At 37.7% G+C, this 144,179-nt stretch overlaps 2 protein-coding genes across 2 annotated transcripts; one reads left to right on the top strand and one right to left on the bottom strand.

The window, feature by feature from the left end:
* The first annotated feature begins 37,725 nt into the window (after positions 1 to 37,725).
* On the top strand, positions 37,726 to 84,540 carry LOC131972854 (protein arginine N-methyltransferase 8-B). Its single transcript, XM_059334609.1, has 10 exons — positions 37,726 to 38,355; positions 45,670 to 45,915; positions 49,227 to 49,382; positions 59,567 to 59,630; positions 61,136 to 61,278; positions 63,609 to 63,696; positions 65,657 to 65,772; positions 74,259 to 74,409; positions 81,544 to 81,665; positions 83,830 to 84,540. Exons 1-10 carry the CDS (start codon positions 38,287 to 38,289, stop codon positions 83,911 to 83,913), a joined length of 1,239 nt encoding a protein of 412 aa, XP_059190592.1. The 5' UTR covers positions 37,726 to 38,286; the 3' UTR covers positions 83,914 to 84,540.
* A 4,287-nt stretch (positions 84,541 to 88,827) lies between these two features.
* On the bottom strand, positions 88,828 to 114,643 carry cracr2aa (calcium release activated channel regulator 2Aa). Its single transcript, XM_059334608.1, has 18 exons — positions 114,530 to 114,643; positions 111,183 to 111,581; positions 108,976 to 109,087; positions 108,701 to 108,890; positions 107,363 to 107,509; positions 106,254 to 106,344; positions 106,025 to 106,120; positions 102,595 to 102,782; positions 101,269 to 101,340; positions 100,591 to 100,636; positions 100,313 to 100,401; positions 99,873 to 100,218; positions 98,456 to 98,588; positions 94,548 to 94,629; positions 94,142 to 94,256; positions 93,217 to 93,318; positions 92,841 to 92,917; positions 88,828 to 90,196 (listed from the first exon to the last, which is right to left on the bottom strand). The coding sequence occupies exons 2-18, from the start codon at positions 111,393 to 111,395 to the stop codon at positions 90,109 to 90,111; spliced, it is 2,187 nt and encodes a 728-aa protein (XP_059190591.1). The 5' UTR covers positions 111,396 to 111,581; positions 114,530 to 114,643; the 3' UTR covers positions 88,828 to 90,108.
* Positions 114,644 to 144,179: the final 29,536 nt, after the last annotated feature.

Genomic DNA, 144,179 nt, shown 5'->3' on the forward strand with positions numbered 1-144,179 from the left:
TTCTGGATGAGTTGTAGAGGTCGGATGGCTTCTTGCAGATTCTCCTGATGTTATGCAGCAAGAATCTGCAAGATCTGGTAGTGGCGGTGATGTTTGTTGAGAGGGACAGTTGGTTGTCAAGAGTTACGCCAAGGTTTTTGGCGGTTTCTGTGGAGGCAACCACTGTGTCCTGGACAGTGATGTGGAAGTCAGTGGTGGGAGAGCCCTTCCCTGGGAGGTAAAGTAGCTCAGTCTTTCCCAGGTTGAGTTTGAGATGGTGCGAGGACATCCACTGGGAGATGTCGGCCAGACATGCAGAGATACGTGCTGCTGCACGTGTTTCAGACTGGGGAAATGAGAAGATTAGCTGGGTGTCGTCGGCATAGCTATGATAGGAGAAGCCATGCGAGTGGATGAGGGAGCCAAGGGAGTTGGTGTAAATCGAGAAGAGGAGCGGACCAAGGACCGAGCCTTGAGGGACCCCAGTGGTGAGTAAACAGGGCTCTGAAACAGAACCCCTCCAAGTTACGCGGAAGGTGCGGTCCTTGAGATAGGATTTGAGCAGAGAGAGGGCAGAGCCAGATACTCCCAGGTGGTGAAGGGTGGAGATGAGGATCTGGTGATCCACAGTGTCAAAAGCTGCAGAAAGGTCCAGTAGAACCACAACAGATGAGAGAGAGGCCGCCTTCGCCTTGTGAAGCTGTTCAGTCACAGCGAGAAGGGCAGTCTCTGTTGAGTGGCCCTTCTTGAAACCAGACTGGTGAGGGTCAAGGAGGTTGTTCCCATGCAGATAGGAGGACAGCTGATTGAAGATAGCCCGTTCCAGAGTTTTGGAGAGGAACGGCAGGAGAGAGACGGGTCTGTAATTGTCCACTAAGGATGGGTCGAGGGTGGATCTCTTTAGGAGAGGATTCACCCTTGCTTCCTTCAGAGAGTTAGGAAAGCAGCCAGTAGTCAAGGAAGTGTTGACAAGATGGGAGAGGAACGGGAGGAGATCAGGAGCAATAGACTGAAACAGGTGGGAGGGAATAGGATCCAGCTGACAAGTGGTAGGACGGGCAGAGGTTACAAGGCTGAGCATTTGAGGAGGAGACAGTGGAGTGAATGCTGAGAGGGAGGGAGACACTGATGGGGAGGGAGGAGAGGCAGGTTGTGAGACTGGATGGGTAAAAGCCACAACTTCCAGCTCCTCCTAGGGCAGTAGTTCTCAAACTTTTTGAGTCGCGACCCCCAATTTAACATGCATGTTGTCCGCGACCCCCGCTCACTGAACAGAATCTCACACGCACAGTTCAGATCACCCAAAAAAGAAACAAAATTACCAAAAAAAGGAAACAAAATGACCAAAAAAGACACAAATTGACAACAAAATGATCAAAAAAAGACACAAAATGACCAAAAAAGACACAAAATAACCAAAAAAAGACACAAAATGACCAAAAAGACACAAAATGACTAAAAAAGACACAAATTGACCACAAAATGATAAAAAAAGACACAAATTGACCACAAAATGATAAAAAAAGACACAAAATGACCAAAAAGACACAAAATGATAAAAAAATCCACAAAATGACCAAAAAAGACACAAATTGACCACAAAATGATAAAAAAAATCCACAAAATGACCAATAAAGACACAAATTGACCACAAAATGATAAAAAAAAGATACAAAATGACTAAAAAAGACACAAAATGACCAAAAAAAGGAAACAAAATGACCAAAAAAGACACAAATTGACCACAAAATGATTAACAAAAAAGACACAAAATGACCAAATAACACACAAAATGACAAAAAAACACACAAAATGACAAAAAAAAAAAAAGACATTAAGTGACCAAAAAGACTAAAACACTTTAACACAGTGGAGACAGAGCTGACTTTCAAAATGATTTGGCGACCCCCAGAAATCATCTCGCGACCCCAATTGGGGTCCCGACCCCAAGGTTGAGAATAGCTGTCCTAGGGGACCCCGAGGCCTTCCTAGACCAGATAAGATACATAATCCCTCCAGCGTGTTCTGGGTCGACCCTAGGGCTTCTTACCATTTCGACATGCCCGGATCACCTTTAACAGCACATAGGTCATCTGAGCAAGCAGCTTCTTACAACCCAAATTTACATTTGTCGTTAGGTGGTGACCTCAAATGGCTGTAGTAATGAGTGTCAGGGGACAAAGGGGGACAGAGGGTGGAGGTCAGGACATACAAACAGGACTTGGACCCAGGACATGGCAGTTTGTGTCCCATGTGCAACAGAAAGTCAACTGTTGGGTTCTTTTATCTTAACCCCTTGGTTGTTATGTAGTAAGGTTGTGATGTAATGTGATGTCACGTGACCTAAGTAACCTAACAAAGTCGTTTTGTTGCATAAACATACAGTACAGGCCAAAAGTTTGGACACACCTTCTCATTCAATGCGTTTCCTTTATTTTCATGACTAATTACATTGTAGATTCATCAAAACTATTAATGAACACATGTGGAATTATGTACTTAACAAAAAAGTGTGAAATAACTGAAAACATGTCTTATATTCTAGTAAGCAAAGGAGGAATCTAAAATAAAAGACATGTTTTCAGTTATTTCACACTTTTTTGTTAAGTACATAATTCCATATGTGTTCATTCATATTATATATATATATTCATTTGATGCCTTCAGTGAGAATCTACAATGTAAATAGTCATGAAAATAAAGAAAACGCATTGAATGAGAAGGTGTGTGTCCAAACTTTTGGCCTGTACTGTAACCAAATAGTTCCATGTCTCAGTGTTAAAACTGCAACTGTGCAAAATTAAATGATGATATGTTGGTTTGAATGGAAATTTTCTGCATAATGTTCAATGTTGACTTATTTTGTTTTACCATATCCATTCCGAGCACCGAAAGCATTAATAGCATTTATAAGTGTTCCTATGGTTTTTGTGCAGTAGAATAACTCCAGAAAAATATGTTGTTTTTTTTAAATTGATGAGTCATGCCAAAATTGGTGTAAAACAATGCTAACCACTATAAATAAGAATATCCATCGTCTTTCCGATGCAAAGTCCAAGGCTGAAATAACAGAAGCTGCAGCAGCAGCAGAGGTTAATGACGCTAATCTCTGAGTGATGCCTGACTCATTACAACTGTCAGAGTGCCTCTAATGATGCTGTGAGTATCTCACACCCTTCAGATATTCACAGTCTAGACAGAAATGGATTCACACACACACACACACTGCGAAAATACCCAAGGTTTCTGATGTAGTATTGTTCCAGCAGAGTCCAGCACATTAACTTGTGTCCTGGGTCAGTGGGATAGAGAGTTTCTGTTTTATTGCATAAACCACTTGTGGTTTTGACCACAGTGTAAGTAAATTCCTCATGACAGCAGAGCAGAAACAAATGAATCTAATATTTTACAATGAGAATGTCGCAGCTCATGGCAATAAGAGGTGGTTAAATCTGTTCATGTTCTAAGTACACACACACACACACACACACACACACACACACATACACTTTCTATTCTTACATTGCAATAAACTCAGATTAATTAGAGGACAAAAAGTGGGGAGAACTCCTGGAAATAACTTTATGCAGAAGATGGAAATTGGATTCCTTCCTCCTCTCCTCCTCTTGATGGTGAACATTAAAAAGCACTCCCTCGTAAGATAAGAGTTGATCATTATTGTCAGTAATGTGACAAATGTTCAGTCATTGCAAAACCGCATTTTAAGCTCCATTGTTAAAGTGGACGGTTGCTATCTTCTTAAATAATAAACAGCTTGTTTTTTCCTTTCCTGTGTGAAATTATTCTAAATGTGTACCATTTTTTTTATTCAAGGTTCTAGCTGTAAAACATCTTGTTCGTTTTGTATTCAGAGGGTGTTTTAGAGGGTGTCGGCATCACTGAGTGTCTCCTGTTGACTTTAGTGTGAAATCAGCTCTTGATAGTACCATCCTGACAAAAAGACACGACTGTTGCATCAAATGAGCCACTGTCATTCCTTCACTTACTTCTGATGGATTTGTTCAACTTAGCAGGAGTAATCGGAACAGCAGCCATGAAAGCAATGGGAAATCTGTGAGTGTGTTTGTGTGAGGCAGTGCTCACCATTAGAGGAGATGAGAGAGCATCTGCAGTGCCCTAACTGATCCTCTCGGCAGACGGCGGCTGCGTCCTGTGAAACGATGCATCAACACGGAGATGACACGACGAACATTACGTTCACCGCCACCGGGCCTTCCGAGCCACCTGCCTCCTTCTTACCCGGTGGCACCTGGCAGATGCTGCAGTGTCCAAAAAGCTGCAGAGCAAGAGACACGATGAGCAGATGTAATGAAAAGGAATGAAGGATATTTATGGGCTCCACCCGAAGACTTTTTGAATAGAGAGCATTTCTGAAGAAATGGTTGGATGTTTTGTGGAATGCACATAGCTGAGAAAATGGAAACCGTTCCCTTCCCTCATTTCTATGAGATATTCCTCCCCATTGAAATTGGGACTTATGTTCCCTTAGCCCAGACCTGGGCATTTGTAATAGAAATAGAAATCAATAGAACCCCAGTGCTTTTATTTTGAAGGCGGTTTACTTATATAGTTCACAAGATTTATTTAAAATCGTAGCTCCATGAACATAAAAATAAGACATTCCTTGGTCACCTTGTGAATCCACCGTAAGAGCTAACAACATTAGCATTAGCTTTTACTATAGTTAATACAACAAATATAGCGACTAATGTATATAAGAGAAGAAAATAAATTTTCACAAACCGTGTGCCCTGTCAGCCACTATAGAAGCCCTTTTCGTACTTTATATGAATTACGACGCAATGTTTACCGTTCTACCTGTTATTTCCTGTAACTACCTTTCAAAATAAAAGCACCCGTTTTACATTGGACGGCGCCTTTTCAAAATAAAAGCATCACAACATTGTAAAACACCTAGAAAATTAACAAACATGAAATTGGAGTATTTACTACTTTTTACTGCTATATTTGATTTAATCCACATTAACAGTCTTATCATAACATGTATTCTTATCAGTAGCAGCTCAAAACCAGATAATTTACCGTATTTTATAAAGTGATTAAATTAATATTAAGCAGAATTTAGTTCCGAGTTTTGGTCCGGCCCCCGCAACCTTCGTGGTATTGGTCATGTGGCCCCTTGGGACAATTAATTGCCCACCCCTGCCTTAGCCCTTTGTTTGGGTTAGGGCAACGCCACTGATTTTTTCACCCTGTGAAATTAGGGACCACAATGGAAATAAGCCTTAGGGCTTTATTGTGTCATCCTTCACTATTTTTTATCCATTTATATTACGTATGACACAGGTTGCTGTTTCATATTTTTTATATCAAGAATGGTCAAATAAAATCAATCAATCAATCAATCAATCAATCAATCAATCAATCAATCAATCAATCAATCAATCAAATTCTTTATTTTATTATTAATCTGAGGGAACATAGGGTTGCAGGAATATAAGGCTAAAGGAACATAGACACACTCCCCTAATGAAGCTACAACTAGTTAGCAGTTAGCTTAACCTAGCATGACATTAGGAACCAGCTAACTTAGCCAAGTCCAAAGATAACAAACTGTGACTACTAGCACCTCTAAAACGTATAAATTAAGAAATTGTATCTTGTTTGTTAATTGATACAAAAACAATTACTTTTTGTCGTCATACCTACAAAAAGTATGCCTAATCAATTGATACGAAGACTCAAATTGATGTTTTGATAGCGATTTCTAGTGGCCAGTAATTATTATGGGACGGGAGGAAAGCAACAAATGAAATAACGCAGCATAAAAACTAAGAAAGGCTCTAAAGGGTGGTTATAAAGGGTGTTGGAAAGATCAAACAAACCCCAGACTTTGACCCAAGAGTGTGAAAGTTAAGTCACCTTATTGCCCCCATGTTTGAAAAAACACGTTATTTTGCTGTCTTCTCGGTTTCCCTTCCAGAAGAGAAAGGTGATGAAGTATCCTCTAGGGCAGCTATTCTCAACCTTGGGGTCCCGACCCCAATTGGGGTCGCGAGATGATTGATGGGGGTCGCCAAATCATTTTGGAAGTCAGCTCATTTTAGTCATTTTGCTTATTTTTTTGGTCATTTTGTGTCTTTTTTGATCATTTTGTGGTCAATTTGTGGTCATTTTGTGTCTTTTTTTAGTCATTTTGTGTCTTTTTGGTCATTTTGTGTCATTTTGTGGTCAATTTGATTCTTTTTTGGGTAATTTTGTGTCTTTTCTTAGAGCAAAGGACTTAGGTTAAAAGTAACAAGAAAATATATTAAAAAAACTATAAATGCAAAGACTGAGAGATGTTTTAGTTGCTGTCTGCTTAATTATTTGTCCAAAATTCGTCGTATCAACTGAGTTTGTATGATCTGAACTGTGCGCGTGAGATTGTGTTCAGTGAGCTGGGGTTGGGGAGAACATGCATATTAAATTGGGGGTCGCGACTCAAAAAGGTTGAGAATAGCTGCTCTAGGGTGGCCCTAAAATTAAGAAAACTTGAAGTGTCATACAGACTGCCCTACATGCTAGAAGACTTTCTGTGTGCTGGTACCTCTCCGAATGCAGCTGGTGCCCCCTTTTCCCACTTTTTTCCACCACTGCAGACCTCGGAGCACATGTTTTGTAAGATATCATACGAACCCGTTCATGAGGACAAGTTGAGCTGTTTACCTTTGCTGACTGTCCTGTGGTGAACAAAATGTTCTGCTTTCTTGGTGCAGCAGCATTGTTAGAAATACAATGTCTTGTATCTGATTGTGGGCTGCTGGGAGATATATACGCCTCAAAATCAGGATTGTTTTGGCAGTGGATTGTGCTGCAGGAGGCTGTTTAATCCTTTTTTGTTTCAGTCCTGATCAATAACATCAGACCTGTAGAAAACTATTGTAGCTGCAGCAAACTGTAACCACAGTTGATAGGAATCTCTTTGACACATAATGGGCCATTTTTCTGCCACTCATCCAGGTAATAATTGAACCGATATTATCATTAAGTATAATTGCTACACACCGCTTGGGATTGTTATCCCTACTGATTCTCTTTCATAGTTTTAACGATATGTGACAATCAAACAGGTATTGAATTGCATTCTATGTGGTATCAAAAAGGTAATTGTCTTGATTTTAACTTTGTGGACTCTGCAGAAACCCTGTTCATATTAAACAGACGGACGAGAGTGGTGCTTAAACGAATTAAATTTTTGGCAAATATGCATATTTTACTAAATGTAAAATATTTCGATTTCATTCCAAAAGCACAATGGTATTTGTATTGTTTGTATTATGAGAATGTGTCTTTTAGCACAGTGGTTCTCAACCTTTTTGAGTCGCGACCCCCAATTTAAAATGCATGTTGTCCGTGACCCCCGCTCACTGAACACAAGCTCACACGCACAGTTCAGATCACCCAAGAAAGAAACAAAATGACCAAAAAGGACACAAATTGACCACAAAATGATCAAAAAAAGACACAAAATGACCTAAAAAGACACAAAATGACCAAAAAAAGACACAAAATTACCAAAAAAGACACAAAATTACCATAAAAAGAAACAAAATGATAAAAAAAAGACACAAAATGACCAAAAACAGAAACAAAATTACCAAAATAGACACAAATTGACTACAAAATGACCAAAAAAAGACACACAATGACCAAAAAAAGAAACAAAATGATCAAAAAAAGACACAAAATGACCAAAAACAGAAACAAAATTACCAAAATAGACACAAATTGACTACAAAATGATCAAAAAAATACACAAAATGACCAAAAAAGACACAAAATGACCAAAAAAAGACACAAAATGACCAAAAAAGACACAAAATGACCAAAAAAAGAAACAAAATGATCAAAAAAAGACACAAAATGACCAAAAACAGAAACAAAATTACCAAAATAGACACAAATTGACTACAAAATGATCAAAAAAATACACAAAATGACCTAAAAAGACACAAAATGACCAAAAAAGACACACAATGACCAAAAAACCCCCCAAAATGATCAAAAAAAGACACAAAATGACCTAAAAAGACACAAAATGACCCCAAAAAAAAAGACACAAAATGACCAAAAAAAGACATTAAGTGACCAAAAAGAATAAAACGCATTAACACACGCTGACTTCCAAAATGATTTGGGGATCCCCAGAAATCATCTCGCGACCCCAATTGGGGTCCCGACCCCAAGGTTGAGAATAGCTGCTTTAGCATATGAGATGAGATAATATGAAGACTGAACTTGCATATTGAAACATCTGTTTCCAGTTTTAAGACAAACATATCTTGAGTCGCACTAATGGATGCCTTCCATCTTGAGGAGTGGACATTATAAGCTCAAGTGAGTGATGAGCTCCAATAATGCTACCAATTTGTAAAATATTCAATATCTATTTTCCCCGAACACAAAGATCCACTCCACACCTGGTGTGAGTTAGGATCTATTTCCTCCAATAACAGAGTGGATTTGGATGCTGCTTCAAAGCTTTTCTCTGAGCTTTAATCACGTTACAAACCAAGTGCAGGTAGCAGGAGAAGTGGAAGCACTCAGTCTGAGCGCTTTGACTCAGAAATCACACGCTCACCCTGCATCGCCTCTTTTTCCCCTCACAGTCAGAAAGAGTTAAACCTGATTAGAGAAGATTGGTAAGATTGGTCAGAAGCCACTGATGGAGAAACAGCCCTCGGAGCTCTCCTCCTCCCCGTCAGCACCACTTTCTAATTAACTCACAATAACCTGTGTGTGTGTGTGTGTGTGTGTGTGTGTTTAAGACCAGCAGGGTAGGCTTCTAGGCTGATTGGAGGTTGTTTATTCAGGCTAGACTTTACTGAAATGTCCTAAGTGGGAGGGAAAACTCAAGTTGGGTTTTGTTTGGTCATGCCCAGTCCAAGCTAGCCTGGGTATACCCATACTGCCTTGCACACTCGAATTTCATTTCGAACCTCCAGGCAGTCTGGCAACCAGGGCCGTTTCTTAGCCCTGTTTTAGGGATCCAATCACAGAGCGGGGAGGGACGGCAAGACGATGACGCGTACTACTCGGCACTTGGAAGCTTGTAGTTTTCTTACGGATCCAACATGGCTGCTGCAGACGCGAAACTCTTTAGCTGTAGATGGTGTTTTGAATAGTTTAGAACGAAAGTTGAAAGGCGAAAGGTCTCTCAGTGGCTCCGCTGGCCCCCGGCTGGTAGCGGGATCACCGGCATTACGGTAGCGGGGCTATTAGCCACTAGCGGCGCTAATCACCGGCGCCCATACAAATGGCCATAAAATCAGTGGATGTGTGTGGCTGAAGGACATGAGGGGGAATAAAGCGTGAAAATAAATAATCTTGCGGAAAGCGAGGTCTGGAGAAGCAAAGCAGCAAGCAACACTCTCTCACAGACACAGACACAACAAACATAAATTTCTGTCGCTCTACTACGTCATCTGGTATAACTGATCTGATTGGCTAAGAGCTACCTACAGACGCTTTGATAGACATTCTAAGTGCCCAATAAACGGCTCCGGAGGATCGTAAACCACACCTCCTCTACGGAGAAATGAACGGCTGGTTTCCAGACTAAATATCATTTGAGATTAGTCTGGTGTTAGCCAGGCTAAGTCCAAGCAGGACCAACCAGGATTGTTTGTGTGTTTAAATGTGTGTATTTTGGGTCCATCTTGTCTCCAGGCTACCTGTGGGAACTGTGGGTGTGTTAATGCATTGGTTTAAATCCTTTAAAAAGAATCATGCATCAGCCTGTGTCTGGGGACTAATGGGAGGAACAGACGAATCAGTCTCTTTCACGGTTCAACTTTCTCATCACCATCTTAAAAAAAACAGGCAAGAGTGTGATCTAATACCTGCTATACAGCTGTCACATGAAAGACTTGAGTTAAATAACTCTGGGAGAAGTAGGACCACTTTACCTGGCCTTTTAAATAAAGAGCAAGTATGATTGCCTTTCAACAAAATAGTTACAGTGACGCAAGAAATGAATCATGCATTCATTCATCAGAGCAAGACATTTCACACTTTGGCTGTGGATGCTTGTTTTAAACTATAAATAGGAGTGTGTTTTATGTTGCATTTGGAGAACAATGAATGTCTGAAATTATTTGGAACATAAAAAAAAACCTCTACATGTCCTTTATTTCAGAGGTAGGTGAAAGCAGCTTTAATTTGAAGTTAGTGATTGACAGCGAGCTCATTTATCAACTGCAGGTAGCTAGGTATTTATGTTTATCAGCTCCTTGAGTGGTTGAAAATGTGATGGGATATGCATCAGTTTTAGGACCACATTTTAAAGTGGCTCAGAGCTGAATGGGAGAAACCTGATCCATGTGTCCACACAACACATAAAAAAAGTGATACACATTTGCAACATGGTCTCACAGAAATCCGTGAAATAGCCACGGATTTTGCTTAACTCAAAATCCGCGGAATAGCCACGGAATCGCTCAAATTTCCGTGAAACTGACACGGATTTCGCTACAATGCAAGTTAATGACAGTCATATCCCGTGGCTATTCCAACATACAAAGTGATTATGTACATTCACTGAGTGAATATTTAGAAAATAAAACATATATTTCTCGCTAGAAATGTGAGCAAAATCCATTTTTATGCAGAAACTAAGTCAAAATATTGATTTTTTTTCACTAAAAATGAGAGAACTGACCGCCATGTTTTTTGTTCTGACCGCCGGAACCTTGAAAGTCACGTGACTTGGAACAAACCAATAGGAAAAAATATCCATGGAATAGCCACGGGATATGACTGTCATTAACTTGCATTGTAGCGAAATCCGTGTCAGTTTCACGGAAATTTGAGCGATTCCGTGGCTATTCCACGGATTTTGAGTTAAGCCAAATCTGTGGCTATTTCACGGATTTCTGTGAGACCAGGTTCACATTTGCCTGTAATTCAGCAATATTTGTCATGTGATGGAACAACCAATTACAGCTGATAAATATAATTTCTTTCTTCAGTAAATATCAGGCAATGGAAAATATGGGGAAGTTAATTATTTTAGCGCATAATTTTAGAGCTGTACGATCTATCCCAAGGTTATTATAGTTAACGAAAACTAACAAAATAACGAAAACTAGAATTGAAAACACATTTTCGTTAACTGAAATAAAAATAAAAATAAAAACGAGAGTTTTTAAAAAATGATAACTAACTGAAACTGTATTTTGCGGTTACAAAACTAACTAAAACTAACTAAAATTATAGTGAAAATGTTCTTAGTTTTCGTCTTTGTCAACTTTTTTCATACGTAAACCTTTTTGGTTGATATCAACTTAAATCAATTTAATCTATTTGGTTTTCTGACTTAATAAACTTAGTGGGGCTGAGATGGATCAGACAAAGAAATAAAGGAAACATTTATTGTGACCTTATTGAATCTGGCACCCAACAAATACCCCATTACAAAACAACTAAAACTAATAAAAACTAAACTAAAACTAAGCATTTTCCAAAAAATAAAACTAATCTAAACTAGCAAACTCACTCAACTGAATTTGAAAACAAAAATTGACAACGAAATTAAAACTAAAACTAATGAAAAATCCAAAACTATTATAACCTTGATCTATCCCACTGGAAATGTTTCAATAGGCCTCAACTCAAAGGCTCAAAACTCTGGATTGGACTTGGATGTTTTTTTTCCTTTTCTTTGCCGTCAGGTCGGCTAGCTACCATTTCTCAACTATAAGGAACGTTTATAGAGAGGAAAGAAGTGATTCGGATGGAGCCAGTGAAAGGAAGTGTTGCTTTCATGCTAACGTTTAGCTGGTTACAGCTACTTAGCAACCTAAAGTTAGCACAAGAGTAGACACCCAGGACTCGAGGGACACACCTCACATTTATAGGCCTTATAGAACAGTCTGATAAGTTTTTAAAAAACATTGCATGTCATTATTTTTTGTTTAAAAAGAATGTTTTGTTCTACAATAATCCCTGCTGCTTATCTTTGCTACTTTCGGTGCTAAGCTAGCTAGCCAGAAATGCTAATGTTTGCAGGTCACATTAGAACAGATAAGCACACTGTTAAATCCATTTCTTACATTGGTAACACTTTACAATAACTAAGTAATGTTTATAGATGGTTTATAAACAAATTATAAACCTTTTACAAAACTCTATACATATTTAATCTTTAAATGTTTTCAAACAATTTCTTAAAGGTATAAGAATCATTTTGAAATCATTTACATACTTAATATGGTGTTAAAAATGTTATAATGAGTGCAAAACTATCAATAAACTAATAATTATAATGTAATTGTTTGTTTATGGTAAAGTAACTATCAATTTACATTAATATACCATCTATTAAAAAAATAAATTATAGTTCAACATTAATACATTTTCTATTTACCATTCTAAATGGCCTATATACGGTTTATAAATGATGATTAAACCTTAATAAACTATCTGTTTACCATTTATAAATGGTCTATTTACTATCTATACATGATGGTTATTGTAAAGTGTTACCCTTACATTCTTTCTGTTGTACTTTTTTAAAAGGAAATAACAATGGCTGTTTTTTTCTGTATTGTGTTGACACCTTGAGTAACTAGCAGAATTGCTTTAGTTTTCTGTAATCAGTGCAGAATAGGGTAATATTTAACTCGTCTTGTTATATCTATTTCACCATGAACTGGCTGGCTGCTCGATATCAACTGCTCAATGTTGAGCCTGAAAAAAAGCCTAAATATGCACATTTCTAAACTATGGAAAACAACTGATAACAATGTGTGTCTTTTCTTTCTTGGCTTTTTCTGCAAGGCTGATGACAAACTGCTGTTAAATGCAACAGAGACAGCTTAGTGTTCCCTTTCTAAGTCACAAAGACTGAATATCCTTTACGTCCTTATCATTTTAACCTCCAAATTCCCAGCCAAACGTATCTCACCATGAGGGACTAAGAAACTCTTAAACTGTCACTAGAAGAAGAAAAATCAACTTATTTTTAGCCGGGGTTGAGGTCAGGTGTCCTTGGAGCTACTGCCATTGATTCGAAGAGAGCTCTTGTCTTTTATGAGAACACTTATCTTGGAGGATTGTGGCCTTTATCATAGCAGCTCACAATGCCAAGATCACATTTAAGAGCTGTGGAGTGGCATCTTGATGCATCAAGATGAATGACCAGCTCTCCAGTAAACCCTTTATATGTCCGAGAGCCTGTGCTGTCCACCACAGGGAAGTAATGACCAAAAAAGACACAAAATGATCAAAAAAAGACACAAAATGACCAAAATAGACACAAATTGACTACAAAATGATCAAAAAAGACACACAATGACCTAAAAAAGAAACAAAATGTTAAAAAAAATAGACACACATAGATGTTATTCTGAACTACTATTAGAAATGATGTTAATACAAACAGCAACAAACAACAGAAAAAAGCAAGGATACTTTATACCAGCTATTCTCAACCTTGGGGTCGGGACCCCAATTGGGGTTGCGAAATGATTTCTGGGGGTCGCCAAGTCAGCTCTGTCTCCACTGTGTTAAAGTGTGCATGCGTGAATGTGTTTTTGGTCACTTAATGTCTTTTTTTGGTTATTTTGTGGGGGTTTTTTGTTTGTCATTTTGTGTATTTTTTTGGTCATTTTGTGTATTTTTGGGTCATTTTGTGCCTTTTTTTGATCATTTTGTTTCTTTTTTGGTCATTTTCTGTCTTTTTTTTTTTTTTTAAATGTATTTTTTGGGGCTTTTTCATGCCTTTAATGGACAGGATAGTTGAAGAGAGACAGGAAACAGGGGGCAGAGAGAGGGGAATGACATGCAGTAAAGGGCCGTCCGATGCGGGACTCGAACCGGGGCCAGCTGCAGCGAGGACTGTAGCCTCTACACATGGGGCGCCTGCTTAACCCACTACGCTACCGACCACCCCCATTTTGTGTCTTTTTTGGCCATTTTCTGTCTTTTTAAAAAAATTATTTTCTGTCTTTTTTTGATCATTTTGTGGTCAATTTGTGTTTTTTTCGGTCATTTTGTTTCCTTTTTTGGTCATTTTCTGTCGTTTCTGGTCATTTTGTGTCTTTTCTGGTCATTTTGTGTCTTTTTTGGTCATTTTGTTTCCTTTTTCTGGTCATTTTGTTTCTTTTTTGGGTGATCTGAACTGTGAGTGTGAGACAACATGCATGTTAAATTGGGGGTCGCGTCTCAAAAAAGGTTGAGAACTACTGCTTTAAATAGATAAACATTTTCAGAAAGAGCTTTTGTATGTATGAAAGTGCAGGGTCCTCATTTTCAATCAAGACCTAAATAAACTGTCTGGGCTTTTATCTTTGAAATCAATGACGTCCCGACTCGAGCCTTGTTATACAACACCGGCTCCAGCAGACAGTCAAGACCGCAGACGGCCTCCGTCGATGCCCTCTGAGACCCCGCGTCTGTACTTCTGATCCCCCTGATCTGAATGTCAAATAAGTTTTGCTGTCATCTGTAGTCATCAAAGTCAGGAAGATAGCAGCCAGGTAGCTCTTATCTCTCTGAGCCACAGCTGGGCTCAGATAGACAGCCACCATCTTTGCTTCCTCCACAGGCAAACAGAGAGCCATCAAAACACACATCAGTGGTGCTGTCACTAACCGGGTTTATCATCTCTGCTGTCGAAACCTGGAATTAAAGTTTGGAGAGTTTCAGGCAAGACATGGATTGCTGCATTAACTGCATTAATTTGATTCTAGTTATTCATTTTTTTGGGCGAATGAGTTAGAACAGGTGATCTTCCAATGGTCAGATGCACATTCTGATAATAAACAATCATTTTGAGGTATTAGAAGTGAAAAATCAATATTTTTTTGATGTGTCAATATGATAATAATTAAAAAAATCTAATTAAAAGCTCTTTATTATTCATTTTGAACTAACACATTTAGCTCTGAACTAAGCAAGTTCATCAGACAGCTAACCTTTCAGTACAGACTTTCATATTAACATCCGTTCAGTGTCTAAATGTTTGCATGTTTGTATTTTGTTGATTCATATCAAAATACAACCCTGCAAACCTTGCAGTGTGATTGAAGCCATCACACTTTTGCTTGAGTAGAGGAGCTTAAAAGCATTAACTGCATTAATTTGATTCTAGTTATTCATTTTTTTGGGCAAATGAGTTAGAACAGGTGATCTTCCAATGGTCAGATGCACATTCTGATAATAAACAATCATTTTGAGGTATTAAAAGTGAAAAATCAATATTTTTATATTTACAGTGGGTCAAATGATGTGTTCAATGTTTTGCTCATAGTAACAAACCCCTTTGGGATATAGACCAGACTCTAAGAGTTTAAGCATTTTTCTGATCTTTTCTGCAAATTTACAGTTTTGTTTCCCTCTAACTCAGGGGTGTCAAACTCTGGCCCGCGGACCAAATTTGGCCCGCAGTGTAATTTTATTTGGCCCGCGAGGCAATACCAAATTATTATCTTATTATTGTAGTATAAAAGCTGACCCGCCGGTATTATACGGCGCATTTACCGCTAATACTACAAATCCCACAATGCCCTGCTGCTGTTTTGGCGCGTCAATCAGGACAGGACCCAGAAACGCTCCTCTGTGACAGTCGTCATAGCAACCTGAAGCTAGCGCTGTCTCCCAGCTACCCCTTCCCAAAAATGGCGAAAAGAAAGGCAGAATTTATTAACCTGTTGAAAAAGTTTATTTTGATATTTAAATCAGAAGGATGCAAATAGAAAAGAGGCATACAATTTTTATTAAATTTTTATTTAATAAATTAATGACATTGATGTGTTTTTTATTTGAAATTTGATTTTGCATGTCTGCACTATTTAGTTATATATTGTATGTTTATAAGTGTTGCTGGTTCCATATTTAATGTTAAAGCAAAACATGTTTGATATATATTAAAAGGTTTATTTGTTCAATGTTGGCCCGCGATTTTATTCAAGTTTTAAATTTTGGCCCATTGTGTATTTGGGTTTGACACCCCTGCTCTAACTGCTTTCATTAATCTTGTTTTCAAAGCTGCCTGCAGCTGCTTTCTAAGCATGCTCTGATAAAGGTTTATCGAATGCTTATACATTCACTAGCCAGTGGCTAACTAACAAGCCAACAAAGTTTCCCTCAGGAGTTGGTGGAAAACAAAACAGGAAGTCACGTCTCAGGTTGTCATTTGTCCTTTTTGACCGATAGCCAATCTCCACAGGGACGGACAAGTAACCTGAGCCAGAGGGCAGACTGGGAGCGTAAGTAGAGGTATGGACATATGAGCAGTGCTCATTTTGGCAGCTGTTTTAGATTTAGTCTGACAAAAATGCTTATTAGTTTTAATCACATTTTAGTCAGTCATTTATTTGGGAGGAAGCTGGAGGACCCAGAGAAAGCCCATGTGACACGGAGAACATGCAAACATCACAACTCAAACGTTTTTTGGCGATGAAATGTCATTACATTTTATTCAACTTTTAGTCAAAATGTTTTCTGTCTTTAAGCCAGTGTTAATAAAAGTCCTGGGTAACACTTTACAATAACCATCATTTATTGATGGTAAATAGACCATTTATAAATGGTAAACAGATAGTTTATTAAGGTTTAATCATCATTTATAAACCGTATATAGGCCATTTAGAATGGTAAATACATAATTTATTAATGTTGAACTATAAGCTAAATGCCAAATAGATGGTATATTAATGTAAGTTGTTACTTCACCATAAACAAACGATTAACACATTATATATAACATTATAATTATTAGTTTATTAATAGTTTTGCACTCATTATAACATTTTTAACACTATATTAAGTATGTTAATTATTTCAAAATTATTCTTATACCTTTAAGAAATTGTTTGAAAACATTTAAAGATTAAATATGTATAGAATTTTGTAAATGGTTAATAATTGGTTTATAAACCATCTATAAACATCACTTAGTTGGTTATTGTAAAGTGTTACCAAGTCCTGTGTCAAAATGATTGTTAGTTGTTAGTTTTTTATCATAATTCAACCTGGTCTCATAGAAATCCGTGAAATAGCCACGGATTTTCTTAACTCAAAATCTGTGGAATAGCCACGGAATCACTCAAATTTCCGTGAAATTGACACGGATTTCGCTACAATGCAAGTTAATGACAGTCATATCCCAACTTGGTATTTTTTCCTATTGGTTTGTCCCAAGTCACGTGACTTTCAAGGTTCCGGCGGTCAGAACAAAAAACATGGCGGACAGTTATCTCATTTTTAGTGAAAAAATCAATGTTTTGACTTTGTTTCTGCATAAAAATGGATTTTGATCACATTTCTAGCGAGAAATATATGTTTTATTTTCTAAATATTCACTCAGTGAATGTACATAATCACTTTGTGGTGAAGATCTCGCCAGAAAAAGACGATCCGCTGTGTTTTATTTTGAAATCTGTTTTCTTTTGTAATCTACCGTATGTGCTGTGCGATCCTACCGGATTGCATAATTAGACACAAGTGGCATCACTCTTGTTGTATGATCTTCCCAAGCTCATCTCATTCAGGTAGATAAGATCTGGATCCCCTCCTTAAGGGCAACCAGGGATTCTGATAAGTTGCAAATGTTTGCTAGCACATCCAGCATAACAACTTTTACGAGGTGATATGTTCTGTTCTCAGCCTGTTCTGCTACCTCTTAGCAGATAAAGATAGAATTCAGCATGCAGCTTAAATATTTTGATATTTGAGTTTGATATGTATATTTGAATTTTAGGGGGAAAATATTTTCCTTTTTAATCTACTTACACTTATAGTATAATAGCACTGTTTGGTGAGGAATGTGTAAAATCACATATTTATTGGTGTTGAACTGGAGAACTGCATTAAATTGAGATGCGTTTATATTTTCCCCATTTACATACACGAGGGAAGCAGATAATTAGAAACAGCTCTCAGTATAATGTAATCCAGCACAAGGTCATCACTAACTATGACCTGAGTGGTAAAACATATAATTGAATTAACACCTTTATGACTGTGTCAAAGGTTTATGTATTGAATTGCAATAAACTGCACAGGTGTACCAACTAAAGTGGCCATTGAGTGTGGGTTACTGTAAAGTCATTCTAATTAGTTATAGTTATATAATTTAAGTGCTTAACTTTAGCAAAGTAGCTCAATCTTTATATATTTTAAAAATAATATACACTGCAAAAAAAGAAAAGTTGGGTGAACTCAAAATTTCAAGGCAACAAACTTGGATAAAATTTTAAGTTGGAGAATTAAACGAAAATAATTAAGTTGTACTAACTTAGAATTTTACATTGTAATAACTTTTAATCCTTACTTCTGCAATGTGCTGAAGTGGCACGATTGTAGTCATCTAATGTTGCGACCACAATTTTGAGTTAGCATTGATATGCTAATGGCTACTCTTGTAGCTGTAACAAGCAGCATTAGTTAGCCGCTAGCTAATTTCACTGCAATTCCCGCATTTCACAACAAAGAAATAAGAGTTAGCAGAACTATTGTCCCTTGTTGTGAACCCCAACTTAAAGATATAAGTAACAACAACTCACAAACTTGTTTTTGAGCAGACAACTGGCTTCCTTTGTTGTGCTAACTAACCCTAAATATCGATAATTTGTATTTCCAAGTTTTACCAACTTAAATCACTGTTTTACGCCAAAAAAATACAAGTTGGCTTTTTTGCAGTGTACAGATGGAGTCATTCAACTGCACAGTGATTACTTTTCTTCAGTAAATTTTTCTGATAATACCTTGTACTTTGATGTAAATAGCATTTTGATTGCAAGACTTTTAGTCAAAAGTGGATCAAATACAACGTCCTTTGGAAACTTACTGCAGAGTGAACTAGTTTGTGTACATCATTCTTTCTTCCTACTTCAAGGATTTCTTTTTCCAGTCTTGCACACGTTACCCTCTTTGAGAGCGACCTACTCTCCCTGATGTTCAACCTCGTCATTCTCATCCTGTCTCCACCCAGGTCCTCTCCAGTTGGCGCTGCGCTCCAGAGACAGCAGTGATAATTAATCAAGTCACACAGGAATGCGGTTATTGTATTATAAAGTTGGCTAACGGAGAAACAGTTTGGGTCTGCATTTTCAGGCAGTCTCAATCAATCTGTCATGTCCTGCAGATGTGAGAGAGTAATGAATATGAATTGGTGCTCCAGAATGAATGAGTTTTCAGCCTTTATATTGGCAGAATGCCCTCAGGAGGATGTCACCTGCAATGAGCCGTTTTATAGCCCTCGCTCCTGCATACCAAGCAGGGCCAATTGGCTGTTAGAGCCTGATGGATGTGCATATACATTGTTGGAGGTTTTACACCATATTGATAGGGTGATAATCACAGTCCAAATTAATGGTGATTAACTTAGCTTTCTTTTCACCAGCTAAGGCGCCAAATGTTAAAACTTGCATGCTGATGTGTGTGAAGTTTTACCTACAATGTAACATGCTCGGCACCTTTGGTAACCGAGAGACACACAATCTGGTTGTTGAATTTCGTTTTTCATTACCAGTTTGGTGTGCCGAGTTGTCCAGAGGGGTGCCCAAGATAAACCACTTCCAGAGAATGGTTAAAGCGTGCTCAATCGCCACCAAGTGTGTTGTCAGATGTGCTGTGTTCCAATCCCCATACTTCCATGAGTACACTTAAACGCAGCACACTATCCGCACTTACTAAGTACACAGATTTCAGCAGGTGAGTGTTGTTCCAAATCTAATACTCCGTGGTGCACTTAACGGAAATTACGCTCGTGACAGCCGCCGCGGCTCGTCACCCGCGAAAAACTTCCGGCTTTGAGCGGCGAAAAAAATACACTTTGTGTTGTTTAATCTTTACTTCTACAATCCGGCAATACGGCTCCGTTAACGCTGCAAATGTGGAGAATGCGCCGGCGTTGTCGGCCGCCATTACAAATATTTTTTTTGAGCTGAGCGGCTCTGCCTGGCTCCGCCTCTTCCGCTACGTAGACAAGATGGCGGCCGTTGAGTGCATATAGTGTACATCGTTCCACACTCAGCGTTTTGACCGTTATGAGGGCAACATCCGGGTCCTTTAGGTTCACTTCTTTTCGCCGCGATCGGAATCGGAACACCCTGCGTACTCAAACTAACAAAAGTATAGTAAGTAAGGGAAGTATGGGTATTGGAACACAGCAATGGTCTTCGTCATGATTCAGCAACATGTTTGTCTGCTATTGCCAGACTGGCAGAAACTTCATGAGTTTCATCTCCAAGAGAAACCAAGGAAAAAAGTGAATGGGAAGAACTTGGTCTGCAAATGAAACAAGTTCTGCTTGCTGTTTAGAGCAAGAAGATGTAACAATGGCCAACTTTGTTAGCTGACCATGCTAACATTGTTAGCCATTATTTACATGATTCCTTGTGAATTATCTCACTATCTAAAGTTAGTTAGCTCCACCACACATTGACAAAAAAGTTGGATGGTTGTTTCGTTTGGAAGTTAATGCTATGTGTAGACAGCATCTATTCCGTTTACTTTTTGTCTCATGAATCAACGATACAAGCGGTTAGCTATGTTGCACTGCAAATCCCTGCTGCGCTAGGCTGATGCACTGAGTCAAACAGAGCCATTCCAAGCCACCATGAGTGTATAGAAAAGGGGTTTAGGACAGTTGGGGCATAAATACTGAGCCCATTTACACTGAGGCACTTCATACGTCTTGGTTGGATCAGCTAGCTGTCCGAAGTGTTAGTGCATCCAAAAAGCATTTAAGACAGATTGAAATCCAATAGCTGACACCTTCAGAGGCAATGTAAGACGAGTTCTAGGTGAATGATTTAAAAGCATCCGTCTCTCCAAGACAAACATGATCTTTACTCTTCCAAGAGCATAACTAAAATAGGTAACTCCATCAGTAAGCAGTCTGTAGAAAAAGCTACTGTCTGATTTTCTTCATACATCCATGGTCTGTCTGCTTTGTCCCCTAAAATTACACTGAAATTAGGCATTGTTCCCTCTCTCATTAAAGCAACAATGACGAAAGGCTCCAGACTTTTCAACACAGACAATCAAATACAAAATGTACCAATGTTCTGTAGAGTTTATCTGATCAGTTCAAACACTAAATGATCTATGGGTGAGAGAGTATTGATCTGTCTGTGTGAGAGCCTAATGCCATGTTATTGATATAAGCTAATGCTACTTAAATTGTAATTGCAATTTTATTATATGGTCTATTCTGTCAACAAAAAATCTATTGCAAGTCTCTCTATCCCAAGGGTTGTTAAGGACACACAGTGTCACATGCTGCACATATTGTAAAGCAAATTGGTGATTCGTGATATTGGGCTATGTAAATAAAATGCACTGACTTGACATGACTAACTCCTTCTGCACTGAAGGAGGGGGCTGACCCTTATTAGCATGCACCTCGGAAAACAAAGACAGATTGTAATCAGATTTACAATCTGGCCAACAGAGACGCAGAAGATTACTTTGCATATATGTAAATTAAAAGTGTCTTAAATCTCATCTGGTGTAAATGGGTCCACTGACGGACAGGTGGTTGTAATAACTTGTGGCTTTCTAAAGTTTTAGGTTGCTGCATTTAATCTGAAAGGGAACATGTTAGACTTGAGGACATAACACGGTGGTTTACAGCAGCCCAATGCTAAATGACTCCACCAGGAGTCATAACAAACATGGTGACTGCCCGCAGCTCCGTCAAGCTCTGATGAACACGTGAAATGGGTTTCATAACCTGGCTTTGGGGTTTGGAAGGATTCATGCACAATTGCACACAGATATACATACATTTATACACACACACACACACACACACACAAAATGGGACCGAATTCAACCTATAGCATAAAATCCTTAACATGTCAATGTTTCCAGTGGTTTAGTAGAGACACTCTTTACTGCCAGGACACACAAACACTGATCAAATTACTCTATTATTCATTAAGCCTGCTGCCTAAATAATCATGTTTATACTCCATAAACATTGTATGCATTGCATACATGGTAAGACTTGTGAAATGTGATGTGTCAATATGATAATAATAATAATAAAAAAAATCAAATTAAAAGCTCTTTATTGTTCATTTTGAACCAACACATTTAGCTCTGAACTAAGCAAGTTCATCAGACAGCTAACCTTTCACTACAGACTTTCATATTAACATCCGTTCAATGTCTAAATGTTTGCATGTTTTGTATTTTGTTGATTCATATCAAAATAAAACCCTGCAGACCTTGCAGTGTGATTGAAGCCATCACACTTTTGCTTGAGTAGAGGAGCTTAAAAGGCACATTGTACATCAATCTGGGCTTCAGTCTCTTTATAATGAGATGGAGATCGCTGATGATAGAGCTAACAAAACAAACAGCTGTGACCAGGCCGCACACACTTGCACACGCACACACACGGACGACTCTTATTGAAAACGAGTGAGCGATAAGAGCTTCATTATGAAGACTCACAATAAATAACAGGTCATTGTGGAGAGAGGCAGTTATTCTACCTGAATAGATGAATACATATTGAGGCTTTCTATTTCTGTAATATATCAGATATGAACAGTTTTTTATCACCCATCTCATACAATCAAAGCTGTAAATAATAAATGGTTATAGGTCCAGTAAAGAGACAATAGCCTGTAGTTTTTTTTCCTCTCATTTAAGTCAAAAGGATAATTTGAAAAATCTCATCTTGTGCACTCCTCACACTCTCAGTCAATGACCCATTGAAGTCTAACTAGCACCCTGCCATGGCAGTCCCATTGGGAAATGGATGCGTTTTCATTAATACATGTTCGCGGTCTTCCTAAAAATATCTGTGCAGCATTAAAATAAGCCAGTGGGCCTGTTGCTGGGTTCTACAGTGGCCCATTTCCATGCAGCTACTGCTGGGTCATTAAATATGGATCCTCTCCCCAGAGAGTCTCACAACTGCAGGAACTTGTGGGAGAGAGGAACACAGAAAAGTGAAGCAAGAAAACTGCAGCAAAGCACAAACATTTAACCCTTTATTATTTGATAATGTCTTGATACCGACAATATAGTTTCCCCAATGATTTGTATTTGCTTTGTGGATTTTATTTACCTCTCTCAGACGCACAGATTCCTAAGATATGGACAAAAAAATTGTAGCATTGTGTGCACTTCCTAGATAAACAATAGTTTCACAGTGTGAGATCATATCACAGTATTTTATCTTTTTGTCTTAATGCTCTGATTTCAATTTCCTTTCCTTTGCTTGTGGAGGACATTGATTATGTCTCCTGATATCAACCAAAAATGACTCAAGTACCATTGAGTGTTTATGATTTCAGTAATTAAAAATGACACAAGACACCTGTACACTGCAAAAAAGCCAACTTGTATTTTTTGGCCTAAAACAGTGATTTAAGTTGGTAAAACTTGGAAATATAAATTATTGACATTTAGGGCAATAATGTAAGTTAGCACAACAAAGGAAGCCAGTTGTCCGTCAAAAACAAGTTTGTGAGTTGTTGTTACTTATATCTTTAAGTTGGGGTTCAAAACAAGGGACAATAGTTCTGCTAACTCTTATTTCTTTGTTGTGAAATGCGGGAAAGCGGTGAAATTCGGTCATTAGCGAAAGCTAGCGGCTAACTGATGCTAGCGGCTAACTGTTGCTACCACCGCTGCTTGTTCCAGCTACAAGAGTAGCCATTAGCGTATCAATGCTAACTCAAAATTGTGGTCGCAACATTAGCTGACATTTCATAGCAGCGTTACAATCGTGCCAATTCAGCACATTGCAGAAGTTAGCAGAAATAAGGATTCAAAGTTATTACAATGTAAAATTATAAATTAGTACAACTTACAGTTGAGTTGACAAAAATCAGAATTCAGAGTTGAGCAAACTCAAAAACAAAACTAAAAAATATTAATTAATTAATTTAATTGTCCAACTTAAAATTTTATCGAAGTTTGTTGCCTTGAAATTTTGAGTTCACCCAACTTTTCTTTTTTTGCAGTGTATCTCCTTCACACGGACAGCCTCACATGAATATCCTCCCTCCCTCTAAGTAGCCATGAAGCTGTTGGATTAGAGGCCAAACGGTGTAGCTAGGTCACGCCCCTGATGCTCTCCTACATGGCCGTAACATAACTCACCTCATCGCTCAGCATGACCTCAATTTCTCACAGGGTGTGGCAGGGGGAAAGACAGAAACAGTGACTGTTGCAGTTTCACTCAGAGTGACTCAGCCCTTTGAGCAGCTATTTCTGGAAAAGTTTGTCTTTCTTGTTCTTGATTTTATTGAAAAAAGTATGGGGTTCTTGCATTTGTTCTGTGCAGACTAAATCTAATTTTGCAATGTCTGATGTATCTATTTCAAATGTCTCCCCCAGTTAACTACACAGTTACAATTATTTTGACTGTAGCACCAGTGATTTAATAATAGATATCAGGCTGTGAGGGAAAAGAAAGCACAACACACTTCATTTTACAATCCAATTTGAAAAATCTATATTTACAGTACAGTGACTTATCCCAGTATTGTTTGGCTTGGTGTTACAAGTTTGGTGTCTCTATACTGTCATCAGGAAGCAACATTATGCAACATTTTTACCTTAAATCACGCCTGTTTTTGCACTGTAGCTTTGGTGAGTGAGTGCAATCCCCTGGGAGAAGCGTGTAACACTCTAAGACAGCTATTCTCAACCTTGGGGTCGGGACCCCAATTGGGGTCAATTTGTGTCTTTTTTTAGGTCAATTTGTGTCTTTTTTTGTAATTTTGTGTCATTTTTTTTGTAATTTTGTGTCTTTTTGGTAATTTTGTGTCTTTTTTTGGTAATTTTGTTTCTTTTTTTAGGTGATCTGAACTGTGCGTGTGAGATTCTGTTCAGTGAGTAGGGGTCACGGACAACATGCATGTTAAATTGGGGGTCGGGACTCAAAAAGGTTGAGAACTACTGCTCTAAGGCATTCTGTTGCACACCACCAGCATGTTCTCAGAAGAAGCTAACTCAGACCGTTGTAAAAATCCAAACTTCAAAGACCACAAGCAATGCATTAATTATACCTTGTAATTGAGCAAAGCAGAATTACATCCCTGCAAATATCCAGTTATTCCCATTCATTGATTTATTTGTCTATGCCTGCCACAGTGTCAGCACTGACCGGCACAAACCTTATCTCATTATCTCATTGTAGAGGTGCATACAGCACATCGATTTGCTCTCCCCCACCTCTCTGTTTATCAGACCCACAAATAGGACAAGCTAGCTAGACAACTCCTCGATCCCTCCGCTTCACTCCCAGCCCACTCTGGACGTGGATATTCCGCTAGCTGCTTTAGACATTTGAATTCAGCGAGACCCAAACCCAAACAGAACATCTGCTGATCAAGTGGAGAGTTGGGGCGGTCGGGGATCAGACCCCTTGCACTTTTAATTACAAAATATTCATAAGTAGCCCATTAATAGTGCATTGGCCTTATAAATCATCACATTATCTCTGACAAAAATAGTACTTTAGCTGCTGTTAACAATAAGAAGTATCATATCGGTATTAATATCAGTGATTCTGGCCCTGGTATAATTTTGTACTGGACCAAAAACAAATTTTATGGTATCGCTGAACACTAGATCCTGGTCATGTATGCATGAAACACAACATATATAATGTGTTGATTATAGAACTTTAAAGATGCTGGTAGATTTTTTTGTTTTGGCTAGTTGTTTTCGCCTTGTTTTGTGGTTTTATGCTAAGCTATGCTAAGGTGAGCTAAGCAATTCTTAGCTGCAGCTTTGTGTCTACATGTTACTCTTGGCAAGAAAGTGAATGAGTGTATTCCAAAATGTTAAACTTTTCGTTAAGCTTCTGAAGTTTGAGGTTTGCGCTGGCATATTTCCAGTTCAGACTCTTATTTACGTCAGTGGTGTACCACTCTAATATCACAAATACGCCAATCCAGTCAGGAAACCTCTTGCCATAGATTTAAATTTCCCTCGGGATAGATAAAGTATCTATCTATCTACCTCTATCTCTTTAACCATTTACTGCAAGAAATGGACAAACAGTTAGATCTGGCACTGAAGGATGTTTACATGACACTACATGATAGAATGCTAATGCTAAGCCAAAACAGGGAGTGCAATGTAGAAACCCACAAAGTGGGGCCTTAAACAAGACATTAAAAACATTTTTTTAATTTTATTTTGAGCCATTAGGACTCCAGACTAGAAAGGTAGAGGCTGGGGGGATGGATGCAAGTTTTTTCAGGTGTGTAGCAGGGATCATTGAGGAGGATATCATATTTTAAAGGACCTACAGTACACTTGAGCCATGAGCTAACGCAAAGCTTAATTTATTACATAATGTTGCTTTCAGTTAGCTTGATTGTCAGTAAATAGTTCCAAAGCATGTGAAGGCTTGGGAGACTTTTAGAGACACCACTGGTGTTGCTGTTGTGGTTAACCAAGGTAACATAGTGTGAGACATAATTTTAGTAGCCTTATGCAATTACTAATCAGCGTAATTAGCAATTGAAAATTTGGCCAGTGAATTACAGCAGCTTAATTATTATTCTCTTTGTTCACAAGATCAATTGTTGCTTTCTGTCCCTTTTTGCTCGTACGGAGTTGGGTAAAAGGGCATTTGTTTACTCTGCACCTTATGCTGGAATATGCGCCAGAAAGAATGGAAATCAACTGACTTTGTTTCTTTGAGCACTTTTAAATCCAAACGAAGAGTTATTGAGGCCAATTCCACAACATGCACTAGTTTCTTATGACGTGTTTAAGGTCTGTATGTTATGTAAATATGTAACTGTATTTTGTGTTTTCTGCCTCTTGGCCAGGGCTCCCTTAAAGAAAAAGAGGTTCTTAATCTCAATGGGATATTGTTAAATAAAGGATAATTAAAATAAAATAAAAAAAGCAGCGGCAATGACATCTCAGGAATTGTGCTTATTTAGATGGGAAAATGAACATTCATTTCAAATGTGTCTCAGGTGTCAATACATAGGCCCACAATGAGGCCTTGTTTAGTACAGCCTGATCCACAGAAGTCATTGCAGGTGTTCAATCTCTACAATAATAGCATGAATCCAAGTTTATACATCTATTTACAGTATATGCTGTATGATTGTGTATTGTACCTTACATTTTCATTTTTCATTTTTCATTTCAGTTTGTCACAATAGCAAATTAGAGAAAACGTATCATTATATTCTCTGTCAAATGAACATCTGCTTCACTGTCACTGCATTAACGATCATATTTTAACATATTGTCATATTGACAGCAGCAGGCTTGTTTGTTGAATCTTTCAGAGCCACATGGAACAAAGAATCAATTTGCCACGGATCTTCCAGTCCTATCAAACAGGCGACAACAAAAGGATATCAAACAGATCCTGGGATGACAAAAGCTGTTCGTGTGTTCGTGTGAGGAGGACGAGGAGTATTTGTGTGAGCATGTGTGAACATGGACTCTACGTATTCTGAATTTCCTGTTGCTCCCGTGTGACTCTACTCAAACTGCCACCTTGCCTCATCAAAGTCGAAACACACGCGACAGTCAATTAATTCAGCCGGCTCCATTTGATCCATTTCCAATGCAGGGACCTAACCCACGGAGTGCACCGTGGAGCAGCTGATAATGAGTTGCAAACACAAGGCTTTTAATGTGAGCCGAAGTCTGTGAAAGTATGATACATGTAATTTGCCAAGTTTTCTTTTCTGGGGAATATAAAAATACACCAGCATGCTGCTTGTACTCACAATGCCTCCAGCAGTGATCAATGAATTCAGCATGGAATGGGTTGATCATGGCTCCTCACATGGGTTGATCTCTGACTTGTTGCGTAGGTGTGTTAGAGTTAATCCAGATGTTGCATTATAATGTTATCTAACTTTCTCAATATAATGGCACTACACAGCTTCATTAATTCCTGTTTCTGACTCACTAAACCAACATATTTCATTGTTTTAGGACAATGCACATTAGCTGCTGCAAACTTCAAACATCACCGTGACTCATTTAAATGCCAGTGTAAACACAGTTAATCATCAGAAGCCAATCACTGTCACCAATCCGTGTCTGCAGGGGAATCTGACAAACCGGCTCCAACACAACCGCTCGCACAATCAGGCAACATTTAACCACAACACACAGAACTGAGCCTAATAAGGATCCCAGTCAGCCTTTGTTCTGTCACTCATCTCATCATGTACACTGTGTTGCAGGAGGCGTGAATGACGGCTACATCCTCAGCCTCATTTCACAAACACTGAGGTCTAATCAACACGGAGCAAAAAGGGAGCCAAACAACACAGCCGCTTTGCTAAAAACAGCAACAGCATTTAACTATAGCGTGTGTGAGCACTTTGTATCTTGCTGGTTCACCGCTGATGTGAAACGGCTCGGGTTTTTTTGTTTTGCCAGAAGTGACAGCAAACACTGCAAGATGATCGCTGTGGCGCTCTTAGAGGGAAGCAAACTTTAAAAGGAAGCGATCAGGTTTACTGTTGCTTTGTGTCTTATCTGTGTGTTTGAGGGAAGGGAAGGGAGAATAAATGAGGCTGCTCTTGCAAACTGTAAGGCAGAGATTGAATAGTGGGAAGAAAGCTATCAGCAACAATCAGTTTTCAGGCCTCACTGTGGAAAAACAACACAGCAGCAGTAATGAGGTCCCAGGCTTACCTGCCAATAATCCACCTGACTTTGACTGGAAACACATAAATGTAGGATCTGTATGAATGCTACGTGTCTCTGTGTGTGAATATTTTAAGTATCTTTCCACTTCAAAACCAAGCCGAATAATAAGCAGTTTTTCTGTAGTTTGTTTAATTCTTAACTGTGAAAACAATGTGTGAAGGTTATGTGCTGTTTATTGGCCAAAAGCAGTAAGTTTCTGAAATATACATGGTGGTTGCCACAACACGACTTTTGGAAAAGTTACTGCTAATTAAAGTGGGCGGATCAATCCCCAAAGTATCATTTTGAGTTTTAATATTTGTATCATTAGGATAGATGTCAAAAAAAAGATCCATACCCTGGGAAAAAGGAGACTCTATTTAGTGCTGCAGTATTTGCATCTCTGCTGCTTTTATGACCATCACTATAATAAAATAATAATACATGCCTCGTGTGACAAATTATCTGGTGGTAATTACAAAATATTCATAAGTAGCCCATTAATAGTGCATTGGCCTTATAAATCATCACATAATCTCTGACAAAATAGTACTTTAGCTGCTGTTAACAATAAGAAGTTTCATATCGGGGTAACACTTTATAATGAGTACACACTATTAAGCATTAGTTAAACATTAATTAATACTCAGTGATGTAATACTTGATTTAGAAATGCTGAATCCATCATATATAAAATATGAAAATGCAATCATTAGGACACTATAGATGAGTTTATTAATGAAAATAAAACATATAATTGTGATTATAAACCACATAGTAATGAGTATTTACGGCAGAAACATGCTTTATAAATGATGAATTCAGTATTTACTAATACATAACTAATGTGCTTATCAATGATGAATAAAACATTTTTAACTGTGTTTATAAACTACATACTAATGTGTGGTAATGTCAGAAAAATGCCTTATAAATGATGAATTGAGTATTTATTAATGCTTAACTGATTTTGTACTGGACCAAAAACAAATTTTATGGTATCCCTTAACACTAGATCCTGGTCATGTATGCATGAAACAAAAGATATATAATGTGTTGATTATAGAACTTTAAAGATGCTGGTAGATGTTTTATTTTGGCTAGCTGTTTTCGCCTTGTTTTGTGGTTTTATGCTAAGCTATGCTAAGGTGAGTTAAGCTATTCTTAGCTGTAGCTTTGTATCTATGTTACTCTTGGCAAGAAAGTGAATGAGTGTATTCCAAAATGTTAAACTTTTCGTTAAGCTTCTGAAGTTTGCATCTATGTTCTCTGTGTCCCTGCACCTTCATTGCAGCTTTCTACCTATACCTGGTTTGTGACATCACAACCTTACAAAAGGCATGACGGCTCATTTAAAGACATAGTTTCTGAATACGGGTTGTGCCATTTCTCCATGGATTGAGCTTCTGGATACTTTCACAGTATTTATATAGCACTGGATCTGCTTTATACACGGTTGCCCATAAAGTTGTGAGACACAATCCGATGTTAATTGTGGTTTAATTTTCAAATTTGAAAGAGATTGAATAATAATGTTTTGAGAAGATATACACTTTATCTGTCAAGAATAAATCACATTTTAACAATAATTTCATGGAAAGAGGTAAAAAATATTTTATTTCAACTTCATGAGTAATTGTGTAATTAAAATAGACATGGACATCTCACTCTTTACAATACGGGGTCTTTAACCCTTAACAGGACACTCATTGAAATACTTGCAAATTACAAATTTCAACCCTAGAGAATATTGGAGGATATTACATACAGCCAGAATGTGTAAAAAAAAATAAATTATATTTTGAGAAAAAAGTTTACGAGATTAAAGTGGCAAATCTACAAGAAAAAAATGTGTAGATTTATGAGATTTAAAGTGGTGAATCTGGGAGAAAAAAGTTTTTTCCCCCTTTTTTCTCGTAAATCTGCAACTTTTTTCGTGCAGATTTGCCACTTTAAATCTCTTAAATCTGCGACTTTTTTTCTTGTAGATTTGCCACTTTAATCTAGTAAATTTGCAACTTTTTTCTTGAAATATTACCTGAAGTTACCAACTATAGTTCTTCGCCTGATAAAGGGTTACATGGGAAACTAGATACTGGAAACTGGAAGCTATTTGCATTTAAATGCCAAACCATATGAAACATATATCTGCATAAGACTAGAAGAAAGCCAAGAGGTGGTGAACATAATTGGATGACATATAAGGTACTGCCATACAGTATGATAATGACTAAGCAGCTGATAATGTAAAAAGAAATGCAAAAACTTCAAAGAACAGAAGCATATCTGCCCTCAGCAGATGCTATGGAGATATTCTTGGAACAAATACTTCAACAACTTTAAAAGAGTGATGTTTTTGTGAAACATTGCAGTGAAAATATGGATATCTTGAGGTGAATGATGAATGAACTACGGTGACATGCTGTAGGTGTAGATGTAAGCTCCACTTCACTGCAGCTGCTGAAGAAGTATTATGACAGACTTGTAGACACTCTGACACTGTGCAGACAGTCATAAATGAGCAGCGCTGCACAGTCAACCTTCAAGTGACTAATAAAGGGCGTAGCTTTGCCTCTGTTGCTCTACCATTTGATGTTGGCATTATTAATTCAGGTGAGTCCACCTGAGACTGTAACATAGAAATAAAGCACCCTACTGTATGTCATTGGTGGACCAACTGGCAGCAAACAACATCAAAACAAGCATTTCCACCAAAAGTTTAATTACATAATCAACTCATTTCTAATGTAAAACCTCAGATTTGTCATTAAGTCATATTTCCAGTAAAGGGATCGAGTATAATTCAAACCAGCAGTGAATAATCCTCTTAAATAAACCATCAAAGAGGCAGTGGTTTTGGCATGTTAGATGATTTCCCTTATCACAGAAAATGAATAGGCCGACCATATTAAATTAATATGTGGGAAGCATAGGGAGTACTATATCTCCCTCTTTTTATGAGAGAGAGAGAACATTTTGCGGCTCTTTAGTTAAAATGGCTAAGCTATATAAAATTACAGCATGCTGCTTTAATGCATTATAGGGCGGGTGGTGGAGGCGGGACAGATTTACTTGTTCAGAGGTGCAAACTTTTGCAAATTGCATTTACATTTCTACACGGGTCAGTTTTTGACCGCCCATATGCAGAGAGGTAAGAGTCTTCAAAAGCAGTGATTCTCAACCTTTTTCTTGAGGGAGCCACATTTTTGTCATTGTAAACTTTGGCGACCCCCCATTCTTTGGGGGCTAGCTCAGTTTGTGTGGACCTTCAGTTTTAAGAGGTTAAATTTACACTTATATGCTAAATTACTTTTGAAAATTTAACCCATTTTAACCCATTTATTTTAACCCATATTTAACCCATTCTCATAGCACCACACGATAATTCTACTCCTCAAAGAATTGTTTGGGATTGTTTGCTTTTACTCTTCCTGTAAGTCGCTTTGGATAAAAGCGTCTGCTAAATGACTAAATGTAAATGTAAATGCATTATATGTATTTCACCTGTCAAGTTAATGGGTGAGCTGGCCAAACACAAAGCACTCAATACTCTGTTCAGCAAGTTTTATTAGCACATTCGTATTCCATACACCGCACAATTCCGAATGGCTCTTTTACAGTACAACAAAGTCCCATACACCGCTCGACTTATATCTGTTGTAGTTCCCAATGTGGCCCTATCTTCCTGCCCTAAACATCACATCAGGACAGAGCCCCCTGGTCTACATGTTCCCCTCTCTCATGGTGTTATCAGAGTTAAGTTCACAGAGTCAGTTCCCACAATGCCTTGCGTTCGCCGCCTACTTCATGTCCCACCATGCAGGAAACACCAAATTTCCTTCACACACCCCTTAAAATTAAGAGGGCTTCCCGACACGCCGTGGATCTTTGGCGCCCCCCTGGTTGAGAATCCCTGATCTATAGGACATTATGATAACCTTAATTGGCTTATCTGATGACTAGCCAAACTTGGGGCTGTTTATAGCCAGATAAAGTAGTTTTGATTTAGCAAACGCTGACCACAATTCAGATGCATTGTTAGGTGATAACGTTTCCATAGCGTCTTATGCTATGCTAGCTAGTATACTTGTGTATTCAGAATTCCAGTAATGGACATTAGCACTCAGTCACTACTCATTTGACCTTACATTACTGTTTTGCCACTGATTATAACATTGAGCTCAACAACCAAAGTACAAACTAACTTAACATTAGCGTTAGCCACTGCTGGCTGTGGTTGTTTATGCTAAGATAAGGCTAAAACTGTCAAATTCACAACGTAATGAACTGTTGTGGATTTGTTTTTGAATCTGAGATTTATATTTGGGACTTATGGTACTTATGATGTAGCTAAAGAGTAACTTGACTGATTTCAATGATTCAAAACGCATTATCTGGCGTACGTTCTACTACCGTTGTGACGGGGGGCTCTGAGTTCAGCAACATCTTTAAAAATGAGCAGTATCTCATTCAATGGAAGGCTTGTTATAGTAGCCTTATTTTAATTACCTTTTGACAGCTTTTCTTTTCGTTGTAATGACTTTAAAAAAGCTAAATGTCATCTTTGTCACCTATTTCAGCCCTGATGTGTTGTGTGAGAGTATTCTCATAATTAAAAAACTCCAGACATTTGGAGGGTCAGAGTTAGTTCTGTGAGGGTGAAAATGAAATGCATTGCCAATGTAATATTTTATTAATTAAGTTTGTGTTTAATTACCTTAAAAGATGTAATTCGGCTGCTATGAGACTTCCATGTTTGCTTGTTTTAAGAAACTTGTTGTTGAATAGCTCAAAAAGACAATTTGGATGTCAACATGAACACTATTTATAGGTGGGAAACTGGTAAATACAATAATTCTGAATGCATCACTATGGTGCCACAGGAATAGTTTGATCCCATTGTACTGTATTGTAATCTGTTTTTTCCTACCTGTTATAATGAGTCAGATAAGCTCCTAACTCTTTTTATCTGTTTATCTCATTCATTTCCTCTATTGATTCATTATACAGTAGCCTAAATTATGTATGTGTGAAACCATGTTCCATTGCTTTGTTATTAGGGAACAGACATATTTTAATATCATCATCAAGGGCCAATCATTTACAGCAAATCTATTTTCATCCACAGATTGGCATGTCCCCAAAGCTGGAAGGACAGTGCAATATCGGAAAGCGTCTTTGTTAAATTCCTATTCAGTCCATGTGTGAAAACTTTCAAATGCTACATTTGCAAGTTTTGCTTGTTAATAATTTCTGATGCATTACAAGGACAAAGCTGGATAACCTTGTGCTTTTTATAACTGAAGCAGAGAAATAGCACTCCAGTTGGGATAGAGGTGTTAAGAGATTAATATGGAAGCCAAAAACAACTAGTCAAACTTTGCATATTTTCTGTAAAGGTTCTCGATCAAAGCTACTCGGTTACACTCGAAATATTGGCTTGTACGAAACATCTGCTCTGAATTTCATCAGCACCACAAATCATGTGAAAAAAACTCATATTTGCTCTCAGTGAGCTGCCAAGAAACTTATATGAAACAGTCAATACAGTTCCTTCACTCAGCTGCTGAAGACGAACCCGCAATGAACTCTGAGTAAACAGACAGGGGAAAGAACAAATGCTAAGCCGGTATCAAACAAAGGACACAGGAGAGAGCAAGTTAAATACGGTTTGAATATTTATTAAATTTGAACTGAACGAATAAGCGAAGCAGCAAATACAAGAGTGCTGCCCCAGCTGAATAATAAACTGTAAGCACGTAATTAAACTACATCTGACAGTTGTTCCTGTAGCTCTCACTGTACGTTGGAGCTAATGAAGTCCAAGCAGTTTGCTGCTCCTGTTACTTCTGCAAGTTTGTAAGTGTGTAACTGCAATTTAGAAAGTTCATGTTGAAATGAAAGAGGCAGAATTCCCTAATTAAGCTTCAAAAGGCTGTGGTGCTCTCTCATGATAATGACTAGCTCCTTCTACACATCCCCTCCTTACATCAGACAGGAGGAAGCAATTATAATAACGCTGGACAATGGACTATTACCATTGATCTCAGCATTGCTCTGTTATCAGAAAAAAAAAAGTTAGGTATTTTCGGCAGCAAGCGATCAGCCGTGCAATGATAAAAGAGCAGAAGATACACATCAGACAGAGGCAAAATGAGGTAATTGAAGTGATTTCAGTGCATCTGATCCTCTCACCGAGAGAATGAAGAGGAACGACGACCCAGCGAGAAAGCCCAGTCATCCATCGCCATTGTCAGAAATGATACCGCACATTACAGGAGAGTAATTAGACTGAGATCAAAGAACATCTTATCTGTAATCTGCTTGACTGCATGATCAATTGTCTGTGTGGTGATGTATTTATCCTCATGCTCTGGTAAGACCCTGAATCTTTGGGCTTGTCAGGTGTTTTTAGGATGGCTTTAAGGATAGAAATGTCTGTCGGACCAACACTTACCGTCTAAACTGAAATATCCGATCAACTATTGGATGGATTGATATTTTGTACATGTATTCATGGTCCCCTGAGGATGAATTGTAGTAGTTTTTGCCTTATTTGCAGTGCAAGGTTCAGCCTGACTTGACTTAACTCAATTTTGGTAGCAGGTGTTTTTCAGTGCAAGCTGCTGATGGTCATGATAATGTAGCTTGCATGGTACTTTCATCTACAATGATGTCTGCACTTTGTCAATTTAACAGTTTAGTTTTGTGGGCTGTCATTTCTTGTCTTGGTCTCTATTGACTTGTGTTGTGCTAACGATGATTCCCTCTGACCAATTAGAAGTCTGCAGTCTATAGCACCACCTTCCAGTATTAGCTCAGCCTGTTTGGAACCTCGACCGAGGTGGTATTATAAAGCAGCTATTCTCAACCTTGGGGTCCCGACTTCAGTTTTTGGTCATTTTGTGTCTTTTTTTTTAATCATTTTGTGGTAAATTTGTGTCTTTTTTGGTCATTTTGTGTCTTTTTTTAGTCAGCTTGTGTCTTTTTTGGTCATTTTGTTTCTTTTTTTGGTTATTTTGTATCTTTTTGTGGTCATTTTGTCTTTTCTGGTCATTTTTGGTCTTTTTTGGTCATTTTGTGTCTTTTTTTGGTCATTTTGTTTCCTTTTTTGGGTGATCTGAACTGTGGGTGTGAGATTATGTTCAGTGAGCGGTGGTCGCGGACAACATGCATATTAAATTGGGGGTCGCGCCTCAAAAAGGTTGAAAACTACTGTTATAAAGTAACAGGCACTAGATACTATACTTCTGCTCATGGAAAACCTAGTATAGAGTAATGCACCATCATTTGTGTAACTTACATAATCATGAGCCAGGAGGCAAAGCTTCTTTGGTCGCACATTGACATTTGTTGTTTGGTGGTGACCTCTAGTGACAGGACTAATGCAGGACGTCAGGTAGTATAAAGAGTGACACAGTCTGCAAAAGGAGGAGGTCAAGGTGGATAGATGGGACATAAAACACAGGACACTGAATGCTTGTGTCCCCTGTGAAACTGAAGGTTTAAGTTGCATGCTTAAGTTAATTTCCAAATTAAATTCCATACATAACTATGTGACGTACGCACCTACCATAATTGTGTTTCTGTGTGTTGTATTGTACATCTCATCTCATATATTATTAGATTAAATTGGCTATTGATTTTTATTTGTGAGTTTATTGTTATTCAATTATGTATCTTGTACTGGATTGGATTTTTTGTTGTTATTCAGTTATGTAAAGCACTTTGGTCAACCTTGGTTGTATATAAGGTGCTTTATAAATAAACGTGACCTTGACCTTCTATACCTAAACAAGTAATTTTTGGGTGCCTAAACCAAACCAATCAGTTCTGCTTTACAACCTTAACCACATGTTTAAAATGGCAAGCATTTCACAACATTAAATAGAACGACAGGATTAGTCCGATAGCCTACAAACCATTGTATGATGATATGACTCTAAACAAACAACTGAGTGGGCAGATCAGTGATGAAAGCAATGCATGCATGTGATCATGTAGTGAGTGTTAAAGGCACAAAATGAAAAGCAAGAAATGCAAATAACACATGGCCCAGCTTCTATAAGCTCAGGACCGCGATGGGCCTAATCAGCTGAACAACCTCTCATATCAGCCGGTTGACTGCGGAGGTTGGCCAGGACGCCTCCAAGACAGGTGGAGGGGCGTATCCCAATTACCAACATGTTAGCATTGTCATTTTGAGCATGTTTGCATAAAGCTAAAGTAAATCTGCGTCTCACACAGACAATAGCATGGATGCAAACACTTCTTTGTTTGCATGCAACGCACATGCAAGCTGTCATGTTTACTCGCCCAAATATACACTGTATCTGTATATAATACGCATCCATGCTTTCGTGCATATTGCAGGTGTGTAACAGGTGTTGACGGCACAAGGTGTGGGCAACAAAAAAAGAACATCTGGACAGGTTCCTATCCGGGTGTCTGCTTACTGCCTGGAGACTGTCTGCCTACCCTCTCTGCTGAATAATGTAACAAGTGGTGAGTGGTGTGGGTGGTAGAGAGGGATGGCCGCTCCTCAAAATAGACTCCAGTGCAAAAGCAGAAAGCTTCAGAGACGAGATACAACAGCACACACATAGTTATGAAACACTTTTGACAGCATTGGCAGTCTGCAGTCATTTATAAAACCACTGCAGTTTGTGCAGAATCACAGAATTATTAGAATAAGATATCTCAAGGGACCTTTCAGGGTAAGTGGAGGTCAAGTTAAAAAATAATCATAAGGGAAGGTGAGAGAGAAATGGGAAAATGGTGTGTGTGTGTGTGTGTGTGTGTGTGTGTGTTTGTGTGTGTGTATTCATCCCTGGAGTGAGCAGAGCAGGTGAAGCATATAACAGGCAAGCAAACAGCAGCCAGCTCTGACACTGCCCCTCCGGCCAATGAGACAGGAGTGGTCACTTCCTCACACTATCTCCAAGTGTGTGTGTGTGTGTGTGTGTGTGTGTGTACAATCTGAGCACACCGCGTCCTCGCTTCTCCAACAGGGGAGTGAACTCCCAACTTTCTCTGTGCAGGCGGCGATCAGCACTTTGCGAGGATGGAGAGCAGGAAGAAATGGAGCAATAGAGCCTGGCTTCCCAAGGAGTTCCATTAAAAATGAAGAGCGCGGGGGAGCATTAATGGTAGCATGTGGTAATAAGAAATTCACGGGGCACGTTTTAAGAGTCATCAGATTTCTATGCATGTGCTCAGCGGGCAAATCTCTCCACTCTGCGAGGCAGCAGCGGACGCGGTACTATTTTTAGAAACAATGTTGCAGTGGAGGAATCAATCAGATTAAAAACACTGTTTTCATGACAATCTGCTGCTTTTTAGTGGTGCATTCTTGTGAGATCCGCGTTTGCCGGGACATGGGGACACAATGCATGATATTCATGTGATCTCAGCTGATGCCTTTTCCTCGCATGCTGTCCAGGAAAGCACACCGGTGGACTGCAAACTTTTGCTCCATGGACTCCACTACACTTTACAGCAACAGCAATGCTTTTGGGACCTTGTGTAGTTTTGTGTGTTTTCTTAGAATTTCTAAAGAACACTTGGGATGTGAATGAGAATTATTATTAGTAGTGAACGACAAGGAGAAAATCGCAGTTTGCTCATCCTCTTTTACTTCTATCAAGTGTGCACGGGTTTTTTTTTTGGCTGGCTCCTATGGGAATTAAGCACTCGTCCCGCTGCATGCTCCTCAGGAGAAAGATGGCGGAGTCTGAGAGCATTGAGGTAAGTGTGAGAGACACCTTTGATTTTCAGAAGTGAAAAAAAATGAGTATCCGGAATGCGTCCTGCAGCATGTGTCCTACCTTTAGGAGAAGTTGCAGCTCGGACAAAATGCGGATATGAACGCTGTCCGGATAGTGAGACAGCAGGCTGAGTGATAGGATAAAGGATCCATCTCTGCAGGGATGTTTAGCCCCCCCGATACAAATAAAAAAAGGCATGTTGTGCAGAGCAAGCGCCAGGCAAGTGAGCATTTCCAACATCGTGCACAGTTGGAAAAAAACATGCATCTTCTTTTTGGTCTCATTTCCCTTAACGGAGCAGCTCCCATGGATAGTATGTTCTGCAGGGGGTTTAATTTGATTGCACTTTTACACGACAGGATGTTCCAAGGAAGATCTGTTCTCTCCCTCCCTTTTACCCCACCCGTCCTCGGATAGTTATCTTAGAAAATCTAAATATATCAGAATGTGTTTGCATAAAAATAATATAACATAATAAGGAATATGGTATGAGGATGCTGCTGCTCAACGGGACGGTGTGTGTGTGTGTGTGTGTGTGTGTGTGCTGCTGCTGCTCCACGCTGCGCTCAGATCAGAATGGCTTGCGCTGTCCAAGGTACTGCAGCAGCACCTTGCAGAGCAAACGCTGGGAATTAATGTGTGGAGCAGTTTTTCAGAAAAGTAGCGTGAGCCGAAGACGTAATGTGGGAGCCACGTACGAGTCTTCAATAATGACTCCTTATAGGCTGCTATAGGCATGGGCGGATCATGGGAGAATGGACCTCGGGGCACAGATATGCAAAAGGCCCCAGCACCTCTCCAAAAAACATGCAAGACGCACAGACTTTATTGTTGTTTAGCCTGTTTTTGTTGATGTTTTGTGTCTCTTTATGGTCGTTTTGTGTATCTTTGTAGAGAGTCAGATAAAACAGAATGGGGGCCTTTTCTAATCCTTTGTGACACATATTCAATTCAAGTGCACAAAGACAAAGATTTTTATGTACAAACTGATTAAGTTTTGTTTTTGTAAATATACACTGAATTCTGAAGACATACAAACTATATACATAGACACACATTAAATTCAATATACTGAATATTGCACATTCAATTATTATTCACTGCATTGCATGTCCTTGCAGTTGTTTTGTGTAACTTTGTGATTGTTTTACTCTTTTATATCGGTGTGGTTGTTTTCCACTCCTTTGTCTCTTTTTTTTGTTTTTGTCCATTTTTTTGTGATTGTTGGTAGTCTCTTTACAGCTGTTTTGCATCTCTTGGTTGTTATTTTGGTCCCTTTATGGTCTTTTTGTGTATCTGACATTTTGCAGGTGAGGGCTTCACACTTTGGGCCCCTGCTGGTCCAGTTTATTGATCCATCCAGGCCTATAGGGTTATAATCCCCACTTAAGTCTACCATTTTTAGCCTCCCATCCAAAAACAAAACAAAACAACAACAACCTGATAACACATTTGCCCAAATGCACATTACGTGATCCTTATTCTTCATATTTCATTAAAGAATTAATCTACTATATCTTTTCTTAAGCTATAAATTCAAAGCAGAACAACATGAGCCTGCTGCGTTATGAAATGCACAGCCACATCTGTATTCACAATGGATGCTGAAGGAGCGATGCTGATAAGTAATGCTTAAAAGATTCAAACACCCTGTGAAGTAAGAGACGGTCTCATGTTGCTACGTTAAACATTATTCATAAAAAAGTTACCTCAAAGCAAGTTTATTCATGGGAGAAGCTTTTCCTGCAACTCTCAACGTTTTATCAATGTGCTCACGTCTGAGGGCAGCAGGCAGCTGATACATCATGATAAGAGGACACCGCCTGGATGGATGGATCTCTGCCTTCCGCTGCTCTCTGCTGCTGTTTTGGAATATTTGTGTTCTCAGGGGCACCTAAGTACCATAATGTAATGGGCCAAGAGCAAAGTAATTCTCTTTCCTCACTGTGATGCTCATTTTCCATGACCTGATCAGGGTAAAAGGCTTCTCCTACAGTTAGCCATTATGGCCTTTAAGTCATTTATTTGGTATCTTTCTCCGGATATGCATTAGAAAACTAACTTCCCTCCAATAGACGTAGAGTTTACGGAACCTGGTCTCACAGGAATCCGTGAAATAGCCACGGATTCGCTTAACTCAAAATCCGTGGAATAGCCACGGAATCACTCAAATTTCCGTGAAACTGACACGGATGTCGCTACAATGCAAGTTAATGACAGTTATATCCCATGGCTATTCCATGGATATTTTTCCTATTGGTTTGTTCCAAGTCACGTGACTTTCAAGGTCCCGGCGGTCAGAACAAAAAACATGGTGGACAGTTCTCTCATTTTTAGTGAAAAAATCAATATTTTGACTTAGTTTCTGCATAAAAATGGATTTTGATCACATTTCTAGCGAGAAATATATGTTTTATTTTCTAAATATTCACTCAGTGAATGTACATAATCACTTTGTATGTTGGAATAGCCACGGGATATGACTGTCATTAACTTGCATTGTAGCGAAATCCATGTCAGTTTCACGGAAATTTGAGTGATTCCGTGGCTATTCCACGGATTTTGAGTTAAGCGAATCCGTGGCTATTTCACGGATTCCTGTGAGACCAGGTTGAGTTTAAGCCCCAATTCAAACTACTGACGTGACCCTAACTTTAGGAATGACAGGCATCATCTTCAACAGCCAAACAGGTACAAAGTGACGGTGTAATATCAGAAGTGCCAATTAAATGTCCTTCTCAAATATCAATTCTCACCTCCACATAGGGACCCAGCCTGAAATACAACCCCGAATGTGTTTATGTGTGTTGGGGGAGCCAGAGACAAGGCCGTGTGCCACCCTCTGCTTCCTGTGTCAGGGGCCATCTCAGTTACACTCTCTGCAGCTGCTCTCCTCTGACCATACTGCACCCCGAGTCCACTTTAATCTTTCCGTTAATGACGACCCGGCGCGATTCTGTTTTTTGTTTTTTTCTTGCATTGCAACTTTCAAAAAGTCCCTCATTGATTCTGCATTAAACTTGGCAGGCTTAATCACCACTTCTATGGCCCCGTCTTGTAATTATTGACTCTTTGAGTGTTGGCTCGGAGCCAGCTGTTTATCAAATCCTGTTTTTTTCCCGCTGTTGTAATTTATTTTTAGGAGATGCCAAGATTACATCTGGAGTCTTTACACCTTAGGGCTGTACGCATATCATAAATTAGCTTAGTCTAATTTTAGGTCAGTTATTAAATGTGTGTTATTTTAGATTAGAAATTACTAATACATCCATAAAAACACATCTTCAGACAGTTACAGTTAAGTCTCCTTGATGATCCAAATGATTAACATGTGAGAATATCTGGCACAGAAATAGTAGGTTAATATGCTGCACTGTACCAAAGAATCCAGATCACCATCAGGGCTTAAAGGATTTAGAGTTCACAGTTGGTCTTTCCCTTTAATCATAAGTTCCTCATGTGTTTTATATAACAAATAATCAAAAGCTCAACCTCTACCAAGCAGAGACACTTCTGTCTCTCACTAGTAGGCTCAATCTTGTCTTATTTGTGGTATGATAAACAGTGAGAGAGGAGCAGGGAAAGGGGTATGAAACAAACAGAACTGCATTTTTTCCAATAATGTCATCTTGTAGCGCCTTTTGCTTCTGCAATGGTATAATACTTTTCTGACTGCGCCACCTACAGCTTATCTAATTAACCAATAAAGAATATTTGCATAAAATTAGTGCACGAAACAAGCATTTACTCGCATTTTTGTAGATTTTTTCAGAATTCAAAATTTCTGATACATTTGGATGGAAACCTATTGTTACTTAACTATTGCAATTCTAACTCATTCCAGAGGATTTTAGAATTTCCATTCAAATTTAGCTTGAAATTTCACATCATTACGGGTGCGTTCCATTACCCATACTACCATCCTGTGTAGTATACCAGAAAAAGATTATTATTATTATTTCCGATTACACAGGCTGTCAAGTGCAGGATCTCCCACTGCATCCATCATATTTTGCAATATGCACGACAGCATGTTTTTCTGACAGAGAGTCCTCTGCACAGCAAATATGAACAAAAGGGTTCAAAGAGTTCCAAACGTAATGTTGTGCATACTGCATGAAACAGTACTGAAAGGAAAAAAGAAAATGTATGTACTTTGGAACACATCATTCATTATTGAGTCATTCATTATTTGGGGTAGACATGTTTAAATGTTGGATTTGTAGTCAGGAGAGTTGCACTCAGCATGTATATTAGCAGGAGGAAACTGGGTAGCTGTGAAATAAGCTGTTATTCACAAGACATGAGCATTTACAACCATGCTATCATGCTCACAATGACAATGACAATCATTAATAATTTGCAGGTACATTGTTCGCCATCTTGTTTTAGCTGGTAAGCATGCTAATCAGGCTTTACCACAAACCACTGCCTAGGACAAATAGTTTTGCAATGATGTCATGAGAGGGATAGAAAGGGGATCATCAAAGTCAGTAGGATTCATCCTCTGCCGAACAAGAACGTCCATACACAATTTCATGTCAATCCACCCAGTAGTTAGTGGAGATATTTCAGTCTGTGGTGGACAGACTGACATTGCATTCAGGTTGCAGCAGATATGTAACTGGCCCAGGTCAGCTTTGGTGTGAAAGCACCATGCTGTGACTAGTTATTATCCAACATCGTTTTCTTGGTCGCTGTGTCCCAATCTGTGGCATTTAGGCTCAGCAGGAAAAGAGAGGACAAAGATAAATATGATGGCCATCTTAAAGGGACAGACACAGGTAGGAGGAGGGGGAAGCTCTCTAATACCAAAAAATCAATGTCTCTCACAGATATCCTACTTTAAGTCCTCTAGATCAGCTGTTCTCAACCGTTGGGTCGGGACCCAATTTAACATGCATGTTGTCCGCGACCCCCGCTCACTGAACAGTATTTCAGTTCAGTTCAGATCACCCAAAAAAGAAACAAAATGACCAAAAAAGAAACAAAATGACCAAAAAAAGGAAACAAAATGGCCAAAAAAGACACAAATTGACCAAAAAAGACACAAATTAACCAAAAAAGAAACAAAATGACCAAAAAAAGACACAAAATGATCAAAAAGACACAAAATTACCAAAAGACACAAAATGACCAAAAAAACACAAAATGACCAAAATGCACTTTCTCAGGAAAATGACCAAAAAAAGGAAACAAAATGACCAAAAAAGACACAAATTGACTACAAAATGATGAAAAAAGACACAAAATGACCCAAAAAGAAACAAAATGACCAAAAAAGACACAAAATGACTAAATACGGACACAAAATGACCAAAAAATGAAGCAAAATGACCAAAAAAGACACAAAATTACCAAAAAAGGAAACAAAATGACAAAAAAGACACAAAAAGACCAAAAAAATACACAAATTGACCCAAAAAAGAAACAAAATGACAAAAAAGACACAAAATGACTAAAAAAAAAAGACACAAAATGACCAGAAAAGGTAACAAAATGACCAAAAAAAGACACAAATTGACCACAAAATGATCAAAAAAAGACACAAAATCACCAAAAAAGACACAAACTGACCAAAAAAAGACACAAAATGACAAAAAAAACTAACACAAAATGACCAAATAAAGACATTAAATTACCAAAATGACCAAAAAGACTAAAACACATTAACACTTTAACACAGTGGAGACAGAGCTGACTTCCAAAATCATGCCCTAGATCCATGTTCACCATAGGGCTGTCACGGTCACAACAGTATGACTTCACCCATCAGAAAGGTTATCCACTGTTTTGACTTCTTCTAAAGCTTTAAAGTTTAAATAAGGGCAATTATCTGAAACTACTTACAATCATAATTTTTGAAGTTGGACTCTGCATGTTATTGTTGTACTCTCAGAGATGTCTCTTCTGTCCATTGCCTCAGCCATGGAGATGATTGTATGAATGCAAACTGAAGAGGACATAATATAAGTAATAGAAAACACTTTATTCCTAAAATGACAGTAGAGAAAGCTGTGTTTCAGATGTACCTGCTATACCTTTACAAGCTTCCCTGAGACATAAGCATTTTAATTTGTTCTCCCATTTCTCCCAGATTAAAAGTTAAATATACCATTATAATACTGAAGCATCACTGTCAACACCACCTATTTTCGTTCACCTTGCCAATTATTTATCATTTATTTTTAGAAGGCTGTAAGTTGGAAGGAGAATAAACACCTTACTGGCTCCAAACTGACATGGTGGGGGTCCATTTCTCCATCTCTCTTTCTCTCTTTCTCTCTCTCCATCTCTCTCAATCTCACACACACACGCACACACACACACACACACACACACACACACACACACACTAGACCTTCCCAGCTGGCTTTAGAGGTGATAATCAGGGCATTATGGGTGTACCGTCTGTGTAGAGCACAGCTTTCTTGCCATTTCTGCCTCCTGTTGACAGACAGGTGGACTTCATGTCAGTAATCAGAGCATTCTCCAGACTCAGTGGACTCTCTGGACTCTGTGAACTCACCAGACCGTTTCATGGAACAGCAGACTGACGGTTGATCTGAGAGGCAGATGAAAATATTAAGGGGAATGAATGCATACTGCGCCCTGTGATGCCAAGTTATAGATAGATAGATAGATAGATAGAGAGAGAGAGAGAGAGAGAGAGAGAGAGAGAGAGAGAGATAGATAGATAGATAGATAGATAGATAGATAGATAGATAGATAGATAGATAGATAGATAGATAGATAGACTTTATTTATCCCAAGCTGGGAAATTACAGTGTAGCAGCAGCATTACACACAGAGACAATAACAACACAATTAAATAATTAAATAAAAAGAACAACCTAGGCATACTTCAAGCAATAAAATATAAAAATACAATAAAATACAATAAAATGTCATGTAAAAATAAAAATAAAGTGTCTAAAGAAGGTGTATGTATTAAGGAGTAGAATTCCAGTGCAGAATAAATATGAATATGCAGTATAAAAATGTTGGTGCTATGAAACAAATAAGGTGCAATGAACAGTGTGCATAAAAAAACACACAAAGTGCATAACGACGGTATGTAATGAACCAGGCTATTTGTTATTGTACAGTGTGATGGCATGTGGCAGGAAAGATTTTTTTGTATCTGTCCCTTTGACAGCGGAGCTGGAGCAGCCTGTGAGAGAAGGTGCTCCGCAGTTACTATACACCCTTGGTTTCTTTCTCTGTGTGATTTGAATAACAAAGTCCCCAGCCTCAATAAAGTGTTTTTCCCTCTCCATCTTTCTCTTTCTAGCAACCACAGCCACAGCCACGGCCAATCCGCATCATTCAATCCCACTCGGCGCAGCCCACATCGCTGCCCAAGCCGGTGCCTTCCATCCAGCATGCCTCACGGCCTCCTCTGCCGCCACACACGCCCCATGCTGCCAGCCTGCCTAGCTGTCCTGGGCGGGGGAAGATGTCCAAGTTCCTCAGCCCAGAGGAGATGACGTCAAGAGACTACTACTTTGACTCATATGCCCACTTTGGTATACATGAGGTAGGCCTGTATTTATATTCTTGTTGCTGTTTCTGTCAGGGTTAGTTAGACAGATGTGAAACATGCATGATGACTGTTTTTGATCAGGAACCAGGAAGTCTGCAATTAAACATTCAGTTTGCATGTTTCTGTTTTCAGCATAGACTCTGCACACTGCAAAAAAAAGCCAACTTGTATTTTTTGGCCTAAAACAGTGATTTAAGTTGGTAAAACTTGGGAATATAAATTATTGACATTTAGGGCAATAATGTAAGTTAGCAGAACAAAGGAAGCCAGTTGTCTGCTCAAAAACAAGTTTGTGAGTTGTTGTTACTTATATCTTTAAGTTGGGGTTCACAACAAGGGACAATAGTTCTGCTAACTCTTATTTATTTGCTGTGAAATGCGGGAAAGCGGTGAAATTTGGTCATTGGCAAAAGTTAGCGACTAACTGATGCTAGCGGCTAACTGATGCTAGCGGCTAACGGATGCTAGCGGCTAACGGATGCTAGCGGCGCTGCTTGTTACAGCTACAAGAGTAGCCATTAGCGTATCAATGCTAACTCAAAATTGTGGTCGCAACATTAGCTGACATTTCATAGCGGCGTTACAATCGTGCCAATTCAGCACATTGCAGAAGTTAGCAGAAGTAATGATTAAAAGTTATTACAATGTAAAATATAAGTTAGTACAACTTACAGTTGAGTTGACAAAAATCTGAATTCAGAGTTGAGCAAACTCAAAAACAAAACTTAAAATATTTAGTTTAATTGTCCAACTTAAAATTTTATCAAAGTTTGTTGCCTTGAAATTTTGAGTTCACCCAACTTTTCTTTTTTTGCAGTGCAGTAAATGCCTGACACCATGGAAAGTGCATCTTGGTTGAAACTCTTTCAGATGATGGTACTTCCAGCTCTGCATACAAACTGCACAAGCAAATATCCCTGCAAGATCCAGTTGATGTTTAAATGGACAGTGATGTTTGCCCTTTCACTTCCCCTTAAGTGGTTTGGATAATATAGTTAACCCGCAGCCTTCCTGTTTGATCTGTGGTTTTTCCTTTCACCTCTAAGAGAGCTGCCTTACTTTTAGAGCTCAGCAATGTGCAAAGTCTGTGGTCAAAAAAATGTCATCATAACCAATAGGAATAACGGCTAAATAATAAAATTTAAGTGCCAAGCTGTAAAAAAAAAAAAAAAAAAATGTTATTTTGCTTTAAAGGAGCTATAAACCATTTTCCTATGGATTTTGGCCAAGGTTTCCATTATTAATTTGGTTTGAAAATGAAGCAAAATCAGGCAAAAACAACTTAAATGTGCAAAGCTTTCCAGGCCTTGATCATACTCCAGCAGTAGCTGTCCCTTGCAGGCTTGGGCAGATGACAAAATGTACACACTGCAGACCCTTGTGGCCACTAAACCTTCATTATAATGTTAACTGCAATGCAATATTGTTGATGAGAGTAGTTTAAAAAATTAAAACGACCAACATCTCCAGAACTGCTCAGTCCATCTCTCTCCTCAGTCCTGACAACTGATACTGATACTGATACATATAGTTTGAGTTTTGTGGGTCGATTTGCATGGTTGATGAACATATATTTTTTCCGGGCGATCAGATTGGCTCCAATAACGGCCAGATGGTTGCAGCTGACCTGCACATCAGACAGAGTCCCTGCAAAGCGGCGTTCTTAATCATTCAACCTGTGTTATTCAAGATAAAATCTGTTGAGAATAAGTTTGACTAAAATGACCGAAATGGTTTCGACTGAAATGTTCAGCACAGTCTGTTAACGACAATGAGGTTGACTAGGGCAGCTGTTCTCAACCTTGGGGTCGCGAGATGATTTCTGGGGGTCGCAAAATCATTTTGGAAGTCAGCTCTGTCTCCACTGTGTTAAAGGGTTCATGTGTTAATGTGTTTTAGTCTTTTTGGTCATTTTGGGGGGTTTTTTTGGTAATTTTGTGTCTTTTTAGGTAATTTTGTGTCTTTTTTTAGTCATTTTGTGTCTTTTTTGGGTAATTTTGTTTCTTTTTTGGGAAATTTTGTGTCTTTTTTTGGTAATTTTGTGTCTTTTCTGGTCATTTTGTGTCTTTTTTTTGGTAATTTTGTTTCTTTTTTGGGTAATTTTGTGTCTTTTTTTTATCATTTTGTGGTCAATTTGTGTCTTATTTGGTCATTTTGTTTCCTTTTTTTGGTCATTTTGTGTCTTTTTGGGGAAATTATGTGTCTTTTTTTGGTAATTTTGTTTTTTTTTTTTGGTAATTTTGTGTCTTTTCTGGTCATTTTGTGTCTTTTTTGGTCATTTTGTGTCTTTTTTGGGTCATTTTGTTTCCTTTTTTTGGTCATTTTGTTCCTTTTTTGGGTGATCTGAACTGTGCGTATGAGATTCTGTTCAGTGAGCGGGGGTCGCGGACAACATGCATGTTAAATTGGGGGTTGCAACTCAAAAAGGTTGAGAACTACTGGAGTAGGGGAGACCGGGGGCCAATTGTAACACACTCAATTCCTCCAATCAGAAACAAGCTGGAATGATGACACTTTGGACAAAATGTGACTTTTAAAAAAAATAAGAAAACTAACAAGGACACATGACACAAAAATATAGCTAAAAAAATGAATGACTAAAAGTTGATGAAAAATGTAATGACTTTTTATCGACTTAAACTTAAATGTTTTAAGCAGTCATCCTCTAAAAATAAACAAAAACTATGCAGGATAAAAATTCTTCAAATGTGACTGAGTCTATCCAACACATCATACCTCTAAGGTCTACGTACAGTCTGGAGAATGATGTGATTTGGTTGAATCTTGATTAAGAAACTTCGTTTTGCAGTGACAATTTTTTCTATATTTCTAAACGTACGTATGTGTCTCGTATTTTCACTTCCCAAGCTAACATGGTTAGCATTTCCATCAGCTGCATTGTAAGGAGAGGAGACAGAATGTGAAGGATGTACAAAAAGACCATATTCCAAGTGTGACCTGCGAGATGAATTTTTTCATATTTTTGGAAAGTAGGTGCATTTTTATCATATTTGAATATTCTTCACACACACACACATGGCATGCACTCGGTAGGAGCTGCAGACAGCCTGAGCCTGGAGGCTCACAGGGTTTATTCAGAAACTCGAACTATGGATTTGAATATACGGCTGAGAGGTAATAGAGTAAGATTAGGTGAAGGCTGTGTGTTATTTGTCTGCGGATATCACAACAAATCCAGACCCCCTTTGTCCAGCCAATGTTTTTAATTCAACAAAAATAAATTTCACGCTTTGCAAGCTGTGTCAACATCTTCCTGATATTATTTGTCATGTGCTAAAACCTAGGAGATGCTGAAGGACGAGGTGAGGACGCTCACCTACAGGAACTCCATGTACCACAACAAGCACGTCTTCAAGGACAAAATCGTGCTGGATGTTGGAAGCGGGACTGGGATCCTGTCCATGTTTGCGGCCAAAGCTGGGGCAAAGCACGTGTATGGGGTAAGACTCGCTTCCTTGTAGTGGAGCGCTATCATGCTGAACCATCAGGGTCTAATCACTGACAAGCTGCTCACACTGTGTGCATACTGAATGTGTAAGACCGGCTTCATCTACATACATGTTAAACATTTTTCCAGCGTTATCTTTAGAGGAATATTTCGTCTGACAGGCAGGTGATAAAAGTGTTTGGCCTGTGGGGCAGGCTGACAGGCTGAGCCGTGGCGGTTTAAGAGCTCGCCCTGTTATCGTGTACTGGAGCAGAAGTAATTGCTAGTCAGGGCATGTCTGAGAATACATGCTGGATACACACCGCTAGTTTGGGAAAACCACGTGGAAATTATTTTTTGCACCAGACAAGCATGTATTTGCTGCGGGGGGGGGGGGGGGGTGATTAACTTGGAATTGCCAAGAGACATTATGTGTTTATGTGTGTGTGACTTTGCCTCATGTCTCATAGTTGTTTTTCCTTCTTTCCCTCTTCTGCTGTCTCGCTCAGCTCCTTCATCCCCCTCTTTGTACTCCAAACTGAAATATCGCTTCACTTTGTGCTTAGCCTCACACTTGCGTTATTCCTGTCCATCTGGAAAGGATTTATCCACATAAATGGTGCTAAGATTTCAGCTATTTAGTGCACCTTTTGGCTTTAGATGCTCTCAGTTTGAGTTCTGCATCAATGGCCAACACCTTTATCGCACCTAAAGCTCATAAAGCTGCATGTGAAAGATGGGCCTGTGAGGTGGAAGGACTGGGCTCCGGGCCAGCAAGAACATCACTCTGTCATATGGACCTTGTTACATATAAAGGAAAAGTGATAACCTCTATCCTGGCTCCACAGAGAGCCCATAAAAGACTCTTTGCTGCTCAACTCCATATGTATCTGCAACATGATCTCATGGCAAGGTGAATAAATTAGACCAATATTGGATTTTTGGGGCCGATAACAATACCGATATACAGACATATTAGTCAATATTCTTGTCCAGAATATAAACATATACTGTAGCATTATCGATACAGTCCTATGTATGCTTTAACATATACGCAGATTGAGCTAAGGGGTGTTAAATTTGCCGTTTTGTGTTCCAAAATGCAAATGTTACTTTGTGTTGATTTTGTAATATATCTGTTCAGAACATCTTGGTAATTATTTTTGTTTTGGTTTAGTTTTAGCAATTAGTGAGGGGGCTGTTAGTTTTTATGGTGCCAGCTGTATTTTTAACAGTGATTTTAAGCTCTTGTCCCCTGTGTTGAATGAAATTATAGGGCTGACATTGCTGAGAGCAGAAATTAAGTGATGACAACATTTTCAAATTACACAAGCATATTTTTTCTGCATTATATTTAGTAAAAAAGAAGAGAACTTATACCCCAATATGGATATATCTATAAGAGGCCGAATCACAGCCAAACATTATATCAGTGAGGCTCTAGTATAGATATAACCGCTTTTGAGCCATTTTGTGTGCCATGTCTACACATTTTAAGTGTTTCTTGTGTCATTTAATGCATTTCTAATTCCCAGCTCATCACTGATGGACACACGATCACAGTTTAGACTCATGGTTAACGTTGTGAATTCAAACAAAACTACTTGATTAGGTTTAGGAAACAATACTACTTGGTTTTGTTTAGGTAAAGACTATGGTTTGGGTTAAAATAAGCATGTTTGTGAAATAAATTAAGGTATTTGGTGATAGCAGGCTGGTATCAGAGCCACATAATCATGCTACATGGACACTGACATGTAATATAATAGATTGTTGATTGTCATTACATAATTTAAATGAAAATACAATTTAAATATGTTTTACAACCAATACATAACTCATTTTTTGTTTCTTTATTTATTTTGCTTGAATATGATTCACCCTGATAACGTTACAGTTAATATCTAGCACAGGGGTGTCAAACTCAAATACACAATGGGCCAAAATTTAAAACTTGAATAAAATCGCGGGCCAACATTGAACAAATAAACCTTTTAATATATACCAGACATGTTTTGCTTTAACATTAAATATGGAACCAGCAACGCTTATAAACATACAATATATAACTAAATAGTGCAGACATGCAAAATCAAATTTCAAATAAAAAACACATCAATGTCATTAATTTATTAAATAAAAATTAAATAAAAATCGTATGCCTCTTTTCTATTTGCATCCTTCTGATTTAAATATCAAAATAAACTTTTTCAACAGGTTAATAAATTCTGCCTTTCTTTTCACCATTTTGGGAAGGGGTAGCTCGGAGACAGCTCTAGCTTGAGGTTGCTATGACGACTGTCACAGAGGAGCGTTTCTGGGTCCTGTCCTGATTGACGCGCCAAAACAACAGCAGGGCATTGTGGGATTTGTAGTAGTAGCGGTAAATGCGCCGTATAATACCGGCGGGTCAGCTTTTATAGTACAATAATTATATAATAATTTGGTATTGCCTCGCGGGCCAAATAAAATTACACTGCGGGCAAAATTTGGCCCGCGGGCCAGAGTTTGACACCCCTGCTCTACAGAAATAATGTATTCTGCAGAGGGAGTGTACATAAAGATATCAGAGAACTGTAGCAATAAGGGAACAGTTGCCAGCAGGAGAGTAACATTTGGAATTTCAAATAAACTCCAACAAGCACAGTAAATAAACTGTGTGTTTAGTGTGCTCGGTCCAGATACTTTAATCATTCCAACTATGAACGAGAGCTGATATAAAACCATGGGGCAGCAGCTCACACGTACAGATTGTAAGCTGCCTGCTCAGCATGAAATCACAGAGGGTCGATGTAAACTTGATCTCCAAGCAGGTATATCAGTTTCAAACACCCAAAGTGACTCTGAAATCAAATCATTACAGAATGGGGCTTACACAGGTGGTTTAATATGTGTTGTTTATGCTGCATACCGGCAGGATATGATCCCGTCTTGGGCCACTCCGGCTCAATAAATCATTTTGCATCTAATTCAGTGTCAAAGGATCTTGTAGCTTAGATCAATGCTCTCTGCATTACATTTTTGAGCCAAAGTAAGTGGTTGGTTGGTGAGAAAAGCCAGACATGTACCTCTAGATTCTGCAGCTTTTAAGACCCTTAAAGCTAAATTGATTTAAGTCTTAGTAACAAGTCTAATCGTTTCATTTAAATGATTCAACTCATCTAAGTTTCATATTTTATATACTCAAAATACAAAGAATTTACATGAGTGAGTTTTTCCCCCAGTGTCTGGATTCAATGTACTTCAGTTGTATGTAACAATCTTCATGAAGGGATTCTGAAATAACATATTTATATGCATTTTGATGAGATGATAGCAGCTTGATTCACCAGGGACTTTTCTACTGAAGAACAGTTTTACTGTAATCATTTTCAAAGGTCACTGTGTACCACTGCCCATGTTCTAAATAGGAATGAAAGCATTAATATTTTCTTCTAGGTGATTTGTATTTCCTGTGGCCAGAATAAGTATTTCAATAAGAAACACTAAAAAAAAAAAAATCTATAAAGTACTGTGCAAAAGCTTTAGGCAGGTGTGAAAAAATGCTGTAAAATAACAATGCTAGAAATAGAATGTTAATAGTTTTTTATAATCAATTAACAAAATGCAAAGTGAGTGAACAGAAGAAAAATCGGTAACGCTTTATAATAAGGTCCTTAATAACCATTAATTAACAAGTAATAAGGCATTGTTCTCGCTTTAGATCCGGTAGTTGCAAAAAGCATAGTTAACTTATAGTTAACTTATAATAGATGAGCAATAAAGTATATTTTAATATCAATAAGCAAGCAAAATAAGATTAATAAAGGCATGGCAAAGACATAATGGGTGGGTCATGGGTGTTTGTAATGCCATTATTAACACTTATATAAGCTTATAAACACACAATAATGTTAATAAGCATCTTGTAAGGACTTACAAGGGCCTTATTACTTGTTAATTAATGGTTATTACAAGGACCTTAATATAAAGCGTTCCTGAAAAATCTGAATCAAATCAATATCTGGTGTGACCACCCTTTGCCTTCACGCGACCCCCGCTCACTGAACACAATCTCACAGTTCAGATCACCCAAAAAAGAAAAAAATGTATGACCAAAAAAAGACACAAATTGACCACAAAATGATAAAAAAGACACAAAATGACAAAAAAAAGAAAAACAAAATGACCAAAAAAGACACAAAATGACCAAAAAAAGACACAAAATGACCAAAAAAAGACACAAAATTACCAAATAAGTAAACAAAATGACCAAAAAAGACACAAATTGACCACAAAATAATAAAAAAGACACAAAATGACCAAAAAAAGAAAACAAAATGACCAAAAAAGACACAAAATTACCAAATAAGTAAACAAAATTACCAGCATCAATTCTTCTAGGCATTTTTTCACACCTGCATAAGACTTCTGCACAGTAATGTATTTATCATTTTTCTGCACATAAAACTTAGAATAATGATCCCGGCAGAGCCTTTTAGTACCTGTTCTTAAGTCATCCACCAAGAAGAGAAAACTTCCTCTGAAGTGAGAGAAGAGCACGACACCTGAGCAAAGTTAGAAACAACTTGCTGTGTCTCCAGAGAGAGTGGGAGCCCACAGGGACAAGAACACTGACAGTGACTCTTCCTGACACCAGTGAGAGGTGCAAGAGGCACCGTGTGAGGGTGTGTTGACTCTGAACACGCCTCGAGGCCTCAGTGTTCCCACTGATGCATGACTGTGATGGACACATGGCTAATGGCTGTCTCTTCTCACAGAGGCTCTGAGAGCCACAAGGAATCATTGCCAATTAAAGAGCTGACAGCAGCAGCACTATTATCCTAGCTATATAAACATACATCTCACAATCACACTCATGCACTTGGTGTTACATTGGGCATTTCTGTTTGTTGACGCAGTTATAAAGCCTGGTTTCTAATTGACAGGTTTTGAGTCGCGACCCCCAATTTAACATGCATGTTGTCCGCGACCCCCGCTCACTGAACAGAATCTCACACGCACAGTTCAGATCACCCAAAAAAGAAACAAAATGACCAAAAAAAGGAAACAAAATTACCAAAAAAGACACAAATTGACCACAAAATGACCAAAAAAGACACAAAATGACCAAAAAAAGACACAAAATTACAAAAAAAGACACAAAATGACTAAAAAAAAGACACAAAATGACCAAAGAAGACACAAATTGACCACAAAATGATCAAAAAAAGACACAAAAAATGACCAAAAAACACACAAAATGACCAAAAAAAGACATTAAGTGACCAAAAAGACTGAAACACATGAACACTTTAACACAGTGGAGACAGAGCTGACTTCCAAAATGATTTGGCGACCCCCAGAAATCATCATGAGGAATCATTGCCAATTAAAGAGCTGACAGGAGCAGCACTATTATCCTAGCTATATAAACATACATCTCACAATCACACTCATGCACTTGGTGTTACATTGGGCATTTCTGTTTGTTTACGCAGTTATACAGCCTGATTTTTAATTGACAGGTGACAGACAAGACTGTGGGCGCCACCAGCAGCCTCCTGACCAGCTCCACACTAATAGGCAGTGGAGAATAGGGCTGCTCCATGGAGGCTAATGTCAAATCCCTGCAGCATGTTTGCATGCTCAGTGGGGAAACTGAAGATCCCCGCTAGAAAGCAGAAGCCAGAGTTCCATTTCAGTGTCTATGATATACTGCAGCCACAAAAAGAATTATCCAGGATGATAATTTGTCCATCTCACAGTTGGTGTTTTGCTTAGAGAGCATGTCTAATCCATTTGTGCCTGGAAAATAAAAGCCCCCGCAGACCTAATTCTTCCACGAGAGTCCGAGGCGACAGCTGAGTGCTTCTATTTTTCAGCCGGATCACTACACAAGGGTCCCAGCCTGGCTTTGGCTTTTTTTTTTTTTTTTTTTTTTTTTTACGATGCACGGCACCTAGAGTTCATTCAAGAGTCCCCAGCTTGATTACAACCAGGTGGATTCTCTTGCAGCATGAATAAGTCCACACACCTCTGACAAACAGTCCCAGGGTAGGTGGAACAGAGTGAGCAAAATCTATACCCTCAGACTGGAAGAGGTGGGTATTGACCATAGACTGTATATAAATAATGGACGTAATCACTGTGACATCACCCATTGGTTTGTGGCCCGTTGGAAGCCTCGAGTTCAGCGTTACACTCGTCGCCATCTTGCGTCGCCATCTTGTTTCCGATACGCGGAGCAGACCATATCTGGACTGTGGAGGAGGAGAGGGATCTGATCACTGACTACAGCCTCTCTACACCTCAACCTGACTGAGAGAAGCTGCTGCTAATTCATGTTAGCATTAACTGGAGCATTAACTGGGATGTTAGTTTTGGCTAGCAAAAAAACAAAAACAAAATGTATCTTTCTTACCTCAGAAAACTGAGCAGCGACTCCTTGGAGCGTCTGTTAGTCCAACCAAACACTGAACAAGACATTTTTACTGAACAAAACGTTCAAATAAACTGTCATTAAGTGAAAATACAGTGAAAAGGTCAAAGTTATGAGACCAAATCGGTAAACGTCCTCTTTTCTATCTATATAACGTTATATATAACTTTATTGACACGTTGCCGTGGATACGCATTGCTCTGCTTCTCTCCTGGTGACGTCTCGCCTTGTCAGTGACCTGTCAATCAAAGGTAGCCCCGCCCCCAAATCATTCTCTTCTATTTTCTTCTAAATGGGGCCATTATTAGAACTATTGACATCAAATTGTCTTGAAGAAGATTTTTTACTAGTGATTGAGACCATAGTGTTGTCCCTGAAAAATTTTTCTGAGGTAATAAATCAAGTGAGAAGTTTTCAAATTTAGCACTGAAATGAATGGGCAGATTTCTTTTGCAGCCAAACTTAGCGCCCCCTACTGGAATTTTCGGTGAATTGCAGGCTTTATGCACTTCCTGGTTGGCCTCCATGCTCAGACACGGAGATTGCCGCCTGGTATTGACAAATGCCTCCTCCTGAATTATGTTCTCGTTTTGTTTGGGATCTGCTTACTGGAGTTTATTCTGATGAATGGAACGTTAGTTCGAGCGTTATTATGTTATAACTCTGTTATTGCTGGCACCCCAATAAATCAGTCCTGCATTTGGTGCAGAACAGGATGTTCAAAATATGTGAAGCTCAGGACTCAGAGAACAGAAGGTGTAACAGGGAGGGCAGGGAGGAAAATGTCACAGAGATGTGCGAGCTATCGGGGAAAGAAAAAAGCAGTGCAGGGAGGATAATTTAAAAGAATTTAAAATGTCAAAAGACTAATGAAACTAGAAGTTGAAGGTCCCATTGGCACTAAATGGCTGGTTGCAGTTGAGCAGTGACTAATCTTCACCTTAATTACTTTAAGTAAGATGCTTGAGCAGTGTTTCAGAGACTGCCACAGAGGCTGATAACCTTATGAATTCTATCCCTTCTTCCTCTTTTTTTTATCTTCCACTTTTTTCAGCTTGACCCCAGTGCAATGCAAAATGACCTCAGTGCACAATATGAGATGATAATCCCTCCCTTGTTAGTTACCTGCCTATGTCAGGCTCAAAAAGTCACAAACACACTGAAAGTGATAAAAAGCTACTTATTGCTATCACACGCTGCAGACAGGAAATGATCCCCTGACAGAATGCCTTCACACACTCAAAGCTTGTTAGCTATTGTATCACACACCCCTGCTTTTTCTTCAAACTGGCAAAGATCCAGCCACACAGTTTTCAATTTTGAAATCTTTTGCAAAGCAGTGGTGTATTCAGGACTGCACTGGAGACCATCCAGAGACAGATACTAAACAAAGATGATCTTGTTTTCTAGCCCAGGGAGTGTCTTATTGTGGCTGCAGTGTTGGACGGATATTCATGTAACTGTAGGAGCAATACATCAAAACTGGAGGTTCCATTGTGGACTTACTTTGCTCCAAATCACAGAGGAAATTCAGTGTGATAAATCCCTGGATAAAGAACATGAATGGATTACTGAACAGGCCTAACGGACACAGGCAGAGGGTGTCCAGGCCTTCACCTACACCAGTAGTTCTCAACCTTTTTGAGTCGCGACCCCCAATTTAATATGCATGTTGTCTGCGACCCCCGCTCACTGAACAGAATCTCACAGCCTCAACCTTTTCAACAGGAAGCTCCACCTCCTCCACCTTGCCTTTGAAGATGGTGATCACTGCAACACACAACATATCTTTGAAGTCATAATGAATGCTTGCATTTTGGTTGGGGAAAAGTGTTCTTAGAAATACATTATTTACAGCAGTAGTTCTCAACCTTTTTGAGTCGCGACCCCCAATTTAATATACATGTTGTCCGCGACCCCCGCTCACTGAAGAGAATCTCACATGCACAGTTCAGATCACCCAAAAAAGAAAAAAATGACAAAAAAAAGACACAAAATGACTAAAAAAAGACACAAATTGACGACAAAATGATAAAAAAGACACAAAATTACCAAAAAAAGAAAACAAAATTACCAGAAAAGACACAAAATGACCGAAAAAAGACACAAAATTACCAAAAAAAGACACAAAATGACTAAAAAAAGACACAAATTGACGACAAAATGATAAAAAAGACACAAAATTACCAAAAAAAGAAAACAAAATTACCAGAAAAGACACAAAATGACCAAAAAAAGACACAAAATGACCAAAAAAGACACAAAATGACCAAATAAGTAAACAAAATGACCAAAAAAGACACAAATTGACCACAAAATAATAAAAAAAGACACAAAATTACCAAATAAGTAAACAAAATTACAAAATAAGTAAACAAAATTACCGAAAAAGACACAAATTGACCACAAAATGATAAAAAAAACGACACAAAATGACAAAAAAAGACACAAATTGACCAAAAAAGGACACAAAATGACTAAAAAAGACAAAAATGTCTTAAAAAAGACATTAAGTGACCAAGAAACACATGAACACTTTAACATAGTGGAGACAGAGCTGACTTCCAAAATGATTTGGCAACCCCCAGAAATCATCTCGCGACCCCAATTGGGGTCCCGACCCCAAGGTTGAGAATAGCTGCTCTATACCATTTTGGCACTCAATACCTTGAGGTCCAACATGTAGGAAAGATGGTGGGGCTGTTTGCACGTCTCTACCCAGGGGTCCACTGTCTCATAATCCACCAGTAATAGCGAATAATAGGGATCGTCCCAACCTTTAAGAGCAGCAGGTGAAAAACAAAGTGATTATTTTAACCTGTGAACAGGAAAGAAAACTATTTGGATCTTAGAAAATGGAGTACACAATTTGTTTTACTCACTTCCCTCTCATGGCTTCCGTAGGATAAACATTAAAATATCAGGATTTAAACAATATAAATCATAAAAGTGATGGGTCTTGAAATCTCCTTCAAAATTGAGCTCTATTATATCTGTTATCTATAGCAGCTATTCTCAACCTTGGGGTCCTGACCCCAATTGGGGTCGCGAGATGATTTCTGGGGGTCGCCAAATCATTTTGGAAATCAGCTCTGTCTCCACTGTGTTAAAGTATTCATGTGTTTTAGTCTTTTCGGTCATTTAATGTCTCTTTTTGTCATTTTTATGCTGTTTTTTTAGTCATTTTGTGTCTTTCTTATGGTCATTTTGTGTCTTTTATGGTCATTTTGTGTCTTTTTTTGGTCATTTTGTGGTCAATTTGTGTCTTTTTTGGTCATTTTGTTTCCTTTTTTTGGTCGTTTTGTGTCTTTTTTTGGTCATTTTGTTCTTTTTTGGTCATTTTGTGTCTTTTTGGTCATTTTGTGGTCAATTTGTGTCTTTTTTGGTCATTTTGTTTCCTTTTCTGGTCATTTTGTGTCTTTTTTTTAGTAATTTTGTGTCTTTTTTTGGTCATTTTGTTTCATTTTTGGGTTTCATTTGTTGTATCAACTGAGTTTGTATGATCTGAACTGTGCGCGTGAGATTGTGTTCAGTGAGCGGGGGTCGCGGACAACATGCATGTTAAATTGGGGGTCGCGACTCAAAAAGGTTGAGAACTACTGATCTATAGGGTCAATTGAATGCTGATTGAGCTTTAATATATAATATATACAAACTGAGGACATGTTATTGCAAGAGCTAGAGATGATCAGTTAAATATAATCTTCCTAAAGCACCACAGTCCTTTATCTTCACTTTAATTAGTTTTTCTTTCTCTCTTTCTTTCTTTCTGCCAGATTGAATGTTCCAGTATATCAGAGTACTCAGAGAGGATCATCAAGTCCAACCACCTCGACAGCGGTAAGAACTGCAGCTGCTCCCCTCCCCATTCAGATGACACAGCACTTTGGGAGCAACCAAGTAGCTTATAGTCGTGACAGACATAGTGAATGAGGAGAGGGGAGGAAAGTCTGGCAGATATGCATGAGGAGGAGAAGAAGAATTAGAAGAAGAGGGGTGGTGATGGGTTTTGAATGATTGTTCCTCTGTGAGGACAGTTCCAGTCTGATCCCGCGTTCATCACTCCACACTGCACTGGATCGCCTCATTTGTATTCATTTGCACAAACATGCTGCCAACTTATGAAGCTTCAAAGCATATGTTTAAATCATAACACCTCTGTAACTTTGAAAACAAATTTACCTCCCGAGCTCCTGACGGTGCACCTACCAGATGATAGCTCCATAAAGCACTCTGTCAGCCAATCTCCTGTCTGTAAACCTATGAATATCAAGTATGCACAAGTAATTGAAGGAAGAGTTAACACTGTGTTCGCTCTGAGTTTCAGACAGAGAATGAGCAGAAAGCAATCACCAGTTGGGACTAACAGGGTTCGCATGTCATTCTGACAGACACTTTGTATCACCAGGGAAACTCTTCAATAACTTCTTGCCAAGGCAGAACAAACAAAGCTGAAGTCAGCTAATCTCACGGAGGGCAAAGATCCTCTCCTCCGTTGTGAGTTGATTTCCATAAGAACACCATGGCTGCCATGGGAGAACATATTGTACCCACTGATGTGTCATCGCTCCGACTCCCCAGTTTATTTCCTGCACATAGAACATTGTCTGATATGTCCCATACTGTGTCTCTGTAAATCAGCTATTCTCAACCTTGGGGTCAGGACCCCAATTGGGGTCGCGAGATGATTTCTGGGGATCGTCAAATCATTTTGGAAGTCAGCTCTGTCTCCACTGTGTTAAAGTGTTCATGTGTTTAAGTCTTTTTGGTAATTTAATGTCTTTTTTTTGGTCATTTTGTGTTGTTTTTTTGTCATTTTGTGCCTTTTTTTGGTCATTTTTTGTCTTGTTTTGGTCATTTTGTGTGTTTTTTTAGTCATTTTGTGTCTTTTTTGGTAATTTTTTGTCTTTTTTTGGTCATTTTTTGTGTTTTTTTTGGTAATTTTGTGTCTTTTTTGGTCAATTTGTTTCTTTCTTTGGTCATTTTGTGTCTTTTTTTGGGGCATTTTGTGTCTTTTTTTGGTCATTTTGTGTCTTTTTAGTCATTTTGTGTCTTTTTGGGTAATTTTTTGTCTTTCTTTGGTCATTTTGTGTGTTTTTTTTGGTAATTTTGTGTCTTTTTTGGTCATTTTGTGTCTTTTTTTAGTCATTTTGTGTCTTTTTTGGTCATTTTGTTTCTTTTTTGGGTGATCTGAACTGTGCGTGTGAGATTCTCTTCAGTGAGCGGGGGTCGCGACTCAAAAAGGTTGAGAACTACTGCTGTAAATAATGTATTTCTAAGAACACTTTTCCCCAACCAAAATGCAAGCATTCATTATGACTTCAAAGATATGTTGTGTGTTGCAGTGATCACCATCTTCAAAGGCAAGGTGGAGGAGGTGGAGCTTCCTGTTGAAAAGGTTGACATCATCATATCAGAGTGGATGGGCTACTGCCTCTTCTATGAATCCATGCTCAACACCGTCATCTTTGCCAGGGACAAGTGGCTGGTAGGGTGTGTGTGTGTGTTCTTGTTCTTCCTACATAGTGAGGACCAGAACACGTTTTTAACCAACAGAGTGAGGACATTTTTGCAAGTGAGGTCATTTTGGTCGGTCCTCACTTCTTTAAAGGCTTTTTTTAGATTTCAGACTTTGTTTTAAGGGTTAAAGGTTACATGATAATGATGATTAACTGAAACTGTGTTGTGTGGTTACAAAACTAACAAAAATTATAGTGAAAATGTCCTTCGTTTTCGTCTTTGTCAACTTTTTTCATACATAATGAAGATGGATAAGACAAAGGAAATAAAGGCAAAATTTACTGCGACCTCTTTTAATCTCCCACCCAACAAATACCCCACTGAATTTAAAACAAAAATTCACAACAAAATTAAAACTAAAACTAATGAAAAATCCCAAACTATTAGAACCTATCAAGAGATTTAGGTTTAAATGTATTGTTTTAAAAAAAAAATATGAAAGATAAAACAGTATCTACCAGCCTTTTTCGCCCCATTATCCCAGAAACCAAAACTACTTGCAGTCCCTTATCATGTGAATAAAATGTCAAAATGTCCAATAGTTAAGGTAATTATTTATAAGGAACAGCCAACAATGCAACAAAGTCTATTATTTAGCATTTCTGGCATCATTGATATAATTACTTGACATTTATGTCATTATTATGAGGCAATAAGTACTAACTACGAGATTCTAGCCTAAATAAATTTAGTTGTATGTTGACAGTGAAATAAAAAAAGACTTTTAGGGCCATTCTATAAATCTGGCAACCCAAGTCCTTCAACCTACACTGCAAAAAAAGAAAAGTTGGGTGAACTCAAAATTTCAAGGCAACAAACTTTGATAAAATTTTAAGTTGGACAATTAAACTAAATATTTTAAGTTTTGTTTTTGAGTTTGCTCAACTCTGAATTCATTTTTGTCAACTCAACTGTAAGTTGTACTAACTTATAATTTTACATTGTAATAACTTTTAATCCTTACTTCTGCTAACTTCTGCAATGTGCTGAATTGGCACAATTGTAACGCCGCTATGAAATGTTAGCTAATGTTCTGCCACAATTTTGAGTTAGCATTGATACGCTAATGGCTACTCTTGTAGCTGTAACAAGCAGCGGCGCTAGTATCAGTTAGCCACTAGCGTCAGTTAGCCGCTAGCATCAGTTAGCCGCTAGCTTTCGCTAATGACAGAATTTCACCGTTTCCCCGCATTTCACAACAAAGAAATAAGAGTTAGCAGAACTATTGTCCCTTGTTGTGAACCCCAACTTAAAGATATAAGTAACAACAACTCACCAATTAGTTGTTGAGCAGACAACTGGCTTCCTTTGTTGTGCTAACTTACATTATTGCCCTAAATGTCAATAATTTATATTTCCAAGTTTTACCAACTTAAATCACTGTTTTAGGCCAAAAAATACAAGTTGGCTTTTTTGCAGTGTATATAACAAAATAAGACGTTTGTTCTTACCCTTTTGTAATACCTACAGGAGCATTTCCAAAATAAAAGCCTCGCTAGAAGGAGGTCAACATGTTCGCATACATAAACATAACATGACACAGTTTTCAACATATCACTAACATTTTTGTTTGCCATTTCATTCGGTTAGGTTAAGGCTACTAGGTTGAGGTTAAGACTACATTAAAAGAAAAAATCATGGCTTGAGTTAAAAGTGCTTTACATAACTCAACACGCACATACATATTTGATATAGTTATGTAAGATAACACAGAAAGTTCATGTCGCACAGGAGAAAAACCACAGTCCCCTGGGTCAAAGTCATCTATTTGTATGACTTATCTTTCTACAGCTACCTCCTCTGTGCATGGACTTTGTTGCTCTTTATACCACATCACCTGATATCCTCCTTTGCTCCCGCCATAATTACTGCTAGAGGTTGCTGACGAACAACAGATGTAAATATGAGTCTGCTATATTGAGCTGCTTGTACAACTGACCTATAGGGTTGTTATTTGGGAAGAAAGTCTCTTTATTTTTCTCACTGATGCAACAATCATTACATCGACAGAAAAAAAACCACATAGGAAATCCTCTAGTATTCATAAGAAGTCTGTAATGTAATAAGAAATGTACATTTAAACTGTTCTTTATCTCCTGTAATTGGAAAATAATAGTTATAGTTTGAAACATCATGAACAGCTCTGCTATTCCAGTCTGTGTGCAGAGAGAACAACCTCCATCATTTAAACTCGTTCTTGGCTGAGGAATGAAATGTCACTGAAGCTGTAATGTAGACCTTTTACAATGTGTTCAGGATTAATTGCAGAGTTATTTCCTTGCCTCATTTGTCAAACAGAAACCTGGAGGATTAATGTTTCCTGACCGTGCCTCTCTGTACGTGGTGGCCATAGAGGACAGGCAGTACAAAGACTTCAAAATACATTGTAAGTTCAGTTTGCATGCATTTCTGTGTGAAAAGACACATACCTGTACTGTATCTTGTACTCTGTGAAGCTCTTGTGTGGCTGTAACCAGAGGTGGGTAGTAACGCACTACATTTACTCCGTTACAAATACTTGAGTAACTTTTTGGATAAATTGTAATTTTAGGAGTAGTGTTTTTGGACCATACTCTTACTTTTACTTGAGTATATATTTGAAGAAGGAACGGTACTTTTACGCCTTACGTTCTATTTGGCTACGTGAGGGTAGTTATTTTTTTTCTTTTAATCTTTTTTTTTTATTACATGCGAGATCTATTTCTACGTCTCCAGCTTTCAACCAATAAAAAACATTAGAAAATGATCTTGCCAATCAAATGCAGCTACTTGGGTCAGATGACAAGTGTTGTCATGTTGGTCATAGCCATAGCAACAGTGAACGCGCACTTTTTAACGGCCTGTCACCTGCCTTGACTCACATATGAACTAAAGTGACATCCCATTCTTAATCCATAGTGTTTAATATGATGTTGGTCCACCCTTCGCAATTTATGGCAATATATTGTATCTTTAGTTTGAAGATTGCTGTTTTATATGTTGTTTGCTACTATTTTATACCGTTTGTGTTGCTTTCAAAAATAAATCCAGAGAAAACGCAGTACTTGTACTCTTGAGTACTTGAGTAGTCTTTTCACTGCATACTTTTTTACTCTTACTTGAGTAATTCTTTTTATGAGTACTTTTACTTTTACTTGAGTAATTATAATCTTAAGTAACAGTACTTCTACTTGAGTACATTTTTTGGCTACTCTGCCCACCTCTGGCTGTAACCAGGATTATGTCTTTACAGCGCCCATCCACACCTCCGCATTGTACTCACACAAGTATAGGAGTACTCTACACAGCCTTTCCAGCTCTGCAAATGATTCTGAACTTTTCCTCAGGCATAACACTGGGGGTGATAATTTATATTACACGTCAACAAGCCTCTCCATCTCTGGATCTTCCCACTCTAAACCTGCAGGGAGGACTGTGGGCGATATTTTGCTGCTGGACACAAAGCATTAGAGTCAGTGTTAAGTCAGTGCACAACCTAGATGACAACAGCCGCGCAAACAGCACAATAGCCAATAGGCCTCCTACTCAAACTCCCTCATACATCTGGGAAATTATACAACCACAGTGCACTATGAAAAAAAGTCATATAACATTGGCTCACTGCATTGCAAAGGTTCCCAAGGATGTCAGGATGCCATTATTTGGTATTTGCAAAGTTTACACGAAGCCGGACTGAGACGAGTGGTAAGACAAGTGCACATTGACCACAAACATTTTTTCCCCCGGGTCAAGATGACCTTTAAAAATGGCCTTCTGAAGCACTATAGTATTCTAAGAGCATTGTGTGGTCATTAGTGCTACTCCGGTCAGCACATTGCCTTGGTTAAGTGGGCAGCAGGAAATGCAAATACAGTACATTAGAATTCCCTGAGGGTTTGTGACTTGTTCATTATCACCAGCTCTCCTACAGTCTTAAGTAGTTCTCTCCTTTTGGGTCATGATAGAGATGTTTGCTCACACGCTATCTTAAGGAGCCTATTGAATAATGTATGGAGTGATTTAACCAAAGCTGCAAGGATATTTAAGGCTAGAGTGGAGGCTGCATTTAAGGAGGCTCATGTTTATAAATCACCCCTGAATACAATGTGACTTTCATCTGTCAAAATGAAAATAGTTTCAAACAGTGGGGTCGTGTATCAGAGTATTCTGGGACAAATTTGGTGTCAGACCCCCGCCTAGTGTTGTTTTACAGCTGCAGTCCGACTATTTCCATCTCCTGGGGCGATTACCATCCCAAAAACTGAATCAAAACTTGGAAAGAAGAAGACAATGTCATGTGTTCGCAATTTACAAAGATTAACTGGAAACATGCTGGCAAAATAACTCAATCATGTTGTGTTCACCAGGGTGGGAGAACGTGTATGGCTTCGACATGACCTGTATTCGTGATGTGGCCATGAAGGAGCCACTGGTGGATATAGTGGACCCCAAACAGGTGGTGACCAACTCCTGCCTCATCAAGGTTTGTAAATTATTTAAAAAAACAGTTTGGCTGATTCCTGATGATCATCACAAAGCCTCAATAAATCCCTGCTGTTTACCCAATGCACAGCAGATGAGAGTTGGTGTATACAGTTTTCCCCTTACCATAGACCAGTGGTTCCCAACTTTTTTCTTGAGGGACCCACATTTTTACCATTGTAAACTTTGGCGACACCCCCATTGTCCATTGCTTCTATGAAGCCGAAACTCAATGTGACTTTCATGGTACCCTCTCTTTTTCTTTTTGAGATATTCAGGATTTTCATCTCCCTGACGCTTCACCATTTTTCCATTAGCTCTGTGTTTCTGTTGTTAGGTGAGGTTACTGCTAGGCGAGGTTACCGCTAGGTGAGGTTACCGCTAGGCGAGGTTACCGCTAGGTGAGGTTACCGCTAGGCGAGGTTACCGCTAGGTGAGGTTACCGCTAGGTTAGGGTTACCACTAGGTGAGGTTACCTCTAGATGAGGTTACCACTAGGTGAGGTTACCGCTAGGTGAGGTTACCGCTAGGTGAGGTTACCGCTAGGTTAGGGTTACCACTAGGTGAGGTTACCTCTAGATGAGGTTACCTCTAGGTGAGGTTACCTCTAGATGAGGTTACCACTAGGTGAGGTTACCGCTAGGTGAGGTTACCTCTAGGTGAGGTTGCTGCTAGGTGAGGTTACCACTAGGTGAGGTTTCCTGTGTCTACTGCAGGAGGGATGTTACACATATCCTTATTCTCGCGATATAGCCTTTATTTCTAAACTTTTCTATAGTGATTTTTCTATTTAAATAAATGAATAAACGTTTAATGTAGCCCTTATTTAGTTGTTTTTGTCCCACTAATGAATTAAATGCTGACTCATCTATATTTAACACATTAGATTTATTACATCCCTTAAAATCAAGAGGGCTTCGTGACCCCCCGTGGATCTTTGGCGCCCCCCTGGGGGGGGTCAGGCCCCCCCTGTTGGGAATCACTACCATAGACCAGCTGCAAGAAGTGGATGAAGCCACAATGATGTCGTCCCTTGGTTTGTGAACAACTGTTTTGAGGCTTTGAGTTTGGCATTTTAGCCATCGTCACCTTGGATTTTGACCTTTTTAATCTTGGTTTTTCAGAGCCAGATGTGACCAAACCAGGGCCAAAATGTTTCTTTATTTGAAAGCTTGTTCAGTATCTGTCTCTTCATGTGTCTCCTTATTTCTCCACACTTGCAGCCGTTCACTGTGGAATTTTAAACACAATGTTAATTGCTGCCGATCACCTGCAGCTGCGCTCCTCATCAGCTGACGTTGTAGCTGGTGTGCTGTCCTGACACAGCCCTCTCCCCAGCCAGACGCTGAAACCACGCCCACCTCCACAGCTAGTTACCTAGCTAGATTAGCAAAGTGCAAAAATGAACAATCAGCCTACTCCTTAGTGTCTTTTAGTACCACTGAACGCTCAACAAGACATTTATTAGATGACCAAAATGTTACAATTCACTTTCATGAACTAAAAACACACTGCAGAAAGGGTCAAAGTATGAAGATAAATGTAAAGACTGTATTGGTAGAAACTTATGAGGTAGCCACACCCTAGAACAGCTATTCTCAACCTTGGGGTCGGGACCCCAGTTGGGGTCGCGAGATGATTTCTGGGGGTCGCCAAATCATTTTGGAAGTCAGCTCTGTCTCCACTGTGTTAAAGTATTCATGTGTTTTAGTCTTTTTGGTCATTTTGTGTCTGTTTTGGTAATTTTGCGTCTTTTTTTTGGTAGTTTTGTGTCTTTTTGTTGGTCATTTTGTTTCTTTTTTTGGTCATTTTGTGTCTTTCTTGGTCATTTTGTGTCTTTTTTTCGGTCATCTTGCGTCTTTTTGTGGTCATTTTGTTTCTTTTTTGGTGATCTGAACTGTGCGTGTGAAATTCTGTTCAGTGAGCGGGGGTCGCAGACAACATGCATGTTAAATTGGGGTTCGCGACTCAAAAAGGTTGAGAACTACTGCCCTAGAACATACCCTGATTTATTGTTCACTCTACATTGGAACATAATTTACAAATTAACAATATCCTGTAATGAAAAAGAGTTAACACTAGCGATTGAGACAACTGGATGTGGAGGATGATCAGTCGCCCCCTGCTTTCGTTTGTCATTTAACTCTTGGCAAAAGAACGAATAGCCTAAGATTATTTCCACAAAACATATTTTTTCTGTCCTCAACTAGACCACAAACTCATCATCGTTCTATCTTACAACAATCTAAAAATGCTGTATGAACCATCCCAAAAAAATATTTTATGTAATGTTACATGCAATAGTTTCCCCGCATTTCACAACAAAGAAATAAGAGTTAGCAGAACTATTGTCCCTTGTTGTGAACCCCAACTTGAAGATATAAGTAACAACAACTCACAAACTTGTTTTTGAGCAGACAACTGGCTTCCTTTGTTGTGCTAACTTACATTATTGCTAAATGTCAATAATTTATATTTCCAAGTTTTACCAACTTAAATCACTGTTTTAGGCCAAGAAATACAAGTTGGCTTTTTTTGCAGTGTACCTGAAAAAGACATAGGGTCCCCATTACCCTCCAGTGGGACTGTGCCAAGATCCTAAAGACCATCAAGAATGAGGCCAGTAAACTGTGTGGAGGTAGGACAAGGATAGGGGGACTGGGATCACCTGGGACCTCTAACTATGGTCAACCTCCAGGTGGTATTTGTGAATCTGTTAGCAACCCCGTCAGTTTAACAAGGTATCTGATAACCCATGTCCAACTAGGCCACGTTCAGAGAAGAACATGTTGTTCCAGATCCTGGTTTACGGTCAGGTGAACGGCACTGCGCCAACATATCATGTTAGCTTTGATCACTGAGTAACAGCAGGGAGTGCAGCTCACCTGAAAACCCACAGTACCCTGCAGGGTAAACATGTAGGCAGAGGTGTGATAATCTTATTTCATGTTCTGTCAGTGATATTAGATATTCAGAGCTAGCGTGCTGGCTTTGGTGCCAGATGTCACATTTGCTGTGGCGGAATGAGCCTTATGTTTGCTGGCAGTAAAACAATGCAATATTAATGTCAGATCCCCCCTGCTGCCTTTGGAAAATGATCACACCCATAAACACATTTACCAGATATTTACTCTGGTCATGAAGTTAAAAACTTCTCAAAGTCATATTTCAAACTTTAACACCGCTATAATACACTGCAATGTTTACACTTGCAATAACTCTGACAGCAAAATAAAAAATAAGAGCCTGATCATGCAGGTTGTTAATGTAAATTAATTATTTTCTGCAGGATTATATGTGGTTATGATCCTCGCTGAGTGTTGCTACCAAGCAGTGGTTTAATAACATGAAGTCCTGTGTGTGCTACTCCTCGGCTATGCAACTTTAATGAGGTCAGCCAGTAATCCATTTAAAGACAATAAAGCTTGTCAGCAGGGTATCATTGTTGCAAAGCTTCTCTTTTTCTCGACAAGATCCCAAGACAAACAGCATTCCCATCAGCTTCATAGAGATTTTTTATTAAACTCTCATGACTGATCTGGTTGCTGGTTTTATGTAACATCTCACTGCAAAATGAAAGGCTATCTGATGTCAAAGAAAATAAAAAGTGGCCGCTTGACAATCAGTAATGTGAAGAAACCGACTCTGAAGTCAAGGTGTGATCACACAGCAATTTTTGCCGGTACAGAGGTGAGACAGGGCAGGCTGTCCAATCAATGCCAGCGATAAGAAGGTCACGATGACAAGGAGCACAATCAGGAGGACGAGACAGGCTGCTATTGACATGCATGGCACATCAGCCTGATCAGTCTAATCCACACAGTTAGAGACAGACAGGGCAGCAGCACATCAAGGTCAAACTACACAGGCCAGACTCGTTACCACAGCTTGTCAGACAATATGTTGACCAATCAATCAATGTCACTGAGTGATTATAGGTAATGTATGTATGTGTGTTTTACTAGTGCAATAATGGGTTTGGACAGTGGCGGTTCTACACAGTAGAAGTAGTACAATTAATAATAAAATTATCAATTTATAACGTTGAACAACAGAACAATTCTAACCTATTTTTTGTTCAAACAATATCTCATTGTACACAAAAGGAAGCCATATACATATACACACACATATACACATATATATACACACACACACATATATACACACACACACATATACACACATATATATACACACACACACACATATATATATACACACACACACACATATATACACACACACATAAATATACACACGTGTGTAAGTAATTGTGCACAAAAATGAGAAATGTCATTGTCGATCAAAAATAGTTGTTATTGTTGGTAAGTCTCATTGTTTCAATCAGTGTATTATTGTGTATATTCCAAATATACTTAAATGAGATTTTTAAATAAGCTAAAATAAAGGTTACTTATTTTAATACTTCCACCTTTTTGTGATTTTGGAGCTTGAAATTTAGAACCAGCGACCAAAGCTATTTTTTTCTGAAGCTGCAGAACCTGTTAGAAAAGAGCTAAAAGGAATAAAAAGTTATCTAATCACTGTGGAAACAACTCAAAATTGGGGTTAGCTCAGTTAATCTGGCTAAAAACTTTTTAACAGCACAGTTGTAATTCTACATGGCGAAATAAAAAAACACTACCACTGCCAACAGCTATATAAATCTTAACCGCTGTATGTCACATGTCAGATACTAAATATAAGAAATATATAACTTAGACCTTTGGTAGTTATGTTGGCAGAAAAGACCCACCAAACACCATTTATTGACATCTTTACAGAACTTAATTACATATTTCTAGCAACATGAACTTAAGAACTAGCCTGGGTATACCCAGACTGCCTTGCGTGCTCGAATTTAATTTCGAACCTCCAGGCGGTCTGGCAACCAGGGAGGTTTCTTAGCCCTGTTTTAGGGATCCAATCACAGAACGGGGAGGGACGGCAAGACGATGACGCGTACTGCAGACGCGAAACTCTCTTTAGCTGTAGATGGTGTTTTAAATAGTTTAGAGTGAAAGTTGAAAGGCGAAAAGGTCTCTCGGCGGCTCCGCTGTCCCCCGGCTCGTAGCCAGATCACCGGTAGCGGGACTATTAGCGCCGCTACCGTAACGCCGGTGATCTGGCCACGAGCCGGGGGACAGCGGAGCCCCCAGAGACCCGCAGCAGCTTGTTTATTGCCCATAAAATCAGTGGATGTGTGTGGCTGAATGACATGAGGGGGAATAAGGCGTAAAAATAAATAATCTTGCAGAAAGCGAGAACTGGAGATGCAAAGCAGCAAACAACACTCTCTCACAGACACACACACAACAAACATCCATTTCTGTTGCTCTACTACGTCATCTGGTATAACTGATCTGATTGGCTAAGAGCTACCTACAGACGATTTGATAGACATTCTAAGCGCCCAATAAACGGCTCTGGAGGATCGTAAACCACACCTCCTCTACGGAGAAATGAACGGCTGATTTCCAGACTAATCTCATTTGTGATTAGTCTGGTGTTAGCCAGGCTACTTAAGAACAATAATTAATTAACATTGCAAACACATACCTGCTTTTGACCACAGATCAGTCTGACCAGTTGAGGTTCTAGTAGGAGGTCGGGAAATCAAAACACTGTATTCCAAGTAGGGTATCCACACAAACTTGGCTCTTGTATAGGTTGTCCCTCTGTCCTTCAACAATTGTTGAATGGTTATTTTGTTGAATTCAGGTTTTCAGAAGCGATTCAATGCAGTTTAGTTGCCATGTCACAGCCATCTTCTCAGGAACAATCAATCAACAGGAAGTCGCTAGCTAGCTAGCTATGTTTCAGTTGACTACATCGCCATCTGCTGGTAGGGTGTGGGACTTACCCACCCCAAATGGTAATGCGAGTAACTGGGGATTTCCACTGGACGCGTTACAGCAGCAGCACGTCTCCACAGCGTTTTTGCTGCGTCTGTCAATTCACACCGGGCGCGTTACAGCAGCAGCACGTCAGCTTAGCGAGCCGGCCGTATACACGCGAGATAACGAGATCACGCGATAATCCTGACCATACGGGAGACCACAAGATCCCGTGATAAACTTTAAACTCTATTTATACAGTCTATGGATAAACTGTGTGTATAAAGTAAGCAACAACAACAAAAAACAACTTACTTTGCTTCTCTGAGGTGAAAGATATGTTGATCTGACCATCTATCCTTATAAAAACAATATGTTATGTCATAAATGATTGTATGATGTTCCATTTCAACAATCAGTCTCTTGTCTTCCGTGTCGCCGATCCTCTGAGACCCTTTGATTGATTGATTGCCGATCTGGTGCCCTGGTCATAACATAATGTTGATGTGAAGTAGTTTTAGGCTGCATGAACTGCGTATTGTGTTTTATTTTGAAAGGGGCGGAAGTGTTTTACACTGATTCTGAGTCGGACTTCCTGTCTGGTGCGATCTGCTCTGTTGAGATTCACGCGATTTGGCAGCGTCTCGCGGAGAAATAGAAGTCCTACCTAATGCTTGCGTAGAGACGCATTGATTAGAGTGTTACCTATTTGCAACGTCATACGCGATGCTGACGTTACGCTGCAGTAACGCGCCCGGTGGAAATCAGGCTTTAAGGTTGGACCCAAGAACAGCACAGACTGAGACCAGCGTTGGACCATTTCAACAGTTTATTAACAAAACAGGGTCGAAAAAAATCCACAACAGGTACACTGGAAATAGTCCAGACAGAGCCAGCCAAAACAGTCCAACTGACCAGCAGAAACCTCCAGGGAGGGAATCCAAGAAACAATAAAAATCCAGAAATCCCAAAAATCCAGAAATACTTGGAGCAGTGTTGCTAGCCATTACTGACTTTAAAGTTTGTTTCATTCGCAGAAGAAGAAAATAAAATCCAAATAATCAGTAATACTATCAACTGAGTCTTTAATTCATTTGTTGCATGTGGTCATTGGGTTGCATTGACAGAAGGCTGATCTGGTTACCTAGGCAGGGACGGGGACAGGCAGGGTCGAAACCGGGGAAGCAATCCAAAGATAAATTCAAAGATGAGAGCTTAGCATGCTGCTGAAGACAAAATGGCAGAGACTGAGTGGAAAGAGTTTAAATCAAGTGAGGAAACACAGGTGAAGGTGGTTGCACTGATGAGGTGGGAGTGGCCGGCAGGTGAGTGGAAAAGTACTTGCAGAGCTGCAAGGAAAGCCAGGAGCGGATCATGACACCAAAGGCCTTGTAGCATACCCTCCGAAAGATGGTGGACCCGACTGATGGTTTTCACAATGTTTATTTCCATACAAGCTCCTTATTAAGTCCATAAATCAACGTGAAACCAACGTGAGAACTGTAGTACAGAAAATAAAGAAAATACAGTTACATTCCATTCCCACTACTGTATACACAAAGCAATACACAACAACAGCAGGTGCGCAAAGTTAACTTAGCATAGCTTTCCAACACAAAAATAAATATGACCATAAATACTAAACACTCTACCTTGTGCCTCCTCGGGAGGTTGCTATTACAGTCAGCCTTCGCCGTTTTATTCTTGTGTTACCGTCACGGCTTTATTTTCCTTTTGTTTACTCTGTTTACTTGAGCTTTTACTGCCTTTACCGTCAGCTCGTACCGTTGCAATTGCTTGGTTTTACCGCAAGACACAATACCGCCAGGAAGTAGGAAGAGATTTAGCGATCCTTCAAAACAAAAGCTCATTACTAACATTAGCTCAAAAACGAACAATAGGCACATAAAAAACAGATGAACTACATTTTTACCATAAACTTAAATCATGAATCATATTTTTTATACCCAAATCATGTTAGAATGTATTTTTAAACACACTTTTTAAGATTTAACCCATACAACAAACACAAACTGCCCTCTTGTGGACAAAACGAGAAACAGCATTTCACAAAACCAAAAAGTGGTTTGTTACAGGCCTTTTTGTATATATATTTTTTAATAACTTCGTTAGAGTTACAACAGCATACAGTCAGACAAGTTAGATCCAAAATAACATCAACAAAAAGCCAGACAGACTAAAAATGAAGCCCGTCCCATAGACACAGCATTGTAAAAACTGCATCATGAAGTCAACCATTGCAAGGCAAAACCATGCAAGTTACTCAGGTCTGGCTTACAGGGAGGTCAGACCAGGCTGGCTTGTAGATCAGTTACCAAAAGCTATGACCATTATATTTTTCAGTCATGGGTTTCAAGTGGTGTGCTGTTTTTCGTATTGTTTTAGACAGTAGCTTCATAATTAATAACAATAACAGACATGCATAAGATTGGTATCTTCTCCACTTACTCTTGGCTTCAAAGCAAATGGAAACACTTCCCAAAGATATTCATTTCAAGAAAATATGAATATGGTGAATAGGGAAATGTGAATAGGGAAAGTTTAATGTGACCATTGACTTGTGGTGTCAGAGTTGCATTTGTGCACACCAGATATTTGAGAAGAGTCTGTGTCTTTATTTTTACAGGAGGTGGACATCTACACAGTGAAGACTGAGGACCTGTCATTTACCTCAGCGTTCTGCCTGCAGATCCAAAGGAACGATTACATCCATGCACTGGTCACCTACTTCAACATCGAGTTCACCAAGTGTCACAAGAAAACGGGTTTCTCCACCGGTAAGATCCCTCAAACAGTCTCTGACTATACATACAGCCACCTGGGTATATGTGGGTGTCTCTGTGCAGCTTTTTTTCACACGCACAGTTCAGATCACCAAAAAAGAAACAAAATGACCACAAAAAGACACAAAATGACTAAAAAAGACACAAAATGACCAAAAAAAAGACACAAATTGACCAAAAAAAAGACAAAGAAATGACAGAAAAAAGACACAAAATGACCAACAAAAAGACACAAAATAACAAAAAAAGACACAAATTGACCACAAAATGATAAAAAAAAGACACAAAATGACCAAAAAAGGGAAACAAAATGACCAAAAAAGACACAAAATAACAAAAAAAGACACAAATTGACCACAAAATGATAAAAAAAAGACACAAAATGACCAAAAAAGGGAAACAAAATGACCAAAAAAGACACAAAATAACAAAAAAAGACACAAATTGACCACAAAATGATAAAAAAAAGACACAAAATGACCAAAAAAAGACACAAAATGACAAAAAAGACTAAAACACATGAATACTTTAACACAGTGGAGACAGAGCTGACTTCCAAAATGATTTGGCGACCCCCAGAAATCATCTCGCGACCCCAACTGGGGTCCCGACCCCAAGGTTGAGAATAGCTGATCTAAAAAAATGATTAATCTGCCTTTTTGTTTACCAGCCTTCACAGCTATTACACAGCACCACCCAGAGGTCGGTTCAGTATCTCTCAAAGCTACTGACAGCACAGTAGAGTAGATACTTTAATGAGCTTGGCAGATTTGTTTGGTTTCCAGTCTAGATACTTTACTGGAGCTGTGGGGACTTTTGATTCCTTATTAATATGCTGTCTGCCCTTTGATGGCCTCGGTGAGTCGTGTAAAAATGAAATTTGCAATGTAAAAGAAGCGGGTGCTCCTGATTCTCAGCAAGGGAACAAGGGAAAGTTACGGCCTGAAGTTGAAATCAAACAGCCCTTGCAACTCATAACAAATTGATTTCAGTTTGAATGCATTAAAGCATGGATCTCTAAACAAGTAAAGTGCTCAACGGAATACTGTGTTATGATATTGTACATTTGTTACCATCAGACGGAGCTAAGCTAGTTGTTTTCTTGCCAAGGGGCACCTAGAGTGTCTGACATTAGGCTGTAGTGAATTGTGGGATATGGTCATTGACTGTATAAATCATGGAAGTAGTGTGATAAACCCCTTAGGTTTCTAAAGAGCCATTATCAAGTTCATCGTGGTTTTGGCTGTTGCCATTTTAGCAGTGCCTTACTCTGCCCAACTAATCTAAAATAATCTTAAACTAATCTTTATTATGCATAAGCTTTAAGCTTTAATATGATTTTAAAAATGTGAGTTATCGCCCCCTGTTCAGTTGTCATGAATGGGGAAATTTACTTTAGAGACCAAAACTGTTTGGTAAGACTTTACAATAACCATCATTTATAGATGGTAAATAGACCATTTGTAAATGGTAAACAGATGGTTTATTAATGTTTAATCATCATTTATAAACCGTATATAGACCATTTAGAATGGTGAATAGAAAATGTAATAATGTTGAACTATAATTTATAAATGCCAAATAGATTACTTTACCATAAACAAGCATAATTATTAGTTTATTAATAGCTTTACACTCATTATAACATTTTTAACACCATATTAAGCATGTAAATGATTTCAAAATGATTCTTATACCTTTAAGAAATTGCTTGAAAACATTTAAAGATTAAATATGTATTGAATTTTGTAAATGGTTAATAATAATTGGTTTATAAACCATCTATAAACATCACTTAGATGTTATTGTAAAGTGTTACCAACTGTTTTTTTGTACCAGGTTATATATTTGTCTATAGAGAACAAACGAAAGTAAAAATCAAAAACATTTTCTTGCTCTTGCGAACTACGCCACAGACTTGAATGTCACAGTCGTTATACTTCAGACGGTCTCTGACAAGCTAACCGGCAGTTTTGACAAGCTAGCGATCCGTAGCCTAATAAATTGTTTATTAACATAATTTACAATCTACAAGAGTTTCCAAGAGCACTGAAAAAACACAACTAGAGGCTGTGAGGCGTGAGAGAATTGATGGTGTATAATGTCCGAGACAACCGCTGTCCTCTCATTTAGCCACTTGTTAGCAATCGTCTTTTTAAGGACACGTAAAAACTCCAAAATTTACAAGTGGGGGTATTTACTAACACATTTTATGTCGTAAAACAAAACGCGAACATCTCTTAAGCTTGTATTAACGACAGACCTTATTTCAAGCATGTAATCAAAAACCCATTCAAAATCCTCATTGAGTCTGAGAGGTTAGACCCCAGGGGGCTAAAATTTTAACTTACTTCTGGGTTTAACCCTTAATAGGACACGCTTTGAAATACTTGCAAATTCCAAATTTCAACCCTAGAGAATATTGGAGGATATTACAAACTGCCAGAATGTGTAAAAAAAAACATACGAAATAATATTTTGAAAAAAAAGTTTACGAGATTAAAGTGGCTAATCTACGAGAAAAAGATGCGCAGATTTATGAGATTTAAAGTGGTGAATCTGGGAGAAAGAAGTTGCTTTTTTTCCACTTTTTTCTCGTAAATCTGTGACTGTTTTCGCGCAGATTTGCCACTTTAAATCTCTCAAATCTGCAACTTTTTTTCTTGTAGATTTGCCACTTTAATCTAGTAAATTTGCAACTTTTTTCTTGAAATATTACCTGAAGTTACCAAATATAGTTCTTTGCCTGATAAAGGGTTAAGAACTCATTCTTGTGGTGCACTATGGGTGCAGACTCGCTTTTGAGGCCAGCCTCCAGTGGCCATTCAAAGAACTGCAGTTTTTATGGCACTTTACATTTTCCAGCCCCAGAGGTTAACCCTTTATCAGGCGAAGAACTATATTTGGTAACTTCTGCAGATATCCAAAATGAGTAATAAATAAAGTAATATTTTGAGAAAAAACTTGCAAATTTACTAGATTAAAGTGGCAATTCTACAAGAAAAAAAGTTGCAGATTTAAGAGATTTTAAGTGGCAAATCTGCACGAAAAAAGTGCAGATTTACGAGAAAAAAAAAGTGAAAAAAAAGCAACTTTTTTCTCGCAGATTCACTAATCTCATAAACTTTTCTCTCTTTTTACACATTCTGTCAGTATGTAATATCCTCCAATATTCTCTAGGGATGAAATTTTGAATTAGCAAGTATTTCAATGAGTGTCCTATTAAGGGTTAATGCTTGGGTATGGTTGATGCTTGTAGCAAGAACTTCAGAATGTGCAGTACTACGAGAGAGGAAATATGAAAAATGAGGTAACATTTTGCTGGGTGTGTTTTATACAACTGAGAATTGTGTGTCACTTTATTGGAGAAAACATCCACAAGTAATAGTTTTATGTGGAACTGAATACTCACACGGGCCCGAAATCAGGACCAACAGTTGGACAGCATCAACAGGCACTTGTAGTATTAATGTAGCTCAAGACAAATGGGAATAACAGGCTCAAGACACCACAGTGGCCCTCTACTCATACATGAAAGACCATTTCTTTCTCTTGTGGTCTGTGTTGATATTGAAGACACCCATCATAATAGTAAACGTCATTGTCAATTTTCACGGGAGCAGTTCAGCTCAGGCTGATTGACATGATTCAAACAGTGGTGGGTTGAAATGAGCAGTGTCAAAACCTGTGTGTGACTGCCCTCTAGTGGTGGTGGTGAACACTGCACATTAAAATGATATGTAAAGCAGAACATCACTGTTAAGGTTGCTTTGAATAATAGATGTGTTGGCCTTCTATTCTGGTACTGGTGATCTTTTATTTATGAAATATGGTATCACCAGGACTTTTTAATCTTTTCCATGAAGAAATATATAAAAAAAATGATGTCTTAACCTCAGCTACCCACTTCCTATCTATTGATTTTGTGTAAGTTTGTCTGTCAAGCAACTTTTCCAATGTCAGACCCATCTGCCAAAACTTTAAGATACAGATCTAAACTTACACAGAGAGAGAGAGCCAAAGTGTAAAATTGATTCCCCATATGACAGTAGCAACACACACACACATACACACACACACACATGCTCTGAGCCGAGGAAAAAAGGCAGGCAGAGGCCAAAGATTACGATTGATGCTGGTCAGTAGAAATGCCATCTCATCTACTGAATTAGCATAAGAAACGTAGCTGGCTTGTCAGTGTCTTCACTGAACTCTGCCCAAAAAAAACTGAGCTCCCGGTCTGTGCAGCAGCCATGCTGATTGGCAAACCCTTTCATCTGTGGACTCACAAAGAGCTCATCTTTAAAGGCAGAGCTACCAAGCTGCCCCCGGACAGCTGGCACAAATTCGATTTAAAGACGACTGACCTTTAGAGTCTCTGCAGAGCGATCGGTGATGGTCAGGCCACTGGGCGATGCTCGCACTTATTGGGATTGGGTGTCAGATTTTACCTGCCTATGTTTCCATGCACGCACACACAAGTATATACACACAGATGAGTGCACATTCGATGGCTCAAAAAATTCAGAGTGATGAGAGAAGATTGACTCGAGCAACGGTTGAGAGGTCAAGAATGCAGTCATGCATTTCCTGCCTTTTACTTCAGCGCTGTCATCTTGAATTCAAGTGGAGCGACCTTCTCTTTTTGCACCATTGCTTCACAAGTAGAAGGACACAGCCTCGGTTCCATGCCTCTGCTCTTCTTCTGTACAGTTTGTGCTCACTCTCATCCTGACATTCACATCAGGAGGAGTAGACTGTCTCTGTTAGCCCCATGATTGACTGGCAACCTGTCCAGGGCGTCTCTCTGCCTTCTGCCCAGTGTTTGCTGGCAAAGACATCAGCAGCTTGGTGATAGCAAGGAGGTTTAACTGGGAAGAGAAATGAAAGAATGCATCATTGACAAGAAGATGACATATTTATTGTGTACTTGCATCTCAGACATTTGGTTGGTGTGTTACCAAATTTCAAAACTTTCTTGGTACAACTTTCTTATTAACTTTATAAAGGATTCAACTGTAAGTGAGAGCTTTCTCAATGGATAAATGGTAAATGGACCTGCACTTATATAGCGTTTTTCTAGTCGCTTTGCAACCACTCAAAGCTCTTTACACTACAGACTGCGCTCATTCACCCGTTCACACACACATTCATACTGGTGGCAGAGGGTACCCTAAACCAGCTATTCTCAACCTTGGGTCGCGAGATGATTTCTGGGGGTCACCAAATCATTTAGGAAGTCAGCTCTGTCTCCACTGTGTTAAAGTGTTCATGTGTTTCAGTCTTTTTGGTCATTTAATGTCTTTTTTTAGTCATTTTGTGTCCTTTTTTGGTAATGTTGTGTCTTTTTTTTGGGGTCATTTTGTGTCTTTTTTTGATCATTTTGTGGTCAATTTGTGTCTTTTTTGGTAATTTTGTTTACTTATTTGGTCATTTTGTGTCTTTTTTGGTAATTTTGTGTCTTTTTTTGGTAATTTTGTGTCTTTTTTGTCATTTTGTTTCTTTTTTTGGTCATTTTGTGTCTTTTTTATCATTCTGTGGTCAATTTGTGTCTTTTTGGTCATTTTGTGTCTTTTTTTTGTCATTTTGTGTCTTTTTTTGGTCATTCATTTTTTTTCTTTTTTGGGTGATCTGAACTGTGAGATTCTGTTCAGTGAGCGGGGGTCGCGGACAACATGCATATTAAATTGGGGGTCGCGACAAAAAGGTTGAGAACTACTGCCCTAAACGGTGCCACCTGCCACCATTGGGAATTCATTCTCACACCGATGAACGCAGCATCGGGAGCAATTTGGGGTTCAGTATCTTGCTCAAGGATACTTCGACATGTAGGCTGCGACGGTCAGGGATCGAACCACCAACCCTCCGATCAGAAGACGACCCCCTCTACCAACTGAGCCACAGACGCCCGATTAATATGTTATTTACTAATGTTTTATATATCAGTAATTAAAACAATTATGAAGACCTTTTGGGTTGCCAGGAGGGCAGGGTGATATGGAGAAAATCAAATATAACAATATTTTCAACCAAATACTGTTAGTGGTATCTTAATAATATTATTAGGGTAGACTATAGGGTAGGGAAGACTTGTGTGGTTTCACAAAATATTCACACAATACGTTTTTTTAAATTAAATTGGTAATGGTTCTGTGGATATAATGACGAAGTGGGTAAAGGCGATAATAGAACAGCTTGGAAAGACTGTTAAGTTCAGAAAATGACATCACTTTAATGTTATACAGCCTTTAAAACAAGCACTTCTGCCATATTATAATATCCATAATCTAAGATGACATCTAGTCTCATATAACAAGTTCCTTCTGTTCTTGTTTGTTCTTTTATTGTGTGCTCTCGACATCATTGAAAATGAGGCTTGCCCTCAATGATTTCTCGATATATAAATAAAGGATAAATTAAATTAAATATAAAAAATATATATTGCCCAACCGTAGTTACCAGATTGTGAAAAAAACGTATTAATTAATACACATGTGTTTTCATCACATTATAATATTGTGTTTACACCAAACCTGAATTTCATCTCAAGTTGCATGCTTGAGTTTGACTATTTATCAATCAAATTTTGAACAACCATGACAAAAGTAATTAGTTACAACTTCTCAATCCAAAAGGCTGTTGTTGTTTTTTGTAAGAAACTGGCCCTGCTTTGTTTTAACATTAAAATAGCTGATGTTGTGGAAAAATAATATTAGATTCTTGATATTTAAACAATAAACATTAAGAGCACAGTGAATTAAAATAAGTATCCAAACTGGTTCCCAATCCACGTTTCTATTGTTTCTTTGAAGTTTCTCTCACTACTTTGCAATATCTGGTTCCTGTATGCTAACTGCATTAAGTAAATCACTTCATCATGTAACTTCCTCCTGTTCTTTGATCATGTAAGACTGAAATTCTGTATATAAGGAAGAAAAGTTTACTTTGTCGAAAGAGATTGCTGAGAAACTCTCTCCGTGTACACGTAACTAAAGGCTTTGATTGATCCCATCGGCTCAGTGCATTTTTCTTCAGAGAAACACTCTCAATATTTTGGAAGAAACTGCATCTACAATGTACATTTTAAAAGTGTGTGTGTTTCTGTTTGTGTGTGTTTGTGTGTCCCAGCACCAGATGCTCAGTACACCCACTGGAAGCAGACAGTGTTTTACCTGGAGGACTATCTGACGGTGCGGAGAGGAGAGGAGATCACTGGCAGCATCGACATGAAGCCCAATGAGAAAAACATTGTGAGTCTAATGTTCATATTGTGTTTGTAGCATTTAGAATCATAACAGCAGTGGTAATGATATTTTCCTTTTAGTATTGTTTTAACCCTTTATCAGGCAAAGAACTATTTGGTAACTTCAGTGGATATCAAAATGGGGTCGAGAAAAAATTTGCAAATTTACTAGATTAAAGTAGCAAATCTACAAGACAAAAAGTCGCAGATTTATGAGATTTAATGTGGCAAATTTGTGCGAAAAAAGTCGCAGATTTATGAGATTTGAAGTGGCAAATCTGCCAGAAAAAAGTAGCTTTTTTTCCCACTTCTTTCTCATAAATCTGTGACTTTTTTCAACGCAGATTTGCCCCTTTAAATCTCGTAAATCTGCAACTTTTTTCACGCAGATTTGCCACTTCAAATCTCATAAATCTGCGACTTTTTTCGCACAAATTTGCCACATTAAATCTCGTAAATCTGCGACTTTTTTCGCGCAGATTTGCCACTTTGAATCTCTTAAATCTGCGACTTTTTTTCTTGTAGACCTGCCACTTTAATCTAGTAAATTTGCAACTTCTTTCTCGAAATATTTTTATTTTGGATATCCGCTGAAGTTACCAAATACGGTTCTTGGCCTGATAAAGGGTTAAATGTGAAGTATGTTTAGCTGTAATTTATTGTGTGTGCATTTCAGGAAATATGGAATATAAATACAGTGGTTAACAGTATTATTTGAGCTTTTACATCCTAGACATCCTCGCTAAGAAATGACTCATTTCCTGAGCTGCTGCCCACGACAGATTTCTCCAGTGTTGGATAGCGGTCAAGCAGGCAGCAGCACTGCAGTGACTCCCAGACAAATAACATCAGATTCTATTGTTGACCTTGTTCGTGTCCTCCCCCTGTGGGATGGAGAAGCGGGGCTCACTTCCTCCTGTTGTCTCACACAAACAGTCTGTGCTTACTTAACACCATGTTCTGATGCCAGGTCAAAATGGAAAATCTGACAGTCTGGTTCTTACATTTAAAAAAAAAATCAGTTTCTGCTACGTATTTGCCTACGGCAGGGGTGGGCAATTAATTTTCCCAGGGGGCCACATGACCAATACCACGAAGGTTGCAGGGGCCAGACCAAAACTCTGAACTAAATTTTTGCGCAATATTAATGTAATCGATTTATAAAATACAGTAAATTATCTGATTTTGAGCTGCTACTGATAAGAATACATGTTATGATAAGACTTTTAATGTGGAGTAAATCAAGTAAAAAGTAGTAAATACTCCAATCACTATATCACTATTCCATTTATTTTAAACACAACTGTAAATGACATTTAGCAAGGTTCCTATTGGTGTTTTTGTATTATATAGCTTGTTTTTCATGTTTGTACATTTTCAAGGTGTTTTACAATGTTGTGGTGCTTTTATTCTGAAAAGGTGCCGTCCAGTACGAAACAGGTCCTTAAATTTTGAAAGGTAGTGACAGGAAATAACAGGTGGAACGGTTAAATGAAAGAACGAACGGTAAATAATAACGAGTGCGCTGTAATTCATATAAAGTTGATATAAAGTATCAAAAAGGTTTCTATAGTGGCTGACAGGACACAAGGTTTGGTAGTAAGTTTATTTTATTCTGTCATATATATATTAGTGGCTATACTTGTTGTCTTAACTATAGTAAAAGTGCTTGTTAGCTCTAGTGCTAATGCTAATGTTTGCTATTTTTTGCAAAATAAAAGCACTGCGGTTATTCTGAAAAGGTGCCGTCCAGTGTGAAACGGGTGCTTTAATTTTGAAAGGTAGTGACAGGAAATAACAGGTGGAACGTTTAAATGAAAAAACGAACGGTAAATAATTTGTAATCATAGACTGGTTGTAATTCATATAAAGTTGATATAAAGTATCAAAAAGGTTTCTATAGTTGCTGGCTGACAGGACACAAGGTTTGTTAAAGTTTATTTTATTCTGTCATATATATTAGTGGCTATATTTGTTGTCTTAACTATAGTAAAAGTGCTCGTTAGCTCTAGTGCTAATGCTAATGTTTGCTATTTTTTGCAAAATAAAAGCACTGCGGTTATATTGATTTCTAATTTCTGGGTAACCTCACGCGGGCCAGACAAGGACAGCCAACGGGCCGGACAAACATCTGACAAACATCTTTATTTTCTCCCTCTCTTTACCTGCAGCGCGACTTGGACTTCACATTCGAGCTGGATTTCAAAGGGCAGCTGTGTGAAGCGGCCATATCCCACGACTACAAGATGCGTTAAGTCCGACCGGGGAACGCCGGTGCCCCACTGAGTCCAACCACCAGAGCACCAGAGGGAGACAGAGACACTCCCACGACCACAGACAGTCACATTGCGTGATGTAAGAGGGGTATAGATAGAAAAGACGAGGCCAAAGACCAAGCAGAGGTGGCCCCACTGACAATACTGTCACTGCAGTGTTTGATGAAGGCAGGAAGTTCCCCACGCTGACTGTTAAACAAACCTGAATGTAACACCAACTAAAAGAGGTCAGGAATATCTCCTAGTCCTGATGAATGTTATTGATTATTGATGTGTGTATATGTGAGATGGAGTGATGTACCTGTGTGTTTGCTGTGCTCAGTATTTGTTTTCCACAATAACCTGGACCTGACAGAGGAACAGCTGCCATTTTTAAATTACACTAGAGCTCATCAGTTACTGTAAGGTCCCCATTCTGCTATAGGTAGACAAGAAATTTAAGGTGTAATAGTTATGTCATATTATGTACTTTAGGGAATAATTATGAGGGATTGATTTATTAGTTGTGTCAATTTAACCCATAAGAACCCAGATCTATTTATCCTTGAAGGAATATTATGGGGGATATACCACAGACCAAGTAGACCACGTAGAACACATTTCTGATGTTTTAAAAAAAAAAAAAAATTCTACCCCTAAATGTCAAAGAGACATAAACGTTACAATGGGCGTTCATGGAATTTATGTTTATGATATTTTTTATTTTAAAATAAATAAACTAGACACATTTTCTGCTTACAGAAACACAAATTTGCCTTTTTCTGACACATACGTCACAGCGATATTTTTGTTACTTGTTTTATATTAATTTGTTCAGGAAATATGGTCAAAACAGGTTAAATACACACAGGAACATTAACGGATTAGAATTTTTAAATGGGTTTAAACTTAGCCTAGTAACAAAAAATAAGCTTTTTGAAATTAGCTACTTTTTCACATTTCTGTTACCAGTCACACCTATATTTTGGAGAAGTCACTTCTTGTCACAGTCAAACAGTCTTGCTAAGGGACTTAATGAGTTAAGGTGAAGAATAAAGGTGAATATGGGAGGTTATAGCACATTTAAAGTGTTTGTTTCACGCGTGTCACCGTGGGTTCTTATGGGTTAAATGTTGGAAAACTAACAGCAATCAGACGCCACAGCCAAGGACGAACCTGTAGGTGTGTAATGTGAAAGGTGTTTGCATAGTCGGTGTACTAGTAGCTTTCTGTGAGTGTAATAGAAGGTGTCACACTGTTGCACAGCTGGGACTCCAGATGTGCTGTGTTGTCAGTTTGAGCAGTAATGTTGACATGCCAATAACATACCTTCCCCATCCTAAATGCCTTGACCAAGTGCCGAAGTGTTCCTAGTTTGTTTTTTTCCCCAACACTGCTGCATTTAGCTTCTTTTCTATAGTTTCAAATATACAGTACAGGCCAAAAGTTTGGACACACCTTCTCATTCAATGCGTTTTTCTTTATTTTCATGACTATTTACATTGTAGATTCTCACTGAAGGCATCAAAACTATGAATGAACACATGTGGAATTATGTACTTAACAAAAAAAGTGTGAAATAACTGAAAACATGTCTTGTATTTTAGATTCCTCAAAGTAACCACCCTTTGCTTACTAGAATATAAGACATGTTTTCAGTTATTTCACACTTATTGTACATAATTCCACGTGTTCATTAATAGTTTTGATGAATCTGCAATGTAAATAGTCATGAAAATAAAGGAAACGCATTGAATGAGAAGGTGTGTCCAAACTTTTGGCCTGTACTATAGATGTTTGACATTTTTTCGTGTTAGATGTTACTTAAACAAAGGCTCAAGCCATGAAGCTCCTTTAGTCTTCTTTTGCCAAGATAATTTAAATTATTTCACTTTTTAATTATTCATTTCATCCGTTAAAATGGGTGGAAAATGAATTTTGACAGGTGATTTTTTTTTTTTTTTAAAGTGATTTCAAATTGTTGTTATCATTTTGGCCACAAGAGGCTGAAGTGCACCACTCCTATGTTTTAAATAGAAAATAGATAAATAGAGAAAATAAAACATAAACATATAATAATTATCCTGGCAAACCTTTTTGCTCCACTTGTTTCACAGATAAAAAACAAACAAACATTAAAGAACAGAAGAAAGAAAGGTGAGAAAAGTGTTTGTTGTTGTCATACTCATTTAAGCCTAAAAAAAAAAAGAACTAAAAGCTTTAATGTTGTCTTCCATGTGAGTTTTTGTTTCTCCAAATGTGCTGAACACAAGGTACAGATATTATTTATGAGTAAATTGTGTAACATGTTGAGTCACGCTCCTTGAGGTAACGAGATGAGTATTGCAACAACAAGCACTTAACCCATAAGAACTCAGACCCAGTTATCCTTAAAGGAAAGTTATGGGGGATATACCACCATTTCTGATGTGTTTTCAAAAACACTATCCCTAAATGTCAAAGATCTGTGATGTGACATAAACATTACATTGGGCGCTTATAGTATTTATGTTTATAATATTTCGTATTTTAAAATTTAAAAAAAACTAGACACAAATTTGCCTTTTTCTCGGCATCTCCACAACATCTATCAAAATTGTGACATTATTAGTTCTGGTTAACAACAAATTATTTTTTTGATTTGTTTTTAAGTAGCATAATAATAAATCGCTAATAAATAAATACAAATAACCATGTGTCTTTTTGTTTACCAAAATTGTGACCTTAATTTGTTCAGGAAATATGGTCAAAACAAGTTAAATGCAATACAGGACACCCTATTAACGGAATAGAATTGTTAAATGGGTTTAAACTTAGCCTAGTAACAAAAAATAGAAGATTTAACGTGTTAAACTGGTGTCACCATGGGTTCTTATGGGTTAAAGCACAATTTACCTGGACAAAAATTCTTACCTGTAGTACCCCTGAACCAACATCTCTGTCTAAGCCTAACTCGATTGAGAAATCTTGAAATATGTGTACAAGAGTCTTGATTGCTGTCACACTTGAGTTTACAGACTGTAATTAACATGGTCTCACAGAAATCCGTGAAATAGCCACGGATTTCGCTTAACTCAAAATCCGTGGAATAGCCACGGAATCACTCAAATTTCCGTGAAACTGACACGGATTTCACTACAATGCAAGTTAATGACAGTCATATCCCGTGGCTATTCCAACATACAAAGTGATTATGTACATTCACTGAGTGAATATTTAGAAAATAAAACATATATTTCTCGCTAGAAATGTGACCAAAATCCATTTGTATGCAGAAACAAAGTCAAAATATTGATTTTTCACTAAAAATGAGAGAACCGTCCGCCATGTTTTTTGTTCTGACCGCTGGGACCTTGAAAGTCACGTGACTTGGAACAAACCAATAGCCACGGGATATGACTGTCATTAACTTGCATTGTAGCGAAATCCATGTCAGTTTCACAGAAATTTGAGCGATTCCGTGGCTATTCCACGGATTTTGAGTTAAGCGAAATCCGTGGCTATTTCACGGATTTCTGTGAGACCAGGTTCTGTAATTCAGTCTAAAACATACTGCGTTGCACAGTTACAGGAGCAGTGTAGTAGAGCCGATCTAAACTATCTTTCCACTTCACTTGTGCTCTTACTGAGGTCACAGCCTGGGTCCTCACTGGGGGTTTGCTACCTTCAAGACAGTGATCTGGGCAAAGATTACCTCAAATTAATCTTCTTAGTATAAGCCTCAAATTACTGCTACTATCAGCTCGGGAAAACAATATAAAATAAGTACGTTTGAAATCATTATCTTTCCCAGATTGTATCTATGTGTGTTCTATGATATTGTTGTGTCCAGAGACAGCCAAGAACCAGCCTCTTTTCACATGTTGTATGTATATTGTGCAGAGGACCCGATTAATTTTTTCAGGGCTGGAACCAAAATGTACTGTATGAGCACTTGGGAGAAGGGGGAAACTACATTAATAAAGCATGCAATTAATGCTATAGTAACAATCAACAAATAAAGTGCAGTATCCTAATGAGTGCTGCCATCTCAGAGCACACATTTCTTTGACCCTGTATGTTTTACAGGGCGCTGGCTGGTAATAATAAGCAATATAATACTATGTTATGCTTACAACCTATAAAGTGATAAGTAATCTTATATATTTACGATACTGGTATTAAAAGAGCACCTTTGGAATCTGTCGAGTTTTACTGAAAGTCGGCTGCTCGAGTGAAACCCAAAACTAGTTTTCCATATAGTTTATAAGTCATTAAAGTTCTAATAAATTGGCATGTTAATTCCACAGAATATTGAATATCTTGTTTCACATGTTGTCATGTCAACTTTAAAACTGAATAAACAGCAATGTCCAAACTCTTCCACTGGGTGATGCTGTATAACTTATTTTAATGTCATTGTATTGAATAAGAACTCCTTTACAAATGATGTTAACATTGACAATTCATCTTTATGTATTTACATACTAATATATACATTCAAGTGATGTGCAAGACACTGGCAGTAGTGGAGCACTATTAGTGACTATAATTCAATATCAAACTGTAAAATCTGAATGTTTTTACCAAAACCTTTTAAAATTGACCCTTCAGATTACATACCTTACTTAACATGTTGGAGTGACACCATTTTTTTTTTATAAAATACTTCAACAAGGCAGATTAAGGCAGTAGTTCTCAACCTTTTTGAGTCGCGACCCCCAATTTAACATGCATGTTGTCCGCGACCCCCGCTCACTGAACAGAATCTCACACGCACAGTTCAGATCACCAAAAGACACAAAATGACCAAAAAAAAGACACAAAATTACCAAAAAAGACACAAAATAACAAAAAAAGACACAAATTGAACACAAAATGATAAAAAAAAGACACAAAATGACTAAAAAAAGACACAAAATGACAAAAAAAGACACAAAATGACCAAAAAAAGGAAACAAAATGACCAAAAAAAAAGACGCAAAATGACCAAAAAAGACACAAAATGACCAAAAAGACTAAAACACATGAATACTTTAACACAGTGGAGACAGAGCTGACTTCCAAAATGATTTGGCGACCCCCAGAAATCATCTCGCGACCCCAACTGGGGTCCCGACCCCAAGGTTGAGAATAGCTGGATTAAGGTGATATAAATATTTACTGATACAGACTTCATTTGGTCTCTTGGGTAAAATAATGGTCATTGTTATTTTCTAGCTTTTAATTTAGAACACGAAACTGAGCCAACCTCCCAGCTTGTTGCTAAGGTAACCTAACAACCTTCAGTAGTGGTACGACAAAGAAAACACACAATTACAAATCAACCAGAAGGACAAAATAACACAAAAGCCTGCAAAATAATTAAACTAATTAAACATGACCCGTTTTTCACAGATGAAAAAGCTAACTTTTTTTCACCTTTCCCTTTTGTTTCACAGAGGACAAAAAATAAGCAACATAGAAAGAAAATCCCAACAAAACATGACGAAATACACAACTAAAAAAATGTTTTTACCAAGAGAACCATGCAATGTCCTGCCACGTTACATAATGCTGCATCTAATCTTAGCCTGGTTAGTTAAACCAACAATCTCAACACAAGCTGAACACAAAAGCTTCACTAAGGTTGTGCTTACTGTAAGGTTGCAGGATAATGTATTAAAGTTGTATTACAGTTGATTGTGTTATTGTGTCTGTGGAGAAGCAAAACAGCTAAAAAATTACACATAACACTGGATAATTATAATAATACATAGAGTAAAAATCCCACGTGACAGATAAATGGTCTTTGGAAACTAAATAAATATTTGAGAGCCACTGTCTGTACATTATACATTTATAAAATGAAAAAGTCTTAAAAGGGAGTTTGTCTTACATTTGTTCAGTTGTTTTATAGTTATTATTCTTTCTCTGATATTCTTCTTTTTTTTTTACTTCCTATCCCCAAAATAGCAATATTAAGGTTATTTTCAAACTCCAAACAACTTGGGTAAACATAGAGTAGAGTTTATAATAGTGCAATATCATCTGTGAGGCATTACAATAAACACACAGTTGATTCTGGTGTTGGTTTTAGCCAGAGTGCCACAAAGTGGAAGACGTGTGAGAAGCAGTTTTGCTGACATTCAGAAGAATGTGTCCTCGGTGGCACATGTCACATTGTGTGTTTAAGTAAAGGGTAGTGCTACTGTGTATGTGTTTACTGTCTAACTGTTAGCAGCAGGATCTCTTCTTCTCTGAGGTGCCACCGACCAGCTGGACCGTCTTCTCCTTCTCTCTGTCCTCCTGCTCTTTCAGGATTCTAAGATACATAATGAGAAATAAACAACTCTTACTGCAACGAAATCCAACCTGCACATGCTTCAGTCCTGCTCCAAATTAACCCTGCAGGGTGTTTATTTCACACTGGGGAGTGAGCTGCTTATTTGTCAAGTTGATGTGTATTAAAAGCTGTTTTGCTGTATTCTCACAGCAACAACAAGAGTAGAAGCATAATGTCAAGAGATTTAATTAAGTCCATTGACCCTAATCTTTACTTTACACCTCTAATTGATTCAGGGAAAATAATTGCCATTCTCACACAGAGGAGACAGAATATGGTTCTAATCAGGCGGCAATCTCCGTGTCTGAGCATGGAGGCCAACCAGGAAGTGTCTTAAGCTGCAATCCACCAAAAATTCCAGCAGGGGGCGCTAACTTTGGCTGCAAAAAAAATCTGCCCATTTATTTCAGTGCAAAATTTGAAAACTTCTGACTTGATTTATTACCTCAGAAATTTTTTAGTAAAAATGTCTTGTTCAGTGTTTGGTTGGACTAACAGACACTCCAAGGAGTCGCTGCTCAGTTTTCTGAGGTAAGAAAGATACATTTTGTTTTTATTTTTTTGCTAGCCAAAGCTAACATCCCAGTTAATGCTCCAGTTAATGCTAACATGAATTAGCAGCAGCTTCTCTCAGTCAGGTTGAGGTGTAGAGAGGATGTAGTCAGTGATCAGATCCCTCTCCTCCTCCACAGTCCAGATATGGTCTGCTCCCCGTATCAGAAACAAGATGGCGACGCAAGATGGCGACGCAAGATGGCGACGAGTATAACGCTGAACTCAAGGCTTCCAACGGGCCACAAACCAATGGGTGACGTCACGGAGACTACGTCCATTATTTATATACAGTCTATGGTTCTGACAGTGGCATAGGCATTAGATCGGGTACTTTACAGTATGTGGTGGTGGAGGAAGTATTCAGAATTTTTGCTCAAATAACAGTATTAATACCAGACTATTAAAAGTAAAAGGACTTAGTACAGAAAACAAAATCCCCTTCAACTGTGACTATGATATCATAAATTATAATGAATATCCATGCGTTAATGTTAAAGCAGGATTTTACTGTTGAGGTGGGGCTCATTTTGAATTATTAAAAAAGTAACCAATGATTCATTTCATTATGGACTGATTTATAATGCTGATTATTTTCTCCATTAACCAACTTATTATTTGGCTTGTAAATACTCAGAAAATAGTGAGAAGTACTGTTAAATTCACCCAAAATGACAAACAAACTAAAATTAGTATTATTTTTATTATTAGTAGTATAATTAGTATTATTTATTATTATTATTAAAAGGTACAATTATTACAATTATCTTGCAGATTATTTTCTCTTTTATAGGCTGTTCATGCAAGACTCTTGATTTTTAAAATAAATGAAGCTGTCAAAAATAATTATAGTAAAATAAAATGTTCAATATTTCCCTCTGACATATAGAGGAGTGGTATGAAGTGAATATACTTTAGTAAAGTACCTGGAATTTGTATTTAAGTACAGTGCTTGAGTAAATGTACTGAGTTACATACCACTGCAGCAATGTTAACAATGCCAGATATAGCAAATAATGGGCCGTCCCATAAAGTGAGTTTACCAAATGAGCCAGGCTTATTTAGGTTAGCATGACTCATTTTTAGTTGATTCAGTTCCATACAGCAAATTCAACATATTCAGCACAAGTTGCCATAGTAGCTGAGCTTAAACTATTTTGGATTTACTTTAATAAGCCTGACTTACTTGGCTAATTCATTCTAAGGCATGACCAGGGGAATCACTGCTTTCTGTTGTGTTTTCTGGAACCAGCTGACAAAAAAAAGGCCTTTGTGCCGCCGACAAAGAACAAATGAGACAAATGTTTGCTACACTTTTAGGCCCCGTTTACACGAGGACGCTTGCGGGTAAAAACGACAAAATATTTTATCGGAAGTGCCTTTCGTTTAGACGGTGACGGCGTTTTTGGGGCTTAAGAACGCAAAAATCTGAAACCACCTTCCAAAGTGGCGTGTCCGTCTACACTGACAAGACGCAAAACTCTGCTCAGATCTGCTCACGTCACGTATGTGTTTACGTCACATCCATGCTCCAGTACAGGAAAATAAACAAACATGTGGGATTATTTCCATGCGTCGGACCTTCAAGCTGCTCTGGCAGCTCTAATAAACTTACAGGAGTCTTTCCACCAAATGTACAGGATATGTACAGATAGTATTAGTGAACAGAGAAGGATCTGGAATTACCTCCATCACATTTAGGATGCAGCAATTGGTCGGAGGCGAGCCAGACGGCTTTGGACAAGACCTGGGAGATCTAGTGATGGTGGAGAACTTTGTGGAAGGAGTAGCTGATGAAAATACGTGGTGTGAAAACATCCACATGCCCAAAGATGCTCTTATCGCTTTAAGTGATGCCGCCTGGCTGCATACAATCCAATTCCACACACTTTTGCGTCACCGTATGCAGCAGATTTCCTCCCGAAAACGCTTGTCTAAACGCGGAATAAAAAGTGAAGACGAGACGCCACTTTTGCGTCTTCTGTTCAGACCGTCATCATGTAAACGGAGCCGTAGTCTAACTGTTTTCCTTTACATAAACTCACACACAATGGTCATTACTTCTGCTCACCTGGCTAAATGGATCATGGACTCCACCACGTTGTGTCCGGAGAACGCGCTGCACTCATAGAAAGTCATTTGGCAGTCCTGAAAAAGAGGCATGCATGTTTCCACTTATTGCATATTGATCGGGGTAAAAGTCAATTCTCTACTTATAGTTACAAAAGAACAAAGAGAAAACATTCCTCATGCAACTATTTTAGCTCACATGCTCCTTTCCAGTCACCATAGAAACTACATTAAACCAGAGACTACAGTGATACAAAATAAGAAAAGAAAGCTGATAAAAACAACCTCAGAATCCCACTGAAATAGACTCCACATGAACCTGTCCCTATTATATAATCATGTTTCTTTCATTACACAGACAACACGGACACACAGACCTTGGCTAGTCTCTCGCCCATTTCTCTCTGAACTTGTCTCTCAATCTCCTTGTCCGTTTTGTTTCCCAGGAGCATGATGGGGATGTCTTCACCTGCGCCCTCCTGTCAAAAATACAGACTCAGTGTCTACAGAGAAACAGATCTTAAAAGAGTTATTTCTATTTAAAAGACTAGGACAACAGCTTCCCTATTGCTGTATACAAGCACTGATGTAAACAAATTCAGCAACTGACCTTTATTCGTCCTATATATTCTACAGTTTATACTGTGAAATATATATTTAACACAACATATTTTCCTTTCTGTCTGCTTTAACCCTTTATCAGGCGAATAACTATATTTGGTAACTTCAGGTAATATTTCGAGAAAAAAGTTGCAAATTTACTAGATTTAAAGTGGCAAATCTGCATGAAAAAAGTGGGAAAAAAGCAACTTTTTTCTCCCAGATTCACCACTTTAACTCTTAATAGGGCACTCATTGAAATACTTGCAAATTCCAAATTTCAACCCTAGAGAATATTGGAGGATATTACATACAGCCAGAATGTGTAAAAAAAACCACATGAAAATAATATTTTGAGAAAAAAGTTTACGAGATTAAAGCGGCAAATCTACGAGAAAAAAATGCGTAGATTTATGAGATTTAAAGTGGTGAATCTGGGAGAAAAAAGTAGTTTTTTTCCCACTTTTTTCGTGCAGATTTGCCACTTTAAATCTCTTAAATCTGCTACTTTTTTTCTTGTAGATTTGCCACTTTAATAAATTTGCAACTTTTTTCTCAAAATATTACCTGAAATTACCAAATATAGTTCTTTGCCTGATAAAGGGTTAAGAGGATCAAAATAGAGCAAGCACAAAGTAAAAGCCAAGCATTTGTTCTGCTTGTGGTGTTTCTGAAGAACGTGTGTGACTGTTACTGTCGTACCTTTACACTTGTCAGCCACTGCCTGATGGCTGTGAAGCTCTGCTCGGCTGTGATGTCATACATCACCACCACACCGTCTGCCTTTCGAAAGAATTGTTTGGTGATGCTTCGATACCTGCAGGAGGAGAGGAGGAAGCAGATGAAGAGGACGTTTTTCACCTGCAAAAATCCCTAAAAACAATTGTGCAACTTGCAAAAATATGGTAGTAATGTTTACAAAAAGAACTGTGGAGCATTTAGTTCATTTCTACTTTTAGAAGGAAATTATTTGATTCAGTGGGAATTCTAAGACTTTAAGTACACTCTTTTGAAGCAAAGAAGTGCCACGGCTGACAGAAGTGAAGTAGTGTTGCAGAATATTATCCACTAAATGTGAAAAAGTCTTTTCTTTATGTTGCTGCCTCACCTCTCCTGTCCTGCTGTATCCCACATCTGCAGTGCCACCTGGCTGTTGTCCACAGTTATTGTCTTTACACTGTAGTCTATACCTGCACATACAGACAAGAAAACATTAGTCAGCACATTCATTTTTATTACCGTTTACTGTATATTTTTCCAAAAACTCAAAAACAAATTACTGTTTTAAAATGTACTGATATGCCGTATCTATATATCGACCTGAATGCATGTTTTTAGGCAGCTATTCTCAACCTTGGGGTCCCGACCCCAATTGGGGTCACGAGATGACTTCTGGGGGTCACCAAATCATTTTGGATGTCAGCTCTGTCTCCACTGTGTTAAAGTGTTCATGCATTAATTTGTTTTAGTCTTTTTTGATAATTTTGTGGTCAATTTGTGTCTTTTTTTGGTCATTTTGTCTTTTTTTTTATTATAATTTTTTAGTAATTTTGTGTCTTTTTTGGTCATTTTGTGTCTTTTTTGGTCAAATTGTGTCTCTTTGTGGTCATTTTTTGTCATTTTGTGGTCAATTTGAGTCCTTTTTTGTTTAATTTTATGTAATTTTTTGGTCATTTTGTGTCTTTTAAAAAAAAATTTTGTGGTCAATTGGTTTCTTTTTTGGGTAATTTTGTGTCTATTCTGACAAATCCCAAAGTATCAAGTTATTACTTTCCAAGGAGTCTCTGGCTTGAAGCTGACTGTTACACACTCAGGAGGTCAGAATGGACCTTTAAACTGATAGCAAAGGACTTAGATTAAAAGTAACAATAAAATATAAAAAACATATATATAAATGCAAAGACAGAGAGATGTTTTAGTTGTTGTCTGCTTCATTATTTGTCCAAAATTCGTCTTGAGTTTGTATGATCTGAACTGTGAGATTGTGTTCAGTGAGCGGGGGTCGTGGACAACATGCAGGTTAAATTGGGGGTCGCAACTCAAAAAGGTTGAGAACTCCTGTTTTAAGGTAGTTGCCAGGTGTGATATGAGGGGTTGCCAGGTCTTACTGAATAACAAAAGGCACCTATCTTCCAGGCAGTGGTGGAAAGTAACTAAGTACATTTACTCAAGTTCTGTACTTAAGTACAAATTTGATGAGGTTGTACTTTACTTGAGTATTCCCATTTTATGTAACTTTATACTTCTACTACTACTTTTCCGGTAGAGATTTAACAAGATTTAACATGAAAAACATGATCAATTTAAAGTGATTAGACATTTGCTGAAGTTAAACCCCATACCAGTATATTAAGAAGATACAATTAACCCTACCTTGACAAAATTAAAATGCTGCTTACATAAATACATCAATAATAATAAGCCAATAATCGATTCTGCATAATGCATACTTTTACTTTTGATACTTTTGGAACATTTTGATGCTGATTCTTTTGTACTTTTACTTAAGTAACTTTTGAATGCAGGACTTTTACTTGCAGTGGAGTCATTTCACAGTGTGGTATTAGTACTTTTTCTTAAGTAAGTGATCTGAATTTTTTTCCACCACTGCTTCCAGGACATATCTTCTATCCAAATAGACAGTGCTAGTTAGAACTTCTAGCCACATCTCATAAGTCAGGACAGTTACACTCTTCCTAACAATCAGCCGTCATTTATTTTAGGCAGTAAGAGATAAAGCCCCGCTGTGCTGTGTTTAGTCTTCTGAATGTCTCAGATATGATAAGAATGATAAGCAGAGTCTCTGGTTCAATCAGAGTATTCATAACCTCAGACACAGTGGGCCTCATTCAGCAATATCTTCTTAAGAATCTTCTTAGATTCTTTCTTAAGAAGATTTCTAAGAAGACCCTACGTCAGATTCATCAACGTGTTCTTAAGCCGCTGAATTGTTCGTAGCCGTGTTCTTAAATTGATGAATACCAGGTGAGTCTAATTAATATAGGATTAACATAGGTAACCGCCCATTAATTCCCATAAAAGGGCCCATAAAAGGACTGCAGGGCCGTGTGTAGACGCCACACAGAGGAGTAAATCCGTTGGAGCACAGGTAAAAAGAAAAAAAAAACTTTAGCAGTTCAGAACTAGAAGTTCTGCTGCAGGAGATCACTCAGAGGAAGAAATTTATATTGAGCACATTTAATTTAATTAAAATGAAAAATGAAAAAAAAAAGAAATGAATAAATAAATACATAAATATGACGCAAATTTCACTGTAATGTATTTTATTGAACTTAACTAAAGAAGACAACACAACCATGCCAACATGTCAGCACTGGAATGAGCTTAAGAGTTCTCCTGAGTGTTCGTAGGAAAAATCCTGCATAAGAAAAAAATTCATGAATGCCACAATCTTCGTAAAATCTCAGTAAGTAGGACTTAAGAACAAATTTGTTCTTAAGAATGGTTCATGAATGAGGCTCAATGTTACAGATAGTAGAAGTCGAGAGAAAGTGTGGACCTTGGGACATAAAGCAAAACCATGAAGCTAAATCAGACACCCCTGGATGGATGTTATGCTGTTTCTCCTTGAGGCAGTGGAGACTGTGTATAATTCTGAACTGGATGGGACAATGTCTGACATTATTTGAACAGGTTTGTATATTCTTAAGGCTTCTTCCTGCTTGTATTCTCAAGTTTCGGATTGATAATAGAGTATGGTAGATGTGGGAGGTCAATTAACTTTAATTAATAGTGCTTTATAATAAGGTCCTTAATAACCATTAATTAACAAGTAATAAGGCATTGTTCTCGCTTTAGATCCAGTAGTTGCATAAAGCATAGTTAACTTATAGTTATAAAGTATAATAAAGTATATTTTAATATCAATTAGCAAACAAAATAAGATTAATAAAGGCATGGCAAAGACATAATGGGTGGGTCATGGGTGTTTGTAATGCCATTATTAACACTTATATAAGCTTATGAACACACAATAATGTTAATAAGCATCTTGTAAGGACTTAAAAGGGCCTTATTACTTGTTAATTAATGGTTATTACAAGGACCTTAATATAAAGCATTACCCTTTAATTTGTTTACAGTTATCTATTGTTTATTGTATTTCAATCTTGAAATATTTCAAGTGTTTCTGTATGTAATCCCTGGTTTGTAGATGTAGTCATTCCCCAGACTATGTTACCTCAGTTTCTTTATAAAGGAGGCAAAGACACTCACTATCTATTTAAGTCTCTCATAGAATGGATGAAGAGAAAACTCCATCCAGACTTGAGGGGGCAAAGGTTAAAGGTTAAAATATGATAATGTTTATATTGTAAAAATAATGCTGAGTTTAATGTAAAAAGCTATAAAACTGAAACTGGACATTTTTATGCATAAAAAAACAGGAGCTTTATTGATACATACAACTACTATTGTGTTCCAAACTGTCAACTTATTTACAGAAAATAAAATTTTAAAGGCTCAACTGAAGCACATTGACAGTAGCCTTGTAGCACTTTTCTTTTATTGCTGTACTGCAAATCATGAAATCCTACAACAGTTTTAAAGAGAGAAGTTTGAAGATTTAATACACGGGACGAATAAATAAATGTCCTCAAAACCAAATATTTTACTATCAGGGCGACTAAATTGTGATGCTTTTATGATTGAAACAATTTCTCACACTGACCTTGAGAGAATGTGTCACCTCATTTTATTAGATTCTACACAGGCAACAATATATCTGAAGACAACTGCTTAGCTTCTCCCCTGAAACCCTGCATAGGACAGTATACCATGTACTGCATGGAGGATCACAGCATACAAGCATTTCAAACTGTTTTGTACAGTCTTGCAGCCTGTCTTTGCATTGCTTACACTGCTGTCTAATGGGGACAACATGTTGTTTTCTCCAGTGCTACATTCAAGTGTATTTTGTATTTTGTAAGGAAACACATGAAGAGCCTGTAGTCAACAGGAACCAACAATGGTGTGTTTGCACGTTACTGTACATACCCACAGTAGCAGAAGTGCCAGGGTGGAAGCAGTCATCACAAAATCGCCGAAGGAGGGAAGTCTTTCCTACGCTAGAGTTCCCCACTAGGACGATCTTGAAGAGGCGGTCTGGTGGCGAGGGGCCGCCTTCTTCCTGAAGAAACACAAAGTATGGTAGCAGGGATTAAAGACAGGCCATAGGATCCATCTAAAAAAAGTAGCTTATCCCACAGCCATTTCAGCATAAAATTATTTATTAGGGCCACGGGGCAAGAGGCAAGAGAAGAGTTGCAGGACAAATTACATATCAAAACGCGTGGTTTGATCGGGATCGATGTGCTATTACTTTTCTCTACAGAATACGAATTTTTCGCGACGTGAGTTGCGAAAAACTGCCCAAAATTTTGCATTGAAATGAATGGGACGGCCGAAAAAAAAATTTTCAAAAAATGTGAAAACTGCGCTCCAGGCCGCAAATTCACACACCCACACACACACACACACACACACACACACGTAACTTCATGCGATTTTCGCTACACACACACTCGTACAGATGCGCGCTTCACACACTCTCTCTCTCTCTCACACACACACACACACACACACACTCACATATATATATATATGTGTGTATATATAAATATATATATATCCTCTTTTTTACATTTAAAGGGTTAAGATTCTGAAAATGAATGGATTTTTAGCAGTAATGATCAGCACTGAAGATGGTTAAAAGATTTAGTCTATGTATGTATGAAGTGAAAATGGAAAATAATATTAATACATTACATTTTTATGTCTTTTTAAATGGATGCATAAGGGTTAGAGGAAGTTTATGGGATCTTACATGAAACAATTAATTAAGTCACAGTCTGCTCTGTGTGAGGGAGGCTTCAACAGGATCACAAGAGGTTAGTCTGTGTCAAGCATTCTTTACATACTGTATACCAGCTATTCTCAACCTTGGGGTCGGGACCCCAATTGGGGTCCCGACCCCAAGTCAGCTCTGTCTCCACTGTGTTCATGTGTTAATGTGTTTTTGGTCACTAAATGTCTTTTTTTGGTCATTTTTGTGTTTGATTTTTTAGTCATTTTGTGTCTTTTTTTTTTATCATTTTGTGGTCAATCTGTGTCTTTTTTGGTCATTTTGTTTCCTTTTTTTTGGTCATTTTGTGTCTTTATAGGCCATTTTGTGTCTTTTTTTGATCATTTTGTGTCTTTTTTGGTCATTTTGTTTCCTTTTTTGTCATTTTCTGTCTTTTCTGGTCATGTTCTGTCTTTTTTGGTCATTTTGTTTCTTTTTTGGGTGATCGGAACTGTGCATGTGAGATTCTGTTCAGTGAGCGGGGGTCGCGGACAACATGTTAAATTGGGGGTCGCGACTCAAAAAGGTTGAGAACTACTGGTGTATACCACACGATGTCCCCATGCTTACATTTATGCTGGTCTCCTTGCCAACAGGCTGACCCCTCGGAGATGTGGGGGTTTCCCTTTTCTCCACGTCCCCCTTTGACTTTTCCTGCTGGGCTGTACATGGGTAAATATCGCTCATCACCAAGTCTATATTCTCCTCGTTGTCTGAGGCTTCCTCTCCTTCACTACACTCCTGCAGTGGGAGCTGAGCCTGACAGTCATCCTGCAGCAGGTGTGGGAGGTGGTCCTCCTCGATGGAGATGATCCTCTGGAGGTGCCCTCTTGTTCCCGCTGTGCACGAGGACTGGCATGAGCCGTTAGCTAGGCTGTGCCTCACAGCGCTGGTGGTCAGCTCCTCCTCATCCTCACTGCAGACAGAAGCAGTATTATAGCAAACACTACAGTGCCAATGGAAACAATGCAGATCCAACACACTTGGTGTATCACTTGGTGATGGTTTACCTTTTGAAGATATTTGTGTTTGTGTGTTTTATGACCTGGATTGAAGGCCTCTGCATCAAACTTGGTGTTCTTTTAGAATTCTTTGGATTCTGCAGAAATATAAGTTTTTATTCATATTCAAGCATGTGATTCAGATTCATCTTGGGACGGCTACTCTGGACTCTGGTTATCACTTTCTATCACAATATTTCTTTCATTTTTAGAAAGCGGGTGATTAAATGCACGCAGGGAAACTTTAAATAATACATTGTATTAATGTGGCAATAATAAATGGATACCTGATAGCGTATGTCCTTTTCATCCCGTAAATGTTTGTTCATTTCCCTGGACACAACAAAAAAAATAAAAAATGTTAGAGAGAGAGACAAGTGGCCAAAGTTATTATTAACTTGAATGTCTAGCCATGTTTGATAGCTATTTTCTGTTGAACATTAGTTAGCCATGGTGGCTCTGGAACATCCTGCAGCTATCGAACAAAGTTGTCTGACAGCAGGAGGTTGTAGAACAAGCAGTCATTCTAGTTAATTAACATTTTAACACCGAAGACAAGCTCAACAAGTATTCCACATAAATATGTTTTGTTTTTGAAGTCTTGCTTTGTACTGTGTTCACTTCACTAGAAAGAGGTGAATTACTAACTGAAATGTATCTGTGAATTATCTTTCGTAATGTGATTATGCATGAAAAATGTACAGTAAAACAATGCACAGCAGTGATAAACTTTATTATCAAGCAGTAAAACAAATACTAAACATGCAAATAGACAAATTAATTCACAAAACTAAACACTTCTTTTCATCATGAGCACTGACACAGTTGTGGACTAAAAACAGGCTACAAGCGTGCTCAATGATCTCAAATAACTAAATAACTGGATTTAATCTTGAAGGCCTAATGATATTAAATCACAAGATGAATATTCATGTCACGTTTGTATTGAGTTTTGTTCTCCATACCTCAAAAGGTCGAGCTGTTTGAGGAGGCCCGCTCGCTCTCGCTGCAGTCCCTCAGTCAGTCTGTATATTTCACTGTCGAACAAGTGAAACAAAGCATCTTTTATTACAAACAGACACACTATGTGCTCTGGTTACATTTGATGAAAAACTAGTGAGAAATATGACTCAGAGCAAAGAAACGCAAAATCAGTTGATAGATGAGAGTGAGTTTACACAGACATGCTGTCTTTTCTTGTCTACTTTCTTTAAGATACAATATATAATTATAATAATAATAATAATAATAATAATAATAAACTAATATTATTAGAATAATACTATCTGCAGAATTAGTGGCTGCATAGGATTGTTTTTAACTCATGTGATCCAGACATTTCTAATAATTCTCGAGCAATGTCCATAAATCGAAATTTATAAAAAAAAATAATTTAAAAAACCCGACAGATGTAATCATTATCAAAATTCACAACATGTTTTCATATAAATACTAAAAATTATCAAAATATTTAATCCATATTGTTGTTTTTTAGCCCTTGGACATTTGCTACAGTCCCAAACTAATTGTGGCTTACAGCATCTTGACTGCCATTATTGCTATGACATATTTTTTTTATTCTTTTATTGTATCATTTTTCCTTGACAGTATTAATTGGGCATAAATTACATATCACTATAGCATATTTTACAGTCTCTGTATTTATTTGGACCAAAAACATGTGATTGCATCCTGACCAATGAGGAAGAAATTAGATGCTGAAAGGCCAAATACACGTCAGGATCTCTACAGCAGCTATTCTCAACCTTGGGGTCGGGACCCCAATTGGGGTCGCAAGATGATTTCTGGGGGTCGCCAAATCATTTTGGAAGTCAGCTCTGTTTCCATTGTGTTAAAGTGTTCATGTGTTAATGTGTTTTAGTCTTTTTGGTCACTTAATGTCTTTTTTTTGGTCATTTTGTGTCTTTTTTGTGTCTTTTTTTGATCATTTTGTGGTCGATTTGTGTCTTTTTTTGGTCATTTTGTTTCCTTTTTTTGTCATTTTCTGTCTTTTTTGGGTCATTTTCTGTCTTTTTTTGGTCATTTTGTGTTTTTTCTGGTCATTTTCTGTCTTTTTTGGTCATTTTCTGTCTTTTTTGATCATTTTGTGGTCAATTTGTGTCTTTTTTGGTCATTTTGTTTCCTTTTTTTGGTCATTTTGGTTCTTTTTTGGGTGATCTGAACTGTGCGTGTGAGATTCCGTTCAGTGAGTGGACAACATGCATGTTAAATTGGGGGTCGCGACTCAAAAAGGTTGAGAAATACTGCTCTAAAGAACAGCTACAACTCACATCTCCTTATCCTCATGAAGCCGTGTGGACTGCTCCTGCAGCACATTCAGCTGTTCCTGTGCCGAGATCAGCTCCTTGCTGGTTTGGTCCAGCTCGTGTGCTAACTCTTCATTCGTGTGCTTCAGCTTCACGTTCTCCACCTTGGTCACATGTTGTTCACTTTGAAGCTCCTGGCACTGATGCTCCAACTGGAGACAGAATGAATGGTGGTCAAAAAAGAAACAAGTAAAGAGACTTTGAAAGTATGTCAAGGTGGTCCCCACAATGATCGCCTCATTTATTGAGGTAGAACTAACCTTATATTAAATATTATTGAATCATATGTTGCTCAAGTCCCTCTGTGATCAAATGAACATAAATACAACACTCCTAGTGGTACATATTCACACAATCTGCTACAGTCGCTGTGCTCTCAGCTCTAAAAATACATGGCTGGCAAATGTGCAGTGATGTCTTTAATACATTGTCACATGATGAACGTACACAATGCCTTCAAACATCTATTATTTGCCTATAAACATGAATTTCATTAGCAGATACAGCAAGCACAAACAAATGTTCAATCCTGTATGCCACTGTATGAACGACTTATAAATTAGAGGTGATAAGGAGCTGAGGAGAGAAGAAAAGTCCTTGTCGGCGTGACCGGAATTAATTTCAACTCACTAATTAGCCTTAAAAGCCTGAGTACAAGTGTGACAGAGGTGTTACCATCTAACAGTATCCATCAACACGTGCTGTTGTTACTGCTGCAGAAGAAGCTCAGCGGAGAAGCATCGATTAGATCAGTAGTTCTCAACCTTTTTGAGTCGCGACCCCCAATTTAGCATGCATGTTGTCCACGACCCGCACTCACTGAACAGAATCTCACATGCACAGTTCAGATCACCCAAAAAAGAAACAAAATGACCGAAAAAGACACAAAATGACCCAAAAAAGAAACAAAATTACCAAAAAAAGACACAAAATTACTAAAAAAAGACACAAAATTACTAAAAAAAGACACAAAAGGACCAAAAAAAAGACACAAAATGACCAGAAAAAAGACACAAAACGACCAAAAAGACACAGAATGACCAGAAAAGACACAAAATGACCAAAAAAAGAAACAAAATTACCCAAAAAAGACACAAAATTACCTAAAAAGATACAAAATTACCAAAAAAAACCCAAGATGACCAAAAAGACTTAAACACATTAACACATGAACACTTTAACACAGTGGAGACTTCCAAAATGATTTGCCGACCCCCAGAAATCATCTCGCGACCCCAATTGGGGTCCCGACCCCAAGGTTGAGAACAGCTGGATTAGATGGTATTTGATAAAACTGACAAATTAACAACTCCATATAAGTGTGATAAAGAGGTGGTTAATGGTGCTATACAAATCTGCCTGTTCAATACCGCTGGACTGTGCTATGTGAAAGTATTTATACTGTTCTGTTTCTACTTTTTGTAACAAAAGCGGTCATAGTCTGGGGAATAAACCAACTCATTCACTTTAAATTAACCCATTATAGACACTCCTGGAAATTTAAAAAGGCCAACCCTGAAGTGTTATTGGAGGATATTACAAGACTTTTTGCAAAATGTTTCATTTTTTATATTGCAAATCGGGGTCAATTGAGTCTTTATTATTATTATTATTATATTTATTATAGTCTCTTTCCCACAGCAACCCTAAATAGACAATAACACATCATTTGCATCCATCACCACTTTATCTTTTACCTTTAAACTGTTTTATTATCTTTTTAGACTATTTATTACATATGCATAATGTCTGAATGTCTTTTTTAAAGCACCTTTTATATGAGAAGCACACATAAATTTAGTTGTATACTTTTTTAATACAATGACAATAAAGGAAAGCTTGAATCTTGTATGATTTACTGAAGCTCAAGTTACCAAATATGGTTCTTTGCCTGATAAAGGGTTAAATAGGACACAACACATTAGATTCTCATGAATGTACAGGTGCATCTCAATAAATTAGAATATCATAGAAAAGTTTATTTATGTCAGTGATTCAATTCAAAAAGGTGAAATAACACATTATTTAGATCCATTACACACAGAATGAAACATTTCATGTCTTAATTTATTTAATTTATTCTAATTATAATGATTATGGCTTACATTAAATGAAGACCTAAAATTCAGTGTCTAAAAAAAAGTAATATTACAAAAGACCAATTATAAAAAGTATGTTTAATATGGAAATGTTTGCCTCTGAAAAGTATGTCCATCTATATAACTCAATACTTGATTGAGGCTATTTGACTTGAACTACTGGAAATGGACTTTTCAATCATATTCTAATTTATTGAGATGATCCTGTACTCAACAAATTGTAAGGTTTATATTGTTTGGTGCTTGATCATGTGATCATGTATGTGTAGCACATTGGGCACAGAGTTCTATTACCGTCTGATACGATGATAGTTTAATAGATGTGTTTATGGTACTAAATTACTTTATTAGCGTATTTACAGCATTCTGTCATCTGTCAGCTTGTTTAACGTAAACGTTGCTATCCTGAGAGCTAAATTTCCCCATGGGGTAGCTTAAGACAGCTATTCTCAACCTTGGGGTCCCGACCCCAATTGGGGTCGCGAGATGATTTCTGGGGGTCACCAAATAATTTTGGAAGTCAGCTCCGTCTCAACTGTGTTAATGTGTGTCCTTTTAGTCATTTTGTGTCTTTTTTGGTCACTTTGTCTTTTTTGGTCATTTTGTGTCTTTTTTTGATCATTTTGTGTCTTTTTTTGTCATTTTGTTTCCTTTTTTTGGTCATTTTGTGTCTTTTTTTTTGGTCATTTTGCGTCCATTTTTGGTCATTTTGCGGTTTTTGGGGTGCCATTTTGTGTCTTTTTTTGGTCGTTTTGTTTCTTTTGTGGTCAATTTGAGTCCTTTTTTGCTTAATTTTATGTAATTTTTTGGTAATTTTGTCTCTTTTTTTGATCATTTTGTGTCATTTTGTCATCAATTTGATTCTTTTTTTGGGTAATTTTGTGTCTTTTCTGACAAATCCCAAAGTAGCAAGTTATTACTTTCCAAGGAGTCTCTGGCTTGAAGCTGACTGTTACACACTTAGGAGGTCAGAATGGACCTTTAAACTGATAGCAAAGGACTTAGAATAAAAGTAACAACAAAATATAAAAAAACATATAAATGACCAGACAGAGAGATGTTTTAGTTGTTTTCTGCTTCATTATTTGTCCAAAATCCGTCGTATCAGAGTTTGTATGATCTGAACTGTGCGTGTGAGATTCTGTTCAGTGAGTGGGGGTCGTGGACAACATGGATGTTAAATTGGGGATCACGACTCAAAAAGGTTGAGAACTACTGGCTTAAGATAACTGATAATGTTTGTGTTTTACTTAGACAGTGAATATTGAGACATCCTTAAGCTATCTCTGCCTCACCATTCTCTGTTTCTGAAAGAGCTGCTCCAGCTCTTTCTCTTTCCCGGACAGCTGCACCTCCAAGTTTTGACTGCGAGACAGAAAGCGCCCGTAGTCCTTTCGTGCAGGGGTAAAAGAGGGAGGCAGCAGGACAAATTGTCAGAGTGATGATAAGGAAGAAAATGTACAGTATTTGATAGATTTAGCAGCAAAGAGAACAACATGTTTGAGATCACTTGTAGAGTTGTACCTGCAGCACTATCCTGTCTTTTTCATTTTTTATTTGCTGCTCCATTTCCTCGTAAAGGCGCTGGATCTCATCGTCATGTGTTGCTGCTTTCCTGTGGGGATAAAAATTCATGCCATGATGGCTCACAAAATGTTCTTGTATAGTGCAACACACTTTAACTCAGACAGTATATTAGGGCTGAGCGATATATCAATATAAAAAATATATTGATATATCTTTAAATGTGATATCGAATTAGACCCTATCGAATATATCGATATAGTTCAATTTTTGTTTCTTTCTTTATATATAAATGCTGCCCTTACTAAGGTTAAAGGTGATGTTCATTATTCTTTTCTCATATAAATATACTGTATATATTTCAGAAAAAGATTGGCTTTTTCATTTAATAGGCTATTTTTATTTAAGATATTTGGTAATGCTTTATATTAAGGAAGGTCCTTGTAATAACCATTAATTAACAAGTAATAAGGCCCTTGTAAGTCCTTACAAGATGCTTATTGCATTACAATAATGCAAGATGCATTATTGTGTGTTTATAAGCTTATATAAGTGTTAATAATGGCATTACAAACACCCATGACCCACCCATTATGTCTTTGCCATGCCTTTATTAATCATATTTTGTTTGCTTATTGATATTAAAATATAATTTATTATATTAATTTATTTTATTATTATAAGTTAATTATAAGCTAACTATGCTTTTTGCAACTAGCGGATCTAAAGCGAGAACAATGCCTTATTACTTGTTAATTAATGGTTATTAAGGACCTTCTTATAAAGCGTTACCAGATATTTTTTTATTTAAATGTGCACTTTATGGAGCTTTGATTTTAAAAAAAGGTACTCCTGTTATACAGTATTTATGTTCACTGAAATAAACAATTTTCAATAAAACTACTTGTGACATGTCATATCTGGCTTTGACTTTGACTGAACATTTGCTCTCACTTTGCGATAAAATTATCGGGATATATATCGTATATTGATATTCAGCCTTAATATATCGGGATATGACTTTTGGTCCATATCGCCCAGCCCTATGGTATAGTACAGTTTTGAATGACCCTGTTGATAATATGCTCAAAGAAAGAAGTCCCACTGACCTTTTGAGAGCGCTCTCCATCTCCCTCTTCTCCTGGTTGGCCTCTTTGATCTGGGATGTCACTCTGGCCAGGAAGTCCTCAAAATTGGATAAAAGGTGAGGTTCATCCCGGCGCAGCTGGGCCCACAAACTGCGCACCTCAGCAGGACTACGGGGACAGAGAAGAAGCAGTGGCAACCAAGAGCAGCACTGAATCCAATGACATGTGGTCTTTGTCATGAGGTGTCATGAAAAATTATTATTATTTTTTTAGAAGACGAATAGAAAAATGTTTCAAGGACGTGGGTTGAAATTGTAGCACCGCAACACACAGCAACAATATACATAGAGGCAGCAGCTCAGGTACAAGATTAGTGTGGTTTTAAAAGAACATAATGTTCCTTGCCTTGAAAAATCTATTTAATATCAAAGCAGAAATCTTCTATCATAACTGCTTGAGTGTTGTTGTTGTTGTTGTTGAGTGTTTTTGTGTGTTTCCCGAGGTCTGCAGCTAATGCACGACACCTTAAGACCATAGACAAGACAGGAAACTGAAACACTGAATATAAATCATGGTTTAAGTATTGAAATTTGCATTCAAATCAGTTTTGAGACAATCAAAAATGTGTGATGACTGAAAAGGATTACTTATGTAATTATGTTTCCACAAGCAACGACGTAATGTGCTTAAAGCTTTGATAAGAAAAGGAAAAGTCAAACAAATCTCTGGAAAACTTTTCGAGTTACAAATACTTTGGCAAACATCAATATCAGTTAGTGCTGCACTGACTGATCTGATCTAAAATGTCAACTTGTGCTAACCAGGTAGGCGGAAGCCAATAGGATGTGTAAATCTAGCATCCACCTTCACCGCCGTTTACTTTTATTGAGTTGGAGTTGTTTGTTAAAGGTGAGTCTGAGTCATAAGATCCTGTCATTATCTTTCAATCTACCAAAGCAACGTCTAAACAGACGTCAACAGTAACTAACAACCATTGAATATTGTATTAAATACCAATGTAGAGAAAGTTAACAATAATAATTAATAATTCAGATATGTTTGTTAAGTGGGACTGCTGTCTGGAAGTAAAACTTCTTCACAAATCCTAATGTTTCAACAGGCTTAGACGTTCAAGCTTTTATACTCCGATACAGAGAAGCAGAGCGCAGATTGTTCAGAGAGAGAACACAGGAACAGCTTTGCTTGGGAGTGGAAATTTCCAACTCCTGTTTAGTTTGCACAGCTGATTATAGTCTCAGGCTAAGTCCCTTAAAATAAAGTGTGGACTTAAAGCAGACGTTTACAAGTGTGCAAAGACATGGCGTGGTAACTAACAATACACGCACATATAGTACTCACTCTTCAAAGACACTGTTGGCTCCGAGGCTCTCCATAAGCATGCAAAAGTGTTTCTCCTCTTCATCCTCATCACTTCTTGCCAGGCTCTCCTCCCACTGAGTCTGGTACAGGACCTCTGTCGGGCTTTTACAGGCGTTCTTCTCCGCCATGCCTTCCTCTACAGAAATCTTCCGACCGAATAAAAACTCACCTAGAAAAATCAGGAACGTAAGACATCAGACTACACCTACTGATGGCGGTGGCATTGTTTTAAATAGAAACAAGAGTAAATGTACTGAAGCCAGAGGAAAACTCGTCGAGGGTGAGGAATCCATTGCCGTCGGAATCAAGGGTATCAAATACGTTTTCCAACTCCTCCGCGCTGAGAGGGAGCTCGCCGTTCAGCCTCTATTTAAAAAGACACAAAACACAGCTGCTATTGGCAAGAACAACGCCTCAATGGCATTAACAATACTGTAGCTATAACAACTGCTACTTGAGGACATTCATTAGTGCAGTGGCTATCATGTGCAGTGGAACAGTTGGTGGTTCTTTCCCAGTTATTTTTAACAGTCAAAATTAGATTAAAGTAGCCCTAATAACACAGGATGTGACTTGTTTTCCAGAAAGCCTCTTTCTGACTCTTATTCCAACCAGAAATGCATCATCTTCAGCAACACAGTTCTACCCTCATACAGTTAAACATATGAACAGCCGGAATCTTCCCAGTACAGCTACCGTCTTTAATGATTGACCACTGGGCAGCTCCCCTGGTATGGAGTATGGATAATATATGTTTACTTTTATACATAGACTTCTGACAGTCTTACTTTGGCCAACATCTGTTTCTGTGTTTTGAGGACGGAAGCTGCCAAAATATTTTTTTTTTTTTAAACTCAATAAATAAATGAATACGCCAATTAATAGTACCAAAAATAATGTTAAAAATAAATATGGGGATACACTGATAAAATGTGACCACAGATGCTGGAATAAAATGTGCATAATGAAAAAGACAAAAAAAAAGACTACCTCTGTGTGTGTGTGTGTGTGTGTGTGTGTGTGTGTGTGTGTGCCACTAGCCGTTAGTCATAGCTTCCACACCTCAGAGTAAATAGTTCTGACTAACTAAAAAAATACATCTAAAAAAAATAAAATTAAATAATAAAATTAAATAAAAATAATTTAAAATTAAAATAAGAAACAGAATTCAATTTATATCACATTTTATCAATTAATTAATTGCCCTTTAGTCTTTTATTTATATTTTTTTGGTACGTCCAATGACATATTAATTTGTCAGTTTGTCATTCATTTACATTTTATTTGGGCACATTCCGTCAACCATAGACTGGAAAAGATTTTGTCTCAAGTGACACTGTCAAAAGGCCTTTAATGGAATATTTGAGTAGACTGAGATAATATTTGAGAGGGGAGGAATGACAGCTCCTCGTTAAACAAAGGCTTAATCCAAAAGGGACATGTCAGTGAGAACCTCCAAAGAAGCTCCCGACCATGACAATAACAGTTGGATAATTTGCAAGGAAAGCCAACACAGCCACACCTCTCTGTAAGCAGATTGAGTTTTATGCCGTGTTTACACTGCTGCAAATGTTGACTGAGGCGACACATACAATCCAGGGGAGGGACGGGGAACGGGTAGCATCTGCGTAAGATTATCAGCTGTTCTTGTAAAGTGTGTTATCTGGACAGAACATATCCCTAATGTCAGCAAACAGTACAACTATAAAACTAGTGCGCTGGCAGTCACAGCGTGAAATGTGTTCTATTAGGCTGTGAGAAATCCAGTGAAAATATTGTTACTGAAAATACTGTGTAAAAAGCGCACATAAATGTCAGCAGTATTATTCTTTTAGCTTGTTAGATCAACTGCAACCTTTGACAGACGGCTGGAAAGTTTAAAACAAATATAACTAACAGCAACAAGCACTGCCTCGTAGTACAGATTTTACTCTTCAGTGCATACAAATAGAAGTGAGAAGCACTGGACGGCTGTCCTGCTCGCCATCTCATTTCAAAGCCATTATTATAAACATCAGATCAAAGCTTCCTCTCTATGTATTTATGCTCCTCGGAGCGGGAGGCTACGAGTGCTTCATCAAAGGATTAGCCACAGTTGAGGATGAATAACCGAGGGGCAAGTGAATCTGCACAATAATGTGAGTGGAGGAGTTGCATGAAAAAGCTTCCTGTGTCTCTGGCTTTTTTATGCCGCTTTCAATAAGGTGCACATGTCCTATCCGTGTCCTGTTCAGCATCATTAATGAGTACACAGAGTCCCTGCATTCAAGGATAAATAATGAGATGTTATCTCTCTTATTGATGAAAATGTGAACAGAGCAGATGCTTAAATTGGTCCAAACAGTGCTTCAGTGTCCCCAAAAGTGATTAAAGTGTTATATGTGTATTACTTTCATGCAACAAAGGTCTTAACACTACTTTTAAATAGCTCAGTCATGGCATTTTGTATCAGCAACCTCACCTGCATGTCGCGTCGGTTGATGAAGCCCTTGCTCTCGATGTCACACATCTGGAAGAACTCGTGGGTTTTCTCCACAATAGTGTTCTGTCCCACGTTCCCGTTCTCACTTTTTCCTGCCTCGTCGCCGCTTCCTTGCCTCCGCCATGCAGTTCGGACCACTGTAGTGCTTGTGGTGGTATCGGTAGTGGCACAAGGAGCAGTAAAAGCTGCCATGGTATTTGCAAGTCTGTTGATATAAGAGCGTTTCCTGCGTCCTTCACATGAGCCGGGTACAGACAGAGGTGAGGAGGAAAGAGATCCTGGAGAAGTGGAGCTTCGGGCTGCTCTACATCAGAGCCTCTCACCAATGTCACAGATTGTCATCTCTTAGCAACCGCCTCTTTAATTAGTCGATGAAACCTAAGAGAGAGACAGGAGGAGAGTATACAGCTTCTTTGGCATCTGATAAAAATATATAAATGTAAGTGCAGCAACAAAAACATGCAATTATACAGAATATCAAGTCTATTAAAGTAGTGCCATAATAAATCTGAAGGACTTCACACGAGGATATATCACCATTATCGCCAGCATATAAATAACTCAATAACACATGCTTGAAAAGAACGGGCATAAAAGAATCTGATCAGTACATTTGTGCCTAAGAAGGGAACCTTGATTTAGTTTTAGTTATGCTAGTAATTACGGTACATTCACACAGTCAGTGAGTGTCATTGGGTAAACCTTTAGGTTTATAAATACTCTTCCTCTCCGTTTCTGGCACTTTTACTAATTCAGTCTGATTTACATTTAGTGGTGTGATTTCAAACATGGCCCAATGTGTGCTGTACACCTACAACAACTGCTGCTGTTCTCCTTTACTTCAGGCACCATGCATTCCTGAGACTAATGTCCTCTGACAAGTAAAGCAAAAACTGAAAAGAAAGTTGTGGTATGACTAGAGAGGAGGGTCTTGTCTGCTTGGAAATATTGACTGACATAACTCACTCAGTAGTGGATTTCATAGAGACTACATGTCTATGTGCACTGGTTTGGAAGACTGACTTACAGATGCTGTTGAATGTGCACTATGAGTCAGTTCAGGCGATTCATGAACAAGAGAATCAGACAGTGTGTGTGTGTGTGTGTGTGTGGGACTGTTTTTTTTAAACAGATAGGAAAAATAGACATGTATGTAGGCAGGTAGGAGGAATGAACATATAATCTATATATTTTTTTCTTATATAGCTCACTGAAGCATTTTTAATTGATACATTTTTACTGTCCATATCTCCCGATGTACTGGGCCTCTTGAAAAAGTGGCATGCTCTTTAATAAACACTTGCTATTTCTGAAAATGTCACACTTCGAAGCTTGAGCCAAAACATTGTGCAACATATTGCAAGAATGACAAACTTCACGAGGAAAGTCACCAACCCACAGTGAGCAACACACAGATTTTAAGCATGCGAGAGGAAATAAGAAAGGGAACTAAGGTGAATTTGTGTTTGGAAAGAGTGATGTAGTGTTTTTCTACTAGAGCAAATGACAATGCATGACATTGTCTAATCTTTACAGACTGTCCTGACTGCCAGAAGCCATAGAAAGGTTTAAGGCTCCTTTGTTAAACTTGGAAAGTGTGTTGAGACAGGTGGCCAGTGACCTAGGACTAGAGTAGAAGGATATCAGACAAGAAAAAAACTCTGCATACAGATACTCATTATGCAAGGGAAAGACATTTGACCACATCTGGCACATGATTTAACACTAGATTTCTTTGGTCTAACATCACTCAATTGCAATGAATTTTAAATTTCGGGAATAAAAAAATATTTACAGTAGTTGTCATTTGCCAAAGATCCAACTTTTAAAAGCTGACACTACAGTTCTGCTTTGCATACAGTTACCTTATCTGTTTTAGGGTTTGACATGGAACAGCTGTTAAAGGTACAGCACACTACAAACTGAGCACAATAATAAACTGAAACTAAAACTCTGTCTACAGCAACACAAATAAACTAAAAAAGAATAAACATGTATGGAACAGTGCAACTATAGTCCTAAATAGCCACCACATACTTCAGGACACCTGTGGATTAGATTCTGCGTTTTAAACTGATATGAGTTTATCTTATCTAAACAAGTCACACAGTGCTCATAAGCTACACTTTAAGTAGACACTTACTGTTGTGGTCTGGACACCAGAGACACACATTTAGTCTGTGGTCTATAGTCATGACCACAACATGTTCCTGCAGTAGAGACCCAACTTAGAAACACACTCTATCTTAAGTCACTTTGAACAAAATAATATGACGATCAAGAGGCACTAAAATGAATAAATAAATATAAAGTTGTTATATATAAACATATATATCAACATACATACACAAACACACATATACTATATACTGTATGTATACATATATATATATATATATAAACATACATACATACACAAACACATATATACACAAACACATATATACTATATACTGTATGTATATCTATATCTATATATCTATAGATATATAGATATATATACACACGCACACGCACACACACACACACACACACACATACAAAATGTCTTTGATGGCAAATGAGATTAGATTGTGAACTGAACAGTGAAAGGTTTTGCAGCATGTTGGGTGTTCCTCTTTTTGTTTTTGCTTTCAAAATATATTTTTAACTAGAATTAAAAATGCTGTGACACCTGTCTCTTGAACATAGCATTAGTAGAAAAAGTGCTTGTTGTTCATGTTGTTGAACCGTTTTTAATTACTCTGTTGCTTATTTATTTCTTAACGACCCATCACTTCTGTTTTTACACTGGTGATACTTATAAAAAGGTAAAATGTACTCTCAAGTCGGCATATTTAACTTTAGTCCACTTCCTGAAGAAAGCTTACAACCATTTCCACTTATGTCATCTTAAAGAACGGCAATTTGCTTTGCAAATACTAACTGTTACATCACAAACGTCATATAAAATAGGCCAACAAACGCTTGCTTTACATTGACATACTGCCAGGAGAACAAGGGAGGCTTGTGATAAGCAACACAATAGTCAGCTATATGGGCAACAGGTTCCAGTTTCACAAAACACGTGTGACTAGATAAATATCACTTCCTTGCATGTCGCCACACACTCCTTTATTGTGAAACTTCCTATGACACATAACGCTTTCTTGACACTGCAGGATTGTATTGTGAAGCTAAATAAACTTTTAAGATAAACTCAGTTAAAGTTAGCTTATAACGGACGTCCTTTTACGTCACAGCAAAGAGCAGTTTGACAGGTAAACTCAGCTAAAGTTCTTAGTTAGCTAGCGGAATGTTGGGGAACAAAAGTTAATGTTACGTACCGGTGAATGGAAAGTGAAATTCAGGCTGAAGGAATTCATTGACTTGGTTTTTCTGTGTCTTGTGGCGTTATCCGCTTTTAGTTGACCTCACTGTTTACTAGTGAACGGTGTGAGTGCTGGAATCTGACTGAGCTCTGACGGGGCAGACCTGCAGGGCGGGGCTTCACCAAAGTCATCGTTGGTAACCATAGCAACACTAACAAGGAAGTCCACGCGCAGTAAGAGGCCTCGTCACTTCTTTTTGTGTTTTTCTTTTCTTCCTTGTTGTGTTAGAGGCACACTTTCCACAAATACATGCCAGAAAGAGAAAACAACAACACACCCATTTTTTAAGGCTCATCTCAGTAGTCAAAATGAAATTGTGGAGCTCTTTAAGCCTTTAACAGGCAAAGAACTATATTTGATAACTTCAGGTAATATTTCGAGAAAAAAGTTGCAGATTTGAGAGATTTAAAATGGCAAATCTGCACGAAAAAAGTGGGATAAAAGCAACTTTTTTCTCCCAGATTCACCACTTTAACCCTTAATAGGACACTCATTGAAATACTTGCAAATTCCAAATTTCAACCCTAGAGAATATTGGAGAATATTACATACTGCCAGAATGTGTAAAAAAAAAAAAAAAAAAATACGAAAAAAATATTTTGAGAGAAAAATTCACGAGATTAAAGTGGCAAATCTACGAGAAAAAAATGCGCAGATTTATGAGATTTAAAGTGGTGAATCTGGGAGAAAAAAGTTGCTTTTTTCCCACTTTAAATCTCTTAAATTTGCAACTTTTTTCTTGAAATATTACCTGAAGTTACCAAATATAGTTCTTCACCTGATAAAGGGTTAAGAGAGCATTGGGCCTGAGAGATTAAATGTGACTTTGTTTCATTATTTCCTCAATTAAAACACAGAGGATATGCATACCGTCACCCTGTTAAAATAATTGCCTAACTCAGTTTTTCAAGTTTTGCAGGAAACACAAAAAACGTCACCAAAAATGTAACATAACATATGACATTTATTGATCATTTAACTCAAAAAGGATGTAACAAAGGATGGCGATTGGCATAGTAATAACACTGTGTGTAAATTATGTAATTTAAGAGAAATAAATGACTTAGGCAATTTTTGAACATGCCTTTGTGACTTAAACAAGATATGGTAACACTTTATTTTGAAGGTGTCTACATAAGAGTCACAAGCCTGTCAGAAACATGACATAGCAAGTATCATGAGCATTAATGTTACTTCAAAGTGTCATTAATGTTCATGACACATCCCATGTCATGTTTATGACACGCTCAAGTCACTCTTAAGTCAATATCTATTCAGCCAATCAACTCAATGCATTAAGTGGGTCTATTTATTTTTGTTTGTTGGATTTTCATGTTGAACATTGTCCATGTTATTAATCTTAAGGAAATAGCAATAACATAGTGTAACAAATGTATGCAACACAGCCCAGCTAAAGTATAGTAAAGTTGTTCCATTATAACACAACATAATTCTGTCATGTGGCTAAAGCTCTTGTTGATCTTTGTGGTCAATGAGAAAGTAGAGGTTTTGCTTGAGTTGAAATCATCAAGTATCCATATTGTATCTGAGTTTAGCTAATTATTATAATTTATTACCATTTATGGATAATGCAGTGGCGGTTCTAGACCAGTTTTACTGTGGGGGCCGAAGAGGGGCCAGTGTTTAATCAGAGGAGCACATTAAAAAAACGGCAAAGATGATATTTAAGCATTCAAAACCTTTATTTTATTTTATTATTATTATTATTTTTTTTATCTCATTGAAGTATATTTGGAAGATACAAAAACATTGATTGAAACAATGAGACTTACTAACAATAACAATTATTTTTGTATGACAATGGCATTCCTCATTTTTGTGCACAATTATTTTTTTTATTTTGAAAGTGCAGCACAGTGAGAATTATGTTTTTTTAATATATATATATATATATATATATATATATATATATATATATATACACACACAAGCTTTTATTGCACAATTAGACAATAATACAATGTACACATTCTGGGTTCCTTTTGTGTACAATGAGATATTGTTTGAACAAAAAATAGGTTAGAATTGTTCAGTCGTTTATCATTATAAATGTATCATTTTATTATTAATTTGACACCCCTATAGGCCCCTGTGTAGAACTGCCACTGATAATGAATAAATTAATATTGTACCACTTGTGAAATATTGTGTCTGTACAATAGGTACTCTGATATACTGTGCACTACTGCAACTGACATGTAGACATGGTGTAGGAAAGTTATTTGGGAAAGTCTGAACATACAAACAAGGCAAGAAACCAGCTGAGCAGGATAAACAGAAGGAAAAAATCTAATTATAAGCCCTGTGATACATTAAAAAAAAATGTATGCAACAAAATGGCAAGTTTTTAGATCCTTAACTTAGGATATAGCCATTGTTAGTTTACCCACAGTATATAAACTAACAATGGACCTTTTCTTACAGCAGACAATTTGACAAGTCATAGCAAGAAAACCACAGGTGGAACAAATTACATTAACAATGCCTCAGCAAGCCTAATCAGTGAGCTTATCAAGTACAGACCCAGTTCCTGAGAATGACACACACACACACACACACACACACACACACACACACACACACACACACACACACACACACACACACACACACACACACAAACAATGACATTGTATTAATGATAAGCAACTATGCTTTTTTTTTCTGCCATGAAATGTCAAAAATCTGCCAGAAATTGAAAGAATTTATGGCTGAACTTAACTTAGCTGTTTCAGCTTCAGGGTCCTGTTTTTGTGCATGAAGGCTCACTGTCACATTGTCATAATCTAATTTTTATTATTAGTAACACCTACTGATTGTTCTGCTATGACAAGTCCAAAAATCTGCTCCAAAAAAAAAGTCTGTTATGCAGGCAGAATGGCACCATTTGTTATTTATTGTTATTAATGGTAATATGCAAGCAGTATTTAAATGTTGTAGCCCTATCTGAACTTCTCAACATATCGTTGGCCAATATCTTCTTTTTACATTTCATGTAAATAGTAAGGGGCAGTACATTTTTGTGCAGTTGTAATACCAATAATCCCCAGGTGAGGGCAGTCAAGGACCTGTTATGGATTCATTGAAATTAAACAAACAGCACTTCAACACCAGTTTTTTCCTACTATAAACCAGGAAACTCATGTTTAATCAGCTGCTTTTCATGAAGTTAGTAATACACTTATTGACCTTTCAATATACTGCAGCAGGTTTTTATTCTGCCCATCTGGACAGATATAGCCTAATAAATGGCACAGATGAGCTTGGATACAGTCTTATAACAAATGGGTCAAATCTACAGGGGGAACAGTCTTATAATGTACCATAAAAATGTGTCTGCTCCATTGCACAGCAGCCAAACAGGTGTAAAAACTCCACCAGACCACTTCTGCTGCAGTTTCCCACTTCACAGGCTTAAACGACATGGATGTTCCACATGTGTGGCGGTGATGAGGACCCTTGAGCTGTCTCTCCGTCAAGTTGTTTTTGAAAGGCTGATTTGCAGCAAACAGATGCATGCGAGGCAATGCTCCAGTTGAGATTTCGGAGCCAGATGTGTTTACACTCTGAGACACTGAGTAACGGTCTTTGGAATGAATCACCCTCGTTTCTTGCTTGAGTTAAAGCAGACAACAAAAAGACAATTGTTGTGATAATTTTTATTTGATCTCGCTGGTTTTAAATCCTACAGTCATTGATGTATCTTTCAGCACAGTATTCATTACAACCTGCTTTAAAGCAGCTATTCTCAACCTTGGGGTCCCGACCCCAATTGGGGTCGCGAGATGATTTCTGGGGGTCGCCAAATCATTTTGGAAGTCAGTGTTAATGTGTTTTAGTCTTTTTTGGTCATTTCATGTCTTTTTTGGGTCATTGTGTTTTTATTTTTAGTCATGTTGTGTCTTTTTTTGGTCATTTTGTGTCTTTCGTTGGTCATATTGTGTCTTTTTTTTGTCATTTTGTGTCTTTTTTGGTCATTTTGTGTCTTTTTTGGTCATATTGTGGTCAATTTGTGTCTATTTTGGTCATTTTGTTTCCTTTTTTGGTCATTTTATGTCTTTTTTTATCATTCTGTGTCTTTTTTGGTTATTACGTTTCTTTTTAGGGCCATTTTGTCTCTTTTTTTGTCATTTTGTGTCTTTTTTGGTCAATTTGTGTCTTTTTGTGGTCATTTTTTCTCATTTTGTGGTCAATTTGAGTCCTTTTTTGCTTAATTTTATGTAACTTTTTGGTCATTTTGGTCAGAGAGATGTTTTATTTGTTGTCTGCTTCATTATTTGTCCAAAATTCGTCGTGTCAACTGAGTCCGTATGATCTGAACTGTGCGTGTGAGATTCTGTTCAGTGAGCGGGGGTCGCGGACAACATGCATGTTAAATTGGGGGTCGCTACTCAAAAAGGTTGAGAACTACTGCTTTAAAGGACCGTATTGATTGTCTCCTTGAGTTTTCTTAACAGGGGTGCATTTTTTCTATCATCAATGAAGTTCACATAGGGATAAGAAACAGCCATGTGTTTGAGTACAGATCCACTACTGCAGGACCTCTGGGAGCAACCAGCAGAGAGGAGAACTAGAGCAGAGTGGCAAGAAAGAACGAGAGGAGAGGGAGTGAGGGTGTGCAGCCAGTGTCACCACACTGCTCTGGTTTAAGGCCTTGGAAGGACTGACATCACACTTGGAGGGATTCATTCTGCTCTGCATTTCTGAGTATGGGAGGGTGTGTGGTTGGGGGCTTGGAGTCATCTGTGGCACTGCTTTAGAGGCCTCTCAGTGCCTCTGGGATCACGCTATGTGGCTATGATCAGAGATATGCCAGTGCCTGGGGATGTGGACAGATCTTCCATTCAGAGACACGGCCTTTGCTGTATCATTGTGTATCTTTGTGGCTTTGGGGTTTAGGTTTTTGGTTTGTCTATACGTGCTCTTTTGTACTTTCAGTCTCGGATTGTGAGCCAGGGAAAACTGAAGAACTCATTCACATTTTTGTGCCGCAGCAGAAAGGCCGTAAAAGTTTATGAAGAGTGCTTGACTTTTTTGTCATTGCACCTCTGCAGTCTGGGTAAACAATTGAAAACTTACATGTAGGTCAGACCTACTTCGAAGGGTTGCTGTCACCAACAAGGTCTCCAAATTTAGGCCATTTGTGACAGATATGATACAGTGTGTTTGCTCTTATTTTCCCAACTGGCACCCAGGCTTCATTTACTTCAGTGCTCCTTATTTCAGGTTCACTGGCAATTGTTCTGTCGCAACCTCAAGATGACCTTTGCTTCATTTGTTTTCCAAAATGCATAAAAACCTCATATTTGCACATGCAGAACAATAACAAAACATACCTCATGAATGAACCTTTTTTAATGTTGGAGTTCCCTCATCTTTAATTGTGTTGAATGGGAGCCACCTCTGGGGTTTCATTTTCTCACTAGAACCTCTAGGTGGCACTCTAAAGTAGGTAAAGGCTGTAAAAAAGAGTCCAGTTCAGCACCTGTGGACTTAATTTGCAGCCAAAGCGCTCACACTAATGAGCTCTGGATAAGGAGATAGAGTGTGTCATGGTTAATTTATTTCTGCTAAGTGGTATGCGCAATTTTATGAATGGGTGATCTAAGTTCCTCCATTCTATTATCTGTGCATTCCTGCAAGAGAAGGAAAAGACTCTGTTATCTGTGTGAAAAAATGAATTATTTTTAGATAGAAATGCAACTTTTTTTCTTATAATTTGTTACTGGGTAAGAAAATATGAAGTTTTTGTCTTTTAGCTGATGTTGTCTGGGAGCTATGGTTAAAAAATACCGCAAGTGGCATTACTTCAGTCACAAACAAGTCCATCCTTCATGTTCTTCTTCTCTAAGCTGCTATTTCTAAGTATTTTTACATTACAGTGATGAAAGATCTGACCAATCTGACTTATTTTCCAAGGATGTGGTGATGTTTGGCATGCGTTCATATGGCAACCTGGCCCCGGTGACTGCTGCCAAGTTGGAAGTCGTGATAGTGTGCATGCAAAGCAAGCATACTGCTGCGTTCGCTTCTTATCACACAAAGACTTATTGTGCAAGACAAGCTATTACACGCTCCATTTACAGGATGGCTGCTGATACACTGAGGGCCAGAATATTTTGCATAAAGTGTGACATAATGGAAAGCTGCCATTGTTGCATCACCAATATCCCAGTTGGCCTCTGTGGATTCTATTATGAAGGACATATTACCTCCAATTGATTAGAGAAGCTGTAATGGTTGAAAATCTGCACTCAGCTTTACTGTAAATTTGCATCAGGGATTTCCATTCTCTTTTGAAACTGGATTCATGCCATTAGACATGATTGCATGTAAGTACCACTTGCTGTAGTCCCCCTCCCCCAGGGACTTTGGAACATGTGTTTCCCATTGTTTCAAGGGTTTCTTCGTGTGTTCACACTGACCACACTGACTTTCCTATCATCTCACTGCATTTACCTCGACAGACTCTTTTATCGTCTGTGCAGTTTGCCTTCAGATTATATCACCTGATGGAGCTGCACCAGCACAGCAAAGAACTAAAGAAGCGTATGAGTACCTGTAGTGTATTGCTAGAGTGGTATGTTTATTGAACCCCATTAAAAAGAAACAGAGACTTTTTGAAAGACACTTCAGAATGTCTGTGCAGCATAATGACTGGAAGCTGAATGAAACAGCTAGGTACTTCAGTTCTTGTTCAGATTAAACAAACAAGTCCACCAACTCATATGATATCACTCCCAACGTGTCTGATACTGAGCACAAGGCACCTTTTAGCATCTGTGTGAGATGCACCAGGCTTTCCATTAACTCCAAGTAAAGTCCCTTCCAGTGGCGGACTCGGGGGGGGGGGGGGGGGGGGGCTAAAGCGCTAAAGTGCCCTCTAGAGTGGTGAAAATGAGAGAAAGTGCCTTATTGGCTGCCCTTTACACATGCAAAAAATGATTTGGTGCCCTCTAAGGTGCCCCCTCATACAATAAATTATGATGATGTGCCCTCTAGTGCAAGAAAATTTGATAACGTGCCTTAATGAGAGCCCTTCTAGTGCCCTTCTAGTGCCCTTTTTCCTCTTTTTGTGTCTCTGTGGTTGAAAAAGCGCGCAAAAGTGCCAGTTTCAGTTGTGAAAATGAGAGAAAGTGCCTTATTGGCTGCCCTTTACATATGAAAAAATGTATTGATTGCCCCTTTATACTTATTATTTATTTTTGAATCCAAAATGTCTTTTTTGTGTCTTCTTTTTGGTCATTTTGTGTCTTTTTTTAGTCATTTTGTGTCTTTTTTTAGTCATTTTATGTCATTTTTGGTCATTTTGTGTCATTTTTTTGGGTACATTTTTACTTCATACTTCATTACTTTTTTTGGTCATTTTGTCTTTTTTTGTTATTTTGTGTCTTTTTGGTGATTTTGTGTCTTCTTTAGTCATTTTGTGTCTTTTTTTTGGTCATTATGTCTTTTTTAGTCATTTTGTGTCTTTTTGGTGATTTTGTGTCGTTTTTGGTGATTTTGTGTCTTTTTTTTGTCATTTTGTGTCTTTTTTGGTCATTTTGTGTCTTTTTTGGTCATTTTGTGTCTTTTTTTTTGGTCATTTTGTGTCTTTTTTGGTCATTTTGTGTCTTTTTTTTTTTTGGTAATTTTGTGTCTATTTAGTCATTTTGTGTCTTTTTCTAGTCATTTTGTGTCTTGCACCCCCGGACCCCCCTAGATGGTTCAGTTTGATACTTTTAATTGTCAGTACCATATCATTAACAACTTTGATCTGGATCTCCTTTTAACTTAATGCTAATATTTCATCATACATGATGCATCAGAGCTTTTTGCGTGCTGGTGATGCCCCATGTTGTGCAGAATGTGCCCTTTTTATTTCTTTCGCCCCTGCCCTTCTAACAGTCTGAGTCCGTCACTGGTCCCTTCATGTCATTGTATGACACATTTAGAGTAAATGACGGAATATAAAGAGTGTGACTGTCCATTCCTGTGGGCTGGAGTGGTGGTGGATGGGTCAACCTTAACCTTAAGGTCAACTTTTTCCTGTAGATATGAAACTTAGCTTTGAAAAGCCACTATGCTTATAATTAGCAAAACCGACATGTGTCTAACTATCATCGCTTTAAACATGTGGTTAATGTTGTAAAACAGTCGCAGTTTGGTTAGATTTAGACGACAAAACTACTTAGTTAGGTTTAGCAAAAGATCATGGTTTGGGTTAAAATAAGTAGATTTTTTTCAGCACTTTTTTTCTTTTACATACATAAGTAGCCTATGTTTTGTAAATGCACACATGACGTAGAATGTGACTTCAACCCATTGAAGCCTGGAAAGTGGATACGTCGTTTTGTAGTATTTGTATAAGCTCTCAAATACTTTTTGAATTTCATTTCTACCTGCTACAGAGGCTGAAAAATCTATTATTTAGTAGAAGGGTTGACACTTCTGTTGAATTTCCAGAAAAACTTCAGGTTTTAGGGGCTTATTTTAAAATCACCCAGAGGTTTTACAGGTGTTTTAGGCATCAATGGGTTAAAAAAGGCTTTAAATTGACACACGCCAACCTGCCAAATACGGGTAAAAATGGACTTTGGCGGGTAACATTTAAGTTAAGTTACAAGCCAATTTGGCTGATGATGAATTAAGAAAATAACACTGCGTCTGTTTGAGTCAGCAGGCTGCAGAAACAATGAGACATCAGTGTTGCCAGATTTGTCTGTTTTCCACCAAGAAATCTGGGCAGTTTTGTTTGTGTTTTTCTAGGAAACGTAATCTTCATCTGGCAACACTGCTTGTAGAACTAATCCTACATTTCCCATGAACACTGACGTGATGTGTCATACAACCACACGCGAAGACGAGTGTTTTGGAAAAAATTGGCTGGTGGAAAATCTGATTTGCTGTTAACTTCTTGGTGAATCTACTAGCCATGCTGGCTGGTGATCAATAAAGTTAATTTAAAGACCTGAACGTGACTCACTAATCTAATTTACGAGTTATCCTGGTTACAGAGTTAAAAATATCTTGACACTGACTTCTGGTTTACGTCATGACCTGTCTTTATTTGACCCTCTATTTCCCTTTTATATGATGCCTCCTGACTTCCACCTTTGCTCCTGTCATAATTACTATGGCCACTAGAGGTCGCTGTTTGTACAAATGACGGGTTTTATAGAAGAATCTCAACAAACAAGCTAAGCTAGCACTAGCTTCACATTAGTGTTGACATATGAAAGTGGCATCAACATTTTCATTAAACTCTTGGTTAAAAGGAATCCAAAATATTCCTTCAATTCCTATGTTAAAACTATTTATTTCACCTCATAATCCTCTCACTTTATCTATTCCTCACTGATGGTGTCCTTTGACAGACAAAGCTGATTTTGGCCAGATGAACTGTAATCCGAAGGTGCAAATTGACTCTTAGACCTAAAATAAAGTACTTTTTATTTCATAAAAGAACACTTGAGCCTTGCAGAATCATTTCCCAAGTTACTTACCAAATGTGGTGTTTGAAAAATGTGCCCCAGCTGCTTTATTTGCAGCCACTTCCATAACCTGTGCGAGTGAAAACATTATCTTTTTATCTTTTATTTGGCTCGGGCTTTTCACAAGTCCCTTTTTACAACCCACAGGAGTCAAATTCTGTACTCAGTGGAAGAAAATTTCTGGCCTACACAGTTTCAAGATAAATGCTGCTTGCAGAAATGAGTTGCGGGTGTTATTTCAATCATGACATGGCCCTGTTTTAGGATGAATTGTCTGAAACTGTAAAGCCAAACTAAGAGTCTTCTTCTGCTGTCTAACCACAGGAGAGAGCAGAATAAAACTACAACTCCATTCTTCATGTCGTTTAAGGTTGTAGTTCAAACACCCTTCCTGAGAAGTTATGGATTTGAATCTCACATTTTCCACAGAGAAAGAGCTGGACTTGCTATTTCTGATAGTTATGCTTCTGCTGACCATGTATTACTTTTACATTTTACACAGCAGTTTTTCATTTTTTGCAAGTTGTCAGAATAGCATACATTTTCCAGTAGAACTGTAGTAAAGACAAGATATAAAAAAAAAAAAAAAGAAGAGGGGGAAAAAAGTGATGAGGTCTCACCTCATGAAATCAACTATCTAGTCTTCACTGAGTCATCTAACACAGCTGTTCTCAACCTTGGGGTCGGGACCCCAGTTGGGGTCGCGAGATGATTTCTGGGGGTCGTCAAATCATTTTGGAAGTCAGCTCTGTCTCCACTGTGTTAAAGTATTCATGTGTTTTAGCCTTTTTGGTCATTCTGTGTCTTTTTTTTGTCATTTTGCGTCTTTTTTTTTGTCATTTTGTGTCTTTTTTTGGTAATTTTGTGTCTTTTTTGGTCAATTTGTGTCTTTTTTTTTTTTTTTTTTTTGTGTGCTAATTTTGTGTCTTTTTTTGATCACTTTGTTTCTTTTTTAGTCATTTTGTGTCTTTTTTTGGTCAATTTGTGTCTTTTTTTGTTATTTTGTGTCTTTTTTGGTCAATTTGTGTCTTTTTTTGTTATTTTGTGTCTTTTTTTGGTAATTTTGTGTCGTTTTTTGTTACTTTGTATCTTTTTTTGGGTCATTTTGTGTCTTTTTTCTGTCATTTTGTGTCTTTTTTTGATCACTTTGTTTCTTTTTTTAGTCATTTTGTGTCTTTTTTTGGTCAATTTGTGTCTTTTTTTTGGGTCATTTTGTGTCTTTTTTTAGTCATTTTGTGTCTTTTTGATCACTTTGTTTCTTTTTTTAGTCATTTTGTGTCTTTTTTTGGTCAATTTGTGTCTTCTTTTTGGGTCATTTTGTGTCTTTTTTTAGTCATTTTGTGTCTTTTTGATCACTTTGTTTCTTTTTTGGGTGATCTGAACTGTGCGTGTGAGATTCTGTTCAGTGAGTGGGGGTCGTGGACAACATGCATGTTTAATTGGGGGTCGCGACTCAAAAAGGTTGAGAACTACTGATCTAAGACAATCACTTACATCCAATATGTTTCCATCCATTTCCCCCTTATCTCTGGTCCTTTGCCCAGTCGTGTGTGGAAAGGTGATGGTTTTGGGCCAGAGAGTAAGATGACATCAGAAGTTTTCCTTTGTAAAACGGAAATCTGACAGATCCTCGCACATCTGTCTGTCCTGGTGACCGATACAATACAACAGGCAGTAGGTGGATAAGTGAAATGAAACATGCTCTGGCAGAACTAGCTGGCAAAGCACCACATTTTACAACTTAATCTGAATAAAACGTTGTGATAAAGCAATTAAACACCTTTTTTACGAGTACAGTGACACTTAAATGTGTGCATATCCGGTAATAAAACTGAATTCTAAGTCTTGCACCATTTTAACACCCACTTACTTCTTATCGACCTTTGACCTCTGAGAATAACAGGCCTCCCCAGTGTCTCTTAAACTTTTCAAACCAGCTTATATCAATGTTAAACAGAGCAATATGCAAGATGCTAAATATGTTAAATACATACATATTCTTTACAGGCCTTACCATAAATACATGATTGATTTATGAAGCTGGCTGGTAGCCTGCCAGGTGAAATAACCCACTCATAGTTTATACAGTCTCTAATGCATGAGTCTCGTTATTCTGTTTTATGTAATAAACACACTGGGTTGGTCATATCTCTAAGTTCAATATAATACCACTGGTCTGAGGGTCTTGTCATTAACAAATAGGATTTCATGGGATCTTGAGGATGAGCAGATAAAAAATAACATTGCTGAAAAATAAATTATGTGTCAAAAGAAAAACACTTAAAGAGGTGAATAAGATGAATTGAAGTAAATGTCAATATAGCATGCTGAGTATACCTCAGACTGCACTGCACATCTTGAAATGGTTCTGAAGTTCCCCTATAGTCAGCAGTGTCAGATGTGTGTGTGTGTGTGTGTGTGTGTGTTCTTGTTCTTCCTACATACTGAGGACCAGAACACGTTTTTAACCAACATTGTGAGGACATTTTTGCAAAGTGAGGACATTTCGGCCGCTCCTCACTTCTTTAAAGGCTTTTTTTTAGATTTCAGACTTTGTTTAAGGGTTAAAGGTTACATGATAATGATGATTAACTGAAACTGTATTGTGTGGTTACAAAACTGACTAAAATTATAGTGAAAATGTCCTTCATTTTCGTCTTTATCAACTTTTTTCATACATAATGAAGATGGATCAGAAGGAAATAAAGGCAACATTTGCTGTGACCTCTTTTAATCTCCCACCCAACAAATACCCCATTAGAAAAAACTAAAACTAACACTAAAACTAATAAAAACAAAACTAAAACTAGCAAACTCACTCTATAAACTAATTAAAACTAACTGAATTTGAAAACAAAAAATCACAACGCAATTAAAACTAAAACTAATGAAAAATCCAAAACTATTATAACCTTGCAAGGGAATTCACTGTTCCAATGAGGGTCCTCACACAGATAGAAGTACAAGATGTGTGTGTGTGTGTGTGTGTGGTGTGTGTGTGTGTGTGTGTGTCTGCAGTTCTGCACGTTATTTGGTCCACAAACCCAGGATGTGACAGCCCTGTGTATAAAATAGGGTGTTTGTGAGTTTAGTGTTAAAAATGTGTCATTTTTCTGTGTTCCACAAAGAAAAATGAAAGGCTGCTCAGAAGTTCTGTGAGCGTCTCAGTGTTTTCTAGTATGAATTGTTTGGCAACTTTCAGCGCAAATAAATAGTTTATAAGCTGCTGGAGAACTGGGAGTGAAAGCACAAACGGAGCCAGCAGGCATCACCTCACTGTTGCTGCAAGAGCTTTAACACATTTGCAAGAATTAGTGATGACAAACAACTTTAATTATTTTACAAGACACAACATGAAAGAAGTAACACGGGCCATAATTGTGATGAGCAACTATTTGATGCTGACAATTTAATGACATTAAAGTAGTAGTAAATATAATCAATATTTTTATCTATCAATCAAATATATATATATATATATATATATATAGACTTTATTGATCCCCAGGGGAAATTGCTTTTGTTACAGTTGCTGCTGTATAAGAATAGAATAGAAAGAAATTCTGTAAGTAAAATAAAGGTAAAAAAGCACAATATACTAAATATACAACAATATAAATACAAATGCAAGTCTTAAGTAAATAAAGATATGTACAAATAGAAATATGAGATATAGAATAATATAGAAATATAGATATGTACAAGTATGTATACACTGTAAAAAAAGATGAACAATAGCTACTCAATAAAATTGAGGCAACAGATTACACGCAATTTTATTAATTAAATCTAACTACATTACAAGTTGAGTTAATAACAACTTAACAGGAAGTGCCTGTCAATTAAAAACGGATTAAATCTATTGTGTTGGATTCATTCAAAATTCTCTTGATTTAGAATTTCATACATATAAAGATTATATTTAATGTGATCAAAATAAGTAGATTCTATCTCAAACATTTTTATATTAAAGTTACTTAAACAACTGCCTCAAAATCAAGGACGCATTTATATTTATGACCTTTTATCAAATATATTAAGTAAAATTAAATGAAATTACATTAAATTACAGAATAATTTATTACAGTGTATATGTAGCAACAGTGTGACAAAATGAATTATTGCATGTGATTTCTATAGAAATTCTGTATTCACAGATAATTATTTTATAAAGTAATGAATCATATGCCGAGGCCAATGGTGCATTTACATGCTGCTCCAATGGTCCCATTTCCTGAGTCGGGAAGTTCTTCAGACTTTGGTGTGTTCATGAGCTTAAAGCCTTAATGAGGGAAAAAATGGACACTACCAATATGATGTATCGAGTGTGTGCATGACAATGAAGAACAAAAGAAACAGAAACAATATGGATTTTTGATTTTGGCTTGATCTGTCCCTTTAAAAGAAGATAATATGTGAAAGCTGTGTTGATAGCTGGTTCCACTGCATTATTATAGGTGTAACTAACTGTAAAACTAAACAAAAATATGTGACATTAAAGCTACCTTTATTGAACAGTAAAAATGTGATATTTTGTATTTAAATTCAGCTGTAAAACAAACAAACAAAAAAACACTTAAGAGCTTGTTATCATATATAAGAAAAAAGTTTTCCCATCTGGTTTGTGCAAATAACATCATCATGTTTAAATAATAGTTATATCAATGTTGCTTCTTTCTGCAATTAACAGGGCACTCATTAAAATACTTGCAAATTCCATATTTCAACCCTAGAGAATATTGGAGGATATTACATAATGCCAGAATGTGTAAAAAAAAAAACAACATACGGACCCGGGGGAGGGGGGCTATATTTTGAGAAATAAATTGTGAGAAAAAATGTGCAGATTTATGAGATTTAAAGTGGTGAATCTGCGAGAAAAAAGTTGCTTTTTTTCCCCCCACTTTAAATCTCTTAAATCTGTGACTTTTTTTCTTGTAGATTTGCCACTTTAATCTAGTAAATTTGCAACTTTTTTCTCTAAATATTTTTATTTTTTATTTTGGATATCCGCTGAAAGTTACCAAATACAGTTCTTAGCCCGATAAAGGGTTAACCTTGTAGTTAAAAACAGCTGTGGTTTCCAAACACTAAAATAAGAGAGCCAAGTTGTTCACCTATTCCAAGTTTTTCGGTCTTTTATATATATAAATAAAGTTGATTTAATGTAGTAGTAAAGTTAGACAAACACATATGATGAAGTGCATGTTTTCTTACTTTTGAGAAGCCACATCACAGAGTTACTAAATGTTCCTACCTCGAACACAATATTAAAAAAAAACTTTAATGTCATATCATATTATCAGTTTCTGGAAGTCAATTTCATTTCATTTGGGGTTTATTTTGTAAACGCTGTGGAGAAGCATCACTTCTACTTTCACTGAGATGTGCCATAATTTAACTGGTTTTTAAAGCTCTCTCAATAAGTTTAATATCACCCTAAAGCTCAACAGAATATGAGTGTGGTGAGAACTGTATCCTCCTCAAGGGATCAGGGGGCTTCAGCTTAGAGCTACAGCTTCTTTTCCACAGCCAGGCTCCTACTGATACTTTCCACCCTGGCCCTTCTGTCAGCGCTGCTGCCAAAATGCAATCTCCTTCACATAGTGAGTGTGTAAACTGGAGAGTGCGGCACACATAGTTCAGCAGCCTGTGAGACTTTCAAGTGTCTGCAGGGGAGGGGCGATAAAACAGCTTAAACTTAAAGGTGAGGGGTAGGTTTAAAGCAGTAGTTCTCAACCTTTTTGAGTCGCGACCCCCAATTTAACATGCATGTTGTCCGCGATCCCCGCTCACTGAACAGAATTTCACACACACAGTTCAGATCACCAAAAAAGAAACAAAATGACCACAAAAAGACACGAAATGACTAAAAAAAGACACAAAATGGCCAAAAAAAGACACAAAATGACTAAAAAAGACACAAAATAACCAACAAAAAGTCACAGAATTACCAAAAAAGACACAAAATAACAAAAAAGACACAAATTGACCACAAAAGGATAAAAAAGACACAAAATGACTGAAAAAAGACACAAAATGACAAAAAAAAGACGCAAAATGACCAAAAATAGACACAAAATGACTAAAAAAAGAAACAAAGTGATCAAAAAAAGACAAAAAATGACCGAAAAAAGACACAAAATGACTAAGAAAGACACAAAATGACCAAAAAAAGACATAAATGACCAAAAAAGACACAAAATGACCAGCAAAAAGACACAAAATTACCAAAAAAGACACAAAATAACAAAAAAGACACAAATTGACCACAAAATGATAAAAAAAGACACAAAAAGACTAAAAAAAGACACAAAATGACAAAAAAGACACAAAATGACTAAAAAAAAGAAACAAAGTGATCAAAAAAAGACAAAAAATGACCGAAAAAACACACAAAATGACAAAAAAACACACAAAATGACCAAAAAAAGACATAAATGACCAAAAAAGACACAAAATGACCAGCAAAAAGACACAAAATTACCAAAAAAAGACACAAAATAACAAAAAAGACACAAATTGACCACAAAATGATAAAAAAGACACAAATTGACCAAAAAAGACACAAAATTACCAAAAAAAGGAAACAAAATGACCAAAAAAGACACAAAATTACCAAAAAGACTGAAACACATGAACACTTTAACACAGTGGAGACAGAGCTGACTTCCAAAATTATTTGGCGACCCCCAGAAATCATCTTGTGACCCCAACTGGGGTCCCGACCCCAAGGTTGAGAATAGCTGGTTTAAAGGGTGAGTTATTGAGTACAAAGGTTGTGTATTATGCTTACACCTGAGCTGAGGACTCATTTTATATATTATATTTGAACATGGAGTCATAAGGAATGTATCTGCAGACACTGTCGGATAAGACAGAGACAGAGAGGGAGACACTGGACCTCCCAGTGATAATCACTGTGATGAATGGGCACTGACTTCTCTCTGGGTGGCACATCTTGTAAATGTCTGCTCTGACCAGAAGGCAAATACCACAGAAGAACCAGCCACGTGTTTTGCTAGGCCCTCCGAAGGCCGTGGCATCAGTCAGACCCAGAGAAGAAAGGTTCCACGGCCCGACGTACAGCAGGTTGTTATTTTAACCATCAGGCGGGAGGGTTAAATACTTGGATTTCTCAGTGCAGGATGCCTTTCATTGGTCTGTCAGACATGAATTAACACAAGAATCACACTAGAATTTAGTAAATGTTGACTTAAAGCTTATGAAATGGTCTCTTCCAAATTTTTGTTCATGGATATGATTCTAACTAGAGCTGAATTTCACTGACGTTATCCATGAAATGTCCAATTTCTGCACTAGATTTGATAGATTTCCCAACTCATATATCTATCATACGTTGCAGCAAGCCATTCTATGAAGTCAGCCTATTTTCCAGAGAGCTTTTTTTGCACCAGAAACATTCTGTTATTCATGCATGTAATGATTTAGGATAGTGTCCTTTGCTTCAACAGAGAAGCTTAAAGATAATTTAAAACAATTGGATATATTAACTTTTGGCTTAGGATGATAACTGTAAATGTCAACCACTGAGCCATAAGTCAGATATGTTTTCTGGATGAGCTTAGCAGTAGTGGTATGTACTGTACTTTATAGATGAGAGAGCATTGCTATTAATCTTGGTTAATGTTTCTTTCCTTGTCACTATCGGAAGCCCCGAAGAGGTCTTGTTCTTGTCCTGTTGAATCTTTAGTGAGCCACTCTGCTGCCAACTCCACAAAATCTAACCACGGGGCTTTTAGGGGTAGCAGATGGTGCCACATTTTACTCATCAGATTTAAGTGGGTCACTGATTTTGCTTGGATTGGGATCCGAGGATGGACATGTTTCAGAATCTTTACGATAAAGTTATAGATTTTTAACTTTAAATTTCTTATCTTCCACTATTGGGATAGTTTATGTAATCAGTTACTCAGGTTCTAAACTGAAAAAGTAATTACATTAGTTTAGCTACTAATGAACAGCAAAAGTGAGGAGTTACTTTGATTTATTGCCAATAAACAAGCGCCTTAAACCTGCATTCTTTTTAATGGCCAGCAGATGGCGACTCCATTGGTTGCAAAAAGATTAGGTAACACTTTACAATAACCATCATTTATAAATGGTAAACAGATTTAATCATCATTTATAAACCGTATATAGGCAATTTATAATGGTAAACAGAAAATGTATTAATGTTGAACTATAATTCATAAATGCCATGTATATTAATATCAGTTGATAGTTACTTTACCATTAACAAACAATGACATTATAGTTATTAGTTTATTAATAGTTTTGCACTCATTTTAACATTTTTTACACCATATTAAGTGTGTTAATGATTTTGAAATCATTCATATACCTTGAAGAAATTGGTTTAAAACATTTAACGATTAAATATGTATGTAAATGGTTTATAAACAATCTATAAACATCACTTAGATGGTTATTGTAAAGTGTTACCAAAGATTATATCGAATTTGATGAGAAGAGAGAGAAAAAGCCAACTTGTATTTTTTGGCCTAAAACATTGATTTAATTTGGTAAAACTTGGAAATATAAATTACTGACAGTTCTGCTAACTCTTATTTCTTTGTTGTGAAATTCGGTCATTAGCGAAAACTAGCGGCTAACTGATGCTAGCGGCTAACTGATGCTAGCAGCTAACGGATGCTACCGGCTAACTGATGCTAACAGCGCTGCTTGTTACAGCTACAAGAGTAGCCATTAGCGTATCGATGCTAACTCAAAATTGTGGTCACAACATTAGCTGACATTTCATAGCGGCGTTACAATCGTGCCAGAGAAGATCAGAGTTGAGCAAACTCAAAAACTAAACTTAAAATATTTAGTTTAATTGTCCAACTTAAAATTGTATCGAAGTTTGTTGCCTTGAAATTTTGAGTTCACCCAACTTTTCTTTTTTTGCAGTGTGCCCGTCCTGGGAGATGGATCCCTCCTCTGTCTCTCCTTGAGGTTTCTTCTTTTTTTTCCCCTGTTAAAAGGGTTTTTTAAGGAGTTTTTCCCTGGCCGATGTGAGGGTCTAAGGACAGAAGATGTCGTACCATGTACAGTCTGTAAAGCCCTTTGAGGCAAATCTGTGATTTGTGATTCTGGGCTATATAAATAAAATTGACTTGACTGGAGTTGACTTGGTTTTCTATCTCAGTCAACATTTTCCGAATGAGTTTCAGGTCTCAATCGCCAGTTTCAAGTCTTTTTCAGTAAAGCATGATGTTCATTTTGTAAATGATGGTCCTAAATGGAAAGAATGTCTATTCTAGAGTAAAATTAATTATATAGACTATAAAGTAGGATATGCTTTTGTCTTAGAACTTTTGGCCTTTCACAATGTGTTTTCAGTTCAGTAAAGTTAAGTGTAAGGTTTAGCTGAACTAAAACACTCCAATGAGTCAGCTGTTAATTTATGCACCTTGCTAGCCAAGTTAGCTAGCTAGCACTAGTGCTTAGCTGTAACCTTTTTGATGTGGTGGTTAACTCAGTTTTGCCCTAACACCATGGCCATCTCCATCAACTAAATATCTTTAAATAAATATATTTTCCACCCTTGACAGCTGGCTAGCTAGCTAGCTAGCTACGTTGACATAATGTCAGGGATCCTTTTTGGAGGTGTTGAAAAGTTGCTGTTGGCTTCAGAAGCTGGTGGTTGGCAGAACAAAATATCCTGAGAATAAAAATGTCTGCATTCATGCCATGAAAGAGACTTATCCAAGCAATGCTGCAGTGAGGGATTTAGTGCTCCATGAGTGGCTTGTTTACTTCAGTTAAAGCAATTTTCAAAACATAACACTTATATGGTTTGACCTTTCCGCCTCAGGAGGTCTGGACTGTCTCAGAGTATTATATTCAAAGCCAAAGGGGATATATGCTGAACTATATGGATCTCGGTCAACATTATAAAGTAAATTCAGAGTCCAACTAAAGCTGAATGTTTGATGTCTTTTACGCCTGTCAAAGTGTGAAGTGAAATGGGAGCTGTCACAACTCTCTATCTCAAACCCAAGCCACTTAGCTGCAATTCAAGTCTGCCCCAAAATAAATCTAACTATAGTGCCTTTCTCTAGCCCACATCCTGGAGCTGTTGCAGATGTTCCTATGAATAGGCCGCGTGTGAAGTATCCTGGTACTTGTTATAGATTATTTGAATAGATTACCATGTAGACGCGTCCATGCAGATCACAGAACTGAAAGTTTTTCAACAGCTCGCTTCTTAGAGATTGCTCATGGGAAAGTCCGTTTGCAATGTTGTGTGAGTCATAATATGTTCTACAGGGAAATACTAGACAAAGACATGTTCTGTGCACAATTACTGAGCCAAAACAATAACAACACACCCATTATGATGTAATATCAAGAGCAATGCGCCCACTTTCCAATTAATGAGCCAGTCAGTCTTTCTCAATTCAGGAATTAGATTTGTTGTTTTTCCTCCATTAGAATGTGAAGAGACTCTAATGCAATGAAGCCTGCAGGCATTACAGATTTGTATAATATTTATATTACATCCTCTACAAGGTTGTAATGCTAACTATGTGCAAAGAAAGGATTTTTGATTTAATGTAATTTCTGCTGACACCCTGATTCGATTTGTAAATGTAATCAACTTATATTCTGGACTGAAAATAATGGGGATCCAGCTGTAGCCATTAATAATAACCCAATTTAACTTTAATATACCCATGTAGCATAATGATGTAGCTGGCAAGTGTGTCCAGAAAATACTACATTACATGAATTTGGCTAATGTATAACTGTATAACAGAAAGTTGTGAAATGTGCTACATTCCTTTACTCACACTTTCACTCAGGCCCAGCATATTAAATTACATATTCTAAATAAACTGTACACCTGACCAAGAAATAAAACAATTGAAATGAAAGTAATAAATGTCTGCAGTGGGAGAAATATGGCAAGCTATGCAGAGCGCATGCACATAACACCCCTCCAAGTAATCACCTCAAATGAAGTCATTTTTTAAATCCATGATAGATGACATGTTCTTGACTTCACTTTCTGCTCCTTAAGTTTTGTTAATGGCAGAGTTGTGCTGGCCCCTCTCAGCATATTAATCATTCCTGAGTGTTGCTAGTACAGAGACCACTTTGGAGCTGGTTTTAAACAAGCTCTACTTCTGGCAGAGGATGTGCAAATGCTGAGAGGAAATAAACTGCAAGGAATGATAATCTGATGGTGGAGGAGTCTATTTTGGCTCCAATCAGCAGGAATTTGGCTGTGCTGAAGACAAATCTACAAACACAACAAAAAAATAATAAAATGTGAGCATCACCGCCATTATTCCTTTTGAGCAAGTCCAGATTTGCAGATGTCTGTTGTTGAACATGATTCTTGTACATTTCCATTTGTCCATTCTGCACTGGACTATTTCATTATGTTGCATAATATGATTGTTATTGTCTTACTCACCGCTGTCTATTTTTTTTCTTTCAACAGACAGAATAAGGTCACATAAACACCTCCAGACAATGAAAAAAGAAGTGCGCGTGTCTGGATTTTGAGATACTACATTTCCTGTCTCCTGAAACCTTTTTCATGCACTGTTTCCACAATGGTCCAAGAAATACGAACTGTTTATTATTGAAATAAGCTCCTTACACCAGTAGTTCTCAACCTTTTTGAGTCGCGACCCCCAATTTAACATGCATGTTGTCCGCGCCTCCCGCTCACTGAACAGAATCTCACACGCACAGTTCAGATCACCAAAAAAAGAAACAAAATGACCACAAAAAGACACAAAATGACTAACAAAAGACACAAATCGACCAAAAAAAGACACAAAATGGCTAAAAAAAGAAACAAAATGATCAAAAAAAGACACAAAATGACTAAAAAAAGACACAAAATGACCAAAAAAGACACAAATTGACCAAAAAAAGACACAAAATGACTGAAAAAAGACACAAAATGACCAAAAAAAGACATAAATGACCAAAAAAGACACAAAATGACCAACAAAAAGACACAAAATTACCAAAAAAAGACACAAATTGACCAAAAAAGACACAAAATGACCAAAAAAAGGAAACAAAATGAACCAAAAAAAAAGACGCAAAATGACCAAAAAAAGACACAAAAAGACTAAAATACATGAATACTTTAACACAGTGGAGACAGAGGTGACTTCCAAATCATCTCGCGACCCCAACTGGGGTCCCGACCCCAAGTTTGAGAATAGCTGCCTTATAGGATGAGATTAATCCATTAAATAAAGTGCTTGTTTTTTTTTATTTAAAGGCAGATTTGTTCGTCATCTGCCTCATTGACTTTTGAAGGCTGATATACATACAGGATGTTGATTGTAGATTGAGAAGGGGCACTTAGTTTACTATTTACTGCCAATTCAAAGTTTCCAAGCTGGCACAATTTCATTTCCCAATGGGCCAAAATAAATCACTAATCAAATCTATCTTTTAACCTTTTAAACAAATTCCACCATCAATCACTTTATGACCACTACATCTTTAGCTTACGATTACCTCATTCTCTTCACCTCAATAATACACTGAACACACTGATTCAATAAATAAATTAAGAGGAAAACAAATGCTCTTTTGTGGCTGAACGGGGGAGAGCACAGCAGGTCATTCTGGTTGTGTTCCATCTCGCCATATGTTTCCAGTTTTTATTGTTTTGGGTTTTGAAAAGCAAAGACCGCTGTCAGAAAAAAGATAAGAGCCATCAAGCTGAGCAAGCAACCATGAATCAAACCTCCTCTTTTCCAGCATATGATGAAGTACGAATCTGCGCACCACATGGACGATAAATTCTCGGACTGTACCTGAAAGAAAAGGCTCGGCCGTGTTCTGCATGCAATCCCTGTTTCTCTCTGGAAGAAGAGGGGTCAGCGAGATGGGGATGCAGAATAAGATTTGTTGCACTAATATCAAGCAACCAACAACAAAAAAAGACATTCTTTAATGCTCGCCTCATAGTTTAATGGGCGGTTCTTCTTTTGTTCTGCAGCACACAAATCAGTGTTTGGTGATTTGTTCCAGGCTTACTGTTGTTTTATAGACCTAAGATGTCCTCTGGATAAGTTTTTATTTTCTTTTTAAAAGATGTGATGAGTTGTGCACTGTTCTCAAAGAACATTAACGTACAATAGAGCATATGAACTAATGATCCCCCTGAGGATGTTTCATTGTAAGGACTGCCAGTATTCAATGTGATTTCTCCATCACAGTAAATAAAACTACAAATCTCTGCTTCTGCAGTCTGTTTATTGTGTATACAAGTCCTGGGGCAGTGCCAGGTTGAAAAAAATCATCATAGATTTCCAATCCAGTTGCGAGAATGAATGTTGGCAGTTTACATTTCTGCATACCACAGATAAAGTTGAATCTCTACAGTTTTAATCAACAAATCTGAATATGAACATTTGGGTACCGCTGCGACCCGTTCTCATTGTGGCACATTGCTGTTAACATGGTGCAGACATGTGACCAACACAGCAGATTGTAAAAACATGTGACGATTGCTATTTTTTAAATGTGACAATCACTGTTTTAAAAACTTTGAAAACATACACAATTACACACTTGGTTAACTGAACTTCAAACAACAGGTTTTCTAACACCGGTCTCCCAGTTTAAAGTCCTGGGTTGGTTCGCCCCATGGGTCCCCTACACCAGTAGTTCTCAACCTTTTTGAGTCGCGACCCCCAATTTAACATGCATGTTGTCCGCGACCCCCGCTCACAGAATTTCACACGCACAGTTCAGATCACCAAAAAGGAAACAAAATGACCAAAAAAAGACATAAATGACCAAAAAAGACACAAAATGACCAACAAAAGGAAACAAAATGACCAAGAAAGACACAAAATGACCAAAAAAAGACATAAATGACCAAAAAAGACACAAAATGACCAACAAAAAGACACAAAATTACCAAAAAAGACACAAAATTACAAAAAAGACACAAATTGACCAAAAAAGACACAAAATGACCAAAAAAAGAAAACAAAATGACCAAAAAAAAGACACAAAATGACCAAAAAAAAGACACAAAATTACAAAAAAGACACAAATTGACCAAAAAAGACACAAAATGACCAAAAAAAGAAAACAAAATGACCAAAAAAAAGACACAAAATGACCAAAAAAAAGACGCAAAATTACAAAAAAAGACACAAAATGACCAAAAAGACTAAAACACATGAATACTTTAACACAGTGGAGACAGAGCTGACTTCCAAAATGATTTGGCAACCCCCAGAAATCATCTCGCGACCCCAACTGGGGTCCCAACCCCAAGGTTGAGAATAGCTGCCCTACACCAACAGCGGCAAAAACAAGAAAGTTGTCATATACTTCGATCACGTAGTTACGCATGTGATGTTCGTTAAGTAGTTCGTTTTAGAAGATGTACATTTAAATTGACTTTTGGTTTCATGCAGGCCATGAACATCGGTTTCCTGGATCAAACTCTTCGATCCGAACGTCCCTCAATGGACTTTATAGCATTTTATACTCCTGACTCCTCACCAGAGTCCTATTTTGAGGTCTTCACAGTCTTCAATATCATGGTAAACTTTAAGATGCCAAAACATGTCCACATTTTACATGCTGTTACGAGAGTGAAGGTTGAAAGTATGTGTGAAAGTCAGACATCAATTGCATTGGAAGAACACTTGTTTTCTCTTAGCAGAGATGCTTACAGCTACACTTGCTCAACATTACAGAACCAATATTGATCTTTTCCATACCAACCGTCCTTACAGACACATAATTTAAGGCCTAACTTAGGTTAGTGGGAGCTTTGAATAAAGGAAAATGTTCAAAAAGACTCTTCACTGCTCTAATAGGGGCATTAACTCTTATTTTGGGGAACATACTCTTAAAATTTTTTGTAAATCTTTTCTTACCAAAGTGGGATATTGTGTTTCAGCTACCATGCATGAGTTGGTCATTAAGAAAAAAAAGTTTTGGGGGCTTTTAAGATGTCAGTCACTGAAAGCAAAACCTCTGTCAGTTTGAAGCCAATGACTTTCAGATGGTAACACTGACGCGATGTGGCTTTTGATGAAGTCCCTGGAGAAGGGAATGTTTTGGCTTGCTGTGACGCTGCGTGGGCTCACCATACATATGACAAGCAGTTGTTGTCTTACTCAAGGCTGTCATTACCATCCGAGTAGATCATTTTAAGTCTGAATGTACTTTGTTATGACAGACTGTAAATGCGATATGATCCCTGCTCCAGACATAAGGATTAGAAAGAGCTCATTCTTACTGTTACAGAAATAATACAGAAATCTGTTAGCAGGAAAGGAATAGTGACAATATCTGATCATCATGTTATTAATAATATCACATGAAAAGTTAGTAAAACATTCTTCTTATTTTGTTACTTAGAAGTTAGAAATAAGTAAAGGATGAATACCATGTTGCTTAAAAGATGATTTCAGATTGTGTCATTTTCACTGTGACATATGGCCATCACTTTAAGGATATTTGTAGTTAGCAGTGTCCTCTAGTTCAGTAGTTCTCAACCTTTTTGAGTCGCGACCCCCAATTTAACATGCATGTTGTCCGCGACCCCCGCTCACTGAACAGAATCTCACACGCACAGTTCAGATCACCCAAAAAAGAAACAAAATGACCAAAAAAAGGAAACAAAATTACCAAAAAAGATACAAAAAGACAAAAAAAAATGAAACAAAATGACCAAAAAAGACACAAATTGACCACAAAATGGTTAAAAAAAGACACAAAATGACCAAAAAGACTCAAAATTACCAAAAAAGACACAAAATGACCCAAAAAACAAACAAAATTACCAAAAAAGACACAAAACGACAAAAAACAATAACACAAAAAGACCAAAAAAAGGAAACAAAATGACCAAAAAAAACACAAATTGACCACAAAATGAAAAAACAAAAGACACAGAAAAGACACAAAATGACCAAATAACACACAAAATGACCAAAAAAAATGAAATTAAGTGACCAAAAAGACTAAAACCCATTAACACATGAACACTTTAACACAGTGGAGACAGAGCTGACTTCCAAAATGATTTGGCGACCCCCAGAAATCATCTCGCGACCCCAATTGGGGTCCCGACCCCAAAGGTTGAGAATAGCTGCTCTAGTTAGCCTGGCTAACACCAGACTAATCACAAATGAGATTAGTCTGGAAACCAACCGTTCATTTCTCCGTAGAGGAGGCGTGGTTTACGATCCTCCAGAGCCGTTTATTGGACGCTTAGAATGTCTATCAAAGCGTCTGTAGGTAGCTCTTAGCCAATCAGATCAGTTATACGTGATGACGTAGTAGAGCAACAGAAATTGATGTTTGTTGCGTGTGTGTCTGTGAGAGAGTGTTGTTTGCTGCTTTGCTTCTCCAGTTCTCGCTTTCTGCAAGATTATTTATTTTCACGCCTTATTCCCCCTCATGTCATTCAGCCACACACATCCACTGATTTTATGGGCAATAAACAAGCTGCTGCGGGTCTCTCGGCGGCTTCACTGTCCCCCGGCTCGTAGCCAGATCACCGGCGTTACGGTAGCGGGGCTAGTAGCGGCGCTAATAGCGGGACTAGTTGATAGATTAGCAGATTAGACTTTTCCCAAATCCTGTCGGAAACATTAAGGCTAAAACATCCTTTTTGGTGGTGAAACAGGAGTGTAAAATCAAACGTTCTTCTTCTTTTAAAATCAACTTTCGCTCTAAACTATTTAAAACGCCATCTACAGCTAAAGAGAGTTTCGCATCTGCTGCAGCCATGTTGGATCCGTAAGAAAACTACAAAACTACAAGCCTCCGTCTGCCGAGTAGACGTCATCGTCTTGCCGTCCCTCCCCGCTCTGTGATTGGATCCTAAAACAGGGCTAAGAAACGGCCCTGGTTGCCAGACTGGATAGAGGTTCGAAATGAAATTCGAGCGCGCAAGGCAGTCTGGGTATACCCAGGCTAGCCCTCTAGCAGCAGTTGTAATTATGAAAAACACCAAGCCAACAAAATAAAATTACGGCGCACATGGGAAAGCAATACAGACTACAAAGAACGAAAAGGTCCAGTTAGGGTGGGTGAGTGTTAGTGTATGGACCAAACAGACAGGACTCTCCCCAAGGAGTCTAGCCTTCATGTACAGTGTGAAAACAAAATATATAATGACAGGTGTAATCAATATACTGATAAACTAAGATCCCTGGGGTGTATTTAACTTTGAGAATTGCTGTGGTTGCAGGGTGCCCTTATGGGGATTTTAATGCTTTAGACACGTTGCAGGGTTTACTTGAGATTAAATCAAAGAAAAAAAACACATTTTATTAATAAAATGTGCATGTCATTATTTAAAACATATATTAGCATTTTAAAGTATGTATTATGCTCTGATTGCAACATTTGCAGCTGTAAGTAAGCTTATGATTTTCCTTTCTTTTTTTAATGTTCTGCTACAGTGATGAGGGTGGAATGCGTCAGTATCAAAGCAAAGAAGGAAATATGGATTCTTTCAAGTTTCCGTTGGCAAAGCCAAAGTCCACTGTAAAAATGGATCACATGTGAAACATTTCTTTATGTTTTATGGCCAAAGTTTATGATAAGGGGACTGTTACGTGTAAACACCAAGATAAATTATGAGAGTGGTTGATATGTGTTACATCTGGGTGTGTAGTAAAATAAAACTTGGCTCACGAGAAGCTCATCTGCTGAACTTGCAGACAAACATACACTTTGGGTGAGAAGGTAAATCATGTCTGGGTGTCTGCTTCCCTTTTCAAATAATTCACATGAATGTAGTGTTCAAGGCCTCACAATGGAGCTGGACGCAAATGATACTCAGCACAGTCTAGCTAAACCGTCCCAAAGGGTTTCTTGGGTTTTATTTTTATTTTTCCCTTCACATTAGTCTGCTTTTCACTAAACATCTGGGTGATTTCTTGGATGCTCTGTAAAAAGTAGTCTTACTAGCAGTGGTGGAAAGTAACTAAGTACATTTACTCAAGTACTGTACTTAAGTACAATTTTGAGGTACTTGTACTTTACTTGAGTGTTTCTATTTTCTCTAAATATATACTTCTTCTCCACTACATTTTGAGGAAAATATTGTACTTTTTACTCCACTACATTTAGCTGACAGCTTTAGTTTCTTTTCAGGTCAAGATTCAACATAAAACATATGATCAATTTAAGGTGATTAGACTTTTTTATTTAATCAAATCTTATAACAGTATATTAAATACTTAAATGAGCCATATCTTTACAAAATTAAAACCCTGCTTATATAAAATCATCAATACAAATAATGTAATAATATATTTAGAATATATAAAACAATGTGAGTGGGTCCATTCGGCATAACAAGCACTTTTACTTTTGATACTTTAAGTACATTTTGATGCTGATACTTTTGTACTTTTACTTAAGTAAGTTTTGAATGCAGGACTTTTACTTGTAGTGGAGTAATTTCATAGTGTTGTATTAGTACTTTTACTTAAGTACGGGATCTGAATACTTCTTCCACCACTGCTTACTAGTGTGTTTGGGAGCTTCTCTGTGACTTCGGCTCAACTTTGAAGCTAGCGGCTATAAAGGGAGCTGTATAGGAAAAAGAGAAGAAATACAAATAAAACAATCTAAACCCTCAAGGCTGTTACTCACAAAGGTTTAGTGTGAAATTAAATTTTCCTAAACACAGGAAATTGCACCATTTGGGTTTGATTAAATATATACACAGTTCTACTTGTGATGTATTGCACATAAAGCTAATGAGCGAGGGGGCTACTGATTATGAGTCATTGCTTTCTGTCTGCATGTGCAATCATCTGGGCTCTGATCTGTTTGTCAGACACACAGCATCCTGCCTCCCAAAAGATTTTATGATTCTACCAAATATTATGTGACTGGCTGCACAAAGCATCTCCTCACAGGAGTCCTGATTTGTATTTATTGTCCGCTACACACAATTATGATTGTATTATGATCTGTTAAATACATGATAAAAGTTTGAAAAGATATTGTCTTGGTGTTGCAGGTGTTGTTTTTCTTTGCTAAGCTAACTACTAGCTTGTTTTAACCCTATAAAGCCTGAACCACTAAATAATTGCCAGAAAATTCTCCTTTTTTTTTAAACTGGAGTGTTTATTGAACCTGCTGACAGGTGATTAACAAAAAAATCTAAAAACAATAGGCATATATGATTTTAATTTGTATCATATTTGATACATCAGTTCTTTTTGTGCAATTTGTTGCTCACAGTTTGTTCTTGAACTAACAAAAACATATAAAACCCAAAATTTTTAACCTTTTAAGACTTTACTTCCTTTTAACATTTTCCTCAAACATGCAAAATATTTTTTTCCATATAACACAGCATCATACATCTGCTGATATGAAGTTTTCACGCAGCAATGACTGATCCACCAGTGGAACCTGCATATAAATTTTGCTATATCTTGTATTTTTGTGCAATTTGTTGCTCAGTTTTTTTTTCTTCAACACATGTATACATCACGTTTTTCAGGAAAAAAATATCACACTGATGATGTATGGGCAAAGGAATTGGTAATTATATTTGTAATGACCTTATGAGTGCAGGCAGGCACGAGATCAGTTAAGCAAAAAATAAGTAAAAAAATAAAAAATTGCAACAAAAGTTGCAAACAAAATACAGATAATACACAGTAAATATCTGTATTTAATATATATACATATAAAACAGAACATTGCCTTGATTTTAAATTCAGCAATGTGATGTGTATTTTTTGTTAAATGTTCTTTTTTTTTTTTTTTACATAGAATTCACTCATTAAGTAATTGAATAATTCTGTAAAAAACATTTACAGATTTCCACTTTTTATTGTTTATATTTGTAATCAAAGTAATGTATTTTTTTATGGCACTTGCAAAAACCCTGTTAAAATAATAGATTAATTTTTTTTAAATAACTTATTTTTTTATGGTGCAGTATGTGGGCTTTGCAGTATTTTTCTGATTTTTCTGTTTTCAAAAACTTGTGTATCAAATATGATACGATTGGCTTTATAGGGTTAAACAATTAAGTAGCAAAAAAGAGTTGCACCATTAAAACTTAAGAAAAATAAAATGTTGTGTTGTGATGT

The sequence above is a fragment of the Centropristis striata genome, chromosome 6 (genome assembly GCF_030273125.1).
Source record: "Centropristis striata isolate RG_2023a ecotype Rhode Island chromosome 6, C.striata_1.0, whole genome shotgun sequence".
NCBI classification, from domain to species: Eukaryota; Metazoa; Chordata; class Actinopteri; order Perciformes; family Serranidae; genus Centropristis; species Centropristis striata.

Coding starts and splice junctions, on each gene's coding strand:
- cracr2aa (XM_059334608.1), bottom strand. CDS start 111,395: ATGGCAGCTTTTACTGCTCCTTGTGCCACTACCGATACCACCACAAGC. Junction 101,341..102,594: donor CTTCATGAGGATAAGGAGAT/GTGAGTTGTAGC, acceptor CTTGTTCGACAG/TGAAATATACAGACTGACTG. Junction 94,257..94,547: donor GATACAGCAGGACAGGAGAG/GTGAGGCAGCAA, acceptor CTCCTCCTGCAG/GTATCGAAGCATCACCAAAC.
- LOC131972854 (XM_059334609.1), top strand. CDS start 38,287: ATGGGAATTAAGCACTCGTCCCGCTGCATGCTCCTCAGGAGAAAGATG. Junction 38,356..45,669: donor CGGAGTCTGAGAGCATTGAG/GTAAGTGTGAGA, acceptor TTCTCTTTCTAG/CAACCACAGCCACAGCCACG. Junction 45,916..49,226: donor CCCACTTTGGTATACATGAG/GTAGGCCTGTAT, acceptor GCTAAAACCTAG/GAGATGCTGAAGGACGAGGT.